A 144,179-nucleotide genomic window follows, 5' to 3' on the forward strand; every position below is an offset into this window, starting at 1 on the left:
GTTTAAAAGTTGAATATGTCTTCAATGTATAGTACACTTAAAAACACTAAAATTAAGGACTTGCTTTTCATATACAAAGAATAAATTAAGTTGGGAAAACATACATGACTGCAGTTACTAGTAAAAGATGATTCCTCAAGTTGATGTAAATAATTCCCTCTTCTGGGCCAGGCTTAGGTGGAGCTATTTTTTTCTTTTCTCTTTTCTTCTATAAATGAGGATCCAAAATGCCCCTAAGGAACAGCCAGTGCTCCTTATGCAGCTTCTGCAAGTCTAATTCTTTTGTCTTCCATGTGAGGTGAGATGGGTTGGCATTCTCTTTGGGGGTCAGGGAGCATAGCCATATGTTGGCAGAGGCTGGAGACATACTTATAGGCCTCCCTATTCTATATGGTACTGTTAATTAAATAAATTGTAAGGGAAGATCAAAGTATGAATATAAATTAAAAATTTATTAGTCAATTTTAATGAGTTAAAAAATGGTAGAGAAATACCCAATCCTATTTGTAAATGAATTTTCAGGGAGGGAGATCATAGGCAAGAAATTTCTCCCTTTGAGAAGAGAAATGTTTTGTTCTGATTGGAAAATCATATTAAGGTTTTACATAATCCCAGAGTTATGCTCCAGTGGTCAATGCAGTATTTAATTCATTTTTTTTTTCTTAAGGAGGAATAACAAAGCAAAGATCAGTGTGTTCAAAGAGTAAAAATTCTATGTTTTAAGAAGGCAACTTAGTTATGTTTTTGGACAGATTTATTGAAATTAAATCATACAATATACAGTTCATCCACTTAAATTGCATAATTCATGTTTAATGTATGCAGAGGCATGTGAAACCATCATTGTAGTCAATTTTAGAACATTTTCATCATCTCAAAAAACAAACAAAACCCTATACCCTTTAGCTATTATCTTTCCCCATCTCCTCCAACTCCTTCTTCCATAAGCAACCTTGAATGTGCTTTCTGTCCCTTTAGATTCCCTATAGATTTTCTTATTTCAGATATTTCTTATTAATGGAATAATATTCTATGTGGGTTCTTGGGGAGCTGGATTCCTGCACTTAGCATAATGTTTTCAAAGTCCATCCATGTTATAGCATATATAAGTACTTCATTCCTTTTAAGACTGAATATATTCCACTGAACAGATACACCACATTTTTTTATCCATGCCTCAGCTGATACAGTTGAGTTGTTTCCATTTTTTGGTTATTATGAATAATGCTGCTATAAATATTTATATAGATGTTTTTAACTATGTATATATTTTCATTTCTTTTGTGTATGTACTTAAAGAGTGTAACTTCTGGGCTGTATGGTAATTTAGATTTAATTATTACAGAAATTGTCAGTCTTTTCCATAGAGGATGCACCATTTTATATTCCCACAGGTAGTGTATGAGGGCTCCAGTTTCTCCACATCCTTATCATCACTTGTCATTATTTTTGAAAAAGAATTTAGAATGTTCTAAAATGAACAAGAGAAAGTAATATAATTGCTCTAAAGCCTTGAAGTTTTGCTACTGCAAAGAGTTATGTACATGAATTAACACAATTTTGATTGGAATATCAGATTTAAGGATAGATTAAAGTGATTGTTTTTGAGTCCAAGATAAATTAGGAATTAAGAAGATCTAAAAACAAAGGAGAAAGATAGTAAATTATACGTATCTGTATATATTTTGAATGAAATTATAGGTATAATACTATGCTTGTTAGTTCAATGAATATTTTTATAGATAAATTCAAATGTCTTATTTTTTTGCTAATCTCAAGTATTCTGAACCATACTTTTCAAGAACATATCATCCTCCAGATCACTTACCTGGAAAGAGCTAATCAAAACTGCCCCAGTTCCTTTAAGTCTATGTTGCTGCTTAGCGCTGCTCTGATTTCTTGTTAGTCTCTGGTGTTGATGAGATTTCCTGGCTTCCTTATGGCCATTTCAACATCCAAGTGTCTGTCTTCTTGGCCACTCAAGTCCTGTCCTTTCTCAGTGCTTCAGGGTGGAGTTTTCTGTTCCTCTCACTACCTTTGCTTTTGGGCTGATGGGGCTTATCGCTGAATCTATGTCACGAAAAGAGAGTGGTGTCAGGAAAAAAGATGTGTTTGTTCTACAAATATCTCACTGCAAAGAATATGAGACTCCACAGTGTAGAGTGTGTCTACTTTGACCAGAAGTGGCAAATCTGATTTTCTGACTTCAGAAACCAAGGGCTGAGGGAGGTGGAAAGGTAGTATATGAGAAGTGGAATGGCAGGACCTAAGAAGATGAGGGAAAGACCAAGGCTGAGACCTACTTAGGTACTTCAGGACTGCTGCATGTGGATTGAAAAGCCTCCAAGAAGAACAGTAAAATGTGTTTTACTGCACATTTTACTTCTGGGTACCTCTCATGTTCACTACCCTTGGCTCTTTCCCTTGAAGAGCAGGACCTTCCTGAGAGCTCTGCTGCGGTCTGGTGAAACCTGCCCATTTTTTTTTTTAGACCTTGTTATTCACAGCTGTATCTGACCTTAAGTACTAGCCCAGCTCAGAGTTGTGCCTCATTTTTCAGGACTCTTATTTCCTAGATCTTTCTGGCCACCAAGACATAAGGCATAGCTAGACAAATGTTGCCCTTCCCTCCACTTTCCCAACTTATCCTTAGATTTATTTTCAGAGTCTACAGTACTTATTATCTATAACTCCTGTGGTAGTAATGCTTAAGCTTCTGATTCTGGTATGTTTGATTTTGGTAAATAGACAACTTGTTGTTTGAAATTAATAATCAATCATGTGACTGATCAATGTGGACATTTTTTTTATTCCTTTGCCTGATGTATATTTTAATTAATTACACGACTTAAAGTTTTGCAGCTTGTAGACCAGTTGAGAAATCAGTTCCCAAAAGAGGAGAAGAGCTTCAAACATGACAAAGCAAAGACTATATAGCAGGACCAGAGCAAAGCCTGCTTCATTGACAGCTTTTTTAGGATATAACCTTGCTAAGGTCTGAAGGAACTCTTCTCTAACTTTATAGTAGTCATTCCAAAAACTCAATAAGAAAAGCATGATTGTATATAGTCATTGTTCATTCATTTCGTGACTATGTAATATTCAATATGTTTGTAATTGAATATAACAAAATTTCTTAATCTATTTTTCTTTTTTAAAAATTATTTTGTTTTATTTATTTCTTTTTTTGTGTGGTGCTAAGGGTCAAATCCACTGTTTCACACATGCTGGGCAAGCTCTCTGGCACTGAGCTACAGCCCCAGCCCCTTAATCTATTTTTCTATTGATTAACTTTTGAGCTCACTTTAATTTTTAACTCCATAGACAATATTACAATGGAGATTATAGTATTTATATTCTTTTAATCAGCAAAGTTTTTGGGGGTGATATAACCTCCTGATGGGATTATGAAAGTATATTTATTTTTCTTTGGCTTGAAAATGATACATATTCAGATAAAAATCTTTAGGTTCCCAGAGCTACTTTAACTCACCACTTTGAATCTATAACTAATTTCCTTCCATATTTTGTTGCTGGTGACTTGTTTGCTCTACATTATTGCTTTGTGAAGAAGCTCAATTTTTACTGATAGATTTTTTAGTATGCATTTTAATGTTAATATTTACATCCTTATGTAACATCAGCACTTACATTTTTTAATATTGCTACTTTGTCATTTTCTGCATTCTCTTGTTTTGGAATACTTATTAAAAGTAGGTTTATTTTTTATAACTTCTAATCTCATTATTCCTCTATGATGTTTTCTTGGTAAATCCATTACTACTGTATTTCATTTTTATGATTCTTTCTTTGATTTCTATTTACAAGTATATCCTAATACAGTCTGTATTAGGATATACCTAATAACTCAACAGCTAATAACGCTGTTGAGTATTTCTTTCACTGCATAGAAATTTTTCAGTCTAATATAATCTCATTTGTCTAATTTTTTGCCGCAGCCCGGCTGGCTGGGCAAAATAACCGGGGGGTGACGAATGACTTGTGTACGTTGATACAGCAGGAGTGGAAGCCGTTTATTGTAGGACAGGAGTGGTATTTATACATTTTACACAGCTCATTTAATTAGCATAAAATAGATACAGCAGTCAACCAATAAGGAATCTCCACACTTAATGGCTCACTTTTGTTACTTCACAAACCACTCCCTCTGGCATTTTGTCAGGAGCCATCCAGACTTGTTTACAGACTCTAACATTTCTCTGGCAAAATAACAGGTGCCAATCTGACTTGTTTACAGACCTTAACAACTTTTGTTTTATTTCCTATGCTTTGGGGATCTTAACCAAAAACTACTTAAACATTCCAGTGTCCTGAATAATTTTATTATTTTTTTCTAGTAATTTCAATTTCAAGTATTGCATTTAAGTCTCTAATCTATTTTGAGTTGATTTTTGTAACTGATGAGAGTTAAGGGTCTCATTTCATCTCTCTCTGTGTGGGTATGCAATTTTCCCAGCACCATTTATTTAAAAGACTGTCCTTTCTTCATTATATAGTCTTAGCACTTTTGTCAAAGACCTGTTGGATGTAGATGTGTGGGTTAATTCTAGTATCTCTATTCTGTCTCATTAGTCTATGTGTCTATTTTTTATGCAAGTACCATGCTGTTTCGATTATTATAGTTTTTGTAGTATGTTTTGAAGTCAGATAGTGCAATTTTTCCTGCTTTGTTGCTTTTTCTCAAAATGGCTTTACTATTCAGTTATTTTTTTGTGGTTGCATATAAAATTTAGAATTTTCTTTTTTTAATTCTGCAAAGAATGTTTTTGGTATTTTGATAGGAATTGCATTGTGTCTGTAAATTGTTTTGGATAATATGAACATTTTTAACAATATTAATTCTTCTAATTCATAAACATGAGATGCCATTCCATTTTTTTTTCATGTCTTCTTCAATTTCTTATCAATATTTTATAATTTTTATTATAAAGATCTTTCTTTTTGGCTAAATTTGTTCATAGGTATATTATTTTTTGTAGCTATTGCAAATGGGAGGACTTACTTGATTTCTATTTTAAACACTTCATTATTATCATATAACAATGCTGCTGACTTTTTTGTTGTTTCTTTTATTACTGGTGCAGTATGATTATGTGTAATAATGGGATTCATTATGACATATTTATGTCATAAACATGACATAATTTGATCAATTTTATTCTTCAATATCTTCCCTTTGTCTTTGCTCCCCTGATCCACTTGATCTGCTTTGCTGATCTTCCTTCTATAATTGTTTTTTCTTTTCTTTTTTTTGGTACTGGGGATTGAACTCAGGGCACTCGACCACAGAGCCACATCCCCAGCCCTATTTTGTATTTTATCTAGAGACAGAGTTTCACTGAGTTGCTTAGTGCCTTGCTTTTGTTGAGGCTGGCTTTGAATTTCCAATCTTGTCTGAGCCTCCTGAACCACTGGGATTACAGGTATGTACCACCGTGCAGGGCTCTATAATTGTTATTTTAATTAGTATGTTATAATTATATGTGGGATTCTGTATGGTATATTCACACATGGACATAATCACTACTGATTTTTTTTTTTTTTTTTTAGAGAGAGAGAGAGAGAGAGAAAGAGAGAGAATTTTAATATTTATTTTTCAGTTTTCGGCAGACACAATATCTTTGTTTGTATGTGGTGCTGAGGATCTAACCAGGCCGCATGCATGCCAGGCGAGCATACGAGCGTGCTACCGCTTGAGCCACACCCCCAGCCCTCACTACTGATTCTTATATGTTGATTTTATATTCTTCAATTTTGCTGAATTCATTTATTAGTTCTAATAGCAATTTTTGTAGGGTCTATGGTGTTTTCTGTATATAAGATAGCATCTTTTGGAAAATGTGACAATTTGGATGCATTTTATTTCTTTCTTTTGCCTAATTCTGCTGTCTAGAATTTCCAGCACTGTGTTGAAAGAATTGCTGAAAATGGACATCCATGTCTTATTTTAGATCTGAGAGAGAAAACTTCCAGCTTTTTCCTAATCAATGTAATGTTACCTATTAAATTTTATTAATGTTCTTCATTATGTTGAAGTATATTCCTTATATTTTAAATTTGTTCAGTTTTTGTCATGAAGGAATGTTGAATTTTATCAAAAACCTTCCTGCATCATTTGAGATGACAACATGGTTTTTGTCCTAGTCACTCTTTTGATTTATTGATTTGCATATCTTGAACCATCCTTGCATTCCTGGGATGAATTCCACTTGATCATGGATAATAATTTTTTAAATGTACTAGTATTTTGTTGAGAATTTTTGCATCTGTGTTCATCAAGGAGAGTATCCTATTGTTTTCTTTTGTTGTTGTTGTTATGTTCTAATCTGGTTTTTGTATTAGGGAAAAATACCAAAATGCATATAATGTTTGCCTATGCACTGTCATATAGAATTTGTGTGGAAGAATTCTTTCCTATTCTATTTTTTGGAATAGCTTAAGAAGAATAATTAGTATTAGTTCTTCTTTAAATGCTTGATAGAACTCATCAGTGAAATGATCTGGTTGTAGATTTTTCTTTGAGAGGAGATATTATTACTAATTTAATCTTGTTATTTACTACTAGTTTGTTCAGGTAGTTTTTTTTTTAATATATTTTTTTAGTTGTGGTTGACACAATACCCTTATTTACTGATTTATTTTTTATATGATGCTGAGGATTGAACCCAGGGCCTCGCACATGCTAGGCGAGCGCTCTACTGCTGAGCCACAACCCCAGCCCCAAGGTGGGTTTTATTGGTGAGGTGTTTATTTCCAGGAACTTGTCTATTTCTTCTAGATAATCAAATTTGATTACATACAATTAATTATTCATAATAATCTCTAATGATCTTTTATATTTCTGTGATTTTGGTTGCAATTTAATCTCATCATATTTATTTGAACCTTCTTTCTCCTTTTATTAGACTATTTTGGGTATGTCTATTTTGTGTACCTTTTTTAAAAACCAGCTTTTTGTTTCATTTATTTTTGTATGTTTAGTCTTAAACTCCTTTATTTCTTCTCTGGTCTTTATTCTTTCTTTCCTTTTATTAATGTTGGACTTCATTTATTCCTGTTTCTCTAGTTCTTTGAGATACAGGAATAAGTTGTCAATCTTATTACTTAGCTTCTACTCTTCCCTTAGATTTTGACATGTTGTATCTCCTGTTCATTTATTTCAAGAAATTTCCAAATTTCCTTCTTTGATTTCTTCCTTGATTCATTGGTCAAAGTTGTTCAAAAGTAAGATGTTTGGTTTCCAGGGTTCTTCTTGTTACAAATTTCTAGCTTTACAGTGTTGAATTCAGAAAAGATACTTGATATGGATTCCAATTTTAAAAAATTTGTTGAATATTATTTTGTGGGCTATTATGTGCTCTATCCTGGAGAATGTTTCATGTGATAATGAGAAAAATATATATTTGGTAGTTGTTAGGTAGAATGCTGCTTTGTTGAAATCTTTTAGGTTCATTTGGTCTAGAGTGAAATTTAACACTGCTGTTTCTTTCTGGATTTTTGTCTGTAATATATGTTCATTGCTGAAAGTTGCCAACTACTATTGTATTGGAGTTTAACTTTCCCTTTATTTCTATTAATACTTGCTTTATATATTTGATATTGAGTGCATATATATTTAGAACTGTTATTTCATCTTTCTGAATTCACCCTTTTATCATTTTATAGTGACTCGACTCTTTTAACTGTTTTTGACTTAAAGTCTATTTTAACTGATATTAATTTGTCTATTCCTGCTTTCTCTTAGTTTCCATGTGCATGAAATATTTTACTTCCTCCTTTCATTTTCAGTCTATGTGTATCCTTGGATGTGAAGTGAGTTTCTTGTATGCAACATGTCTTGGTTTTTAAAATTAATTAATTTATTTTTTGTCCATTCAGTTACTGCATGTCTTTTTTTTCTTTTTTGGTACCGGGGATTGAACTCAGGGGCACTCGACCACTGAGCCACATCCCCATCCCTTTTTTGTATTTTATTTAGAGACAAGGTCTCACTGAGTTGATTAGAGCCTCACTAAATTGCTAATACTGGCTTTGAACTTGGGACCTCCTGTCTCAGCCTCCTGAGCTGCTGGGATTACAGGTATTTTCCACTGTACTAAGCCACTTGATGTCTTTTTTTAAAACATATTTTTTTTTAGTTGTGGATGGACACAACATCTTTATTTTATTTGTTTATTTTTATGTTGTCCTGAAGATTGTACCTGGTGCTTCATGCGAGGCAAGTGCTCTACCACTGAACCACAACCTCAGCCCCCCACTTAATGTCTTTTAACTGGAGAATTCAATCTTCTTATATTCACAGTAGTTATTGATAGTAAGTTCTTACTATCTGGTTTTATTGTAGTTTCTTCCTCCCTTTATCTGTCTCTTACAGTCTTCCTTGATTATTAAATGAATTAACTTAGTGGTATGTTTAGATTCCTTACTTATTATTTTGGCTTTTCTATGGCAGGGAAATGAGGATAATTTCTCCTAACTATAAAATCTAAAAATTTATGGTTAAGAATCTAATTAGAACCAGTCAGCATGGGCCAAAGTGACCCAAAGTTGTCATAGCAGGGAAGACTTGAAAGTCTGATGTCATTCTGCAGTCATCAGTCAAAAGTCAAGAGGTGGACTTGGGCAGGACTCTCTAGAAACTTCTCTGGGATTCCCCAATAAACCGGATGCAGGAGAGGCACATCGTCCCTCTCCTCTCTGAGAGGACCCACTCTCTCCCCCCGACTTTTTTCCCCTTTCCCTCATAAACAATATCTGTTACTATAAGTGACATTCAAAAATCTTTTTGACTTGATTGCAAGAATTAGGGTTTGAAGTGGGGGAAGGTCCTTTGTGCTGCCTTAGTTTCCTAGATGGCCCAAGTTCTGTAACAGGACCAGGTGCCGTGATGGACATTAGTAAGCCCAGATTCCGTACGCTGAAGCAGGAGGATTTCAAGTACAAGGCCAGCCTCAGCAAATTAGTAAGGCTCCAAGCAACTAAGTAAGACCCTGTCTCAAAATAAAAAACAGACAGCCTGGAAACCAAGGTTGGAAGATGGGTAGAGGAGACAGTCCCTTGGTCATCAAAGCTGGTGCAAAAAATGAGTCACACCAGAGTCTCAGAGTCTCAAGGCCATGCACAGTCTTTGGCAAAGGGCAGGTGTTCCTAGGATCCCTCTAAAGCAGGAGCTGATAAGACTGAAAGTCAGGTCTGTCCTGTAGGCAGGCATACAGGTCTCTTCCTGAGGCTGGAGCTGGCTCAGGGCTTAGATCTGTGACATGTGTATAGGGTCCTCATTTTCTACTGGGTGCTTGTCACTGAGCTCTGAGACAAAACTCTGAACTATGCCCTGATCCCCAGGGGATGGAGTATTGCTCCTCACTGTGCCACACAGGCTGCAGGCAGGGGTGGTGGAGGGAGTATATTTACTGCTTGCGCTAAAGATTTCCGGAGGCTTGCTTTTCAGGTATCTGCTTGGCAGCAGGGGTTATAGGGTTTTGCTAAATACTCAGTTTCACTGTGGCAGATCTGGTACTGGGGTACCTGTATAAAATTTTCTCTCTTTCTCTCAGGCTGGAGGATCAGGTTGCTTGTAGTTGGGGAGGGGAAACACAGGAAAATCCTTCTCTCCTGCCTTTATGGATGCTTCTTTTCCTTTTATTATACTAACAGCAAGCACTACAGTTCTCTTACCTGCTTTCCTTAGCCCTTGTGCTGGCAATTTGGTGCATAACAGATGGATTTTTTGTGGGGGGTGGGGTACCAGGGCTTGAATTTAGGGGCACTCAACCACTGAGCCACATCCGCAGCCCAATTTTGTATGTTATTTAGAGACAAGGTCTCACTGAATTGCTTAGTGCCTCACATTTGCTGAGGCTGGCTTTGATCCTCCAGTCTCAGCCTCCCAAGCCACTGGGATTATAGGTGGATGTTCAGCTGAGTGTTTCTGTGGGGACATCTTACTCAGCCACCAATTTGCTTCACCTTCCTACTTCTTAATAATTTAATAGATTTTTCATATATAAGAATAGCAACATTTTACCAAAAACCTGCTATATTTTACTCAGTTTGTCTTTTTGAAAAATGTTGTATATTGTATTTTTTATTACAAATGTTTTTTAAACTTATAATTTTTTTCTTAGTATTGTACTTAGAAAATATTAATCTATATTAAATATTAAATATTGATCTAACAGTTTTGTGGTTCTTAATATTTTAAAATGTTTATATGCTTAATTTTCCTAAATTATATTTAAATATAAAATAGTAATATGTCATTTTTTAAAACCTTACTATATCATGAAATATATGTTAATCTATATATATGTTAAATAACCCATTATATATTCTTGGACTTAAATGATACTTTCTGGTTTATACTATATGATTCTATATTTTGTTCTACTTAACTTTCCTGATTCCTCTATCAATATTGCTTTATAACAAATTATAGTATGGAAGAACTACAGGTGAATATTCTTCTGGGTTGAGTGCCCATACCCAAAATACCAATAATAAAGAAAACAAATTAGTAAGATTCTGAGAGATCTACAGAGGACATGACCCATTAAAATTATTTCTAGTCATGGCTAAGTGTCATTTTTAAAACAAATTGAGTTTTCACATGAGTTCTACATGTGAGTATTTGATTACTAAGACATGTATCATTTGGGTTACTGTCTGGGAAAAAGGGAATAATCAAATAGGGGAATTTCTATTCAAATGTGACTTTTTTCCAAGTCTTAATTTCTGAAACACAAAACTGAATGCAATAATAATTAATAATTAATAATAATAATAATAATAATGATTTAGCCAATAGGTTGGATGAAAGCTGTTTACATCAAACTAATAAGACAAATTGTAAGAGACATTTTATAATCTTCTATAGCTTGAGTTATAAATTTTAAAGGTGTGGAGTTTTACTCTTTTTGGATAGAATGGAAAAATAAAGATTTATCTGGAAAACATAAAAGAGAAAAGGCTTTGGGCACCGAAGTACTAGAAGAGACATTTTTTTTCCTTATTTACAATAACATTGCTAGAGTATTAAAAGTTTAATTTCAAAGACAGTCTATATTAATTGTAAGAAATTTAAACATAGATGAAAGCATAAAGAGAAAAAAAAACACTCATTAACCCACACTGTATATGACATTTCAAGTCATTGTTCTACGAACAATAATGAGAGAATATGAATCATACTAACAAACTCTTTGGTAATAATCTATTGGGGATATTTTAAGTGTTATTTTATATCTTCCTGTAATATCATTTTAGTGATTGCATAACACTTTCTATGTAATCTATTCTTTCTACTTCTTGTAATTGTAGAGCATTTTGGCTGCTTTCAATATAAAATCACTTATTATGTGAATTGTGGGTTCTAAAGTCAGTTTGCAAGGCAAAAATATCACAATCAAGACTATATTTGAGATTTTCTCGGGCATCTTCCCCCTGTGACACTGAAGTTCTGCCTCTCAGAAAGCCCAACACGGTCAGTTTTTCCTTCAGGGACCAATAAGATTTGTTTGTTTTTGTTTGGTTTTGTTTTAGGTTATAAAAACTGCTGCTGGCATTTTTAAGCAAATTGTTTTTTACTAGAATATTATCAAGGGATTATCTGTTATTGGGAATTGACAGACAACTGGATTTGAAAATGGGCAAAACCCAAGGCCGCATGGGTCAGAGCTCTTGCTGTAGTGGGTTAGGACTTCAAAGAGTCATTCCATCTCTGCATAATTTTCTTGTGATTAGAAGTTTTGATGGTGATACTTTCACCACTTAGTTATACCAGGCACAAAGAATCTGGTTTTCTTGGCTTTCTGGTGTGACAAACCTTGAGAGGTAGGAGTTAGGAATTTTTTCTCCCATGAGAAACTTAATCATGGGGAAATTCCACTAAAAGTTGAAACAGAATACTAGTGAGGGGTGGGAGAGGAGATGAATAACTAGGAAGCCAAGAAACAATAAATATTGTCATTCTTGTAGAGAAAAATCAACCTCCACATAGCAAAATAAGAACTCTATGCTATAAGAAAAACTCTGGGATCAGCTGAAAGAATATGTTCATAATTCTCATCTTATCACATACATCTTCTAGTGCAAGCTCCTAGAATGAAATGATAGGTGGAATAGCCACCTGCATTATTTAAATCACCATTGTAATTATTATCATCATAAAAGATGTAATGGTCTGATTTATATAAATTTTGGAATTCCATTGCATGAGCAACACTTGAAATCCTTTCTGAGTTAAGCAATTTTAGGATTTACATTTTGGGGTGGAGGAGATATCCAATTTTATGAGATTCCCAACCGTGTAGCAATCGTTTATTGACTGAATCGCTGGCATGTTTAGGGAACACCAGGACTCAGTGAAACTGAACGCATGTTTTGTACACATATTTCTTGAGGACATTCTAATACTTTCATCATACGTTCATTGGGGGCCAGGCTCCAGATAAAATTAAGGGATATTTTTTGCCTTTTTCTCCAACATCCAAAACAAGAACTGTTTATTCAGACAAAAGTTAAATCTTAGGTGATAAGAGACCTGAAGCATGTGTTAAATTAAACTCTGGAATCTTAGAGAAAGAGTAGTCTGTAAGAAAAAGTTTGTGTCACTGTGACCCTCTACAGATTCTTTTCCTCTCCCATGCTAACACTGGGGAGCTCATTATGTCCTTTCCATGAATCAGCTTCGAGTGAGGTCATTTAAAATACATTTTATCTTGCTCTTTTGATTTATAAGACCAATTTTCCTAGAATTTCCATATTAAAATTTCTTAACGTAGTATAGAAAATCTAAGGAACACAAAGATTTGTCATTTTCTAGCATTTGGCAGTGTGCCATCATCATCATCTTCATTTGGTTTCTCCAACTTTTCTGATAAGTTCATGTCCATTGGTCCCAATTTCATGAGGGACTTTGCTCTATACTCCAATGTGTTGTTTTTTTTTTTTCCTCTATTAATATACTTTATTCTTCCCCTCCAGATTCCGAAGAATAATTCCCTTTTCTGAGATAAACTACACTGTGTTCTGGAACTTTTTTTTTTTTTACTTCCATCACAATCTTAGGCTGAGACTCATCCCATTCCCACCCTCACCTCCTCTTCTTTACTCACCCTTCTCTTATGCTTTCAAAATGTGATTGTATCTCCCTGCCCTTCACATTTTCTCTCCCTTCATTTCACAGTTAAACTTTTAAATAAAATGGACCAGGCATTTCATGTTTTCACCACAAACTTCCTCCTTAAGTTGTTATAACTTCCGTCTCAACTGTTTTCTTGAGAGTCAGCGATGAGATAGTAAGTAAATTCAGGTACTGAATTTGGCTTAACCTTTTTGGAATTTTGAGCACTTGAGGTCACACTTGCTTTGAAACTGTAGATCTTTATTGCTCAGTAATCCAGCCCCAATTTTGAAGTGTTCTAATATAATAACTTGCAGAGTCCTCACAGCACCTGATGAGGCCATGAGCGCCCTCATTCTACAGATAAGCAAACTGATGGAGAAGTTAAATACTTATCTGGACTCGTGTTCAAATGGCCTTGCTCTCTACTCTCTAACTTAGGCTCTTGGCTGGCTTTCCCCACCCTACCATCGTAAGCACCCTATTCCTCAAGGCAGTTCATCATTTTTCTTTCTATATTTCTTTGTATTCATTAAATTAGTTCTGTCTTATTAATAAGATTATCATCCTTTTGGAGGTTGCTTTTCAGTACTATTTCAAGAAATCTTATTCATTTTGAATTCAAAGATCTGGTTTATCTGACACTCACCTTAAAAAGTCATTTCCCACCAGGAGCTGTGGCACACACCTGTAATCGCAGTGGCTGGGGAGGTTGAGACAGGAGAATCATGAGTTCAAAGCCAGCCTCAGCAAATGTGAGGTGCTAAGCAACTCAGTGAGACCCCGTCTCTAAATAAAATACAAATTAGGGCTAGGGATGTGACTCAGTGATCGAGGGCCCCTGAGTTCAATCCCTAGTACCAAAATTAAAAAAAAAAAAAAGTCATTTCCCTTTCCTTCTGCTATTCATCTTGCATCTTTCTTTTAAGGCCTATCCTTTACTGATATCCACTTTCTTCTCTAGATTCTGGAAACTTACTGTTTAGAACAATCTCCTAGACTTTTCACTGGAAATCATACAAAAAAAAAGAGTATCTGAATGGTTTATCTGAGATTCCATGCCTGCCTCTCCAATGCTCAGGGTGGAGGGGTGGGGAGGCGGTGCAGAAGGACACTAAAGTCTCTCCAGGTTGTGTGGACAGAATAGGGACAATTCCTCCGAAAGAAATTATATTACTGTTAGAAAAGGAAAAAGGACATTGGGAAACCGAAACAACAACAATGAAAAGAGTTTGTAATAAGTGTTGAGTAAAGTTTAGTTGTATGAGTTAGTCAATAACCCTGTGACATTAGTCACCACCTTTAAGTTTAGTTTTGCAAGCCTAGCATGGCCTATTTGCATTTATTCTTTCTGATTATAGTTAGGCCGACATGTGTATGATAATTGGGAGCTAGAAAAATTCAGAGGCAAGTCAAGGGCATTGTAAAGATATGTTTAAAACTCTAAAGTCAACAGACCCTCAGTTTTGGGTGTTTTAGTTCTCAAATGTATGCTAAAAGGTAAGTCAGAACATAAGGTCATATTATCTAAACTGCATTTCTGTATCTAAAATATAAGAAGAGGAGGCTGAAATAAGCAGACCTTGAATTGGGGTCCTCATGGCAAAATTGAGGAGTTCTAACCCAGTTCTTTCTTTCACTGATTCTCTTTACTCTTAGGCAGACATTTGCTTCTCAGAGTCTTCAAAGGTGAAAGAGAGGATCAAAGCAGATGAAATTTAAAGTCATCTTACCTTTCCAAAGAAAACCCCTGATTTATATGTGATATAGTTTTGAAGTAACCCATGAATGATGCTCCTTTGCTGGATATATAGAATCTCTGTGCTCATAATAGTTAAGGAGGAAAGGCCATTGACTAGCCAGAGGAAGCAAGTAAGGCTTATCCCAAATTACTCATTCGCTCAGTGGAAGAACAATACTCGGACTTTTCTTAAATTTCATTCATTGACCTGCTGCTTGAAACTATTCTAAAGCTATTACAAATATACATGTTAAGAACCAACCCATGTAAATTAAAAAGTAAATATTTTTCTAAGATTATTTCATTTATATTTCATTTCCCCTCAGAAATCCAGTAGGATAGCTGCTCTTGAGTTATTAGCTGTTACGCAACATTCTACTAAATAGTCCAAGTCTTATCAGCAGTTGCTTGTTTTGCTGTACTTGCTTTATAGTCATACTGCGTTAGGTGTCAAATGGTATAATACAGGTCATGTATTGTAATGTTAGGGTTGAAGCTCAGATTCCAAAGTTGCATAGACCTAGATTGAAATGTTCACATGAGTCAAGAGGATTCTTAGGAGGAGCAGTAGATTTGTGTGGAAAGAATGTATAATACTTACTATACTATAAGAAGTGGTAGGAAGTAAAATACAAGACCCAAAGAGTATGTCCCCAAACAACAAAGTAGAGAAAGGAGAGGAATGTGTTTCTTTCCTGATAGAAAGAATAGGTGGAAAGAGGGGAAAGCAGTCAAAAGCTGATCAAGTGCAAGAAATGCTTTGTGTAAGTGAATTTCTTGATGGAAAAATAAGTATTGTCTGCTGAGTCATGTAACAGAGATGTATGATATTGTCTGTGACTTACTTTAAACTCTTTCAGCATAAACTGTGTGATTTTGTGTGTATACCAGTTAATTTCAACTTCTATTCTAGGGGCAGACTACTAACCTAACACAGGGTGGTCAGCTAGCTTGCACATTCAGCTTCCCATGTCTTCAGGAATGTCTGGGTCCTTTTATTCTATTCTAGTTGTTATACTTATCACACTGTTGCATATATATATATATATATATATATATATATGTATCTGCTTTAAGTTTGAGGCCTGGACCATCACTTTGTAAGCTTAACAATTGTCATGGAGCCTGGCACACAGTATGCTTATCATAAAAGTTCCTGAATAAATGATTCAACAAATGTAGGATGCTTTTTGAGATTTATATTTTTATAAGTCATTCTATTTTAGGTACACAATTGGAGGGGGCAGTGAGACAAGTTTGCTTGCATTTTGTCTTATACTATTTTTTATCCATTTTTCCCTAAAGAATGAAAGTTGCTCAAACAGACATATAAAGTAGAATTAAAAACTACAGAGGTGAATAAATGTGAGTAAAAGTAAATTCAGGATAGGAAATTAACATATTCTAGGCAAACAGCTGATACAAAAAGTTCATAACACAAAGATGCTACGTATTTGATAGGAAGGGAGATATAAAAGTGGTTCTGAGAAACAAACAAAAAAAAGTGGTTCTTAACAAAACACAGGGAAAAAAGTCCTGCAGCGAAACCTGCAGTTTTGATGTACTAAACACAATCTATGCACTGAGAAGGAAGCCAATTTTTCTTTGATCCTTAATTAGGCTTTTAGACAATGTCATACCTGAAAGATGTTTCTACCATGTGTCTTTCTTAATAAGTGATATGGTGGGCAAATTCTCCACTAAACCTATAACAAGTATAATCCTCTAGTTGCTTTTCATATTTCTCAAAATACCATGCCAATTTATAATAAAAAATATATAAAGATAAATTTATATATTTTTTGTTTTTCACTTATGAAAAAATAAATCTTCAAAAGCAAAAGCAATATGTTATAATTATTTTTCTGTGATATTATGGCTTGATGCAAGAGAAAATCTAGAATACTTGAAAGGATGTCTAAACATATTACTTTAGGCACTCACTCAAGAATATCATGTCTCAAAACCAAGCAAAGATTTTATTTCTGGATTAATCTTGGCCTGCAGATAGTAAGCACTGTTCATTAAGAGTTGATATAGATTATATTATCCATGGAAAACAATAAGAAGCTGATATGCTTTTGTACAAAATAAGGCACATACTTATTCAATTTGTTCAAATATATATAAGTACATGGTCATCCCATTATCACATGGAGCTTGGCCAAGGTTTAAACTAGATTCTGGGCTTACTCCGGTACAGTGGAGAAGAGCTGCCAGTGGTCACCAAGTGTTACTTAGAAGAATTTTAGCTTTAGGCTTTCAGAAGAGGCAAACAGCTGGTCCTATCACTGAATTGATGCAAAAAGAGAGAGAGAGAGAGAGAGAGAGAGAGAGAGAGAGAGAGAGAGAGAGAGAGATGAAATGGTCTTAAAATCAGCTATAGAGTTTATACAATAAATCCATATCATTAGCTTGTTGGACACCATTTTTTTTTCTCTAAAGCAGATGGTAGGGAGTTAATATAGACACATTGCCAATAAGTAGATTCAATTCAGTAAGTTACTAATTAAAGATAAAGATGACACAGGTATAAAATATTTGATCCAGCACAGACATTTCTCTCCCTACACGCTAGACCCTTTTGACAATTATAAGAAATACAAATTGGAAAAAAGAAAAGCATTATAATGATTCTAGGAAAAATTTGGAATTCTGTCCCATCTCCCAAAACAACATAATTGGGCATGAATTACTGATCTTATGAAATATATGTGGGCTGGCAGCAGATTGCTAGAGGAAAATTCCTTATTAATTTCTAATTCAGAACTTCCCTAAAAGCCCAGGTGACTGAGATATAAAGAAGCGATTTTAAAAGCTAAGTATGACTTTTCATTTATAAAACATATTCACAAAAATTCAACTTTGTCAACTAGTCACCTTGATTATTTATCTTGTCAACTAAAGAAGTTGTTCTATATTTCTAGAACATTTGTAACTACATGGGATATATAATTAATGGGATGTGAAACCTGTATTTATTTGTCTATCTAAAGCTAAGCATTGCACAAACCAGAACAAAGAGCCTGGTTTAAGGCTCAGTCTCATGGTTGAAACTCTCTAATAGTATGCAGCAGAAAAACTGTTGACTATTTTCTGTTCCAATAAACTGTATAGTGATAAATCAGAGAGCAGAAGATATCAATAGACAAGAAATGTTAACAATTTTGAAAGAGAGTGTTTGGAGATAAGTTGATGGACTAAGCATAGCAAAGAGTTCTTCAGTACACAGTATGTTCTGGAAGTTGTCTTGGGGAGGGAGGAGCTTGTCATACTAGTAGAAGTCACAGAGGGTTCATATTGGGAGTTCACAAGCATGATAATTGGTGGTGGGAAGTACAGCAGAAGCTAAGATAATTAATTCCAAGTTTCTTTATGAAAACAGGAAAACCACATCAGAGAAATGTTGATATTCTTCATTTAATAAATGATTTTAATTGTGGTAAGACACACATTCTAAATTTTCCCATTTAAATCATTTTTTAACTGCATAATTCAATTGTATTAGGTATATTCACACAGTTGTGCAATCATTACCACTATTCATATCTAGAATGTTTTTCATCTTGTACATCTGAAACTTTGTGCTTATTAAACAATATTTCCCCTTTCTCCTCTCCCCTCAGTCCCTAGCACTAATCTAATTTCTGTATCTATGAATTGAAGTGCTCTAGTTACCTTGTGTAAGTAGAACCAGGTAGTGTGTATATTTTTGTATGATTTACTTCATTTAGCACATGGTCCTGAAGATTCATCCATGTAGTGACAGGTGTAAGAATTTCTTTCCTTTAAAGGGCTGGATAATATTCCATTTGTGTGGGTATGCCACATTTTATTTATGCGTTTATCCATCAATGGATACTTGGGTTGCTTTCTCCTTTTACGCTATTGGGAATGATGTGACTATGAATATGGTATGAAAATGTCTGTTTAACAAGAACCTTACTTTCAATATTTTGGACATACACCCAGAAATATAATTTCTAAATAATATTGTTATTCTAAGTTTTATTTATTTTTTTAGGAACTTTCATACTGTTTTCCACAACTGCTGTACCAGATTACATTTTTAACAACAGAGTACAAGTCTTCTACTTTCTCTATATTCTTGACAACATTAAAATAGTAATCATCCTAATGCAGGTGTTATCTCATGGCAGTCTTGATTTGCATTTCCCTAAAAATTAATGAGGTTGAACATATTTTCGTGTACTTATTGATCATTTGCATATCTTCTTCCGAGAAATGTCTATTCAGGTCATTGTCCTATTTTTAAGTTAGGGATGAAGGGCTTTTATGTTGTTGTTGCCAAGCTATAGAGCTATAGGAGAATTTCATGAATTCTGAACATTGACTCCACAACCAGACAAATGATTTGCAAATTTTTTTCCTTTTCTTTGTTGTTGTTTTTTTACTTGTATTCTTTGGTGCAAAGAAATTTTGTTTTGATGAAATCCGATTTATCTATTTTTACTTTTGTTGCTTCTGCTTTTGACATCATGCTGAAGAAATCATTTATAAATTGTAGTCTTAATTTTCAAAATGAGTAAACAAAAAACAGATGATACCAATTTTATATAAATTCTTCCAGACAACAGCAAAGAGGAACTACTTTCAAAATGATTCTATTTAGTTTGAATAACCCAGATATCAAAATAAGATTTAAAAAGAATGAAAAAGGAAAATTACAAAACTGTAATTTATACTTATTTTTATACTTATTGTATAAGTATATAGCAAAAATGTGAATAAAATGCAAATGTGTATAAACTACAGACAATTTGAGTTTATCTCAAAATACAATATTAAAAATTCCAAAAATATAATTAACCCCCTAATAGAGTAAAAGAAAAAAGAGAAAACATCTAATACTATATAATTCCCATTTATTATTTAAATATCTTTGCAAATTAAAAGATTATCAGGTTAAAGAACCTGATAAACAGTAATGCAATGACATACTATATAGTACTCAAAAAAAGTGAATCATAGGGGCATTTGAAAGGGTAGATACATCTTGGCATTATCATATTAAATAATATCCTTTTTATAAAGTTAAAACAACTAATGTGAAATAACGTATTTGTAAGAATACAGAAGCTCCCCAACTTAACAATGGTGCAATATAATGATTTTCAACTTTACCATGGTGCAAAACTGATACAGTCAGTAGAACTTACACTACAAATTTTGAATCTTGATCATTTCCCACACTATCTCTACATAAGATATTCTCCCAGCATGCTGGAAAGATGCAGCAAGTGGCTGCCCCTAGTCAGCCATGCAAACATAAAGGTAAATGACCATGACTGTCTACAGTGTACTGTGTTATTAAACTATGATGGTTGATAGTTTGGGTGTAGTAAATGTATTTTTGAATTATATTTTCAACTTAACCCAGAGTTCATTGGGATATAACTCATCATAAGCTGAAAAAAATCTGAATGTAAATGCAGTAAAACTATATTTAAAAAGAAAGTCAATGAATGATTGACATGGGATTCATGTCAAAGAGAAGGGCACCTTGAAAGGGAGAAAGGATGGGGCCTAGAATGGGGATGTTGGATGGTTATATGAGGGAACTGACTTTTCTTTGGGATGGTGCTTCCATAGCAGCTTATCACAGGATTAAAAGCAGGGAATCTATCAAATAAATAAACTGAACCAAGCTTGGCATGATTACCACATATCATCATGAACCATTAATTATAATTAATCTAGTTTCGTGCATCTGAGGTCAAGGAAAAAAAAACAATATTTCTCTGTGATGTGGAGAAGAAAACAGAGAGTACTTGGAAGAAAATGTGCTGGAAAAAAATTGTTTTGGTGTGTGTGTGTGTGTGTGTGTGTGTGTGTTTTAAGAATTGCAAGACTTGAGAATGATTTTATGCATATAGGGAAGAGGCAGTAGAGAACAAGACTGAGACATAGGATAGAAAAAATAATCAGAAGGGTTGTAACCAGAGCACTGAGGGAGATGAGCCTTCTAGGGGGCTCCTCTCCATCCTATCAAAAGACAGATAAAGAGAGGTGTGTGTGGATGTAGAAAGCTGTGCAGGCTTGGTGGCCAGAATTTGTAGGAATTCCCATTTTATGACTTCTGTTTTCTTCTGAGTGAGAGGAGAAGGTGGTAGGTAGGAAATACAGGAAGAGTTGTGGAAATTCTTACGATAGTGGTCAGCCACTAGGCTCTGCACTAGATAAATTTAGTTTTGACTCCTGGTCCTCAGAGGTTAGTGTGGGTTTTATGTTTATACATTTCTGCTGTGGCTGCATTTCTGCTCCTTTTTCTCTTCTTTCCTTTTCTCTTTCTTCTCAAATTCCAGTTTTTTTGGAAAATTATATGGAAGGACTATATTTAACCTGGCTCTAGTCACATTCCCATTCTGATGTCAGTCAAGTCTGCCTGGGTGAAGAGGAATCCAGTAACAATGAAGCTTGGCACAGGTGCCCACCCTGGACTTTTCACTCTGGGTAGTATCTGAAAAAAAAGTGGCATCTCCTATACAAAGATGAACTTATTAAAAAGATAGGATACTACTTCGGGCAAACAAAATAAAGAAACTCACCATATTAATATAATTTGGAGGCAGTATTAGGAATTGAACCCAGGGATGCTCTACCTCTGAACTTCATCCCCCGTCCTTTTTAATTTTTATTTTGGGAAAGGGTCTTGCTAAGTCACCAAGAAAGGACTCTAACTTTCAGTCCTACTGACTCAGCCTCCCGAATAGCTGAGATTACAGGTGTGTGCCACAAAGCCCAATTTACTGCTGTTATCGATGCTGTGAAAATTGAGAGGTAAAACTAGAGAAAAAATTTCTGGTCATTATAGAGATTCCTAGATGAAGCAAACTGGCATGACTTTTAGTTGCAATAATTCATAATGTAATGCTGGATGATCACCACCACAAATACTCTACAATTTTGATGCAGATGAACTTGTTTTCTTCAGAGATACCTTGTCACTTCCACAGCCCAGTTCTGCCAGGGTAGTGGGGTGGCTTACTGAAAGACCAAAGAAAGTACCTGGAGACAGCATACATGACGAATGATATTGGGGAAAAATTATAAGAGATCAGTGACTGCTCCAAGGAGAGTTCAGTGGTGACAGGCTGAACAGATAACTCCATTCCTCAGGGTCCTTTGCCACGCAGTTCCTCTTCTCCCTCACTGTGTTTTGTCTAGTGGTGACTTGAGAAACACGTATCCTTTCCACAGTGCCTTCAGCTTTGCTTCAGCCACTACTGAGAGAGGAGTTTTGTGTGTTAGGCCCCAGAAGCAGTAATGGCAGCATTAGCCTGCTTAGTTTGCTTGTTTGACCAACATGCCAAAGAGTACCTGTCTTAGATGACGCTAACTTGCCCTAGTTCCCAGGGTGCAAAAGATAAAGCCATTGTTCTTCAAAATAATATGTAATCTGAATTTTTTGACTCGTACTTTCGTTGTTCCCTTACCTTGACTAGGTTTTTTGGGCATTCAGGGAGATGATGTCTTACTCTCTCCTTTACTTTAAGGATGATACAGACATGACAGAAGAAAAAAAAAATGGGCCAGGAAAGATGATCATATTGGCCAGATAGAAGATGGAGAGATGAGTGAATGTTATGATCAAAAGTGGATACAAAGAAGATGAAGAGAGGAAGGAGAACTGGTAGAAAATAGGATTTAAAAGGGTTATTGCTAAAATATATGGCACCGAAGTGGTCTAAAGTCTTGGTTCAGAGAATCGGAAGGTTCATTTTCAAGTTTCAAGAGTGGATAGTATTGGCCTATGGAAGTAGTTTACTACTATAATGGAATTGGGAAGTTAGAAAACAGATGATAGAATTTGGCTGGGTTGCTGGGAAGTCTTGGGGTGAGAGAAGGACAGCAAACCAGATGCTCCAGGATTTAATGAATGAGGAGATACATAGTTGTTTATACTTGCTAAATTTAGTACAGTGATGATCAAGAACTATTTCATCATTAAGAATGGGAATGTGGGTCTTGCCATATATTCATCCTAACTTCACATAATAACATTTTGGATATGGAGTTTATTAAAAAAAAGTTAAGAATGGATTAATGAATCATAGACTCATAAATATATTTAATAAAATACTTATTATATATCTAGTATTACATACTGTGACAATTAAAGAAGTTACATTCCCTGACCTTTAAGAACTTCAACTTATGGAAATTAGTTCAGTGGAACTTATGGAAGTTTAGTTCAGTGTACAACTTGAAAAGGAGAGTAAATGTGCACAACAAGTGTTTAGAGTAGAGATAGGTCAATTTCATTACGCTCTTATATGACCCTTGAAATATGGATGAGGCTACTATTTATATGGTATTTATATGGGAGTTTCTCTATTTATATGGCTTAGGTCTAAATTTATATGTAGTTTTTTTCTATCTAAGATTGCAATAAATTGTTCTAAAACAGGATACACTTTTATTTGTTATTCTCTATTGAGGTACTCTTAAACTGTGTAAAATACTTTAAGTTTTCTGACTCAGGGGAAATTCCTAATATCATGATCTTCGTCCTTTCCTTTCTCCAGAGTATGTGTCCTTAACCTTGGGAATTTCAAAAAGGCATTACTCATTTTGAAAATAACTCAGTTAAAAAATGAATTTAATAGAATGATTTTTCCTTTGGATTCTTCCAAAAGTTTTCAGAATTTCATGAACCTATGTCTAACTGATGGGAGAATATTGTCTCCAAAATCTGAATTGAAGGCTATACTCTATATTTAGCACAAAGAAAATCAAGTGGTCTCTCACAGAGCCTAATAAAAATAAACAATATAATTTATCAGAATTATGCTCTTAGGCTATTTGGGAGTGTCCATGTTGTACTGCAACCAAAAATGCCTTTTCACACATGTCATTAAATTATTATTCAGGTTTCATTGCTAGGAGACATGGCCTCTTGCCATGGCACACTGAACAGTGCATAGCCAGTAGTCTGCCAATTTGAAAATTTTTCTCAGTTTTTTTTTCTCATAAAAAAGAAAGGTATTTTAGTTATTTCCATGAGTCCACAGCAGTAAAAAAGTACTTGTTAACACAATAACCTCATACTCCCCAAGTCTCTTAGACCAATTAAGAAACCTTGAAAACTAATATGTTGCTTAAAATTTCCAACTAAAAAGTCAAATAATAATGATAGTCTTACAATTCCTGTAGTATTTTTATTTCTGTAGTGTGGCTCAAAAATATTGCTCTTAAGTTGAGGGTTTATAGAAGACTATAGAGAATTATAAAAATAATTACCATCATAAGTGGAATGATAATTTAAAAACTAAATTACTCTAGAGCAAATAATGCTAGCTTTGCCAATAGTTATAACTTTGGGTATAAATTTGTTCTATTATGGCTCTTCATAAAATCCCTGTTATTTAGAATTACTTCCAACCTCCCTTTCCTATTTTTCAGTTTTCATTGATTGGGAAATGCTGTGACCTGCTTGGCCATTAATTCATGAACCAGAGGGGCGATGAGGGAATAAAGAAAAGACAGACAGACACACATAGAGGAAAAAGCTGAGGCCAGGTGGGCACTGTCCCCTGAAGTAGGAACAGTGACATCAGAGCTAGCTCAGCAAGTTTATTATACAGGTTTTGTCAGTAGAAGGTTATTTGTTAGAAAGTTTTAACAAAGCAGATAATCTGAAGGGTACAGCAAAAGTTGTGAGACATTGAAGTCAACTTGTTATACCCAGAACTCTCTACCTCCAGTAGTTGGCATCTGAGTCCAAGGTTCTGACTGACAGAGCCGCATGCCTTTGCATGTAGCCACCCCTGGGCTACATGGCGTCTGGGGCATCGTGACATGCACTTTTGCGTAGCCTGCTCCCAATGCAAATGCAGCCATAGGGAAATCAGAGACCAGGGTTCAAGTCACCGCTCTCCATAGGGAAATATTTAAAAGCATGTTGATTAATAGTGCCTATGAATTCTGACACTTCTGTAGAAAATAAACTATTAATAAAGTACTGCTTTCATCTGCAGCATGATTGGCAGAGGAAACCTGAGGGGTGGGGAGGAAAACTGTCACCCTTAGGCTGCAGGAGGGTCGGGTGAGCAAATTCGTGCATGCCAGGTCCTCTCTCCTGAATGAACAAAAGAGAACAAGGGTTAGACTCCAAGAAAATTTAAGGCTCTGAGGATTTCTTTTCTCTCCTCTACAACCAGAAATATACAAATGGCAGTCTTTTATCCTGCTGGTTCTTCTGTGGATGCAACTGGTTTGAAGTTTCAGGTGAGTGGGGAAAAGTACCCTGCAGATCATTATGAATTTGGTTGCTTCTAGACAGCAGGCATTTTCATCAGGATTATGGAGAGCTGAAGATAAGGGCTATTTGCTCCTGCTAGGAGTGGAGTAAGGGGTGAAGGTTGAGAAGGTTGGCATAGCAATCAGGTTCTTGATTCTTTGATTCAGAGTTCTGCATTCAGTTGGCTTTAGTCAGATGGTGCTGTCCTTTATTCTGGAACCTAGCCCCAGAGCTTTGATGCACGGGTAGATGATCAAAATGGTAAGCACATTTTCAGTAACTCACTCTGTTAGCCAAGCACTCAGTTCCCATGCTGGCCAATATGCAGTAATGAACTGTGGTCACTTATAGGGGCTATACTTATCAATATATCTTCCAGATAGGCTGATTTTTTGATACCCCCTCAAACAGATAATGTTAAGCCATTCCTCCAGTATTTACTTAGAGAAAAGGCTAAGAGATGGCTATAGAAAGGGGGGAGAAATAAGTTTAAAGATGGTAGCTCTCAGTTTCTCCCAGAATTCACAGTCTCCTGTAATTCATTCTAAACTTGCAAACCTCACTCAACAAAATGAAATTAATTGAAGTGAACAAAAATCACCCTTTTTGGAGAGAAAATGGGAAATTAGCTTTATTTCTTAGTCCAACTTCTTACTGAAGATTGCGATAAGGAATTTTCTCTCTGCTTTCACAGAGAGATATCATAGTTTACCAGAGAATGATTTAAATTCAGTCCCACTAAAATTGTAGTTCAAGGAAATTTTTCTTTAGTTCTGGAAATATTTTTGTTGTTGGTTTCAGTTTTTATGATGATGAATTGATAGATAGTTGCTTTATGGTAGGCTCAGAACCAAACTATCTGGGTTGGAATATTTGCTGTGCCAGCTTTGTGAACTTGGACAAATTACTTAACTTCTCTGTTCCTCAGTTTTCTGATTCATAATATAGGAATTTTAATGAAGATATTCTAGAGTTATCATAAATATTAAACAAGTTAATATACTTATAGCACTCTGAATTTTTCCTATTATGTAGTAAATACTCAATAGTTATTAACCATCATTCTTTTCTATTGGTATGTTAGAGAGAGAGTAAAATGAATGAGCTAGTAAAATGATCCTTTAAGCTAGATCTTAGTCTTACAATATTAAAGATCCCTACCTCATATAATCCTCCCATTAGGCTGCTAGAAGTTCTGTCTCTAGCTATGTTCCTTAAAGACCTTATGGAGACAGTACTTTATAACTGCTATTCTTAAATTTCTTCTCTTTTTTGTCTAAACCTACTTTCCTGCTTACTCTTCCTCTGGAAACATATGAGTTCTATTCTGTGGTACCAAATTATATTTCAAACATATTTTTTCTTGTTACTAAGCTTTATGTATTTCTCCTGTGGTGCTATTAGCTCTCAAAAAGGACTGTATCTTTCTCTAGAGCTTGGCACAGATCTCAGCATGTAGAAGAGGAATAGTAATAAGGGGTGAATAAAATTGGCTGAACTCTTGAGATTTTACAATTGTCAAGCTTCCTAACCCATTCTCTTCTTGACTTTAGGTCATTTTCAACTCAAGCTAATACCTGTTGTTTTAATCTGTTCAGGCTGCTATAATAAAAATGTCATGAACTGGGTAGCTTATAATAAAAAAAAATCAAAAACAGGTGTATTTCTCACAGTTCTGTAGACTAAGAAGTCCAAGATCAAGGCTCTGTCATATTCAGTGTCTGTTGAGAACCTGCTTTCTCATAATAGCACCTTGCTCTGTCCTCATATGGTGGAAGGGACTAGCTAGCTCTCTCTAGTCTCTTATAAGGGTACTGATTCCAGTTATGGGGACTCTACCCTCCTGACCTACTCACCTCCCCAAAGCCCCACATCTTAATATCATAATGTTAGGAGTAAGGATTTGAATGTGAAATTTGGTGGGGCCTAAACATTTGATCATAGCTTTTGCCCCGCCCCCCCCCCCAAAATCATGTATCATTTTCATATGAAAATACACTCATTCCATCGAATGGCCCCTAGAGCCATGGTCATCTTAACATTCTAAAGTCTAGAATCTCATGAAATATTGTTTAAGTCATTTATGGGTGAGATTCAAAGTGCAATTCATCTTGAGGCAAATTTCTCTCCCATTGTGAACCTGGGAAATCAAACATGCATGGGCTTCTAAAATGCAATGGCTGGACAGGCGTAGGAGAGACATTCCCATTCCAAAAGGGAGAGAGAGGAAAAAAGAAAGGGGTAGTAGTTCCCAAGTAAGTTCAAAGCCAAACAAAGCAAAGAACATTAGATCTTAAAGCCGGAGAATAATATGCTTTGACTGAATATCTCTACTTCTGGACACATGGGGTGGAAGTTGGGACCCTAAGGCTCCCAGAGACCTCACCCTATGACATTCTGGGTGTATCCCACAACCCAGCTCTCCTTGGATGAAGTCCATCTGCCTGTAGTTCACCCAAATGGAGTTGCATGCCTCAACAATTCTACTTCTGGGTTTAGCAGGCTGGTTCTACCCCCATGGCTCCGCTAGTCATTGCCTTCGTGGCTACTCTTTGCAATGCCCCTCCCATGTGACTGCTTCGTATCCCTCCAAAACTCATGAATTGCCAAAGTGATGGTATTCAGAGGGGAGACCTTTGGGAGATAATCAAATCAGAATAGAGTCCTCATGACTGGGATCAGTGCCCTTAGAGAGTACAGAAGGCTAGTTTGTCCCTTCCACTATGTGAAGACAAGCAAGAAGACACCATCTGTGACAAAGCAGGCACTCACCAGACATCGAATCTACCTTGATCTTGGACTTTGCATATGTGCTGATTATAAGCCACCCAGTTTATGACATTTTTGCTATAGCAGCTTAAAAAGACTAGACATCTATCCTGTGATGAACAACTTCAACAGAATTCAGCAACACTTCATTTCCTCCCTCCCTAGTATTTGTTCATACCCATGTTGGCTTCTAAGAGCCATTTACTTTTCTGTTATTGCTCAAAACCCCAGGGCTCTTGAAGGAAAAAAAAATTCCCATAGTCTCTGTATGAGCAACATGTCATGTTCATGAATTTTAACTCTCTTGCCTTGGGAAATCCTGGATCTGTTCCTGCTCACCTCCCTTGTTTCATTTAATGGATATTCCAAATTACCTTAGAAGTCTCATTCATTTGTGCATGTCATTCTTAGGAAATAACCTTTTCTTTTTCTTCATTGAGAAAATAGATGCCATAGGAATTGAGTAAATATCTTTCTTGCTTTCCAGTTCCAACCTTATTATTTCTTTGCCTCTCTCCTCACGCCTTTTCTTTCCCACAAATTCTTAAGGCTATCTTCTTCTGGGTCTTTTAAGGTCTGAATCCATCAAATGTATGTTCTTTCAACCTCTCCCTTTCCAACTTGCCTTTATTTTTCAGACCACAACTAGATTCTGAGCATCATCAAAAATTTCCTCTTGATCCACTACATTAATTACTTGAACAGCAAATGCACATTTTTAAAAACTTTTTAAACTCTTACCTCTGAACCATGTTTCTTGGCTTCTATTAACATCTCTTATAAATAATTATCACTGATTTTTTTTTAGATTTCAAATTTAAATTACCAAATTCAAAGACTTTGTTTCATAGCATGTTTGATCTGCCCGTGAGCATATCAAAACTACCCTGATAGCCATTTATTGGTATTCTTTTCTCCTTAATACTCCATAACATGCACTCTTCCAGAGCACTCCTGTTTGTCTGGTTTATCCTTTATATGCTTGATTAATTCACCCTTCTCCTCCCATTCTTGTTACATATTGGCATTCCCCATAATTCTTCCTTGGGCTTCTGGATTTGTTTCCTGTAGTGATATCATCCAGTTTCATAGTTCTAGCTACTGCCTAGTTATCAATTCCCAAGGGGATGTCTCCATTTGTACTTTTCTCCTGAGACTTATATTTCCAGTTTCATGCTGGCTCTCTCCACATGAACATTTCTGAAGCATCTCAGATTCAGCATGGTCCAAACCAAACTCTATCTCTTTCTGAATCTGTTCTTTATTCATTCTTTACAGGGTAAATGGTACTTTTACTCAATTGCTCAAGATAGATTGAAGATGTTCTATGCCTATGTTAAACTTACCCATGATATGTAATTAGTCACTGGTCTTTCTGAATTCAACATGTTCTAAACATTCTATTTTTTTTCTTCGCTTTTGTGGCCTCCCTTGTTTCAGGCTTTCATCATCTATTATTCAACATTTCAAATCGGCCTCTCATCTCCTTTCTTTTCCGTAGTTGCTGCCACCTCCAATTTATCCTCCACAATGTGTCTGGTATCCAAGTTCATTTGCTTAATAAATAAATAAAAATTCATAATTTCCTAGAACACTTAGGCTAATAACCTCCTGTGGTTTCCCACTGCATTCCATTAGCTTTAGCCTACTTTACCATACCCCTATCCCAGGATTCCCATTTCAACTTCAGACCATGCAATAACACTTGTTCTTGGACGATCCTGCCATGTTCTTTCATGTTCTGTGCTAGTTCCCCTTCCTAAAGTGACTTCTCCCACTTGACTATTTTATCTATCCATCAGAATGTCAAAAATCCTGAAAGTAGAATAGATGCAATAAATTTTTAGAATCATGCATAAAACTTTTAAAGTCACTGCAAATAGGCATGACTACTATTCCCTGTATTTTCTAATTTTTATGAGTAATTATCTTTTGCAGTACTAAAATTGAACAAATTTTATTTGCCTGCTGGGCTCTTTCAACATGCTATTCTCATCCCTAAACATTGGAATAGTTGGGATTTGAATGTTGGCTGACTATGTAGAGAAATAAGTTGCAAGTTCAAGAATTCCCCTCACTCATCACTGTTGTGAGTTTATTCTTACCCCTTCAATGAGGAAAGAAAAAGACCCTGAAGGAACTGACTCATATGACAGCTGATCCTCGTCAGAGATTAGAAGAATGAAGAATTGGAATGGGAAGATCCCAACTTGGGGAATCTTCCTGTGCGGACAGTTTAAGGAAATGTAGTGCGGGGAGAGAGAGAGAGAGAGAGAGAGAGAGAGAGAGAGAGAGAGAGAGAGAGAGAGAGAGAGGGAGAGAGAGAGAGATCCTTGTCTCTAAATATACAACATATGGTCACTCGGTTCTGGAGTCAGAAAAGTAAGGGCCATGATGAGAAAGTACAATGGAAGAAGCTCAAGGAAGGAACCTGCAAACCTGCATCCAACTCTCTTAACTACTCATTCTGCCTGGGATGGGCCTGAGTCTTGCCAGCTGGTAATGCCATCTTCTGGAATGAACTCTGAGGAAATGGCATTCTTCTTTGACACTAGGAAATTTACTCTCTTTAATATTTTCTGGAGTTTGCCTAAGCACTTTTATTTTATTTTATTTTTTCCTTTTTTTTATTGGTTGTTCAAAACATTACAAAGCTCTTGACATATGATATTTCATACATTAGATTCAAGTGGGTTATGAACTCCCACTTTTACCCCAAATACAGATTGCAGAATCACATCGGTTACACATCCACATTTTTACATAATGCCCTATTAGTAACTGTTGTATTCTGCTACCTTTCCTATCCTCTGCTATCCCCCCTCCCCTCCCCTCCTCTCCCTCTACCCCATCTACTGTAATTCATTTCTCTCCTTGTTTTTTTTTTCCCCTTCCCCTCACAACCTCTTATATGTAATTTTGTATAACAATGAGGGTCTCCTTCCATTTCCATGCAATTGCCTAAGCACTTTTAAATGCGTTGTTCCTTGTCTTCCATCAGCAAGGTCTTTAGAGAGGTAAAAATAAAAAATTAAGAGAATCTAGTTATATAAGAATACCTCTAGTCACCCTTGCTTAATTTTCTACAATTTATTTTTCTGTTCTCAGATTTTGTTGCTCTTTTCCTGTTATATTTTCTTGTTTCTCTTGAAGTATTTTAAGGATATGTTACCATTTAAAGTTTTCTCAAAAATTAGGACTCTATCTTCTTGTAAATTGAATATATATTTCTTGTCCAAATCACTAATTGAATAAGAGTTGGTATATTTTAAAAGGGTTAAAGATTATAGGAAAGGACTGAGGATGTGGCTCAAGCGGTAGCGCGCTCACCTGGCATACGTGCAGCCCGGGTTCAATCCTCAGTACCACATACAAAGAAAGATGTTGTGTCTGCCAAAAACTGAAAAATAAATATTAAAATTCTCTCTCTCTCTCTCTCTCTTAAAAAAAAAAGATTATAGGAAAGCTCTCTAGTAAAACCAAAGGAGCATAACCTTGAAACTACTTAGCCTACATGTGCTCAGTGATTTTGTGTTGGGAGAAAAATTTGCTTCCTTCTTCATATCTACCATATGATCTATCACAGAGAAAGTTCCATGTGTACTTGAGAAGAATATGTTCAACTTGTCAGTGCAGTGGACAGTTCTATATATGTCTTTTAGATCCATTTGGTCTGTAGTAGTGTTCAAATCCACTGTTTTCATTATTAATTTCCTGTCTGGATGTTCTATTTATTATGAGTATTGATGTTTCCTATATTACTATTTATTTTCCCCGTTATGTCACTGTTTGCATTACATATTGAGGTGCTCTAACATTTATTAAATATATACTTATAACTGTTATATCTTCCTGGTGAATTGATTCTCTCTCATCATTCAAATTTTCTCCTCTGTATCTAGAGACAATTTTTTACTTAAAAGTTATTTTTTCTGACACAGGTATGACCACTACTGGTTCTTTTGGTTACCCTTTGAATGCAATATTTTTTCCTTTTCACTCTCAGCCTGCATGTAGCCTTAAATCTAAAGCGAATTAGTTGTACAGCAGAAGAAGAAATCAGGAAAACCATAACCTTCTCAATAATCTCAAAAAATACTTTGGATTTAATATAATCAGGAAGGTAATAAAGCCAGGCGTAGATTATAGGTGCACACCTGTAATCCCAGCATCTCGGGAGGCTGAGGCAGGAGGACCACAAGTTCAAAGCTAGCCTTAGCAACTTAGCAAGGCCCTAAGCAACTCAGCAAGACCCTATATCTAAATAAAATATTTATTTATTGTAATTTGTTATATAGGGCAGCAGAATGCATTTCAATTTATAATACACATACAGAGCACAATTTTTCATCTCAGGTTGCACACAGAGTCACACCATTCATGTCTTCATACATGTACTTAAGGTAATGATATCCATCTCATTCCCCTGTCTTTCCTACCCACCTGCCCCCTCTTTTCCTTTCCCTCCCCTTTGCCCTATCTAAAGTTTCCTCCCATGTTTCCCCACTCCCCACCCTGTCCCCATTATGGATCAGCATCTTCACATGTGGCTCAGTGGTTAAGTGCCCCTGGAGTCAATCCCTGGGACCAACAAACAAACAAAAACTCTACAATAAAAATTATAGAACACTGTAGAAAAAAATCAAAGTAGACCTTACAAGATGGAAAGAACGCCCATGTTCTTGGATAGGCAGAATTAATATTGTCAAAATGGCCATACTACCAAAAGCAATATACAGATTCAATGCAATCCCCACTGAAATACCAATGACATTTTTCACAGAATTAGAAAAAACAATTCTTGAATTCATTTGGAACAATAAGTTACGCTGAATACCTAAAGCAATATTGAACAAGAAAAACAATACAGGAAGTGTCAGAATACCTAATCTGAAAGCATATTACAGAGCTATAATAACAAAAGCAGCATGGTATTGACATCAAAACAGATATGAAGATCAATGGTACAGAATAGAAGACACAGAGACAAACCCATATAAAAACAGTTATCTCATACTAGCCAAAGGTACCAAAAACATTCACTGGAGAAAAGATAGCCTCTTCAACAAATGGTGCTGGGAAAAATGGAAATCCATATATAGAAAAATAAAATTAAAACCCTATCTCTCACTCTGCATAAAACTCAACTCAAAATGGATCAAGGACTTAGGCACTAGAACAGAGACCCTGTGCCTAATAGAAGAAAAAGTAGGTCCAAATCTCCACCATGTCAGCATAGGAACTAATTACTTTAACAAGACCTACAAAACCCAAGAAGTAAAATCAAGAATTAATAAATGGGATGAATTCAAACTGAAAATCTTCTTCTCAGCAAAGGAAACAATAAAGTGAAGAGAAAACCTGCAGAATTGGAGAAAATCTTTATCACATGCACATCAGAGAAGGCATTAATCTCCAGGATGTATAAAGATCTCACAAAACTTAACACCAAAAAATCAAATGACCCAATCAATAAATTGGCTGAGGATCTGAATAGAAAGTTCACAGAAGAAGGAATGCAATCAATCAACAAATATATGAAAAAAAAATGTTCAACATATCTAGCAATTAGAGAAATGCAAATCATAACTACACTTAGATTTCATCTCATTCCAGTCCGAATGGCAATTATCAAGAATATAAGCAACAGGGCTGGGGCACTTGCCTAGCATGCATGAGGCACTGGTTTCGATCCTCAGCACCACATAAAAATAAACAAATAAAGGCATTCCGTCCATCTACAACTAAAAAAAATAGTTTGAGGTTAAAATTAAACTTAAAAAAAAAAAGAGAATATAAGCAACAATAACTGTTGGCAAGGATGTGGGGAAAAAGATACACTTATGCATTGCAGGTGAGACTGTAAATTAATGCAACCACCAGGGAAAGCAGTTTCCTCAGAAAACTTAAAATGGAATCACCATTTGACCCAGCTATCTCACTCCTTGGTCTTTACTCAAAGGACTTTATTTGGCATTTTATCTGGCACTTTATTTACCACTTTGTTTACACATTTATTACACATACTACAGTGATGCAGCCACATCAATGTTTATAGCAGCTTAATTCACAATAGCTAAACTCTGTAACCAACTTATGTGCCCTTCAACAGATGAATGGTAAAGAAAATGTGGTATATATTCACAATGGAATATTACTCAGCCTTAAAAAAGAATAAAATTACAGCATCTGCAGGCAAATGGATGGAGCTAGAGAATATCATGCTAAGTGAAACAAGCCAATCCCAAAGATCTAAAGGCCAAAAGTTTTCTCTGTTATGTGTATGCTAATTCACAATAAGGAGGGGAGCTAGGGAAGAATAGAAATATTTTGGATTAGCAGAGGGGAGTGAAGAGAGGGGAGAGGGCATGAGGCTGGATCAGACATTATTACCTTTTGTGCATATATAATTATACAACAGATGTAATTCTGCATCACATACAACCAGAAAAATAAGTTATACTCTATTTATGTATGTCAAAATGCACTCTACTGTCATGTAAAAAAAATAGGTTGTTCCTAGATTCTGAAAATACATTGAGATTCCACATTATAAAAAATCTGTCAATCAATGTCCTCTTACTGAATATTTTTTTGAAATAAAGTGATGGTAAATACAGAACTTGTCCTAGATCAATTTATCACAGTGTATTTATTACAACATGTGAGAACTTGTATTTTTAGGTTAACTTCTCAGATCTTAGATCAGTCCCATAGAATGAGAAATAAATTCTGTTATTTAAAAGTTTCTGCACAATGACAATGCTTGATGCTCTGGCACTTTATTCTTGGAATGGACAAAAATGGAGAATATTTTGAGTAGTAATATTTTTCCCAGTCACACCATGGACAAAATATCTATGAAATGCTTATTAAATTCAGTTCCACCGTTTTGAATTCTTCTCTTACATTATGACACCTGAGTGTTACAGGATAATGGATTCAAAAGTGTTTTGGAAAACAAATGTCTCACAGACTCCCAGTTTAAACACCCAGGAACAGTTTTGTGGTCTATAATTCTATTTATTAAAGAACTTAAAAATTATTTAAAGAAATTTTAATGATAAATGTGAGCAATGAACTCAATATCAATTGTTCTGACATTGACAGGCAGAGTAATACATTTTTTTTAAAATCATATCAAAGGCAATGATTTAGTAAGAAGAGAAAACTTCAAGTAGAAGTAACAAGCCGTTGCTTTAATGTTTAATATTAGTCACTGCTAATCTTTTTTTTCTTTTTTTTTTGAAAGAGAGAATATCTTTTTTTTTTTTTTTTTTTGTAGATGGACGCAACACAATGCCTTTATTTTTATGTGGTGCCGCCCATGCTAGATGAGTGCTCTACGGCTGAGCCACAATCCCAGCCTCACTGCTAATCTTAAAATTAGTCACTGCAAGTTGTGAGACAAGTCTCACAGCTTGTTGAAAAAATTTAAGATTTTTCCACATGTGACAATAATCCTAGAACTTTACATATTATTGGTAAATCATAAAGCATAAACTTTTTTTGATGAATTTAACTCCCAATACTCTTCCATCTTTCATCTCCTCTTTAAACTCCTCCCTCTACTGTAGTAGTTACCTTTCTAATTTCATGACATCTCTTTTTATTCCTCATCTTTTCCTCCTAGCTTCCACATATGAGACATAACATGATATTTTTCTGAGTCTGACTTATTTTCATTCAAAATTATGGTCTCCAGTTACATCTACTTTTCTGCAAGTAACATTATTCCACTATTTTTGGTTGAATAAAACTCCATTGTTTATACATACCACTTTTTAAAAATCCATTTATCTGTTGATGGATACCTAGACATGTTCCATAACTTGACTATTGTGAATTATCTGCAATAAATATGGATATGCATGTATCATTGAAGTATGCTGACTTTAATTCTTCTGGATAGATATGTAAAAATAGTATAGTTGGTGGCATCATTCCTAGTCTTTTGAGGAAACTCCACACTGATTTCCATAGTAGCTGCCCTAACTTACATTCCTACCAACAGTGTATAAGAGTTCCCTTTTCCCAACAGCCTTAACAGCATTTATTGTTATTTGTATTCCACATGTTTTCCATAGCCACTGGAGTGAGATGGAATCTTAGTGTAGTTTTGATTTGCAATTCCTGATGGCTGACGACGTTGAACATTTTTCATATAGTTTCTGGGCATTTGTATTTCCTTTTTTTTTTTTTTTTTTTGAGAAGAATTTAATTTGCCCATTTGTTAATTGGGTTGTTTGCTTTATTTATGCTGGGCTTTTTAGTATATATATATATAAATGTATATACACATATAGACTAATATTCAGAGTATATATACTCTCTTTCAGAAGAGTAGCTGGCAAAGATTTTCTTCCATTGTGTTGGTTGTCTCTTCTCTCTGTTGATAGTTTTCTGCACAGAAGGTTTTTGATGTGATATTGTCCCATTTGTTATTTCCCTTATTTCCTGAGTTATAGGGGTCCTATTCAATCAGTCTTTTCCTATACATGTATTTTGAAGTATTTCCCCTCCTCGTTTTTTTCTTCTAGTGACTGCAAAGTTCCTAATCTTATACTTAGGTTTTTCTTTTAAGTCGACTTTTGCATGTAGTAAGAGATAAAGATCTGGTTCATTCTTCTAAATATGGATATCCAGGTTTCCCAGCACTACTGTTAAAGAGTCTACTTTTCCCTAATGTATTAATTATGTGGGTTTGTTTCTGTGTCTTTCCTGGTCTACATGCCTGTTTTTATACCAGTAACATGCTATTTTTACTAATGGCTCTGTAGTACAATTTGAAACCAGGTATTGTGTTGCCTGCAGATTTACTCTTTTTGCTCAGAAATGCTTTGGCTACACTGAATTTTCTGTTCTTCCATGTAAATTTCAAGACTGAGTTCTTCAGTTCTATGAAGAATGTCATTGGTATTTTGATAGGGATTGCTTGAATCTGTAGGTCACTTTTGGTAATCTGGCCATTTTCACAGTATTCATTTAACAATATTTATTCTGTCTGTCCATGAGCATAGGGTGAAATAATTTATAAGAGGAAATTTTATAGCTATAGCCTAAATTTTAAGAAACAGAGATCTTTCAAATAAACAACCAATGACGTCCATGAGCATCTTCTAGTGTCTCCTTCATTTTCTTTCCTCAGTATTCTATAATTTTTATTGTAAAGGCCTTTAACATGTTTAGTAGAGTCCTAGATTTTCTTTTTTGATCCATTGTGAATGGGTTTATTCTTCTGATTTTTTTCTCAGCAGATTCATTTTTGGTGTATCGGAAAGCTATTGATTTTTGTATGTTAGTTTTGTATTCTTCTACTTTTCTAAATTTATTCATCACCTCTTAAAAACTTCTAGTGGAGTCTTTAGAATCTTATAAGTATAGGATCATATCATCTGTGAATAATTTGATTTCTTCCTTTTCTATCTGTATCTCTTTAATTTCTTTTTCTTGCCTAATGTCCTGCCTAAAATTTCCAGACCTATATTGAAAAGAAGTTATGAGCTTTGACATCCTTGTCCGGTTCCTGATTTTAAAGGAAATGCTCTCAGTTTTTCTCCATTTAGTTTGATGTTGGCTTTGGATCTGTCACAGATAACCTTTATTAAGTTGAGGTAATTTCCTTCTATTCCTAGTTTTTTCAGGGATTTTATCATGAAGGGATATTGATTTTTGTCCAGGGGTTTTTCTGCATCTATTGATCTATTGAGAAAATCATGTGATTTTTGTCCTGGTTATATTTATGTGGTGTGTTAGTTACACATATCAACTTGTAAATGTTGAACCATGCTTGTATTCCTGGAATGAAATAAACTTGAACGTGGTGTATTATCTTTTGAGTTTGTTTTGAATTTGTTTTGTTAATATTTTATTGAGAATTTCTGCATCTATACTCATTAATGATGTTAGTCTGTGGTTTTCTTGAAGTATCTTTATACAGTTTTGGTATCAGGGTGACACAGGCTTTGTAGAGTGAGTTTAGAAATGTTCACTTCCTTTTTATTTTATGGAATAATTTGAGGAATATTGGTATTAGTTCTTCTTTAAAAATCTGGTAAAATTTAGCTCTGAATCTGTCTGGACGTGTGTTTTTTTTGTTGGGAAGCTTTTTATTACTGCCTCAGTCTTATCATTAGTGGTTTGTTAATATTTTCTATATCTTTTTGGTTCAGTTTTGGTAGGTTGTATATGTGCAGAAATTTATTCATTTCTTTTAAATTTTCCCATACATTGGAATGTAAATTTTCAAAATTGTTCCTAATAATCTTCTGGATTTCAATTGTGTCTGTTGTAATTTCCCCATTTTAATCTCTTATGTTAAAAATTTGGACTTCTCTTTTAATTTTTCTAGGAGTTTATGAAATATGTTTATTTTTTAAAAGTTAATTTTTGTTTAATTTATCCTTTGTACTGTTCTTTTAGTTTCTAATTTGTTAATTTCAGTTCTAATTTTAATTTTTCTTTCTTCCTACTCGTTTTAGGATTGGTTTGTTGTTTTTACATGACCTTGAACTGCATCATTAGGGTTGCTTATTTGAAAGATCTCTGTTTCTTAAAATTTAGGCTCTAGCTGTAAAATTTCTTCTTATAAATTATTTCACTGTGTCACAAAGATTGTGGTATGATTTATTTCCATTTTTGTTCAATTTTAAATGTGCCCCCTAATTTCTTCAATGACCCACTCATCATTCAAAAGGGTATTGTTCAATTTCCATGTATTTAATTTCTGTAGCTTTTCTTGTTGATTTCTAATCTTATTCCATATGGTGTGAAAAATGCAAGATATTATTAAAATTAATTTTTTAATTTGATAACATTTGCTTTATGACCTAATACATAATCAAATTCATAGAAAAGTTCCATGAGTGGCTGAAAAGAAAGTTAATCAGTTGCCAGTGGATAATATTTTGTGATTGTCTGTTAAGTCCAATTGATCTATAGTAAAATTTAAATCTGATGTGTCTTTGTGATTTTCTGTCTGTGAGAGTTGTGTATTGAAAATCCCCCCACTATTACTGTATTGTGGTCTATCGTTTTTTTTTTTGTTTTTTTTTTTTTGCACTGAGTTAACAGTCACTGACATTCATAGCACAAATATCCACAAAGAGTATGTTTTCTTGTTGGATTTTCCCCTTTACAAACACACAATGATCTTCTTGATCTCTTTTAAAAAATTCTTTCAAGGGAACAGGGTTGGTAGCTCAGGGGTAAAGAGCTTGCCTAGCACATGTGAGGCACTGGGTTGGATTCTTAGCACCACATAAAAATAAATAAAATAAAGGTACTGTGCGCATATACAATTAAAAGTATTTTTAAAATTTCTTTTTTAAATGTTTTTATTAGTATATAGCTATATGTAAAAGTGGGGTTGATTTTTTATATAATCACACATGCATGAATGTAATTTTTTTCAACCAGTACCTCTTCCCTCCCTCCTTTCCCCCCATCTACCTCCTCTACTCCATTGGCTTCCCTATCTATTTATTGTTTTTATAAATTGGTACTTTAAAAGGTATACATTAAGGTGAAATGGACTATGGAACATTCACATATGCACACAGCATAATTTGGTCAATTACATTGTGTCCCTTTTTTATCCCTTTTCCCTTCCTCTAAACTCCACTTCTCCATCACACTGACCTCCCTTCCATATCTATGGAGTCCCCCTTCCTCCCTTATTTTGCTCTGGCTTCTACATATGAGAGGAAACATTTCACCCTTGACTTTCTGTCTTATTAGCATGATATTCTCCATTTTCACTCATTTACCAGCAACTTCCATATTTTTTTTTCTTTTCAGGTCTCCATTGTGTATATATACACATTTCTTTCATCCGTTCATCTGTTGATAAGCATCTGGGCTGTTTTTGTTACTATTGTTTTGTAGTATAATTTCAGATCTGATACTGTGATGCCTCCACTTTTCTTTCTCAGGTTTGCTTTGGCTATTTGGGTTCTCTTATTCTCCTAAATGAATTTTAGGATTGTTTTCTCTAGTTCCATGAAGACTGTCATTGTGTATTTTGATGGGGATTTTACTGAACCAGTATAACACTTTTGGTAGGATGGCCATTTTTATACTAATTCTTCCTATCTGAGAACATCGGAGGTCTTTCTATCTTCTAAGATCTTCTTTAATTTTTTTCTTCAGTGTTCTATACTTTTCATTGTAGAGATATTTCACCTCCTTGGTTAGTTTTAATCCCAAGTATTTTCTTTTTATTTTTGAGATTATTGTGAATGTGATAGTTTTCCTAATTTCTCCCTCAGCAGTTTCATTATTGGAGTGTAGGAAAGTTATTGATTTTTATATATTGATTTTGTATGTTGCTACTTTGCTGCATTTGTTTATTAGCCACAGATGTCTTTTTTTTTTTCTCCAGAGTCTTATAGACACAGGATCATGTCATCTACCGAGATAATTTGACTTCTTTTCCTATTTGGAAACTTTTACTTTCCTTCTCTTGTGATTACTCTGACTAAAGTTTCAAAAACTATGTTGAATAAGAGTGGTGAGAATGGACATCCTTTTTTGGTTCCAGAATTCAGAGGAAATGCTTTCAGTTTTTCTATATTCAGTACATTTTGTTTTCTCTGGGTTATCATGTATATCTTGTAAAATGTTGAGGTAAGTTCCTTCTGTCTCTAGTTTCTCCAGCATTTTTAACATGAATGGATGCTGGATTTTGTCAAAGACTTTTTTTTCATTCCTTGAGATGATCATGTGATTCTTGTTCTTAATTATATTTATGTGCTGAATTACATTTATTGATTTGTTTATGTTGAACCAAAGTTGCATCCCTGGGATAAAATCCATTTGGTCATAGTTTCTATCTTCTTAATGTATTTTTGAATGAAGTTTACTAATATATTATCAATGATATTTTCTTCTATGTTCTTTAGGGATATTGATTTGTAGTGTTCTTTTCATGATGTGTCTCTGACCGGTTTTGGTGTAAAAGTGATACTGACTTTATAGGATGAATTTGGGAGGGTTCCTTCTCTTTCTATTTCATGAACTAATTTGAGGAAAATTCTCATTAGTTCATCTTTAAAAATTTTATAGAACTCATTTGAAAATCTAACCAATCCTTGACTTTCATTTGTTGTAAGACTTTTAGTTGCTATTTCAATCTCATTGCTTTATATGGGTCCATTTAAGGTGTTCTATACCCTCATGGTTCAATTTGGATAGGTCATATGTTTCTAGGAATTTGTCAGTATCTTCTAGGTTTCCCTGATTATTGAAGAATAAGTTTTCAAAATAGTTCCTAATTATCCTCTGGATTTGGGAACTGTTTTGATACTTGCTTTTTCATCTCTAATTTTTTTTATTGGATCTTTTCTCTTTCTTTTAGTTAGTTTGGCTAAAGATTCATCAATCTTGTTTTTCATTTGAAGAAACAATAATTTTTGCATTGTTCCTTTATATTGTTTGTTGTTGTTGTTCTCAATTTCATTAATTTCATCTTGGATTTTAATTATTTCCTCTGTTTTTCTGATTTTGGAATTAATTTTTCTACCATTTATAGGGCCTTAAGTTATAACATCAGGTTACTTTTTTTAAAAAAAATTTTATTTGTTCTTTTCAGTTATACATAATAGTAGAGTCTATTTTGATATATTTATACAAACATTATTTGGCCTCTTTTTAAATTTTTAAAATTTGTTCTAATTAGCTACATGACAGCAGAATGCATTTCAACTCATTGTACACCAATGGAGCATGACTTCTCATTTATCTGGCTGTACACAATGCAGAGTCACACCATTCAAGAAATCATACATATACATAGGATATGTCTCATTCCACCACCCTTTCTAACCCTGAACCCCTTCCCCTCCTCTCACTTCCCTCTGCTCAGTCCAAAGTTTCTCCATTCTGCCACAGCCCCTCCCCCTATTATAGATCAACATGCACTCATCAGAGAAAACATTTGGCCTTTGGTTTCTTGGAATTGGCTTATTTTGCTTACCATGATATTCTTCAACTCCATCCATTTAAATGCAAATGCCATAATTTAATTCTTAGTTAAGGCTGAGTAATATTCTACTGTGAATATATACTACATTTTCTTTATCCATTCATCTGTTGAAGGGCACATAGGTTGGTTCCATGGTTTAGCTAATATGAATTGAGCTGCTATAAACATTGGTGTGGCTGCATCACTGTAGTATGCTGATTTTAAGTCCTTTGGATATAGACTAAGGAGTGGGATAACTGGGTCAACTGGTGGTTCCATTCCAAGTTTTCTGAGGAATGTCCATACTGTTTCCATAGTGATTGCATCAATTTGCAGCCCCACCAGCAATGTATGAATATACCTTTTCCCTACATCCTCACCAACACTTATTGCTTGTATTCTTGATATCTGCCATTCTGGCTGGAGATGAGATCCTGGAGTAGTTTTGATTTACATTTCTGTAATTGCTAGAGATGTTGAACACTTTTTTCATGTATTTGTTCATGGATTGTATTTCTTCTTCTGTGAAGTGTCCATTCAGTTCCTTGGCCCATTTATTGATTGAGTTATTTGTTTTGGGGGCATTAAGTTTTTTGAGGCCTTCATATATCATGGTGATCAATGGTCTGAGGTGCATGTGGTGAAGATTTTCTCCCATTCTGTAGGTTCTCTCTTCACATTATTGACTGTTTCCTTTGCTGTGAAAAAGCATTTTCATTTGAAATCATCTCATTTATTGATTCTTGATTTTATTTCTTGTCCTTTAGGAGTCCTGTTAAAGAAGTCAGGTCCTAAGCCAACATGATAAAGATTTGGGCCTACTCTTTCTTCTATTAGGCATAGGATCTCTGTTCTAGTGCCTAAGCCCTTGATCCACTTTGAGTTGATTTCTGTGCAGGGTGAGAGATAGGTGTTTATTTTCATCTGCTGCATATGGATTTTCATTTTTCTTAGCACCATTTGTCAAAGAAGCTCTTTTCTCTAATATATGTTTTTGGTGCCTTTGTCTAATATGAGATAACCGTATTTATGTGGGTTTGTCTCTGTGTCTTCTATTCTGTGCCATTGGTCTACATGTCTATTTTATTGCTAGGACCATGCTGTTTTTGTTACTATAGCTCTGTTGTATAGTTTAAGGTCTGGAAATGTGATACCTCCTGCTTTACTCTTGTTTGGCTATTCTGGTTCTCTCATTTTTCCAAATGAATTTTATAATTGCTTTTTCTCTTTCTATGAAGAATGTTCTTGGGATTTTAATTGGAATTGCATTTAATCTGTATAATGCATTTGGTAGTATGGCCATTTTAAAAACATTAATTCTTCTTATCCAAGAGCATGGGAGGTCTTTCCATCCTCTAAGGTCTTCTTTAATTTCTTTCTTTAGTGTTCTGTTGTTTTTATTGTAGAGGTCTTTCACCTCTTTTGTTGGATTGATTCCCAATATTTTTGTTTTGTTTTGTTTTTCGGGCTATTGAGAATGGGGTAGGTAACTTTATTAATTTCTCTTTCAGAGGATCCATCCCTCATTGTTAAGGTCTGTAAACAAGTCAGATTGGCACCTGTTATTTTGCCAGAGAAATGTTAGAGTCTGTAAACAAGTCTGCATGGTGCCTGGCAAAATGCCAGAGGGAGTGGTTTGTGAAGTAACAAAAGCGAGCCATTAAATGTGGAGATTCCTTATTGGTTGACTGCTGTATCTATTTTATGCTAATTAGATAAGCTGTGTAAAATGTATAAATACTGCTCCTGTCTTACAATAAACGGCTCTCACTCCTGCTGTATCAAGGTACACAAGTCATTCATCACCCCCCGGTTATTTTGCTGCAGCCGGACAGTGGCACCTCATGTATAGAAATGAACTTGATTTTGGGGTGTTGATTTTATATCCTGCTACTTTGCTGAATTCATTTATTAGCTCTAGAGCTTTTCTGGTGGATTTTTTTGGATCTTCAATATATAGAATTATCTCATGGGCAAATAGTGCTAGTTTGAGTTCTTCCTTACGTGTTTGTATCCCTTTAATTTCTTTCATCTGTCTAATTGCTCTGGCTAGAATTTCCAGGACTATGTTTTTTTTTTTTCCTTTTTTTTTAATTGGTTGTCCAAAACATTACAAAGCTCTTGACATATCATATTTCATACATTAGATTCAAGTGGGTTATGAATTCCCATTTTTACCCCAAATACAGATTGCAGAATCACATCGGTTACACATCCACATTTTTACATAATGCCATATTAGGAACTGTTGTATTCTGCTACCTTTCCTATTCTCTACTATCCCCCCTTCCCTCCCCTCCCAGGACTATGTTGAATAGAAGTGGTGAAAGAGGGCATTATATCTTGTTGCAGTTCTTGAAGAGAATGCTTCTAATTTAGCTCCATTTAAAATGATGTTGGCTGTGGGCCTAGCATAGAAAGCTTTTTTTTTTTTTTTTTTTTAAATAAATGACAGCTGAATACATTACAATTCTTATTACATGTATACAGCACAATTTTTCATATCTCTGGTTGTATATAAAGTATATTGACACCAATTCGTGTCTTCATACATGTACTTTGGATAATGATGTCTATCATATTCCACCATCCTTGCTAAGCCTCTGCTCCCTCCCTTTCCCTCCCACCCCTCTGCCCTATTTAGAATTCATCTATTCCTCCCATGCTCCCCCTCCATACCCCACTATGAGTCAGCCTCCTTATATCAGAGAAAACATTTGGCATTTGTTTTTTTGGGATTGGCTAACTTCACTTAGCATTATCTTCTCCAATGCCATCCATTTACCTGCAAATGCCATGATTTTATTCTCTTTTATTGTGTATACATGCCACATTTTTTTTTTTATCCATTCATCCACTGAAGGGCATCTAGTTTGGCTCCACAGTTTAGCTATAGTGAATTGTGCTGCTAGAAACATTGATGTGGCTGTGTCCCTGTAGTATGCTGTTTTTAAGTCCTTTAGGTATATACAGAGGAGAGGGATAGCCGGGTCAAATGGTGGTTCCATTCCCAGATTTCCAAGGAATCTCCATTCTGCTTTCCATATTGGCTGCACCAATTTGCAGTCCCACCAGCAATGTATGAGTGTACTTTTTCCCCCACATCATGGCCGCCACTTATTATTGTTTGTCTTCATAATAGCTGCCATTTAATTTGCATTTCTCTAATTACTAGAGATGATGAACATTTTTTTTCATACATTTGTTGATTGATTGTATATCCTCTTCTGAGAAGTGTCTGTTCATGTTCTTGGCCCATTTGTTGATTGGGTTATTTGTTTTTTCGGTGCTTAGCTTTTTGAGTTCTTTGTATACCCTAGAGATTAGTGCTGTATCTGATGTGTGAGGGGTAAAAATTTGCTCCGAAGATGTAGGCTCTCTGTTCACCTCACAGATTGTTTCTTTTGCTGATAAAGAAACTTTTTAGTTAGAGTCCATCCCATTTACTGGTTCTTGGTTTTAATTCTTGTACCAAAGGATTCTTATTAAGGAAGTTGAGGCCTAATCCCACATGATGAAGATTAGAGCCTACTGTTTCTTCTATTAGACACAGAGTTTTTGGTTTAATTCCTAGGTCCTTGATGCACTTTGAGTTGAGTTTTGTGCATGTTTAATTTTATTTTGTTGCATATGGATTTCCAGTTTTCTCAGCACCAATTGTTGAAGAATCTATCTTTTTTCCAATGCATGTTTTTGGTAACTTTGTCTAATATAAGATAATTGTAATTTTGTGAGTTAGTCTCTGTGTCCTCTCTTCTATACTATTGGTCTACCAGTCTGTTTTGGTGCCAATACCATGCTGTTTTTGTTACTATTGCTCTGTAGTATAGTTTAAGGTCTGGTATAGCAATGCTACCTGCTTCATTCTTCCTGCTTAAGGATTGCTTTAGCTATTCTTGGTCTCTTATTTTGCCAGATGAATTTCATGATTGCTTTTTCTATTTCTATGAGAAATGTCATTGGGATTTTTATAGGAAGTGCATTAAGTCTGTATAGTGCTTTTAGTGGTATGGTCATTTTGATAATGTTAATTTTGCCTATCCAAGAGAAAGGTAGATCTTTCCATCTTCTAAGATCTTCTTTGATTGCTTTCTTTAGCGTTCTGTAGTTTTCATTGTATAGATCTTTAACTTCTTTCATTAAGTTGATTCCCAAGTATCTTATTTTTTTAAAGTTATTATAAATGGGTTATTTATTTTCCTCATTTCCTTCTCAGAGGATTTGTCATTGATATACAGAAATACCTTTGATTTATGGGTGTTGATTTTATATCCTGGTACTTTGCTGAATTCATTTACTAGTTCTAGAAGTTTTCTGGTGGAGCTTTGTGGGTCTTCTAGGTATAGAATCATATCATCAGCAAACAGTGCCAATTTAAGTTCTTCTTTTCCTATACATATCCCTTTAATTTCTTTCATCTAATTGCTCTGGCCAGTATTTCAAGAACTATGTTGGACACTATAGAAATGCAGATGATAATTAGAAATTATTTTGAAAACTTATACTTCAATAAAATAGAAAACATTGAAGGTATAGACAAATTTCTTAAGTCGTATGATTTGCCCACATTGAATCAGGAAGATATACACAATTTAAACGGACCAATATCAAGTGATGAAATAGAAGATGCCATCAGAAGCCTACCAACCAAGAAAAGCCCAGGACAGGATGGATACACAGCCAAGTTCTACAAGACCTTTAAAGAAGAACTAATACCCAAACTTTATAATTTACTTCAGGAAAAAGAAAAAGAGGCAGCATTTCCAAACTCATTCTATAAGTCCAATATCGCTCTGATCCCCAAACCAAGAAAATGCACATAAAAGAAAGAAATTCAGACGAATATCCCTGATGAACATAGGTGCAGAAATTCTCAATAAAGTTCTCTCAAATCAAATACCAAACTATATCAAAAAGTTTGTGCACCATGATCAAGTGGGATTCATCCCAGGGATGCAACTTGGTTCAACATATGGATATCAATAAATATAATTCATCACATCAATAAACTCAAAGATAAGAATCATATGATTATCTTAATAGATGCAGAAAAGCATTTGACAAAATTCAGCACCCTTTCATGTTCAGAAAAACTAGAAAAACTAGGGATAACAGGAATATATCTCAACATCATAAAGGCTATCTATGCTAAGCCTCAGGCCAACATAATTCTAAATGGAGAAAAATTAAAGGCATTCCCTCGAAAAACTGGAACAAGACAGGGATGCCCTCTTTCACCACTACTATTCAGCATAGAAACCTTTCATAGTTTGAGATATGTTCCTACTATCTCTAGTTTTTATAGTGTTGAGCAGGAAGAATTGCTGTATTTTGTCAAATGCCTTTTCTGCATCTATTCAGATGATCCTATGATTCTTATCTTTCAGTCTATTGATGTGATGAATTTATGTTTATTGATTTCCATGTGTTGAACTAACCTTGCATCCCTGGGATGAATCTCACTTGATCATGGTGCACTACTTTTTAATATGTTTTTGTATTTAATTTTCCATAATTTTAGTAAGAATTTTTGCATCTATGTTCATCAGGGTATTGGTCTGAAGTTTTCTTTCCTCAATATGTCTTTGTCTGACTTAGATATCAGGGTGATACCAGCCTCATAGAAAAAGTTTGGAAGGGTTCCCTCCTTTTCTATTTCTTGGAATAATTTGAGGCATATTGGTATTAATTCTTCTTTGAAGGTCTTGTAGAACTTGGCTGAGAATCTGTCTGGTCTTGGGCTTTTCTTGGTTGGTAGGCTTTTTACGGTTTCTTCTATTTCATTGCTCAAAACTGATATGTTTAAATTCTGTATGTCTTCCTGATTCAGTTTGGGCAGATTATATGTCTCTAGAAATTTGTCGCTGTCATCAAGATTTTTTATTTTTGGAGTGTAAGTTTTCAAAATGGTTTCTAATCATCTTCTGTATTTCAATAGTATCTGTCTGATGATTTTTTTCCATCATGAATTTTAGTAATTTGAGTTTTGTCTCTCCTTCTTTTCATTAGGATGGCTAAGGGTCTGTCAATTTTATTTATTTTTCCAAAGAACCAGCTTTTTGTTTTGTCAATTTTTTCAATTGTTCTTTTGTTTCAATTTCACTTGATTTCTGCCCTGATTTAAATTATTTCCTGTCTTTTACTAATTTTAGTGTTGATTAGTTCTTCTTTTTTAGGGCTTTGAGATGGAATATGAGGTCGTTTTTTGTTAACTTTTTATTCTTTTAATGAATGAGCTCAATGCAATGAACTTTTCTCTTAGCATAGTCTTCATAGTGTCCCAGAGATTTTGGTATGCTGCATTGGAGTTCTCATTTACCTCTAAGAATTTTTTTTTGTCTCCTCACTGATGACTTCTACTATCCATGTATCATTCAACAGTGTATTATTTAGTATCCAGGTGTTGGAGTAGCTTCTATTTTTTACTTTATCTTTGATTTCTAATTTCACTCCATTATGGTCTGAGAGAATGCAGGGTAGTAACCTTATTTTTTTGTATTTGCTAAGTGTTGCTTTGTGGCATGAGATGTGGTCTATTTTAGAGAAGGAGCCATGTGCTGCTGAGAAAAAAGTGTGTTTGGTCATTGATGAATGGAATATATATATATATATATATATATATATATATATATATATATATATATATATGTATCTGTTAAGTCTAAATTATTGAATGTATTGTTGAATTCTATAGTTTCTTCATTTAGTTTTTGTTTGGAAGATCTTTTCAGTGGTGAGAGAGGTGTGTTAAAGTCACCCAGTATTATTGTGTTGTGGCTTATTTGATTCTTGAAATTTAGAAGTATTTGTTTGATGTACGTAGATGCTCCATTTGGGTGGCATAAATATTTACAATTGTTATGTCTTGTATGATTCCCTTAAGCAGTATGAAATATCCTTCTTTATCCTTTCAGACTAACTTTAGTTTGAAGTCCACTTTATCTGAGATGAGGATGGAAACCCCTGCTTGTTGATGTAGTCCATGTGAGTGGTATGTTTTTTCCCATCCTTTCACCTTTAGTCTGTGGACATCATTTCTGTTGAGTCTCTTGAAGGCAGCATATTATTGTGTCTTTTTTTCCAATCCAATCTGCCAGGCTGTGTCTTTTAATTGATGAGTTTAGGCCATTAACATTCAGGGTTATTATTGAAATATGGTTTGTATTCCCAGTCTTTTGTTTGTTTTTTGTTGTTTTTACTTGATGTGGTTTCTTCTTTGATTGGCTTCCTTTGCTGATTTTCATTTTTTTTTGTCATCTCCTCATGGAATATTTTGCTGAGAATGTTCAGCAGTGCAGGTTTTTTAGTCATAAATTCTCTTAACTTTTGTTTATCATGAAAGATTTTTACTTCATCATCAACTCTGAAGCTTGATTTTGATGGATATAAGATTCTTGGTTGACATTCATTTTCTTTCAGAGCTTGGAATATATTGTTCCAGCACTTCCTAGATTTGAGGGTCTGGGTTGAGAAATCAGCTGGGATCTGAATTGGTTTCCCCTTATATGTAATTCAATGCTTTTGTCTTGCAATCTTTAAAATTCTATCCTTATTCTGTATGCTAGGCATTTTCATTATAATGTGCCTTGGTGTGTGTCTATTGTAATTTTGTACATCCTGGAGGTCTCTTGTATTTTATTTCCAACTTTATTCTTTAAGTTTGGAAAATTTTCTGATATTATTTCATTGAAAAGTTTGTGCATTCTTTTGTTTTGTATCTATTTACCTTCACCAATTCTGATAAATCTTAAATTTGATCTTTTCATGTTACTCCATAATTCTTAGAAGTTCTGTTCATGGTTTCTTTCTGACCTCACTGTGTGGTCAACTTTATTTTCAAGTTTATGTATTTTGTCTTCATTGACTGAAGTTCTGTCTTCCAAGTGATCTAGTCTATTGGTGATGCTTTCTATTGAAGTTTTAATTTGGTTTATTGTTTCCTTCTTTTCAAGGATTTTGATTTGTTTTTTCTTCAGATCTTTTTTTAAAAATTTTTAGTTGTAGTTGGACAGAATACCTTTATTTTATTTATGTGGTGCTGAAGATCGAACCCAGGGCCTTGCACATGCTAGGAAAGTGCTCTACCGCTGGGCCACAACCCCAGCCCCAGAATTTTTATCTCTTTATTGAAGTGATCTTTTGCTACCTGCATTTGTTCTCTTGTATTATCCTTTATTTGCAGATCAGTTTAACTATGTATATTCTTAACTCCTCTGAAATTTCTTCTACTGAATTGTCAATAGATTCTATTATTATAGCATCTTGATTTGTTTGGGGCACTTTCTTTCCTCTTTTTTTCATGTTGTTTATGTGTCTTTCCATCTAGGAGTGTGGATCCACAGTATTACAGTTTCTATCCTATAGACTTATAGTGCCCCTGCGTGTTTCCAATATCTCATCCTTAGTGTGTGTCGATATTAACAGCACCCAATGCAAACAATATGCAGCCTTAAACCAAATACCTCCTATTAAAGCATTTACAGTTTTGTTGCAATAAACAGAAATGATGTGTTCAATTATCACCTACAATATAAATAGTAGATTTTCAATTTCTAATACTAGACAAAGAGACAATGGGGTGGTGTAGGATGTCATGTTTGTGAGGTAGAGGGGAGGAGATAGAAGTATTAGATTGTGGGAAGAGGAATCAATATAAGTTGGTTGCTAGCAAGAGAAAAGCGAGAGAATCTATGAAAATAGATAGTAAAAGATAAAAAAAAAAGAGAAAAAAATTACAAAAGAAAAAATTGTAAAACTAAAAGAATATACAACAAAGCTATAATATATATTATCCAGACATCCCAATCCTCAATAGCCTGATGTATGAAAAGTACTTGGTTTCAAAAATGGTGGGGATGTGAGAGTGGAAAAAGAAAAGAAAAAACATAATCTCAAAGGAAAATTGAACAATTGTTTCTGTTCGAGTTCAATAGTTTCTCTGTTTCCCTTCTTATCCTATAGATGGGGTTGTCTGGAGTTTGCTGGTATCTCCACTCTCAGGAAGGTGAGGGTTACTAGGATGGGAGAGTTAGTCTTGGAGGCAGAACTCCTGGAGGTGGGATATAGCAATTGGCAGTCCCAGTTGGAAAACTGCACCCCAGGAATCTCCTTTTGGGTCACTTGTGTGATGTAGGAGCCTTATCTTAGCCCTTTATTTTGCCTGTGGACCCCACAATTCCTTTTCTCTAATTTATTCTCTAAACTATATCTCTCCTGCCCCAACCCTTTTGGCTTCCCAATCAGGTACCTCTCTCTCTAGAGGTCCTGAGGACTGAGCACCAGGACTTGTGCACCTGTCATGGAGAACTATTCTGTATCAGATGGATCAAGACCAGGCTTTGAGAGCTGCAGGCCAGCCACATAGCTGCAAATGCTGGACCATGTTGGTGGCTAGGGAGGAGTTAGGAGACTGGGAATTGAAGAGCTGGAGGGCCCTGTTGATTGCCAAACCAGCCGGGATCAGTGGATACTGGATTGGGGAGGGATTTGGAGACTGGGCTGGTGTCAGGTCCCAGCAAGTGCCAGCCCAAGTTCACCCTGGAAACCTGATGGATGCTGAACTAGTTGGCCTGGAAAGCTGAGAGCAAGATGCCCTCACACCTTCTTCCAATTTCCTGACTCTGTGTAAGGCTTTCTCCAGCCTCTACAGCAAGATGGTGGCTATTAGTACACCAAGTATGAGTAACCAAGCCTGCAGGCCCCTTGATGTTGGACTTTCAGGCCCTAGCCAGTGTTCTAAGATGGAGGCGACCGCTTTCAGAAATGGGGCAGTGAGGGCAGACCATGCAGTGATGGTTGGTGGCCACGTTAGGAGATACAGCACTGAGGCAGGCAGCACTGAAGTGGGCAGCTTCCTCCAGGCCCTGTGTGGTTTACCAACGTAAAGGCTACCATGTTGAAGTGGCTATGGTGGCAGCTGCAGTGTCCCAAGATGGAGACAGCTGCATTGGGACATCTGGGATCTTCTATTTTTTGATGTAGGCACTCAATGCTTGAAACTTTCCTGTTAGAGCTGCCTTCATACTGATCCAGAGATTTTGATATATCTTGTTATTTCCTAAGAACTTTAAAAAATTTCTCCCTTGATTTCTTGGGGGACTTATTCCTCATTCAAAAGTGTATTATTTAATCCCCAGACATTAAAACAATTTTTGTATTTTTATCTGGCTATTAATTATAATTTCATTTCATTTTAATCTGACAGATACAAAGAATTATCTCTATATTTTTGTATTTCCTAAGACTTGCTTTGCATCCAAAATATTGTCTATTTTGGAGAAAGTTCTGTGTGCAGCTGAGAAGAAAGTGAACTCAGTTGTCAATGGATATGTTTAGTTCTGTAGAATCTTTACTCAGTTTATGTTTGGATGACCTATTTATTAGTGAGAGAGGTGTGCTGAAATCACCAAATATTATTATATGAAAATCTAACAGTCACTAATATGCCATTATGTAAAAATGTGAGTATGTAACCAATGTGATTCTGCAATTTGTATTTGGGGAAAAAAATGGGAATTCATAAATCGAGTCAAATGTATGAAAGATGATATATCATGAGCTCTGTAATGTTTTGAACAATCAATAAAAAAAAAAGAAAAAAAAGAAAATCTACTTGATTCTATATATTGAGTAGGTTTTGGTTTTTGTATGCATATGCACTGGCATTAAGCACATAAATATTTGCAGGCTTATTTATATCTTATTGTTAGATGATTTCTTTAACTAATGTGAAGTGGCCTTGTCTCTTCTGATTAATTTTGACTTAAAGTCTACTTAGCTGGATATGAGAGTAGCTACTCCTACTTGCTTTTGGTCTCCATTTGTTACACACACACACACACACACACACACACACACACACCTTTTGTAGTTTTAGATGGACAAGATGCCTTTATTTTTTCATTTTTATGTGGTGCTAAGGATCGAACCCAATGCCTCACACATCCTAGGCAAGTGCTCTTCCACTGAGTTATAGCCCCATCCCTGTATGGTATATATTTATTCATTCTTTCACCTTAAGTCTATGGATGTCTTTGCCTATAAATTGAGACTCTGGTGATCAACTTATGGTTGGGTCTTATTTTTGATCTATTCTGTCAACCTGTGATTTTAGACCATTTACATTCTATGTTATTATAGAAAGATGGTTTTTATTTTCTATAATTTTGATATATATCTGTTACTTCATTTAGACTTGATTCTATTTTAATTGATTTTTTTTTTTTTGGTACTGGAGATTCATTGATCTCAGGGGCACTCAACCACTGAGCCACATCATCAGCTCAATTTTGTATTTTATTTAGAGACAGGGTCTCATTGAGTTGCTTAGTGCCTCATTATTGCTGAGGCTGGCTTTAAACTTGCAATCATCCTGCCTCAGCCTCCCAAGCTGCTGGAATTACTGGAGTGCACCACCTAATAATGGATTTGCCTGTGTATTGTCTTTGATATTTATTTATCATTTCTCCTATGTGAATTATCTCATTAGGGATGTTTTGTAGTGCTTACTTAGTGATTATGAATTCTTTTACTTTTTGCTGATCATAAAAAATTTTTATGTTATCTTCAATTTTGAAGGATAGTTTTGCTGAATATAGCAATCTTAGGTCAAACTTGTTATCTTTCAGGGGTTGTTATATGTTAATTCCAAGTCCTCCTGGTTTTTAGAGTCTGGGCTGAGAAATCAGTGCAGCCCAGATGTTGACTTACCCCTAGATGTGACTTACTGTTTTCCTCTTGATGACTTTAGAATCCTATTCTTGTTCAATGTATTAGATATTTTAATTATAGTGTGTCTTGGACATATTTTTTCTATTTGGAGTTCTAAATGGTTTCTGTATTTGGATATCCATCTCTGTCCTAAGGTTTGGAACATTTTCTCATATTATTTCATTGAAAAGTTGTGCATTCCTTTAGTTTGTATTTCATTTCTTTTATGTATGTTAATGATTTTTAGTTTGGTTTCTTGATGTTGGCCCAAATTTTTTTGAATATTGTGTTTATGATTTTTAACATCTTCTTATTATTAACTTTATTTTCAATGTTATATAATTTATCTTTGAGGCCTAAGAATCTGTCTTCATAGTTGTCTAATCTATTGGGGATACTTTCAACTGAATTTTTAATTTGACTGATGGAGGCTTTAATTTCCATGACTTCTGTTTTGTTCTTTTTCAGAATTTCTATCTCTTCATTGAAATTTTGTTTTACTTTCTGTATTTTATCTCTTAGTTCATTCCTTCAATCTTTTTTCATTGAACATATTAATTATCAACTTTTAAAATTCTTTTTCTGGTATTTCCTCTTCTGTAGTGTCCGTAGGATCAATTGTGTTGTGAGCTATTTGGGGCAGCTTGTTCCTTTTATTTATTTATTTATTTTTTTTTTTGCATGTTTAATATCTGTAGCCATCTTCTGGAATTATTTTCTCTTCTTAAATTTATATAAGGGATATTTTAGTGATTTGTTTTCTCTTTCCTATGTATCCTGGGTTGGGCAAATGTCTTGGTGTTAGAATTTTTACTCAATTTGAACTTGCTACTATGTCTAGACTGTAACACCACATTGAGAGGAGATACTAGTCCTGATCATTAACAGCCACTTCAGAACAATGCCTCATACTAATAGGTCTTTAAAAAAAAATACTAACAATGTTCTCGAGTAGCTCACTAATCTGTTTTTCTTGGTCAGGTTTTTGAAGCAGGTGTTTTCTTTCTGACATTTCAGTTATTGTGCCATTTGTTTATTCTCAGCTCTGATACAAAGTGGTCAAACATTTTAGGGGAGTCTGTATGCAGAGTTTCATTGCAAGGTTTAATTCCCTTTTTTGCTGGACATCTCTGATGACCCACTTTTTGCGGATATCTCAGACTATAGGCAGGGGTGAGGAAAATGAAATGTGCAGTTTATCTTCCAGCCCTTTGTAAGCTTGGAAGAGATGACTCACGGATCACCAGATTTTGTCTGAATTTAATAGGTCTCAGTTCCCCATCCTCCACCCCCAAAGTTTTCCAGGCTTCTAATCCCCAAGATCAGATTCCCTATCTCAAAATGTGAGAGGAGAGAAACTGAAGAAAGGTCAGCAGTCACACACACACACACACACACAAAAAAAAAAAAAAAAAAAAAAAGAAGAAGAAGGAAGTGAAGAAGGAGAAGAGAGAGCAAGATTTTTTGATACTAGAGTCAGAGATGAGAAAAGTCAGAGTAATAAAACAAGCAAACAAGTACAGCAGAACAATGCCCACTCCCCAATGTAAAACAATAAAATAAAAAAAATACCCCCCCCCCCCACCAAGTTACTACCTCTTTGAAAAACATAAAGAAATATTAAAAGGTTAATGTTAATAAGAAGGAAAAAATGATAAAATGGGGAGGGGGCCCAGAAACACACACACACACACACAAACACACACACACATATGAATCAATCTGCAAATATAGCCAGAAAAACAACTAAAATATCTTAACAATAAAGTAGAAAAATTCTTTAAAAATGCTTAAAATTTCCCACTGAGGTAGCTGGAGTTGAGCATTTGCATTTTATACCAGACTGTTGTTCTGTCTCTTACTTCTTAGGCTATGCACCTCTTAGAGGGAGGCAGGGCTGGGTGATATTTTCCTTTTCTCTGTCTGCTGGAGTATATTGAAAGTGTAACTTGTTTAAGTGTCTCTCGGCTTCTCTGTTCACCAGTATATGGGGATGAAAATGCAAGTATCTTCTGTTGGAATTTAGGTTGCTGCTCTTCCTCATTTAAAATGGTGCAGAAATCTGTTTGGGAAGTCCCAGGTGCAGGGGATGTATTCTAAATGGAACTTTGAACCTTTGTTTGGGGTACTCCAGTATGCTTAAATTCTTGTACCCCTAGGGCTGAGTTGAAGTTGATCTCAGCTGGCTGTCTTGGTTTCTAGTGTCTCCCAGAGTTCTACTCAGAATGAGGTGACCAAACATTCTGGGTGTATGGTGCACAGCAGATTTCCTGTTACCTATCAGCTACCCACATATACATTTCCAAGTCTCCAGCCCAAATGTAATCATGCACACCTGATCAATCTCCCTGGATTCCTCTCAGCTGGTTGCTCACACTAGAGCTCAAAAGGAAATTGGATTGTACTCTCCTACACCCATGTAATCATAGCTGCCCAGACAATTTCCTCAATTCTTTCTTGTCACTGCTGGTACACCATAGGACTCAAAGGAAGAACAGATTGCACTCTCCTCTGCAACTCTGCTTTGAGTTCCCCTGGTTTCACTATTCTCTGTTTTGGGATTGCAATTTGCTAGGTTGCTTTAGGACATGCAGTAAAGCACTAGCTCAGGCAGAATAGAAGCATTTGCTGAAGACTCTGAGGTTTCCATATGAACAAAATGCAGCGTAAACTCCTTGAGATGGATCTCCACCTCTGTTCCTCACTTAAAGGTTGAGAAACATGGAGGACATTTTGTGTGCCAATTTTGTCTAATGTTTCTTTTTCCCTTTGTGTTGCTCCTGGATTTGCAGCGATACACCACTTACTCTGCTTGGATGTATTTTCATATATACTGCACTCACTCCAGTATCTCCAGGCTTTTCCAAATCTCTGACAGGTGAATAATTATACATGTGTACTTTTTTCTTCAGACATCCATCCCATTATAGAGCTGTATATCTGTTATTCAAGTTCCAAGTAGCAGGGCAAATGGAAAGTGCCTCCTTCCTCTGCTCTGCCATCTTGCCAACCCCTTTCTTTGTCCCTTCTAATTTTTGCTTAAAGTCTGTCTGCTTTGTCTGATATGAGCATGACTACTATTGTTTGTTTTCAGATTCTATTTGCATGAAATATCATTTTCTATCCTTTCATTTTCAGTCTGTGAATGTTTTTGTCTGTGAGATATGTTTCTTGGAGATGACATACAATTGGTTCTTTTAAAAAAATTCTAATCTGCTAGTCCATATTTTTTAATTGGAGAATTAAGACCATTTACACCCAATGTTATTATGGAGAGATATGTTACTTTCTGTCATTCTGTTTCACTTCTAACTTTTGAATAGTTTGTTGTTCTTATTGCTTATTCATTTTTATAATGTGATGTATTCATTCTGTGTTCTCTTGGTTATTTGTAGCTCCCTCTTCTGTGTGTAGAATTCCTTTAAATTTCTTCTGCATTTCTGGCTTAATGGTCATAAAATTTCTTTAGTTTATGCTAATTTTGGAAGGATATTTCTTCTTTGATTCTGAAAGATAGCTTTGCAGAACACAGTAATTTTCCTTCAGGGCTCAACGTACATCATACTATGTCCTCCTGACTTATAGATTTTCTGCTGCAAAATCTATTATTCTGATTTGTTTGCCTTTATAAATGAGTTGGTACTTCTCTTGTAGCTTTTTAAATTCTCTCTTTGTTCTCAATTTTCAGAATTTTAATTGTAATATGTTGTGGAGTGGTTCCTTTCTGGTCCTACCTGACTAAAGTTTTAAATACTTCCTGTAAATGCATGTCCATCTTATATCCAGGATTTTGAAAGTTTTCTGTTTTTATTTCACTGAATGATTTTTCTACAGCATCAGTCTATATATTTTCTCCTTCCTCAGAACCTATATATCTTAAGTTTGGCATCTTAATATAGTCCCAGAGCTCTTGTATATTCAGTTCAGTTTCTAATATTATTCTTCATTGGTGTTTGAGTGTCCTAATTCCTGCACCTTGTCTTTGAGCCCTGATTTTCTTTCTTTTGTGTAATCTTTTCTATTGGTGAGACAGAAAAGATTGATTTTTTTTTATTTTTTTTCAAGACTTCTGTTTGGTTCTTTTTCAGAATCCCTATCTCTTTATTATTGAAATGCTCTTTCATACCCTGAATTTTCTCCCTAGTTAATCTCTCAATTTTTCTTTTAGATCAGTAATCACTTTAACCAAATTGACTTTTTGAATTATTTGTTTGGTATTTTCTCTACTTCAATGTTTACGGGATCAGTTACGATGCTATGAACTTTTGGAAGCATATTATTACCTCGTTTTCTCATGTTTCCTATATTTCCATGTTGATATTTGTGCATCTGCTGGGATGGATATATCTTTCACTGCTATTTGAGGGTTTTTAATGATCTTCTTTTCTTTTACCATGTGTCCAAGGCTGGCGGTATTTTGTGATGTCAAAACACTGTCCAATGTGATCACAGTGCTATGATTGATCCCTAGCACCACTTTGGGAAGAGATAATAATCACCAGGAACTTCAACAACTTCTGAGAAAACTAATAAATAATCAAAACTTATTGGAATTTTTCTTTACAACTCCACAATTCTGAACATGGAAATGGGGAGTAATACTCTAGAATAGGATAAAAGTATGTACTGAAGAAAGTAAAATTGTGTTAAACTATAGAAAGCATGAAAAGAGAAAAGAAAGAAGGGTGGAAGAGACAGAAGTGAATAATGCAAAATGAGAAAGAGAGACAAGAGATAAATAAAATGAGCAAGAAGAAAAAGAATAAACTCCATTAACACATTAAAGCATTAAAATAAATACAAAAAATTAGATTAAAGTACACAATGACAAGTAAAAGGAGTGGCCTATCAAATCAGCACAGAAGACAATACCAATAAAATAATTACAGAGTCTTAAATTATTCAAGATATAGGGATTGTTTTATTGGGCCTTCCAGATTTGGATTCTGTCTGGTGTACGTGGTTGTAGTAAACACCACCCATGCCTCCTTGGCTTGTCCTTTAAGTTTCTCTAGGAATGGAGGTAGTAAACATATCAACTATCTTCCTGCTGGGTTGTGGAGCCATATATTTAGTTTATCCCTGCATCTAGTTGAGTTTTCTGCTTCAAAAACTCTGTAGAACTTAATAGCATCTCTCCATACAGACCTCATGCTACCCACCTCTGGCATAAATCTAGGCAGCTCCCACTGTTCCTTAGTATGTCCAGGCACCCAGCTCTCTGGAAGGACAAGGAAAACTGCAGGTCTCTCCCTTTTCAGCTTTTTGTGCCCGTCTGTAGATATGGTTGCATGCATAGAGCTATCAAGACAGGTGTAAAATTTCCTGTACAGATTTCAGGGTTCATGGGATTCCATGGTCTACAGCAAAAGTGTGGTGGCCCAGCAGCAGAGTGTCGGGTAGTGTGGGGTAGCAGTGGAAGAGGTGAACTCCTGGCAGCTAAGGCAGATGGCGTACCATGGTGGCTGAGAAACATGTAGTAGAGACCTGTACCTGAGGCATATGTGGCAATGGACAGTGGCTGGGGCTTGTGTTGTTGGCAGCCTGCATCTGGGACATGGTGGCAGCTCTTGGAGCACATGAGGTGATGGCTGGCAGGTAAGGCACCACATCCCATATGTCACTCTCCTTGGCAGTGTTGTGCTCTCTGTCCTGCTTCGCCCACTCCTGTTGTCAGCAGTGGGGGAGGAGGTGAGTTGGCAGGCTTTATCTGAGAACAGTCCCCCTCACAAATTGTTCAAACAGCCCATTTCAAAGGCATTCCATGTGATGGTATTTGCTAGTATCTCCAGGTAGGATTAAGCTGTAGAAATTTAAAACCTATCAGAGTTGGAGACTTAGGTGTGGTCCCTACAAAATGGCTGCCTGCCATAGTTTTCTGCCAGCATTTTGAAGAACCTGGGCATTTCTCATTCACCAGGTGGCTTTGCAGCTGCCCATGTTTCACTCTGTCTGACTTTCTCTTCTACTACTCTTTCCAAACTAAGCTGCTAGCTTTGCTTCTCCCTTTTCCTCCCTTTGTTATCCTTCCCTCAAATACTGCAGGTGTCAGCTCAGGATTAATGAATCCTTTCTTGAGTTCTGTTCTAGTAATTAGAATTTCTAAGTACCCATCACTCAGGGGAACTGGACCACTGAGCCACATCCCCAGCCCTATTTTGTATTTTATTTAGAGATAGGGTCTTCATTGAGTTGTTTAGTACCTTGCTGTTGCTGAGGCTGGCTTTGAACTTGCAATCCTGTTGCCTCAGCCTCCAGAGCCACTGGGATTACAGGCGTGAGCCACTATTATATTCCTTCTGTCCACCTATCCCTCTGATGAGCTATACTCTGTTCTGCTTTTAACTGCTTTGATTTCAAACTTTCAAGAAGATGTTCTATCTACCTCCACTTCACCAATTTGTCAACCTCCTGCAAAAAGACTTTTAGTCACAATCCTCTTTGTTGCTATTTTCTAAATAACAATTTGCAGATGTGCTTAGTCTTCCTATTTAGTTATAAATTGTAAACACTAGCTTTAGTTCCTCTTTCCAGAAATTTTCAATTGTTTCACATTGCCTACTCAAGTATTGCTCACATTGCTCTAGCATTAAAGATTTTTCATAACATGCTACTGACTTCCTTTGTAGCCTTATTGCTCATCCCATACTTATGCATCCTGTTTTTTAGCAATATCCTGTGTTTTGGACTACTTGTTATTTCCTGACAGCTACATTTTCCTCATTTTGAGCCTTTGCTTATGCAGTTCCCTTTCACTAGAAGCCGTCCACTTGAAATCCTGAAATCCTCCCTCCTGAAACCGTATGCATGCTCACATCTTGCTTAAACAAACCTGTCTCTGAGAAGTATTTCCTGACCCTGTTCATGCTGGTGAAAAACCCTTATGACACACTGTATGTACTTTTCTTAAGGAACAAAAATACTGTCTTTTTCTGTAGTCATATCTCTAATTTCTCTCTGAAGATGGAATGTGACTTACTCTCACTTGTATTGATTGCAATACCCAGTGCATGCTAAATTCAGACTGTGAGCAGACCAGGATGAGGTAAACAAGAAAGAAGACTGATTTAAGGTCCTCTGTGGAAGACCTGAACATAACTGTTAAAAATTGAATTTCCTCCCTTCAAATTTATATGTCAAAGCTCTAACCACTCATATGACTGTATTTTGAGTAAAGAGGTAATTGAGGCTATTGGAGGTCATAAGGGTGGGGCTCCAATCCAATAGGATTATTGTCCTCATAAGAAGGACAACAGAGAGTTCTTTTTCTGTGTCTCTCTCCCTCTCTCTCTGTCTTCCTACATGTGAAGACAGAGTGAGAAGATGATCATCCATAAGCCATGAAGAGAGCCCTCTCCAGGAACTGAATAAACTGACACCATAATATTAGACTTCCAGCCTCTAGAACTATGTTTCGCAATGACTTTCTGTTGTTTAAGTCACTCAGTTTGCAGTATTTCGTTATGGTGATGAGATGACCAAGATAGGTTTTGCAGTAACAAATGCTTAAAAATGTACATGTGGCTCTGGAACTGGGAAGAATTTTCAGGTGCATCCTAGAAAATTCCAAGAGGGGACTGTAGGTAGAAATATGAATGATCACAGTCATTCTGTTGATAGTTCAGGAAAAAAAAAAAAAAAGACCTAGAGACAAAGCTTCATCTTGTTAGAAAATATAACAGAATGTGGGTAGAAATGTGGATGTTTAAGGTCATCCTGGCAATATTTTAGATAGAAATGAAAAATGGATTATTAGAAACTGATGGGAAAGTAATCTTTGTGTAAATTGACAAGAACTTGGATGAACTGTACTGAAGCATTTTGTGAAAGGTCAATGATGAATTGGATATTTAGCCGAGATGATTTCTAAACAAAATATTGAAATGTGGTGTGGGTCTTCCCTACTACATTTGGTAAACTTTCAGAGGGGAAAAATTAGTTGGAAAAGGGACTGTTTAGCAGAAAGAAACCATTCTATCTACCCACGCACAAAAGTTGTTTGGAAGAGAACACTAAAGGTTCTCCTTTTACATAATCATTTTATACAGGAAGCATGAGTATAGCTCATGGACTTAATCAGCGATCTCAGAAGCAGCCACTAACAGAGATGGGATTATACCCGCAGGGACTCTCTCGTTTTAAAGGTGAATGTTTTTGTCAATTTTGCATCACTGTGACCAAAAGACCTGAAAAAAACAACTTAGGGGAGGAAATGTTTATTTTGGCTCATGGTTTCAGACATTCAGTCCATGGCTGGCTGATTCCATAGCTTTGGGCCTGAAGTGAGGAGGAACATCATGATAGAGGGTGTGGTGGAGGAAAACTGCTCATTTCCTGGTGACTTGGGAGCAAAGAGAGAGACAGTGAGATAGTAAGGTACTAGGGACAAAATATAAACCCCAAAGGCATGCTCTCAGTATCTACTTCCTCTTGCCACAATTTACCTGCCTACAATGATCATTCAGTTAATCCATTCAAGTGGATTAACCACTGCTTACATTACAGCTTTCATAATCTAATCATTTTACCGCTGAACATTTCCTGCATTTTCTCACACATGAGCTTTTGGGGGACACCTCATATCCAAACGTAACAGTGACAGAGGCCCTGGAATGGAATGAAGGAAGGTTACTTGACCTCATGGATTCTGTATAACTGGATCCAATTGCCATTCAGTTCTCAACGTGCCCTATTCTTAAAGGAAAGGAAAGTATGGCATTGAAGTTGATTCAGAAATCAGAAGACTGACTCCCACCCCAGGCACAGAGAGAAAGATGTTTTTTCCCTTAGTTTATGAGGATGGTGACCAAATAGAGAGCCACATGAGAAATGTCCCCACAGGACCAACTAAAAAAACCATAGGGGTGAGATTGCCATTTCTGAGGGGCCTGCAAGAGGGGACACAAAGTCAAAGGAAATTATTCTTGAGCCTTAAGATTTGATGGAATTTGGCTTGTTAGGTTTTGGACTTGATTGGAACACATTACCCCTTCTTTCTTTCCTATTTCTACCTCTTGTGGTGGGAAGGTCTACATATGACTGTCTCACTATTGTATTTTGTAAACACAGAACATAGTTTTTATTGGTATATCACTGAAGAATTTTGCCTTAGGGGCTGGGGCTGTAGCTCAATGGTAGAGTGCTTGGCTTGCACATATTAGGTACTGGGTTCTATTCTTAGCACTACATAAAAATAAATAAATAAAGATATTGTATCTATTTACAACTAAAAAAAAATTTTAAAAAGAATTTTGCCTTAAGATGAATTGTAACTCAATTCTCACCCATATCTGACTTAGGTGCTATTTAGATAAGATTTATAACTTTAGGTTTTAGTGTTAATGATGAAATTAATTGAGAATTTTAGGGCTATGGGAGCAGAATAAATATATTTTGTATACTAGAAGGACTTGAATTTGGAGGAGGTAGGTGGAATATTGTGCACTGAATGCTTTTATCCTCTCCTAAAGTTTATGTTGAAGTCCTAACCTCAATGTGTACATTTGGAGTAAAAAAGTAATTAAGGTTAATTGAACTCCTAAGGATGGGGATCAGATCTAATACAATTACTGTCCTTATAAATGAAGACACTGGAACATTCTCCCTATCTATTTTTCTATCTCTCTTTCATGTGGTTTAGGTGCAAATTTGGAGTTTACTTGCTTTAGTTTCTTGGTGCTAGCTTACAAAGCAAAAACACAGGTGTAATAATAATTTTATATATATATATACTATCAACCAGGTTATTTCTTTACATTTGTAGTTTGACAAAGCTTTTCAAACAAATATAAACTGCTCTAAAATGGGAAAAACAAAACCTATATGTGTTGCTATGTTTTAGATATGAGTTGTCTCCCAAAAGCTCATGTGTAAGACAATGCAGGAAATGTTCAGAGGTGAAATACTTATATTATGAGAGCTATAATCCAAACAGTGGATTAATCCATGTAAATGGATTAAAGAGGAGGTGAAATGATTAAGTCGTGAGAAATTTAACCTAATCAGTGCATAAATCCCCTGATAGGGATCAGCTGATAGAAAATGTAGGCCAGTAGGGTGTGACAGGAGGAGGTGGGTCACTGGAGTTTGTCTTTTGGGTATATATTTCGTCCGTGGTGAGAGGAGAAGACTCACTCTCTGCTTCCTGGTGTGATATCCTCAGATGCTTTCGTCTGCTTTTCCTGTCACCATGATGTTCTTCCTTATATCTGGCCAAGAACAATGAGTTGACTTCTATGGGCTGAATTCTCTGAAACCATAAGCACCAAATAAACTTTTCCTCCTCTAAAATTGTTCTTGTCAGGTTTTTTGGTCACACACAAAAAAATGGCTAAAACACATGTCCTATTCACACCTCTAATAAATACTGATTTCAGGTTCCTCTCTGTTTAGGAAACATTTGTGAGAACCCGTGTGAAGGACTGGGCCAGCTGGACTTTTGCTGGCACTGCCCTTGTTCTCCCTGCAGAAAGCTCAGGTTTCTTTCTAGCCTGGATCCTCTTTTCTGATCAGCTCCAGCATTGTGAGAATGCAGCAAGGAGGTGACCATCTACAAACCAGAAAAAGCCCTCCCCCAGGAGCCATATTGAGGCACCTTGATCTTGGGTCTTCTAGACTCAAGAACTGAGAGAAAATTAATTTCTGTTGTAAGCTATCCAGTTTGTAGGATTTTGTTAAGACAGCCAAAGCTAAGACAATACCCATCTCAAACTCTTTTCAAAATCACTTATAAAACCTCTTTAAAAGGAGATATGCTTTTTATTTTTCAAAGTAGAATGTAAAATGAGCTATTGAAAGGAATATACCCCCAAATCACTAGAGCTTTTGCTCAATATTTTGTATTATTTGGAACATTTGACTTCTATTGTAAACTTGACAGTACAATCATAGACTTCTTTTTACCGATATCTGGGACTTAGTAAATATTTTAGCATGTGACACAAAGGAAAAGCAAATTCATTCTTACGGATTTTTTTTTTTTTCCTAGTGCTAGGGATACAAAACCATTTTTCCAACCATACAAATAGTTTCATTGTTACAGAAATCTGAAAACACATATGTGATGCTAATTTAGAGTAGTGGTTTAAGGGTCTTAATCTAAAAATATATACCTAATGATAAATTCACAGCTGAGTTCTATTTCTTCATTTAATAAGAAATCAAAGTTCAGAATGATAAAGTAAACTACCAGTTGTATTTTGAAAACTTTGAGAGGCTCTGTGTTCTCTGTCTTTGTGTCCTTACTTCCATAACATAATTCTCGTTGCTGCACAAAAACTACTTAGGGAATATATTTCACCATCAAATATTCAAATGTTTGCTTCATTGCAGCTTTGCATTCACTATAGTAAACAAGGAACAAGACATAAACAATGTTCTTTTCTTTCTTTCTCTATTTTTTTTTTTTTTTTTAATCAAGACAGGGTCTCACTACGTTGGCAGGCTGGTTTTCACTGGTTTCCAGCTCCTGGGCTCAAATGATACTTTCATCTCAACTTCCTGAGTAGCTGGAACTACAGGTGTGTGCCACCATCTCCAGCAGATTCTCCTCCTTTTGCTGCACACTGAAATTACTACAAATAACATGTGCTAAAAACTATAGCAGCAAGTATCAGTGTGTTAGAGTGGCACATTTCAGAAAGACAAATGTGGATAATTTTGTAGTGGCGAATAAATGACAGAACAAGAAGCTGCAACTAAGTGCCCATGAAAGAAATGACTGAAGTAGAAGTGAGAACCAGGCTTTTCATCCAGGAAAACAACAACAACAAATCCATAGAACAGCAAATACTGAAGACAGCTGTGCTACGAGGTATGGGAGAAGATATAGGAAATGATGTGATTGATTAAACTCTCTGTGTGTTACTTTCTCCACTTCAAACCTTGGGCAAAGTGCTCCCAGGCTTAAGTCCTCCAAATCTCTAGTGAAATTGAATAATCACCCTGAAGGTCATTCTGGAGGTCAAAGCCCCCAGAATGGAATTGAGTTCTAGAGCAGAATCCCACATTTTGACCTTTGATTCTTCCTTGCTATATTCCTATGATTACTCTTTCAGGTCAAAAGGCTTGCTCAACTTCACAGAGCTTGTGGTAACTGCCTACTTAAAGAAAAAGTCAATGATATCAGTGATATGCTTAATAAATAAAGAAGCTAACTTGTGCTTTCACTAGCTAAATCATTTATCTTTTCCAAATTATTTTAAACAAACAACCAGGATGACTAGGCATTTGGGGGAAGGGAGGAAGCTGTTTGAAGAAGCAATATCAGGAAAGATGAATGGCATATGCAATTTAGAGAAAATAGGTGATTAAAATATAAGAGCACTTTGAAAATGGTGCTAATACTTTTTGGTTAGAGAGTCTTGGTTTCTGTTTTCCAGGGTTATAATATCATACCTTTCTCACTGTTAGTAGAGTTCTGGGTTTAACAACATATGATATGTTTTTAAATTTGCAAAAAAATCTTACTTATCACCTTGAAAATATTTAGGGAGATACGTTTTCTATAAATCGAAAACAGTGAAACAGATGCAGTGAAAGTAAACTTTCAATGTCCAAAAAAGAACCCCTGAAAATTTAAAAATAATATTATTTAAATAAATATCAAATAGATGGACTGGCAGAAAAAATGAGAAGATTTCAAGAATATAAAGAAAAATGCAAGGCAGAAAATATAAAAATATTGAATTCTAGATCAATCCAGAATGCAAAATATCAAAACAAAATCTTTGGAATGAAAATCTAAATTATAAAATAGTATTATCAATAAGGTAAAAATCCCCAGTGCTAAAAAAGATGAGTCTACAGAATTTAAATCAAGCCAAGACTACAGAGTGCAGCAATAGGAAGAAAAGAAAAATGACAGCAATAATTTAAAACATCTCTGAACATGTTTTATAATTTTAGAACATAAGAATAAAGAAATAATCCTAAAAATCTCCCTTAGGAATCAACGAAAATAAGTCCTTATGAAGCGAGAGAATCAGGGTGCTACTAGACATCTCTTCAGCCTGTGGAACAATACTGGAGATACTTCAAGATGTGGATTTCTTTAAAGTTGTGATGAAAGATTATTTTGAAATTAAAAATCTATAATCAGTGCAATTGCCAATCAAATGTAAGAGCAGAAAAATATTTTCAGACACATACATATTTGAATTTTATTTTAATGCTTCTTATCTAAAAGAATAAACTCCTTGTGGAAAATAAAGAAGGAATCAGAAAATAAATAAATATGGAATGCTAAAATCAGCAGGCTCTCACTGATAAAAAATAAAACAAGTCAGATGCGGTGGCACACACCTGTAATCCCAGTGACTCAGGAGGCTGAAGTAGGAGGATTTCGAGTTCAAAGCCAGCCTCAGCAACAGTGAGGTGCTAAGCAACTCAGTGAGATCCTGTCTCTAAATAAAATACAAAATAAAGCTGGGGATGTGGCTCAGTGTTGAGTGCCCCTGAGTTCAATCGCTGGTACCCCCCAAAATAAAAATAAAAATAAAAATAAAAAAACAAACAAAAAATCCCTCAGTTAGAGAGTTCCTTCAGTTAAGTTGTTGCACATAAAATCTTCCACAAATAATATGTGTAACACCTCGGGGTATCTTACTGATACAGAGAAGGCATTTTCTTTCTTTCTTTTCTTTTTTTTTTTTCTTTTTTTGTCAACAAGTAAAATGACAACCAAATACATCTCAGAGAAAAAATCCAAGTCCAAATATAAGAAAACTAAAATAGAGCATTATTAATGGGGTGTAATGAAAGGTAATCCTTTTGAGCTTGTGTGAAACATTGCCCTGCAAGTGAATGGGTTTTATTACATAGGATCAGTGCATCCTTCTCTTATAGCCAGTTTACTGGCTTGTGTTGCAGTGAATAATCATTACTATCATAATATTCTTAATGCTATTTAATTACTTTAGAATTAATTATTCTAAGCAATTCCCAAATTAACCAATTTGTCAAAAATGGAAAAAAGTCATAGTTATAGCACCAAATGAAAATATAAAACTTGAAAATAAAAATATATATACATGTGACAGATCGGGAGGATGGGTGTTGGGAGGGAAGAAAATATTCATGAAATGAGTTATAGAAGGACTATTTCTCATTCAATAGAATATAGAGTTAGGAGTTACTTTCCAAAGTTCAAATAGTACAAAACTGAAATTTTCATTTATGATGACATCATGAAGATGATCAATAGAGAAAATAATAAAATGTGTAAGTAAAAAATGTCAGGAAGAAGAAAGAAGATACTTTAAATGATTGCTTATGTTTTATAGCAAAGACAACAAATAACAACAAAATCCAACAAATACTATTATAAGAATATCATTTAGATTTATGAAGATAATCAAGAACCAAGATGATAAAACATGAAAGTAGATAGCCACTTGAAAAGAAGGGATCAGGCAGAGCAAACAGCTATTAACTTTGAGTTTTTAATTTCAATATTACTTAAAATTTTAATTTCTTCTATGATGCTTCAAATTTTAATTCCATGTATAGACATTATTTTATAATGAATAATTAAATAATGATTGCTTAATGATTAGTTACTGTTAGTTATGGTTAATGCTTTCATTCATTTATTCAATCAGTATATTCTGACTTCTTCTTCTGGGTCCAAACATTGTTATCAGGTTTGAGAATAGAGTTTATTGCCTTATGGATTTCATATTCTACTCAAGGAAGCTGAGAATAAATAAGAAAACTAAACAAATGAATAAAATATTTTCAGATAGATAGGTTTTTAAAGAGAATGAAGCAGGGTAATGGAGATTTGATGTGTTTAGGTTAAGGGTATGTGTGATGCAGGAGGTCAGTAATGTAGATCTATGGAAGAGGGATTTGATCTAGCTGCTTGCTAGGTAGGAGAAAGAGGACTTAGGGTCCTTGGTGTGCTCAAGGGAAAAAAATGGACAAATATAGTAAGGGACAGGACAGTATAGGGTCCAGATGAAGAGAAATATCATAAACTATGGCAGAGTTCCGATTTATTATAGTCGTGGTGGAGAATTATTGAAAGGAGAGTCCAATGGGATTTTCTGAAATACAATGGTGGCAAGATCATTTTCCCTAAAGGAATTCTTTTTTTGTGAGATTCGATATCCATCTTGACTTTGGAGAATCACTTAACATCAAAGAATCTTCCAGCTCTGATGTGTCATTGGATATCTCCTAGTTAGTGTTTTATTATATTGAGAAAATTATGGATGTTTGTAATACCCATTTAGTGAAACATATCCTATTTTACTATTTGTCACAAAGAGAATGGAGGCAGTGCCAGATCTAAATTTCGCAGAATGGTAAAGTTCAAATTGAATTAATAGAAGATGGAAATGAACAGTACAGCACTGACTCCCTAACTGCCCTTTACCCTAGTGGAGGTTGTGCTCCTGTATTGTACTCAATGTCCCTTGTTTTGAGAATTTGTGGTGAAAATAAAATAATAATCCTTTTTTATTTGTCCTTCCCCTCCCCTCCCCCGCCCATGTCTTTGTTTTTGTTCTGTTACTGCATATTAGTGGCTTTCACTAGCTTGCAGAATAAGATTTGGAAGTCATAATCCAAATAATGGGGAAAATTTTTTTTTTTTAATTATCCTTCTTCATTTTGGAAATCATGGTTAGTGTGGACAGCAATTCCTTTTAAAGTTTCTTAGGACAGAGTGGCTTCCTAGAAATGTTTAGTTTGTCTCTTCAGACTGATGACTAAGATCATAAAGTGAAGTATATATGTTGAAGTACAAGTTCCAAGAATAAACCTGTGGCAAACATTATTAACACGCATTTCCCACCGCCTGGTCCCACTGAGGTACAAAAAGAATTCAACATTTTCTCTTATGCCAGAGTTTTATGTGGTGATGAAAGTGCCTGTTATGTCTTCATCTACCTTTTTGATTCCCCTTTCTTTCTTTTCTTTTTGGTCTTCTGTCACTAATTTTCCCTGTCTTCCACTGTCTTTCCATTTTTGGAGGGATAGACAAGGCAAGGCACAGAAGATAGCAGGAAACAGTTTTATTTGGCTGCAGCCAGGTTCAGAGGGCACAGCTTTTGCTGTAGTCAGTCAATCCTCTGAACCCCGAGTTCAAGTAGTTTCAGAGTTTTATACCCAGCATGTAAGGGGATTGGCTCAGAAACTCACAGTCTGCAGAAGTTCACATAAAAGCAGCTTTTTCTTTCACTATTTTGGGCAAGTTAACCCTTCAAGGACAATACCTGAGAAGGGGAGAGCCTCTTCTCCCCTTTCTTCCCTCCCCCTGCCAGCTATTACCATGGAGCCCAATTGGTAACTTCTCTTATGATAAAAATGTAGACATCTCTGTGAAGCCCCAGCTCAAGACCAGAGACCTTGTTTACACATTTCTACAAACTACTACACTGCATACATGTTTGTGAAAAACTAATAAGATGGTGTCAAGCACCTGGAGTGCCGATTTCTTCCAGGCTAGCAGCCAAGTACATAAGGCAACAGGAAAATAGGAAGTTTATCTACATTGAACTTTTTTGTAGAGACTCTTAACATGTTGACAGTCCTAAAATCAGCCATGGTGAAGATTTCTGGAGAAACTCAGTTAATATTTTCTGTGGAGAAAGAGGGTACCACTACACCTTTATCTCATTTTTTTCTCTCTCTACTTTTCCTCTTGATTTCTTCTCTTTTATTTGCTCCCCTTTTCGTCCTCTTCTCCATTTCCATCTTTGTCTTGCTCTTCTCTGGAGTGGGGATGGGAGTCTAATTGCAATGGTTTAAGAGTGAAAGTTAGTGGAAAAAATAGAATGGAAATTTTTCTTTCATGAAGAAAAATTAGACTGACATCTAATTTTCCAGTGTACATATATGAATATACTACAGTGAATCTTATTTATTTATATCCACAAGAAACTAATTTTTAAAAAATGTAAATAAATAAAAAGATCAGTAGAGCAGAGAAAAGGGAATAGGGAGAGGGAGGTGGAAGAAGACAAGGTTAAGTATGGAGATTGATAGGAACAAACTAGGTTCTGTGTATTCATAATTATATCAAAATAAATCCTAGTGTTATATATATATGTATTATAAACCAATAAAGAAAACAGTAAAAAATAAAAATGTCTTCTAACCTAGTAAAACTAGGAATAGTCACCAACATTTGGAGAAGAAATCTAATAGAATTAAAATATATAATTGACAATACAAGAATGATATCTAAATGGACTGGGAATTGCATTAATTGCATTAAATTGCATTTACTTTCAATGGAAATAACGTTAGAAAAGAAGTTAGAAAAAAAATAAAAAGGGAAAGAAAAGAATGGCAACAGTAACTAGAAAGGATATGACATTGAGTTAGTGTGTGAGAGTACAGATGTATCTGTTAAGACAAAAGAAATATTTGCATACTGATGCTAATGATCCAGTAAAGAGATTAAAACTAAGCATGATACAGTATACAACTTCAGACAGAAGGCAGGACTGAATAGGCAACAAGAACAGAAGCAGAAGGTCTAGATTTTATTGACAGGACTCATCTTCTTTTGAAACTGGAGATGGTCAGAGAAGGCAGATGCAGATTCGGGTTGGTTTTGTAGATACAGTGGTAGCACACCAAAGTTGCTGTCTGATAGCTTTCTTTTTCTTTAATTGAATCATGAGGTTCTCCAAGCTTCAGTTTCCATTTTCCAAAGTCTGAAGCAGAATTCTCAATGTGGGGTTATATATAATTTGATGAGAATGTATTTAATTACCTTCACTCAATGAAATGATTTCAGTTACACCATGTGCCAAGAATTGTGTCAAGTTTTTCAGGTAAAAAATGAACATTCCTGATGGTAAAATTCTGTAGCAAAAATGTTTGTTTAAACATGGAGTTAGAATTTAGGGGGTTGTATTTCCTTCTGAGCACAGAACTTGAAAAATGTGTCTGCTGAGCAAGAAACTTTGGAGTGTTAGTCAAGTTTTTAGAGTCGAAATCCTACATACCAGTAGTCATATTTCACTGTATAAGTTATTCCCATTTTGTGTTACCTTAATTTGCACAAGTCTCTAACATTTCTTTCCAGGGAGTTTGCAGAAATCACTGGAGATAAGGTATTGCAGCCAGATCATATAGTTTTATGATTATCTGGTACTTCCCCAATCAAAACAGGAAAGCATATTTTTCCTCTTAAAGAAAAAAATTTTAAAAAATAATTTTTGAATGAAAAAACTTTACTTATTAATTCATATATAATTTAATTGTTCTCCTTTTCATTTTCTGCACATTTTTCTGATTGATTAAGAATCTTAATCTAGTTCTTATAAAGGTACCATGTTTCCTTTCACTGAGGGTAACATTCTGAAGCTATTAAAGTTGCTAGAAGGTGCTTTCTGCCTGAAAGAGTCATATTGTGTAGATCAACCTAAAATGGAAAGACATAATCATTTATTATAGTTAACTATGAATTGAGGCCTTACAGTCAATAAACATTATACCTACAAAAAAAAAAAAAACTTGGAAAAAAAAAACTCATGTGATTCTTCCAGTTTGATTGTCAACCCTCTGTAATGAACCTCTTCTTAATATACCTGGCCTTAATATACCTCTTCTTAATATACCTACCTCGTACTAGGGTTACTTTCTCCTCTCCCATCCTATGACCAGGATGGCAAGATGCTCCCATATATACATTATGCTATTTCTCAGTTATTTTTGCCAGGAGAGAGGAATGTTGAAATCAGTGTAAAAAGAGATCCAAATTGAAGTAAACATACCAATGTTAAAGAGCAGTGACTTGAACAAAAAAATGAAACCAAAAAGTGTAATAAACTGTATATACTTGTTTAAATTAAACCATTTATCAACTCATTTGCCAACATGAAGTAATGTGTTAGTGTGTGTGTGGGGGGGGTTGTATTTCGGTGTGTATTTCTGCATAAATTTATGCCTGTGTATATTACTTGTGCATTGTGTATAGATATTGTGTGTGGAGAAAGAGACAAATGGAAAATATTATCATCTTCACAATTGTGAACAGAATTCCTTTGGGTGAAAAAGAAATTGTTTTATTTACAAAAATCCTCTAATGAAGGGTTCAAGGAACTTAAATGTCACCAGACTTATAAGGGCAAAAGTGTTCTGCATTCAGAGGAAGAACAGAACAGGTTTTTTCCCAGAAAAACCTACAGAGAGGATTTGAAGCAGACAGAAGGGAAGAGAATGCTGGGTTAGGTGGCAGGAGAAGCTGGAATCAGTGCAGGAGATGTTGCAAGGATGAACCTCCAGAAGAGGGAGCAGTATTATGGAAAAGGAATGTAGAAAAGATATGGACCATATCTAGATTGTAAGGTTGTTTTCTGCTGAGGACACAATATCATCTTGTTCTCCCCATCTTTTCAGTGAAATTGGCTCATCCAAAAATGATTAAAGTGAGTAATTTTATGTGCATAGGTTTGTGGAAAATAAAAAGGGGAGTTTATTTTCATATTATGTCAACGTTTTGTGGACATCGGAGCAACATGTTAACATATGGGAGTCAAAGGACTCCTAAGAACAGAAGAGCCTTCCTAAGGTTTGTGGTCGCAGCCCTAGAAGTAGAGTATGGAATTATAAGATCAGAAGAGATGTTTTGTTCAAACGACCCTTTTAGAGTTTTATTTAAGCTAACACTGTGGAATTACTAAAAGTGTCAGTAAGTAAAGTGTCAGTAAGTAAAATAAAGCCAGCATACTTCACTCAGTTCAGAGCAGTGTATTTGCCCTCAGTAAAAGAAGAGAAGGTTGCCCACAGCACATGCAAGTGCACACCTGCTGAGACTTCCTAAACATCCACCAACTTGCTGCACACAACCTTGAGACACAAGCCCTGTCAAAGGCTTACTTTCTTTTCCCTTTAGCATACCAAATAATGGCATGACTCTAATAAATTTCCGGCTTCTAATCTTTGAATCTATGACTGTCTCTGAACCTGCTTCCCAGGATGTTTTGAAATACCCAACTCCGTGTATTGTACAGGTGAGAGCACACTGATGCAACTTATTTGGCCTGAAATCAATTTATATATTCATAAATAATCATACTGGTCAAACGGTAGAAATTTATAAAAGAAAATTCTGCATGCGTTGCATTATGGAGCTTTATTTTATTTATTCAGTGTTGTGTATGTGAGCTTTTCCTCCAAGGCCTTACTGAGAACTGGATTAGGGAGAAGTGATACAATGGATGGAAAATTGAAAATGGTATTCAAATGCTCCAGCATTATCTGCATTCAAATATTTAAAATCTACTTTTAAATAACATTTTTGAATTCTAATAGGTCTTTGAATCTGCTGGGTCTTATGTATCATGTATGGATTGGTTAGAAATAAATTTTCACTAAAGATGATCAACTAATCAACACAAAATAGTGTATTTCCATAAACAATTTATGGGTATGCATGTTCTCAGTTCATGTATAAGTGGACATCTTTAAGGCGACTTTTCTTCAAGAACAGTCCCCAGTTTCTATCACATACATGTTTGCACTATAAAAACCCATATCCCTAGAGCAAATAATGAATCAGGGACTTGTGCAGAATCTCAACTAAAATGGGCTAAGCATTCCCTTTTGGAATAACTTGGTACAATAGTCTCTGATAGGACTTGAACTGAGGGAGGACATGCATAGAAAAATGCATAGAAAAGTTAGTCTGTGGAGAGTAAGAAAAATCAAAGAGGGGCACAAAGGTGAAGAGAAGGGAAGATCAAGAAGAGAGATGGAGTGTCAGTTGCTTGTGTTTTCTGCTAGAGGATATAAAAATTAACTTAAATGTCAGTAGTAAAAAAGAAATCTGTTAAAATTTTCTAGTGTTACATCACTGACACATAATAACTATGCATTAATGCCAGGCACTGTGGTGCATGCATGTAATTCCAGCTACACAGGAGGAACAGACAGGAAGTTCAAGGCCAGTCTGAGCAACTTAGCAAGACCCTGTCTCAAAATAAAAAATACAAGGGCTTGGAGATGTTGTTCAATGGTATAGCACCTGCCAAGCATGTGCAAGACCCTGGATTCAATCCCCAGTATCAGGGGAAACAAATTATGCATTACATATTTCTTAAAAGAAGGGTTGGGCTAGCATATCCTGTATGAGTAATGGCATTTTATGGCAAAGGAAGGTGATGTTTAAGTTTCAAGTTACTGACATTTGTTTTTCAGAAACCGGAAGGAATCAATCATCATTCTTTATAATTTATGAGCATTATTTCACAGTATTGATAATGTCCAGTAGGGTCCTGGCTATTATTTTTCTTGGAGAAAAGTCAAGTTAGAATTTCTTCTTAAATGAAAATGATATGCACTCACTGCATAAAGTAGAACCATACATTGAGTCATGAATGATTCATAAATAATAATAACATAAAACTCATTGAGCAATAGAACTCCAATAAGGGAAGCACAAAAATGTTATTCATAAGTAAATGAAAAGTCCTGTCATAGTAGCATTCCTTATTTGCCATGTGTCACCAACACAAATGCATATAGAAATTTTTTAAGGACATATATTAGTGGATTTGATCTGATATAGATAATAACAAATGGAGGAGACTGAAATAATGAAGAAACATTCCTTGCTTAATGATATTCAAAGTCAAACAATAACCACCACACAAAAGAAATTGCACTGTCTGGTAACACAACAAACAAACAAATCACCAAAAACCTTTTTGTGCCTAGACTTGGCCATCAGTCACCTACTTACAATCTTTGCTTGAATCCAGCATGCATGCTATCAAAACCCAGTAGAATTGGTCTCTGATGGCCTTGTGGTTCTCATAAATTGTACTTGAACCTACTTGATACTCTTTAGTGGGCTTCCACGATTTGGCATTGTTCTTATGTTTTTAGGGAAACTGTTTGGTACTTTGCTGTCACATTTGTATAGGTGAGAAGAAATTCCCACTCCACTACCCAAGAAGGGTCAGTCTTAATGAAATTTATCTGATCTCTCCCTCCACTCTCTTCAATAATTGCTCCCTTTCCAAAAGAGCAACACACAATCTAAGAGACCAATTCCCATTGAGAGGGTTTGGCACTTGAAAATCATGGTCCAGCCTGATGACTTTCTCTCTTTATTCCAATGTGCTGACAGAGCAGCATCCTGTCTCTCTTGGGTCTTTGATGCCTGAACGTGCTGAAGATATTTTGTAATTTCACTTCTTCCATTCTATTTCCCCAATGGGCCATTCTATTCCCACTAGAGTGTTCTTTTCTCTTAGCATTTGATGCCTTATCGTAATACTTTAAAAAATAATAAGTGTCCATCTTACTGATTTTAAAGGTACTGTAATTTTTCTACACTTCAATGATTTTTCAACATTCTGCAGCTGTTTGGCTTTGCAGCACAGCAATTCATAAACTATACATGTACAGTACAGTTCAATTTTGTACAAATTACCAGCAAGCCTGAAATGATATATTAACAGAAGGCACATTATGCTTATTACATTACCAGAGAACAAAAATATAGGGAAAACAATTTTCATAGTACACAGCTAAAAGAAAGAAAAAGGGAGGAGTGTTGTGTTGAACATCCAGCCATCCCTCTACCTAAGAGGGAAGGCAGAAAACTCTTAATATGGAGCTACTAAATCTGGTCTAATATTCAAGACCATGACATGTGATTTTTGTTATTGAATTCATAACTAAATGATTTCCTTCTGGAATATTTTTGTAGTCTTGTTAAAGTTTAAGAGTACACCTGCTGGTCACAGAAATCAGATAAGATGCCCTCATTTACAAACTATTCTCTACTGGAAAAAAGATGAAAGATTTTTTCCTTGATGCCTCCTGTTGTAAATGTCAGTATTAATGAGTTCAGCTTACCTGATACTGCATTCATGACACTTTTTACATTCATGTTATCTAATATCTGTTAAAAATGTTATCTAATATCTGTTAAAATTTAATGAAAATATAACTCTTGATGCCTTAATGAGAACAAAGATGTTATTAGACACATATCAGTCAAGATGGAGAAACATGAGATAAGCGAATAAACTTAAGTGGGATAAGTAGCAACTAGGTTACATCCTGTTAGGGTCTGTAAACAAGTCAAGATGGCGCCTGGCATTTTGCCAGAGGGAGTGGTTTGTGAAGTAACACCAGAGAGCCATTAAGTGTGGAGATTCCTTATTGGTTGACTGCTGTATCTAGTTTATGTTAATTAAGATAAGCTGTGTGTAATGTATATATACCCCTCCTGTCCTACAATAAACGGCTCCCACTCCTGCTGTATCAATGTACACAAGTTGCTCGTCACCCCCCAGGTTATTTTGCTGCAGCCGGACTGCGACAACATCCATGGAAATTTGTCTCCCTCTCCTAAACCCAGGATTATCTTAGCTATAATAATCAAGACCTAGTTTTAATTGCTAGTCAAACACCTGAAAGTCTATTATTATTGTAGTAGTGATTCTTGGTAAGGAAATCCTCCTGCATATGGCTCTGTAATAGTTGAATCCATTGGAGGAAGTAAGTGTTTTGTACATATTCAAAGTAAATAAATGGTGATCATGATGACAGTCATTTGTGAAAGTAGGGAAACCTCAGCCAAGAAAAGCTATCAAGCAAGAAGTCAGGAAAGTGGGTAAAGAGGATCTTTATATCTGCCATCCAGATGAGCCAGAACAAGTTACATTAATCACTCACATAATTTGATTACTGTTGACATGAGAAGAAATTGGCTTCTTTACTTTTACCAACAATTTTTTTTTCTGGATGTTTTTATTTTTAATTTTTTATGTTTGTAAATATTTTTCTTTTTTTAAATTTATATATGACAGCGGAATGCATTACAATTCTTATTACACATATAGAGCACAGTTTTTCATATCTCTGGTTGTATATACAGTATATTCACACCAATTCATGTCTTCATATATGTACTTTGATAATAATGATCATCACATTCCACGATCATTAATAACTCCATGCCCCCCTCCCTTCCCTTCCAACCCCTCTGCCCTATCTAGGGTTCATCTATTCCTCTCATGCTCCCGCTTCCTATCCCACTATGAATCATCCTCCTTATATCAAAGAAAACAATCGACATTTGGTTTTCTGGGATTGGCTAACTTCACTTAGCATTATCTTCTCTAACTTCATCCATTTACTTGCAAATGCCATGATTTTATTCTCTTTTATTGCTGAGGAATATTCCATTGTGTATATATGCCACTTTTTTTTTATCCATTCATCTATTGAAGGGCATCTAGGTTGGTTCCACAGTTTAGCTATTGTGAATTGTGGTGCTATAAACATTGATGTGGCTGTGTCCCTGTAGTATGCTGTTTTAAGTATTTGGGTATAGACATAGGAGAGGGATAGCTGGGTCAACAAGGACTTAGGAATACAAACAGAGACCCTGCATCTAATAGAAGAAAAAGTAGGCCCTAATCTCTATTATCTGGGATTAGGCCCCCACATCCTTAATAAGACTCCTACAGCACAAGAATTAAAATCAAGAATCAATAAATGGGAAGGACTCAAACTAAAAAGTTTCTTCTCAGCAAAAGAAACAATCTGTGAGGTGAAGAGAGAGCTTATATCTTGGGAGCAAATCTTTACCACTTACACATCAGATAGAGCACTAATCTCTATGGTATATAAAAAACTCAAAAAGCTAAACACCAAAAAAACCAAATAACCCAATCAATAATTGGGCCAAGGACCTGAAGAGACACTTCTTAGAAGATGATGTGCAATCAATCAACAAATGCATGAAAAAAAAATAGTTCATCATCACTAGTAATTAGAGAAATGCAAATCAAATCCACTCTAAGATTTCATCTCTCTCCAGTCAGAATGGCAGCTATTATGCATACAAACAACAATAAGTGTTGGTGAGGATGTGTGGAAAAAGGTACACTCAAATACTGCTGGTGGGCTGCAAATTGGTGCAGCCAATATGAAAAGCAGTATGGATATTTCTTATCAACAATTTAAATAATCTTCTTCATTCACTTTTGATTGAGATAAATCCAGTAAAGAGAATAATAATGAGAAATATTTCAAGTAGCCAATTTCTTTTCCTGTTTACATAGTAGTCACTAGTGTGAATGGAACAATATGAGTGGGTCTGGCTAATTGGTTTTGTAATACCAGAACATCAAATTCTCAGTGACTTAATCTGTTTTCTATTGTTAAAACAAAATATTGAGGCTTGGAAATCTAAAAAGAAAAGAGCTAAATTTATTTAGCTCACAGTGTTGGAGGCAGAGAGTCAAATATTGTATGGCCTCGTTGGTTCGGTCTCCATTGAGTGCCTCCTGGATACAGTAGAACATGGTGGATAGCATCATGGTGGAAACACATGCTGGTGGGAAAGAGCAGCCCTGGAAGCAAAAGGATTTTAGGGGTCAGGGTCACTCTTTGCATAACAACCTATTCTCTCAAGAATAGTTGGGGTCATATTCACTAGCATCACCTCTTAAAGGTCCATCATCTCAACACCCACATTGGGAACCAAACTTCCAGCACATGGCAGAAACACTCCAACCATATCCAAACTATAGTACTCAGAAAGTCTGGTTTAGAGTAAATGAGATTACAGAGGAGATGGAGGAAGCGCTAGAATAATAATAATGCTGTCAGGACAATAGCAACTGTTAAGGGGCTACAATCAGAATCAAAGTCATAGTAGACTGTTTACTTGAATGGTCAAAAGTTCTGGGAATGAGAAAAGTTCTGGAAATTAGGATGTCAAAAATCTTACAAGTGGTTTTCTTTCTGTAATGAAATACTAAACAGTCATATTTTAATTTTATTTTTTAAAAATACTGTTAAATGTTTATATACTATTTTAAATTTTTTATTTAAAATTTTAAATGCATTTGCATTTCTCTGAATTTAAAGAGATTTGGCCTGATAACATCAATATTCTTTCTCTTCGAATTTGTTACAATTCACACTTTGGAAAGATTCGTGGTGTAGATATTCGTGAAAAACAGTAATATTCAAGAATTTCAGCAATTTCAAGACTCATTATAATTTAAGGAAACTTGGATCTGATGAGGACTAATTTGATCACTGAAGGTTAGGAAGAAAAATACTTGAATCACAGGGGTGTGCTGACATTACTAGTTGGATGCAGAGATTAAAGGGTTCCCTAAAATGAGTTTACCTCTTCCTGTGTTTATTATTGGAAGAATTTTTTTTTTTTTATCCTCTTGAGAAAGGAGAATGGGTAGACTCATAGAGTACAGAGTACTGGCAAGTAGTTCTGGGAAGGTCTGGAGGAGCCTACCACGATGAGAATATGGAGCAGTTTCAAATCAGAGGAAGTGGAGGTTCTGGTAAGAAAATTGGAGAAACAGAGATGGACAGAGGTTGATTTGGTGCTGATCTTTCCTGGCAGACTTCTGTTTTTAGCATTGAGCCTGTGATATCTATACAAAAAATGTTAAACTAGTAAATACAGAAAATTAAAGGGTAATTGCACCAAATATGGCAAGTGTTGTGCTTGATGTGGTTTTTACTCTTGATAATGACTAAATCATCTTCAACTGATGCGTAATGACATCGTTTCCAGGATGAATAGACTTGAATTCCCAGCAGCAGTTTGCCTTCACCTGGCAGTATTAGAAGTTTCTTTTCTGTTTTGTTACTTCAGTGATAAATTGTCCAGCACCAAGTCATAAACTGCTAAATGTGATTTCAACAGTGTCTTCGCCTAATTCAAATAGTCATTTATCATCACTAATGACATTTGGGTCCGAGTGATTCAGAAGGAATGATGAAAACGTTGACTTCCCTTATTTATTTTATGGCTGTAAAAAGACCGACTATTAAATAAGAAACAAATTCAGGTGTTCACCCAAACATAACCTTTCAGGGAAAATTAGAATCTAAGGGCAACTAGAAAAATCTGGCTGCAGACCTTTAGTTGATATCCCCATATCCAGATGTTTCTCCTAATCCTGTTTCTACTGGTGATGGTTGCTGCTTCTCTAGGCTGGTACTATGATTCCAAGAATCTTATTTTCCAAAGCATTTATATAAATGTGGCCAGAAACACAAAGCTGTTTATTCTGGAGGGAAGTAGAACAATTTTTAGCAAGTCTGATACTCCTTTGTTGTTATTGACTACTCATGCCAACATGGACTCTCAATGGAAAATGAGCATAGATGCTAGCTAGCCATTATTAACATTCAGCCAAGCCCTTGCCAATATTTGTGGACAGAGGCCAAGTTGTGAGTGTTACACTTATCTGAGGAAGAGATCAAATTATTCTACTTTAGAAAATGAAGACAAATCTGTAAATTGAAATATGATAAGATTGGTAATAACTATCTTGAAGTCTGACACCAGTGGATGGGTTGACTCAAGAACAGTTTTGTGCAGTTTCTTTGCCTAGTAGTAGCTCTGCCTGTATTCGGTCTGATTCACTGTGGCTTTTCATACAGGACCAAGCAGATTGAATGAGTGAAAACCTTATGCTTGTGAAAAACAAAGATGTCCTGTATTTGGTGATGATGAAGAGTTCTATATGCTAGAATTACAGTTGGTTGCATGTAGCAAAAATTTCTCAATAACCAATATATTTATTTCCTCTTTGGAAGCCTGGATATAGGACATACAGGACTGGTAGAGCAGGATAATTATAAACCCTGGCTTCTTCTACCCATCTGCTCTGGCCTTCCTTTGCATGTTGCATCATGGACCAATATGGTGCCTGGAGCACTGGTAATCATATTTGTATTCTTTTAAGGAGAATTTCCAGAAGTTTGCACAACATTTACATTTTTATTTTATTAGCCAGATGGGTAAACCTAGAGGTAAGGTCATATGGGTAAAACTAGAGGTGAAATATATTCTTCTGTCAAGGGTTCAACCGAGGTCCACATATCAGGTACTAAGGAATTAAAGGAAAATGAATACTTAGGGCCAATTAGAAGCATCTATGATAAATGATATGGCAAAGTCTGTAGGGTTCAAGAGTTTATAATCACTTTATTTTTATTTATTATTGTACAAACTAAAAATTTTCACGCTTCCTTCTGGAGAGTTTAAAGTGGCCACATTGAAAGCAATCATTTAATTTGTATGAATTCTTGTCCCTACCTGCTGTGGCATGTTCCTTGAATTTTTCACAATACTATTAATATTTTCAGGGGTTTTTTGTTTTATTTATTTATTTATTTATTTTATTATTTTTTTTGTTTTTGTGCTTTCAAGTCAATCTAGTCATCCTCAGGATACTGTTGCTACTTTTTCTGGGTTTCTCACTGCTCCCCAAATATTATGCATGTGACAAATATTCTGTTTATTCTTTGACTCCTGCTGCATTCCCTGTTCTGTTCTTCCTTTCACTGGTTATAGCAATGGAATATTGCACAAAAATACACACCAAAATGTTGCACACAAAAAATATTTGAGAATAAATTGCAGGCAACATGGTCCATTTCAATTTCAGTATTTTCAATGATTATCAATGCTTTTTACATAACCACACTGCAGTTACCAACTTCAATATATTTATTATTTTTTCCTATTGATCCAATACTGTCCCGTACAGTCACATCTGGCTTCCCCTCTCTCTGAGACTTTTTCCCTTCTTTCTGGCCTTTCCTCAGTTCCTTGTGTCTTGGTTTTCTGAATGGGTATATTTCTTCCTAAATGTTTAAAATTTTAAGACAGAAAAAAATAATTAAAATTTATTATTTTATAAGACAACCAAAGCCAGTATATTTTAAAGAAGACCTTATAAGAATTGTATTCTGTACATTTATTCTTTGTTCCAATAGTCTAACTTAAATTGGTTTACATTAAGCAAATTTTTTGTTTCACAGATCAGTGGCTCTCAAATGTGTGCCATAAAATCTCCTGGTAAACTTTTTAAAAAGACATAACCAACAAATTATTGAGTCCCTAATATGCCAAACACTGTTGTGTGAAAAATGAAGCCAGTAAATAGCTTTGAGCTGAAACAACACTATCTAGAAAACACTATCCTTAACTCTGGCTGCAGTGTTGAGAATATGCTGTCTTGGGGCAAAGGAGAGACATGGCCCAGGGTTGCTGCCACACAATCCAGGTAAGAGTGGGTTGTGTTGTGGGTGAAGGTAAAAATAACAAGCAGGGTGAAAAGAGGGCAGGTTCTGGATATATTTTGATGACAACCAATGAGATTTGTTGTTTGATGAGATATGGGATATGAAATTATAAAGCAAATGTAGAGTAAATTTAAGATTTGGGGCTGAATAACTTTTCATGATGGAAAGTCCCTGGTAAATATGATGTCCTGATCAATAGTCAAGTTTATTATGTGTCTAAATGCATAAAAATATTTTCTACAAAAATATACTTTAAACACACACATAGAGCTCTGAAAACATGCAAATTTTTCTGTAAGATTCCTAAGACCTAGGGATTTTGGTGGGGGAAGAAGAAAAGTTTAAATCTGGCTGTCATATAAGATAGGAATTTTTGCTAACTGAGTCTTTATATCATGGCTCTATTTGACACTTTTAGTGATGTAGGGCTTAGTATTGGAAGGCACCAATAATATTTTTGAATAATTTGAAATTAAGAAATTATGCCTGTGTTCCAGCAAAGTTTATTTATTTATTATTCTGCTTCTGCACCACCTTAGAATAAGTCAATGTTTTTGTCACATAACATTTGTCACATAATACTTGAAGAGAATTATATTTTATCAAAATGTGTCTTTTCCAACATCTTTAGGGGATCCTTATTTTATATCCATAATAAATATCAGATATAGGTTTAAGTGTGGACTTTATTGAACCGATATAAAATTTGATTTTTGGTGTTTTGCTCTGTGAACACTTTTTAGTTTTTACGTTCGTATTTCTATGTGGATTCATTATATAGTAGCCAAGTAAATATTGGCTCTAAAAACTATTAATAAGGCTTCACTCATTTTCCTATAAAGGTGTTTATGAGTCAAGTTGATGGAGACCTATTTTTGACCCAGCATAAAAGGGTATTTTATTATGCTACACATTTCTTTTCCTATTTTTTCTTATTTTTTTCTTCTTGTATATTTATTTTCATTTTATTTGTTCCTAAAATATTATAGAGCTGTAGAGATAAGTGTTAAAGCTTAATTCCACTTTATGTTTACACCCCTCCCTCCACAATGGGTTTATGTTCCAATAAATCCATCGTAAGCTGATAATATTGTTATTCAAAAATGCTGTTAATACACCTATCTTTTCTAACATCATAACTTGGCCTAGACCACTTTAAAGACGCTCAGAACACTTACTTGGTTCATGGTTACCCAAAATTGTCTAACACAAAGCCCATTTTATAATAAACTATTGAACACCTCATGTAATTAATTAAATATTTATGTCCAAAAGGCTGTGGCATCACAGTGTGCTGCAGAGTATCAGTTAGTTGCCTTTGTCATTGAGTGATTGACTGGGAGCTGTGGCTTACTCCTGCCATCCATAAATCACCCAGAGGATATCTTACCACATATTGCTGGCCTAAAAAAAAAGATCGAAATTCAAAATTGAAAGCATAGTTTCTACTGAGTATGTGTCATTTTTAACACCATGTTAAAGTTGAAAATTTTTAAGCCAAACCATAAATTGAGGTCTATCTGATTGATTTATATCAATATCAATATCTATATCTATATATCTATCTATATCTATCTATCTATCTATCTATATATATATATATATATATATATCTCCTCAATGGGAATTATTATAAAATAGTTTCTGGTGAATTTTGATGATTTGATTAAGTAGAAGGAAAGTCAATGTAAGCTTACAGTTTGGCCGAAGGGTAATGAAATCTTTCTTTGCAAAAACAGAGGCAGGGTGACTTGAAATGGAAAGGTAAACTGTACTTCCTGTGGCTGGTCACACACATCTGAAGCACTGTGTTCAGTCTGGGTATGAAGATGCTTGTGCTGGGCAGACTGCTCAGACAGCAGGCAGCTCACCTGTGCCCTAGACCCGTTCAGCTCCAGAGTGGGATGTCAGGCCATAAGCAAAGGAGTGAATCAGGGAAGTCTGGAAACCTCCTCCTTTTCCACACTTACTTCTCAGGAGAAGCATCCCCAAAATATAGTGAGCCAGGAAAATTGTGGTGGTCCACCTCTGACCGACTCAGCCCAGGCCTGTTCTCTGTGCTTTTCATCCCATTGACTTGGCCTGTTGGAGCCTACTGATAGTATATCACCTTTATGTAGGGTAGACTGTATACACCTTCTAATGACAAAAATTTTCAGATTTGATAAACAGGAATTTTCAGATATGATGAAGAGGAATCACCTTTTGGTAGGGACTCTGTTGAAGATGCTGGGACAGGAAAGGGCCCAGATGGGGCCGTGTCTTGACAGGTCCTTTGGGGAGACGAGGGAATGAGAGGACATGTGCTGAGGTTCACCTCATTTCACAGGGCACTCTCAACCACTCTTTGCCATTCTTCGTAGTAGTTCTGGGGCTTCACAACAGCCCCTGCTCCCAGTCCTGATATGGCACTGGAGTAGCAACCTCCAATGCTGTGCCTGAGTTAACAGTGTGACTTACAGAATTTCCCCCAAGGTGGTGCTAGTTACTACTTCTTTCTCAATGGATAGAAGAGTAGTATTGGCAGTGGTAGAAGAACACAGATTTAAAGTAATGAGTTTTTAAATTGATGAGATTTAAGTGCCAGCTTTTTGCATGTCTTTATAGGTCAGAAAACTCTGACTTATTTGGGAAATCCTATCTGGAAAAAATCAGATGACAAAGGTTGTCATATGAGTGCAAATTAACTTTGATTTCACTCATGATATCTATACTAGACATCTCAGTGTTACTCACTTGATCCTCCTGATTTATCAAAATAGACATTTCAAAATCTCTTTCAGTTTGAATCTGCTTTACTATTGAACCCCAGCCTGTTAGTAACTTAATTGATCACATCGTCATTCAATGTCATTTGGTGCTTTGTTTTTGACATTATTGACTTGTGGTTACAATCTTTGTTTAAAAAGCATAGTCATATAAAAGGAACTTAAAGAAGGGACAGGTGGGAGAATTTCAGATATGCCCTTTCCATGTTATTCTCTACTTTTACTTAGGAGGAAACTTCTTTTTACAGAGGGAAGAAGGAAGAAGATTAGCTAAAAATAGTGTTCAACATCTGCCTGAGGTGAACACTATTTTTGATGATCAAAGGCCTGTATTGATGATCTTTATGTACATAGTTTCTGCAAGACAACTACCTGTAGAAAACAGGAGCTGCCTATCTAAGATAACATCTGAAATCTTTTAGTTTCATGATAACCCATTCTGTTTTTCTTCCACAATTAGTGGTAAAATAAAGTCACATTCCCCTTCTCAAAGCCCCTCCCCAAAACTGTGTGTCATCTATTCTCCTCTATTCCTCCAGTGCAGCCTGCCCAGAGGAAGGCTGTATCTGTCTGTACCCAGAAAACCTGGCCTCTGTGAACCAATTATATATCTTGGACTCCTTCACCATCTGGTGCAGGTTTGAAAATCGGGAGATGAAGAAAACAGCCTAATTACACTGTATTTTCTTGCATTCTCCTTGCCTAGTTGCTGTCCTGGTATTCTGTCTCTTCTGGGTCCAACTCTCCTTAGACTCTGGAAATAGCATTCTCCCCTTGCTCTTAGGCCTAAGAGTGGAAGCAGCTTCCTGCTATTGAATGTTCCTTGGTGCCTATGTGTCAATTAATCTCTTGGAGTGAGCCATCCATTTCCTGTTAGGAATCTGATGCATGGATCTAAGAAAGCTTTAGATAAATCTTTATTTCCTTTCACCTGTTTATTAAGTATCTTCTATTTGCACTGTTTTATGCACAGGGGTGATAGACAGGAGGAACATTTGTCCAAGAGAGCAACTATTAGGATAACTATTGGGATAACTATAGCATAGTCCTTTCGTGTTCCATTGGAGTTGGACTTCTGACCTTGAAGGACTATTCGTCTGAAGTCCTGAGTCACTTATTGTGGTCCGACAGCTGTAACTGCTACTCCGTGAGCTATTACAGCTGTGTCTCCCTTGCCAAAAAATGTGTCCTGCCACTTGAGTTGCAATGGATGTGACCATATTATTGTATTTGTGAGTGTATATGGTGAGATAAAGTGGTAAACAGTGAAAATGAAACCAACACCTCAAAGTCTTTTCCTTTAAACCATTTCTTTCTATTTTGAGGAGAAGTCTCTGTAGACAGAAGATATGTATGTTTATTTAGAAAAGATTTGAGTAGCGTGATGAGAAGAAAGTTAGATATACCTAAATTAGGTATATCTAAAATGGATTGTTAGCATTATGGAAAAAGGGGTGAAGGGAAAAGGGGGATGGCCGCAGTCTGCTCCAAGGGCAGGGAATAAAAGCAATTAAAGAACTGACTAAAAGTTGGATACATATCTTCACTGAATGCAGCTATCTCTGACATTTACTAATTCTATAGCACTCCAGAAAATCATTTAAACTTATAAACTTGCAATTTTCATTCTTCATTCAATGAGGAAAGACCTACATATATTGCAGAACTTTGGAGACATAAACATTTGCCTTGCAATATCTGCCTCCTGAAAATGATAGCTGCTATCAGTGTGCACCATATTCTCTCATGGAGCACCACAATGTCCCACCTCTAATTTTCCATCAATGCACATTTATTTTCTGGGGGATGACACAGTCTCCTCTCTCTTGTTTGTTCTTAAGTGTTCTGAGGTTGAGGCTATACTAAAGTATTTCTGGAAGCCCTTGGCCTATTTACAGATTAGTAATGTCTAACTCTTAGCCCTCCGCCTTCTGTACCACACATGTGTTTGCTAGGCTATTAATATTTATGTTTTGGAAAAATAAGCCTGCCTTTTGGTGATGAGGCAAGAAGCCAAATGCTGGGTACAGGCCTTTAGTAAGGAAAACGAAAGGTCAGATGTCGAGGATGTTGATCTGAACTGGATCTTGTTCACAAATGGCCTCTGTAAACATGTGTTGGCTAGTGGTCACTGACCTCTTCAGGATCTGTGCTTGTGAGACTATTCCCCAGACATTAGTTCAGTAGACTGTATTCCTAGTTAGAAAAATCATGCAATGACTATATTTATTTATCATGGATCCTAAGTCTTTTAATAAAATTTAAATATCTCTGCTCAAATTAACATAGACATTGTGGCATTTTCCAGTTTTTGAGACAGAAAAAATGTTTATGCAAATGTAATAACCTTTTAGGAGCCTTTCCCCCCACCCTCCAAGACTCATTTGAGATCCTGGGTTGTCTTTAGTAAGGTCTGGCATTATTGAACAAGGGAGCCGACTGTGACTAAAAATTGCTTATGCATAATGAATTGAGTGATATACTATCTTCCTTTTGATCAAAAATAAGTTCTCTTCCTCCAAGTCTGCACCAATTTTCCTAGTGACCTCAAAAGATTATTCTCTTTAGTTATCAAAAGCATTTTTCATGTTGGCAAAGTGTGTGTGGGGGGGGAGTTCACTTATACATTGCTTGTGGAACTGCAAATTGGTGCAACTACTATGGAAAGCAGTAGGGAGATTCCTCAGAAAATTTAGAATGGAACCACTATTTGACCCAGTTATCCCACACCTTGGAATATACGCAAAATGACTTAAAATCAACATATTACAGTGATGCAGCTACATCAATATTTATAGCAGCTCAATTTATAACAGCTAAGCTATGGAACTAACTTAGGTATCCTTCAACAGATAAATGGATAAAGAAAATGTGATACACACACACAATGGAATATTACTCAATCGTGAAGAATGAAATATGGCATTTTCCAGTAAATAGATAGAGCTAGAGACTATCGTGATAAGTAAAATAAGCCAATCACACACACACACACACACACACACACACACACACACACAAAGGCCGGATGTTCTCTCTGATAGGTGGATACTAACACACAATAAGCATGGTGGGGTGGATAGAAGAATAGACAGAGAGGAATGAAGGGAAGGGGGGGGATGGGAATTGGAAAGAGAGTAGAATGAATCGGACATAAGTTTCCTTTGTTTTTATATGAATACATTACCAGCATAACTCCACTTAATGTACCACCACAAGAATGGGATCCTAATTAGAATAAGTTATACTCCATTTATGTATAATGTGTTAAAATATGCTCTACTGTCCGTATACCTAAAAAGAACAAATTAAATAAAATTAAAAATTTTTCAAAGCAATTACTATGTGTTTAGTGTTGAATCAGGTGGGAATAATGATACAAATATACAAATGATTTAGTTCATTCCTTGAAAGAACTTACAATTATAATTTAAGGCATTTCCTTGGTAATGATTTGTGAGTAAGCCCAACGTGAACCAGCTTACATAAAAAGAGGGCAGTTGACTGGCTATTTACTGTGATTTCAAAATAGACTTTGGTTCTTGGCATATTCTGGCAGACTCCAGAGGAATTTATGAATGAAGGACTTCTGGCTATGAAAGAAAATTTGGAATTTGACTTTAATGATTATAATAATTTAGGACTTACTAAATTCAACTGGTTCTGTTTTAATATTATGTTGTTTTCAAAAGGTTTGTTTTGAAACTAAAATGAGTAGCAAGTATGTAAAGATTGAGATGTTATGAATGGAAAGAGAATTTTGTAATGGGATGGAGGACAATAGAGTTTGTCTTGTTTCTGATGTCCTTTCATGTACTGGCATAGAAACAGGGCAGTGTCCTTGTTTACTTCTGAAAGTACTGGAATGGAGGGTGGGCATCAATAAAGGATGAGATTACACACACACACACACACACAGAGAGAGAGAGAGAGAGAGAGAGAGAGAGAGAGAGAGAGAGAGAGAGAAATATTATTCATCCTTGAAAAAGAAGGAAATTCCATCACATGTTACAACATGGTTAAATCTTGTTGAAGTGAAATAAACTACTCAGAAAAAAAAAAAAAGACAGGCAGCAGTTGTCCTGGGGCTTTTGAGTTTCTTTCCCCAGTCTCTGTTTTTCTCACTGCATTAAGATAACTCTTGAACAACTTCTTCCTTGGAGGAATGGCCATTAGCCACATACTGATTTGTTGCCAAAAAAGATAAGAAGTCTTTTTAAGTTCTAATTCTTTGTGTATTTTGTACACAATATTCATGGCAGCTCCATTTGTAATAACCAAAAATAAGAAGGAATCCAAACTTCACTTAATAGTTGAACAGAGAAGCAAATTTTGGCAGATCCATACATGAAATACTGTGCAGCAAGGAAACACATCCACAAATAATTTTATTGAGAGAAAGAAACCAGAAGAAAATAGCACATACTGAGTGTGATTTTTTTATTTTTTAGTTGTCCATGGACCTCTATTTTATTTATTTATATGTGGTGCTGAGAATCCAACCCAGTGCCTGACACATGCTAGGCAAGTGCTCTGCCACTGAGCCACACCCCAGCCCCTAAGTGATTTTATATGTATAAAATTTTATAAAATAAATAATGATCTATAGTGAGGGAAAGTAATTGCCTGGGGACAGGAAGGCGGCAGGGGAAAGGAGGGAGGAGGAATTATAAGGGGGAATTTGGGGGAGGATGGATATGTTTATTACCTTGATCATGGTGATGGTTTCACAGTATCAGCATATGTCAAAACCAAGTTATTAACCAAGTTACTCGGTGCCTATAAACCCAGCCACTCAGGAGACTGAGGCAGGAGGATTGCAAATTCAAAGTCAGCCTCAGCAACTTAGCAAGACCCTACCTCAAAATATAAAAACAAAGGGGTAGGGATGTGGCTCAGTGGTTAATATCCATGGGTTTGATCCCTGATACTAAAAACAAACAAACAAAACCACAAAATATTAACCAAGTTGTACATTTTTTAAAACATGCAATTTATTATGAATCAAGTATACCTCAGAAAGCTGTTTTCTAGCTAGGCACTGTGGAGCGCTTGTAATCCCAGCAGCTCAGGAGGCTGAGGCAGGAGGATCAAAGAGTTCAAAGAGAGCCTGAGCAACTTAAAGAGGCCCTAAGCAACTCAGTGAGTGGTTAAGTGCCCCTAGGTTCAATCCCAAAAAACAAAAATGAAGCTGTTTTCTAAAAGATTAAACACGAATAAAATCTATATAAGTATATATAAATAGCTGACACTTCATGAAAATTGATTAACAATGATTTTAAACATTTTGATAACATTTTACACTGTTAAAATCAAAATTTAAATTCTTTATATTGACACATAAAGATACATGTATTTTTCATGTATACCATGATGTTTTGAAGTTTGTATACATTGTATACACTAAATCTAGCTAATTAACACGTGTTATATCTCACAGTCATCATTTTGGTAGGTGAAAACATTTAAAATATATTCTCTCAGCATTTTTCAAGTGTATGTCTTCATTAGCTATATTCACCATGGTGTATGATGCATCTCTTGAATTTCTTCTTCCTAACTGTACTTTTGTACTCTCTGACGAACATTTCCTCAGAACCCCTGCCTCCACAGCACCCTTGGCCTCTGGTCACCACCATTCTACTCTCTGTGTCTATGAGGTCAAATTTTTTAGACTCCACACGAGATAATGCAGGTTTTCTGTACCTGGCTTATTTCACTTAAAATAATGTCCTCCGTGTTCATGCATGTTGTTGCAAATGGCAGAATTTCCTTAAAGAAAAAATAGAAAGCTGGCATAGTATTCCATTGTGTACTCACACACATATATGCATATATATTTGATATTTTCTTCATTCATCCATTGATGGACACTTTGGTTGATTCCATATCTTGGCTATTGTGAATAATGCTGTAATGTAGATGGGATGCAGGTATTTCTCAGACATACTGATTTTATTTCTTTTGTATATGTACACAATAGTGGGATTTCTAAGTTATATGATAGTCATAGTTTTAATATCTTGAGATATTTCTAAACTGTTTCCTGTAACTGCTAATGTACTAATTTACCTTCCCCTCTAAGAGTGTGCACATACGCCTTTTTCACTGCGTCCTAACACTTTTGTGTGTGTGTTATTATTATTAGTCCATTTGTTAACATCAGTTCTTGCTGGAGTGATTTGTGATATCTCATTGTGGTTTTGATTTGCGTTTCTCTGATTAGTGATATTGAGCATTTTTTTCACATACCCCTTGCTCATTTGTATGTCTTCTCTGTGAAAACATTTATTCAAATCTTTTGCCCATTTTAAAAATTTGGTTATTTGTTCTCTTGCTATTGACTTGTTTTGAGTTTTCTATATATTTTAGATATTAACACATTGTCAGGAATATTGTTTTCAGATATTTTCTCCCATTCTGCAGATTTTTATCTTCACTCTACTGATTGTTTCCTTTGATGCACAGACATTGCTTAATTCAATGCAATTCTGTTTGTTTTTTGTTTTTGTTGCCTGTGCTTTTGGGGTCATATTTTTAAAACCTGTTGCCTAGAATATTATGAATGTTTTACCCTGTGTTTTGTTCTAATGGTATCATGATCTTACATTTAAATCTTTAATTTTTTTTAAATTTGATTTTTGAATATAGTGTGAGGTAAGGGTCTAATTTCATTCTTCTGCATGTACATATTCAGTTTTCCCAGTATTATTTATTGAACAGACTGTCTTTTACCCATTGCATATTTTTAGCACCTTTGTCAAGAATTAGTTGGCTGTAAATGTGTGAACTTATTTCCGGGCTCTCTATTGTGTTCCACTGCTCTAGGTGGACCAGCATGTGGTACCATGCTGGTTTGGCTACTGCTATGCTTTGGACATGGTTTAAATGTTTCCCTCATGGGTTCATGTGTTGGAAGTTTGGTTGTCAGTGTGGCAGTTTTCAGAGGTGGAAGAGGGGGAGCCTGAGGTCATTGTGGGAGCTTCCTTCTGAAGGGATTATGAGCTGAAGAGGAAGAGTCACTCTTTCCCAACACAAGATAAGTGACATTATTATCTGGGGGATGATTAATACAATATGTGTTTACTATCATCTTCTAATTTCCATAAAGTATGCTCTTTTGAGGTGTTTGGAGAATAATCTAGGTAGAAAATGAAGCTATGGAGAAATTTTGCAGAACGGTATAAATTAACCTTTAATTTACTAACCTTCAACAACATAAAAGGTCAAATTGTCTAAATAGAAAAGTTTTATTCTCTAATAATTTCCTTTAATAGTTTATGTTGATGGGGAAGAGATGTTCAAACCTGTTTGAATTTTAGGCTAAAATTTCTCTTTTGTGGGGGCAGGGAGACACCAAGGATTGAATTCAGGGGCACTTAACCACTGAGCTGTATCCTCAGCCCTTTTTTATATTTTATTTAGAGACAGGTCTCACTGAGTTGCTGAGGGCTTCACTACTTTACTGAGACAGGCTTTGAACCCATAATCAGAACTCCTGCCTTAGCCTCCAGAGTTGCTGGGATTGCGCTACAGTACCTGGCAAAGTTCTATACTTGATCATTGTGATTCACATAGCATCCCAGCTTGCCTGCACACCTACAGACATTTTTTTAATTAAAAAAAAATGTTTTTAAAAATTAAATTAAATTAAAATTCACTAACATGAATTCATTTCTAATAAGCTATACTTAAGGAAATTCACTCAAAGTGGTCTGAATCCTGTTCTTTTTATAAACTAAAAGCCTCTATAATTTCACGTAATAATGTGAGACATACTTCATGTCCCAGAACCCACCCACCCACCCACCCACACACACACACAAACACACACAAGAAAGAAAGAAAAAAAAACATTTAATGAGCCCACTTTGAACACAAATACCTTTTTTGTACCCAAATAGTGTGTTGCTTCATTCCATTGCTTCTTCTGTGCAGAGACACTGAAGAGCTACAAGGAGGACACTGAATTGACATTATAGTCGCTGAAGTGTCATTTGGTTGTGTCTTTTCCACACTAGATGATATTTCACAAGCTCTCCACTTATCTCAGTCTTGATTTTCCTCAATTCTAAGCTAATGTTCTCTATATGTTTTTTTAAAAAAATTATTCTAGCTAAATCATGCTAAGAGTTTTAGATGATAAAATTTCTTCTCTTTGCATATTCTTGGTTTCTTTTTTTTCTTCCTTTTTTTTTTTTTAACTAAGTATCTTGGCATTTGATTTTACCACTTTTCAAAAGATCTAAGATAAAGAAAAGAATGATTATTCCTAATTCTATCAGATAACATGATGCAGGACAAAGCACTGCTGCAGGTGGAGGCTGTGATCTGCTAGTTCTTGTAAGAACCTGCAATGGCAAAAGGCACTAGCTGTGGCTCACACAGCAGGGGATGATAACATCTGAGTGCCTAAATTAGCTTTCTCCAGGATGACTCTGAATGAACTTTACCCATAGGAGAATTGAAAGTGTGTGAAAAACATAACAAAAAGCTTAATCAAAGAGTATCTTCCCTCCTAATACACTTATTTTACAATATTTGTGGTCCAAAATGTTGGCTTAGGTACAGGGATGCACTGGACGAGATTTTGCTTTTACGCTTACTGTGTAGGTAAGAAGACAAGGGATAAGTTTGCAGAGCTAAATAAGAGAAAAATAGGAATACAAACTGGGCATGGTAGTGTACATTTGTAATCTCAGAGATTTAGGGGGCTGAAGCAGGAGGATCTCGAGTTTAAGATCAGCCTCAGCAACATTGTGAGTTTCTAAGCAATTTAGTGAGAACCTGTCTCAAAATAAAAAGAGCAGGGGATGGATCTCAGTGGTAAAGTGCCCCTGGATTCAATCCCCAATAAAATTGATTAATGAGCTAATTAGTTAATTAATATTGGATAAATATTGGACCAGGGATGTAGCTTGGTGGTAGGATGCTTGCCTGGCAAGCATGAGGACCTAGATTCAATCCCAAATACTGAAAAACAAAATCTCCTAGTAAATTAGTGGTAAATGATGTTGGCTGAATTATATTATGTGCATTTAGGAATAGGTAGCAACAAATCCCACCGTTATGTACAACGATAAAACAACAATAAAATTATATGGAAAAAAGAATACAAGAGATGTACCAAGACTGCAGATGGCTGAATTGGACTTGAGTGGTGAAGATATTTAGTGAGTAAGAGAAGAAATCACCATAAATTGGTCAAATAATCATTTTCAGCAGATATTGTTGATGATGAAGAAAATAGTTGGTCTTTATCATTTCCAAGCTAGGTATAACATTGATGATGATAATTTATTATGGGGTAGAAAAAACAAATGTTGCTGTCTATTGCATGCCTGTTAGAAGCTAAATACTTTTCATATATGCACTCCAGTTGTATGCATCATTTCATCTCCAACGGGCAGGTCCAGTGGGCAGTAGCTAACAGGTCAAGGGTGAAACAATTCTTGGCAACCTAAATTCTGAGTACAATCACAATCATCGTTGTGAGTTAACATAATCGTTATCATTATCCTCAAGATAGGAAATTGTGGTAAAGACATAGACAAGTTAGGAAGATATTTTAAAAGATAAACATATCAAGTATCAACTGTATGACAAAAATGTGAGCAATCACTATAGACTGCCAGAGTGTTACAAAAGAAGAGGAACACATCTGGGCCTTGCAGTCTTTAGATAAGCAGACCAAATTAGGAAAGTCATTCCAGGCAAGGGAAACCTGCTAAAGAACTCTGTGGAAGCAGGGATGGCTGCGTACCTATGGGGAAGTGCAGGCGCTGGCCAATTTGTTTAAAGTAAAGGGTCTTTATAAGGGCCTACAATGCCCTATGCTATCTGGCCTTCATCACCTTTCTGACTTCATTCCCTTCCCGTCTTCATCTTACTCATTCCCACACCAGCCACGCTTATCTTTTTTGCTAATCATTGAACCTGCAAGATATTCATCAGCCTCTGCAGGGCCTTGGCGCTTGCTGTTTCCTTCAGTACAAGTGCTTTTCTTCCATATATTCAGATGAATTACTCCAATAAGCCTTTCAAAGCCTTGCTCAGATGTTATCTATACTTAATAAATCCTTCTCTAATCACTCCTACAAGGATCATAGACTTCCTTAACATGCTGTGTTCCTCTTCATTTATTAGCCTCTAATACACTATATCATTGGCTTTGGTGTGTGTTTGATTAGTATCTTTCTTACAACTAGAAGAAAGCTCCATGGCATTAAGATGTTTATAAATTTTGTGTACTGCCGAATTCCAATATTTATAAAACTGCCTGGAACATAGTAAGTAAAGTACTAATTAGTATGTGTTGTTCATGTAGATTAGTAGAATTTGAAACTATAAAAGTACATTAATCTTGGGTTTAATCCCCAGTACCAAATATATACACATATATACATACATACATACACATTAAGGGGAGATATTTAACCCAGGAGGACCCAGGAAAACAATGAAAGTATTTGACATGCATTAAAGTATCTTTTAAGTGACATGCATTAAAGTGTCTTTAAAGAAAATTAATCTGGTAGTGGTATGGAGTTCAGATTTTCCAGGGGAAAATATTATATCAGTGGCTTAAAAGTGAAGTGGTCTAGGTTTACATAGGAAGGTGACATTAGAATTGCAGTATATTTAAAGAGCATTTATAAAGGAAAATTCTGCCAGTCAGCTTTTTCATCACTACGACCAAAATATCTGAAGAGAAGAATTTAGAGGAAGATAAGCTTATTCGGGGCTCACTGGTTCAAAGGTTCAGTCCACGGTCAGCTGGCTCCATTGTTCTGGGCCTGAGGTGAGGCAAGAACGTCATGGCAGAAAGGTGAGGTAGAGGAAAACTGCTCAGTTTGTGACCACTGGGAAGCAGAGAGAAAGGAGGCCAGGAACAAGATATAATCCCTAGTGACCTACTTTTAGCCACATCCTATCTGCATAGAGTTACTACCCAATTATCCAATCAAATCAATACAACAAATGGACTAATCCACTGATTAATTCACAGTTCTCATCATCTAATCATCTTGTGAGTGACAGGCATTAATATTCAGAATGTGGAGATGGGGCAGGGACAAGAAAGCTTCTGATTGTACTCCCCCTTATTCTTCATTATCTTCCTTCTCTGCCTTGTGCTGTGCCATAGAAGGTCTCTTACTTGAACTGTCTTATTGAGGCTCCCTTGCCACATTACTTCCAAATGGGTTCAACCAGCAGGAGGAATAATAAATAGATTGGAAGGTGGTAGGAGATAAAGGAGCATTTCTTCCCCTTTCCTTCCTACTTTGAATGTATGCTCTGGTAATGATTATGTTTGTCTGCCACTGTAGCTTCTGTGGGGTGGGCCCTTCTGCACAATTCAAGGTCTCATGGAAATTTCTTTCCCAGGCCCTTCATCCTTAGGGTTTTTAAAACTGCACTGCACAATTGCAAGTCTCTGGATCGATCACTATCTTTTGCTTCTTCAACTTATACCTCTTAAACTAGTCCTTTCATTCATCATTTGAATCATTTGGGGTAAACTGTTTTCTCCTAGGAATATGATTGACATAGGAGGAAAGAAGCTAAGGTTGACTACAGACTTTCAAACATTAAAAACTGAAAAATATTAATGTCTCCCTTAAGAGAAATAGGAAAATTCAGAAAGAACGAGGTTAATTTTGAGAAATAAAGACAATTTTACTTTGAAACAGGTACTATTCTAAGTACTTCTAAGTGAAGTATTACTATTAAGATATGAAGACTGGATAGATCAGAATTAGATTTGAAATTCATTCTAAAATCCATTTATTGAGCTCATAAAGTGAGTCAAATAACATTTGGTTTCATTGAATTCTGAGTATGAAAGGAATCTCCCCCCCCCTCCAGTTCTAGGTTTTGAACCCTAGAGTCCACTACCTCTGAGCTACAAAATCAAGTTTTGTTTTGTTTTATTTTCTATTTTGAGAAAGACTCTCACTAAGTTGCCCAGTCTGGCCTTGAATTTGGATCGTCCTGCCTCAGCCTCCTGAATAGCTGAGTGTTATAGGCTTGCACCACTATACCAGTAAAAGTTGAGATCTTGAAATTAAAAATGACTGTTGTGAGAAGGAGTACAGACTGAGAAATACAGAGGATTCAGGAGTGAAATCACATCTGCTCATCTAGAAATGGAAAAGATAAAGCAGAGATAGGCAGAGAGCCAGGTAAGGAGCAGAAGGAATTTGGCAGGTTAAACATGAAGAGTGTCAAGAAAGATGAACTAGAAATTCAAATATTTTTAGTTACTGTGAGGGGTACATTCATTAGAAGAATGCAGATAATAATCAGAATATGAATTAATTAAAAATAGGAATTGTAAGTGTCCGAGTTAAAAATTATCACTTGTTCTATCTGGGAAGACCTTGTTACAAAGCATAGACTTACAGGAAAGAAATTTGAACATATCTACTGGAATCAGACAAAGATAATCTGACACATTTATCTCACAATAGCAATGGTATTGTGAGGGGCAGGTATATTACAATTTACAATTAAATTTCTCTCTTCTCCAGGTGAGGCTTAAAAGGTGATTTAAATCATGAGACTGGAAGTGATTACCTGAGGAGAGAATATAAGGTAAAAAGAGAAGAGGGTCCAGGACTGAGTTAACTGCGACTGTCTTCCAAATTCCATGATAGACTAAGTCCCGCAATTCAACAAATATGTATTAAATGATTATGGGCTCTGAGAATAAGATTAGGAGATCCCCGCTGTCATGATGATTTTGTCATTGTTGGAGTTATTCATACTAATTATCTGAGAGAGAGAGAGAGAAAGAGAGAGAAAAAGAGAGAGAGAAACTGACCTGAGACAGGAATGAGTTTGGGGTGTTGATGAACAGAAAAAAAGTCAGAAGCTTAATCAGTGTGAATATGTGTGGTAGTAATATATGAGGATTCACGGTTAATTTCTGAATTCTTGGCTTGAAAAACGGGTGAATGTAATTGTGATTACTAACGTGGGTAACCACAGAGAGAAGAAATATGTTTGAGGGCTCTGTTGGTGGGGGTCTCTAGATACCTCTCAGTTTCCACAATTTGCTAGAATGACTCACAAAATTCATAAAAGACAATATACTCATTGTGATGGTTTATTATTGTGAAAAGATATAGATTAAAGCCAGCAAAGATAAAGGAAAACAGGGTAGGCCTGGAGAAAAAAGGCACAAGCTTTTACTTGTCCCTTTGCTGCATAGTCACATGGGCAGTGTTTCATTCTCCCAGCAATGACACATGATAATGTGTACACAGTGTTGCTAACCAGAGCAATTCTTCTGAGCCCTTTGTCCAGTTTTCACTGGATGCTCATTCACAAAGGCATGGAGAATCCCAATGGTTGACCTTAGCTATTCTAGGTCCAGTCTGCACAACTACCGGAATTCACACTGATACAGACCTCCAGGCACATAGGGATACTGATATCAGGAAGAATATTCCAAAAACTCAGACCTTGCCTCCTAAGTGTCAACAAGGGGAAGTCCTAAAGATCTCTGGAGTGTGTAGGGTTTGAATAGTTCAGGCTGGCTAAGTTAACTCTTCACTAAACAAGGGGGAAATCAAGAGTTCCAGTTTGGTAATTTTAAGTTCAGGATTCCTTTTTTAATAACCAAATTAAAATGTTGGGGGAATAAAGACATGATCATGGGAGTTTTCAGTGTATACAAGATATTTAAAATCACAAAGTTGCAAATGATTATCCAAGGAGAGGATCTAGGTTAAGAATAGAAGAGGGCCCAGGATTGAGATAAAAGACTCTAATATTTAGAACCTATGGGAGGAGAAAATGAGAGTAAAAGAGATAGAAGGGAAAGTGGGAGATAACAGTCACAGAAGCCAAGAGAAGAAAGTATCTCAAGACAGGGGAATTCAACTGCATTGAATGTTCAAGTGATGAAAGATGAAAGATGGAAGATCATGTGTGTTTGTAGTTGCGACTGATCTACCAAAGAGGCGGATATTGCTGATGCGAAGGACAAAGACATACCTGTAGATGTTGATTACTTGGAAAGCCAATAAAGTATAGAATCCAGTTTATATTACACCAGTTTATATTGTGTGGGGGGAAAAGCAGCAAATGGAGTTCACAGCCCAGACTTTTGAACATTGGAAAGAAGTAGAAAGAACTGCTATAAAATTGCTTGCAATTGTCCAATGAGGTAAAACCCTATTTTAGATTTATACATCTTTTTCCTTTTTCAACATAATTCTCTCAATTTAAAGAGGGTAGTAAAAGAAGAGAAGAATGATAGGAAAAATTAGAGAAATTCAGGGACTGCAGATCTCAGTGATGGGCAAGACCTGTTGGATTGGATATTAATAGACAAATCAAGTGGGCAGGACAGAAAGTGTAGTTTTAAAGGGGCTGCATTTATTATTTCAATGGTAAAGCAGTCGACTTTGATAATAAGGCCCAGGATGTGGCCATGGAAGTAGGTGACTGAAATAGAGCTACAAAGAAGACCCTGAGGATAGAGAAGTCATGAAACCTAAAGAGCAGGGATTGGATATGGATCAGCTATGTGGCCCCCAGGGTCAAGGCAGAATTTAGAAGTGAGAAAAAGACCAAAGCGTCAATGAATAAAGGGAAGCAAGAATAGTTTTTGATAAGTGACAGCAAAGAGAAAGAATAAAAAAATGGACTTTAAGAGGAAAGGAGAGGAATAATTGCCTGAAAGAAGTAGTGTAGCACAAAGGTAATCCTGGGGTCATCGCTGGGGTCTTGATGTCCCTGAAACATGGGGAAATGATTAAATGCAGGGAAGCCTTTCCCCCGGCATAACGTAATTTCAGTGAATTATTAGAATAGAGAAAAATGGAGTGACTAATGTGGAAACAGATGAGTTTATTAATTGTGGAATAAGAGTTCCCAAACAATTGAGTAGCGAGAGCACTAGTGGGTGTTTGCATCAGGGGAATCACATAGGGGGAAAGCAGGGAGATGCAGCAGTTGGAGAGACAAGGCCCCTCTGTCTGGTGTTTCACTCAGGGTCACCATTGAGCTTATTGTATAGAGGAGAACTTAACTAAGATACTCATGTGATCATTTGCTCAAAAATTTTAATGCCTTCTCACTCAAGTCAAGAAGGAGGAAGAAGGAAGAATAATTTTTGGATAAATTTGAAGGAATAATATAGAAAGGCAGGTGAGTATTAGGAATATATAGAACAGAGGAGAAAAGGAAGAAATATTAGATAAACATATATTTACAAATACATATAATTATAAATATATACTTATGAGTTCAAATTTAATTATGAATTTATATTTATTGGGTATTATATGTATATGTAACATTTTCAAAAAAGCAGTTGTATGTAATTTCTTTTTCTTATATCAATAATCAAGCTAAACCAGTGTTTCCTACCATTCTGCCTGTTCTTGCTTTAAACACAGGGAGTGGAAAAGAGAGAGTAATAGGGAAAACCATAGGCTTTTGAATCAAACAGACTAACCTCAGTTGGAACAATGTCTCTTCCATAATGTTAACCTTGATTTTAGGCAAGTCAGGTTACCTCCCTAAACTATATGCTTGTCCTTTTACAAATGAAGTTAGCAGCAGGTACCTCTAGATCTCTTTGAATATTCACAAGGAAATCTGAGACAGTGAAGAGAACAACATTTGCACATGGTAAATGTTCAACAAATTCAGGCTCCACCCTTCTTTTTGGTTCTCTGAGCTTCTGATTCTGTTATGTCATTATTTCTAGTTTTCTCCATAGTTTCTGCTGCTTCCTGTCAAAATTTCATATTCCCTTAGACTATTCTTATTCTCCTCTTCTCTTCGGTGGTTCATTTCCTTATTTAATTACAACTATTAAACCTATGGTGTGTGCGTTAGCAATTCAGTTTTCAGATGGGTATTTAAAACTTCTGTTCTGATTTTAGGATATTCTACTTGAATGTTAATCTTCTACTTAAATTTAAATGTATCCAAAAATTTAGTTCCTTAGGTTTGTCACCTTATGCAACAGTGCATTCATTCATCCCAGTTTACACCTGGGGGAACTGGCCTTCGTTCCCAGTCTAACTTCAGGCAGTGGGCTAATTTCAGTACACTGAATTTATTTTTCAAATGAGTCATCTCTCTCCCACCTCCAAATCTTAAGTATTGAACAGATTCATTCTCTTTATACAGTGTCAGACTTCAAACAAATCACTTTGGACCTGTGGGACTCAATTATCAAAGGAGAGCTTAGAAGCTATTCAAGTTCATGATGTGAATCCTTTAAAACCAAGATACATATCACCTTTATTTAGAGGATACATGGCTGGCCAGTATCAGATTCAGGAAGAGAACCAGTACCTTTTGGCTCTGTGAGCAGTACTTTCTCTTGTGCCCCTATTAATTTCAGGGGAGCGATGCCACATGCAACCATCCCTTCTATTATTACTTATATATAGAACCAGATCAACTAACCTATTCATTTTACTCCTCTTGCTACCATGCCAATTATCTAGGAATAGATTAGAAACATATTTAGGCTACTGATCTTTAGGCTATTAATGGGCCCCAGGGATCTAAGAGGGAAGGTAGTAGAGAAAAACAGATGGCAATAAAAAGACATAAACAAAGAGATTCCAATATCTTCTTTGGAAAAGCAGGAGGGATTGTCCAAAGTCAAATCTAGAGCTCCAAGGAACTCAACACTAATGAATAAAGATGTTGAAACACAATCTTTTTATTAGTGTCAGCAAATTGACCTTTGCTGTCATATCTCTTGTTTACCTTATACACATATTACATAGGTCATAAATAAGTGCAGGTCTGTATTCGTCACATGGGGAGATTCCGTGTAGTTTTATTGCTACTGGGGTGTGAATGTGAAACCAGGTTTGGATTGTTATCACAAAACCATATGTTGGTGCTTACCATTTTTAACATGACAAATGAACAAGAGCCCTTGGGAAATCCCAGGAAATACAGGATGGGAGAAGGAAGTAGCAGATGACTCTTAACTCCTTGAAAACTGATATTATAGTCAAACTCTTCAAGAATGGTGGGTGGTGAAGGCAAACAGGAATGTTGAGATACAAAGAAACAGAAACTGTCACTTACAGGTTTCTGTTTTGAATCCAGCTTTTATTTGTTTCTTTCTCTTCTGGGAAGTAGGAAATTTGCAGAGGGTTAGCCCTAAGGTCTCTCTTGTGAATGTTTTCAGTTTCACAAAGAATTTGTTGAAATCACAGGTGCTTCATTTGGACTGGACACTGTTCCTCTGTAACATGAGCCATATGTCTACTGATAACTGGTCCTGTTTTGTTCCCACTGGTCAGAAGTGAGATGCTATTCTTCATGCCTCTGTATTTAAACAGGGTATCCAAGTGCCCTTCTCCTGTTTAAGGACTGGGCAGTTTCCAAGACTGCTGAACCATGGGTTGTTGTCCTTAGATGGATGACATGAAATAGTGCCTACAACTCTTGAATCCATGTGATCAATTCTTTCCCTTCTATTCTGCGAAGCGCCATTCAAGACAAATGATGTAGCTTCTCCTTCCAACCTCAAAGATTGCTGATTTTTCTTTTCCATTTTGTTTTTACTGGGTCCCAGAGCTACTCTCTGCTATGTGTCCCATTATTCCCAATTCATCTAATGTATAAGACAGGAAATCTAGTTCTATAATCACTCATCTCAGAATCTCCTTCTCAGATTTAACTTTGCATCTGCTTTGATGTAAGCTGGAGGATCGAAACCAGGTGACTTTGGGTGTGAAGGGGGACCAAAATGCGCCTTTCCCTACACAGGACCAAATAGTATGAGACAAGAAGGCATTTATTTGGTTGGTTTTGTCTACTGGTGGGGTTTCCTTTGCCTATAACTGACACTCAGAAATTCTGAATTAGCCTCAGTAATTGATTGGAGGCTATGATATCTGGTTAAATAAAAGGAAGAGAACAATCCAATGATAAGAAAGTCAAAATTTCACCTCGACCTTGAGAACAGGCAGCACCATGATCTATAATGCCTTTATGGCTCTTCTAATCTGTCCATCAACTCTTCTCCTGTGTCCTAGCTTTCTCTGCATGGTAGAAAACAAGGCAATGCAATAACACCTAAATGTAGATTTGTAATTAGAAGAAATGGTGTCCTTTCCCTTGAAGAAAAAGAGGAAGAAAGAAAAGGTACAATCTGAGTAGGATATTTCTTCACCAAAAATCTATTTTAGATCTTATAAGAACAAATTTCAAACCTCTTCTTGGGACTTTGTATAGTCAAAGGAACAGACTTTAAGACATATATGTTTGACAATTAGTTTATTTTTCAGTTCCAAAGACAGAATGAAGTGAAATTGAAAAAAGAAAGGAGATTAAAGGAATAAACAAAGGTAACGAATGGAAGGAAGGATGGAGGAATTGGATAGGGAAAGTCAGTGGAATGAATCTGACCTAACTTTTCCTATGTACATATATGAATATATCACAGTGAATCTCATGCACCATCACGTACATTCACAAGACAATAATTAAAAAAAAAAAACTATAAGTAAATAGCAGAAAGATCAATAAGGTAAAAGAAAGGGAACAAGGGATGGGAAGAAAGGGGGGGAAGGGGAAATACTTGGGACTGAATTAGAACACATACTCCCCAAGCTTTTTATAATTATGTCATAGCATATTCTACTGTCATGTATAACTAAAAAATAAATAAAAAAGTAAATAAACTCTCCAAAAGAAAATTATACTAAATAATACAATAGCTAATATTAATTGTTTGCTATGTTAGGATCATTATTCTGAATTATATATACATATGTATACAATACGTATGTTTATAAAGTTGCAATCTATATAAAAAAGAAAATGTAAGTTGAGAATGAAGAAAAAGAGGTAGCACTAATCTGCATAATGATAGTATTAAATATTATTGTGAGATTGCTTATCCTACATAGTCTGTGGCTGGTAAGAAAAGCATCTTCCTATGGATCGAGACACACTGTTTTATAAGAATTGACATTTATACTTTGGAGATACATTTGTGTGTGTGTGTGTGTGTGTGTGTGTGTGTGTGTGTATGTGTGTGTATTTCTACCACTACCTCCTAGAAATTGGAAGAATGATGCCTGTAACAACCACGTGTGCAGAGAATCTTAGAACAGCTGAGTTGTTTTTTTTTAAGAGAGAGAAGAGAGAATTTTTTTAATATTTATTTTTCAGTTTTCGATGGACACAACATCTTTATTTTATTTTTATGTGGTGCTGAGGATCGAACTCAGCGCCCTGCGCATGCCAGGAGAGCATGCTACTGCTTGAGCCACATCCCCAGCCCAGAACAGCTGAGTTTTTATATCAAACTGAGTATCTCAGATCTGTGCAAATGCATTGCAGAGAAACATCAGAAAAATCCTACTACAAAACATTTCCCTATTGGTGGAGGCACAGTTTCCCAAACGGCATGTAGAGAATCACAAAAAGGAATAGAACTAAAGAGAGGAGTGTGAGGTTAGGAAAAAAGGACATTCGTGAGAGGCCACCATGTAAACTTCTTTGTTGCTTTTCTTTTAGATGACATTTATAACAGATGACACTCACACATACATCATCAGAGAGAAGCTACTTACTTCAAGAATATCTGTATAGGGCCTGAACAAGACAGTGTGACACCAACATGGAAACTGGGCAGATACCCACATACTCCTTGGTCCCACAGAGGTTCATAGACCAGCAGATCCCTGTTTGGTCAGTTACCCAGAGTGGGCAGTAAGAACAGCCATTTACCACTTCTTTTTCCAGTTGTCTACATCCCTCTCCTGTGTGAGTCAGAAGAAGCTTAGTAGCCACAATGTCCAATAAAAAAGACACATTCATGCACAGTTAACTTAAGAATAGATATATTTGATCCCCCCAAAGTCATTCATAACATAATCAGGTTATTCATATTTTTGAAAGATTAGATTCATACATTTCATGGTCTAGGTATCTCCTCAGAAAGCAATTAAAACACTGTGATCAATGTTATATTACTTCAGTTTAATTTCCTCCTTTTTTGTATTGTGGTTTCCTTTACCTTACACAGTACTAGAGACGAATACAATTCAAATAATAATACACATGGCAGTGAAGTATGAACAATAAATACAGCAAGTATTTCTTGGGACAGACCAGCCCTCTGGTTGACCCAACAGAGAACAGTATGCTACTAAGGTGACTATGTTGAAATAGACAGTGATGGTCACCTTGAGTGCTGTCATGTAATAGCTATGTGGACAATACATGGAGAGACATGAGAAAATTCTTCTCTTTATACACTGGGCTTAAGACAGATATTAAGTTGGAAGTAATTTGATACTCGGAGTACAGGTTATTATAAAATTTTAAGTCACAGTTACAAAATCCCAAGGTGGGGGAATGCTAGTCCACCCTGGAAAAGATGCTAGGACCTAGATCATCATGAAATAACCAGTTAATGCAAGAGGTAAGATTAACTTACCTGCTTCCTCTGTAAATATGGATGGGAAGATCAGCAGTAGTTCCCTAAATGGGAGAAGGGTTGGATAGTCAGTTCTACAGAATTGTTCTGTAAGCCTGTTCTCACTCTATTAATCTCTATCAATCATTAATATTAATCATATGTGATGATCTGACTATGGTGGCAAAGTCGACTTGGCAATACATTTCTCCCATTTATCCTAAGTATGGATTATAGAGACAACAGGTAAAGGGTGGTTTATTTATCAAATAGTGCAAGCAGTGTTTCTTGTATTTTGTGTTTAAGTGTGGTCAGGCTTGGAATACTCTTTTCCTCAATATGAAAAATTAACAAAAAGACCTCTGGAAATACCAGAAAACTCAGAAAAAAGTGCAGAAATAGAAATATGGCATTTTTAATTCCAAAAAAATTAAAGTTTTTACAAGTTATATAACCTGAAAATAAATGGAAAATAGAGAAATTTAAACCAGGAATCACCAACTAGAATTTTTCTCACTGAAAATTAATAAACTTAGCTTAAGATTTTTTTATTCTGAAATTAACTCATAGTTGTCATTTCTGTTTTTCTTCTGCAAAATGAGGTTAACCAGTTCTTTGAGGCTAACTTTGGCCTGGGAGGGTGATGCTACATAAAGGGGCGACTGGACCTTGGGGCAGTTGAGCTGGACTGTCAGTCTAGTCTCTTGCCATTCATGGCAAATGACCTATAGACAGGAATATATTTCTTTTCTAAGTTTTGTTTCTTTATTTTGATTGAACAAAGGAAACAATTTGTCCCACAAGGGGCCTTCTCTGAGGCTAATGGCCCAAGTCCCTCTTTGAAAGAACATTTATGCTTGGGCCCTTTATTCTTTTTTAAAACATTAGTGTATATGAATTATACAGAATAATAGGCTTTATTGTGGCCAAGTTGTTATGCGCATATAACATACTTTGATTACATCCACTCCCATTATCCTCCTTTGACTTTCCACCCCCTTTCTCTTCTCTAATAGTCTCCCTTCTACTTCCATGTCATTTTTTCCCCTCTCTTTATTCTTACCATTCACTTTTCTCTAAATCTTCAGTCAACTGTCTATCTCATGATACCATTATCTGTTGCCTGAAGAGTTATCTACAACTGGTCCCCTCCTAGAAGAATTCCTGACCTCTTCCATTCTATTCTGTCCACGGTATAAAGACAGAACTTTTAAAAATACAAAAACAAACAAACAAACAAAAAAGTCAGTTCTTTTTAAAATCTTTGGGAGCCAATTCTTTCTCTTTTAGTGAAATGCTACATCTTCCATATTATCCACAAGGCCGCGTATGTCTGGTCTCTACCTGTTCCTACTTCCACTTTCCCACCTTGCGTTGTGTGGTCAAGTCAAATGGCCACAAGAAAACTTTGGCTTTTGTGATGTTCTCTGTCTGGAATGCCTCCCTTCCCCATATCTCCCTTTGCTTAATTTCCCCTTACTTATTGCTACATTGAATATACTTGTGCCTCAAAATTTGTAAGCTGAAATTCTAACCCTGAATATAATGTTTACTAGTAAGTGTGGCCTTTGGTGGATGTTTATTCTATAAGGGTAGAATCCTCACAGATGATACTAGTGTCCTTGTAAAAGGAATTCTAGAGGGATCCTTTACCCTTTCTACCCTGGAAGACACAATGAGAGGATAGTTGTCTATGAATCAGAAAGTGAACTCTTACCAGATACCAAATTTGCTGGCATCTCAGGCTTCCCAGCCCCCAGGACTGTGAGAAATAAATGTTTGTTGTTTATAAATCTACCAGTTCTGTGATATCCTTTTATAGCAGATTTAACAGACCAAAGACACCTATTATTCACATCTCAGCTCAAGAGTCACTTCTTCATGGCAAACTTAAAAAATGACTCTATTCAAGATCAAGTATCTACATAATGGGGGTCTCCATTCCCATCATTTATCATTCCTAATTAGTTTGCAATGCCTTTATTATTGTAGTATTTGAATAATGTGTCTGTCTCCTTCGCAGAACTGTAAATTCTATAAAAGCAGGTCTGCCACTTAGCTTTGCATACTACCAATTTTTTCCTGGCTAACATCAATTAGATGCAGAGTTAGCAATGTGTATTCTTCTCCAAGGTCTGGACTGCTCATATGAACTTACTAGGCACTTTTCATAAGAAAATAACTGAATAATTCTCCATTCAAGATCAAGTATCTACATGATGAAATCTCTATTCCCAGCCTTTATAATTCCTAATGTTTGTAATTGTACCTTTATTAATGTAGTGTTTGAATAATGTGTCTCCTTCATAGAACTATAGGTTCTATTAAAGCAGGTGTTCTGCATGGCTTTTAATACCATCATTTAATTACTTGCTTCAGGTGTGGTTTGTAGGATGTTAATATTAATTGAATTTTATAAAAAATCTTCTTTCTCATTTTCAATTAATGCTTAAGTATTAATAATTTTTACTTATTGCTTAAACCTCAGCCTCTATCATTCTCCTAGTCTCTAATTTTTATTTTTCAGTTATGTATTGTACACTCTCTTGAACCATTTTCATTCATGACTTTAAGATTTAATTACCTTTTTTCTCCCAGATTTGTAAGATCAGTTAATATTACTACTATCTGGTTTAAAATAGAAACTTGAAATCACTTTTGACTTATTTTTTCCTCCTCATCTTTCATATATAATTTGTTAGCTTCTTATAACTAGCAAGGGAGTTGCTATCTCCCATACTTTTTTTTTTCTTTTCTTCACTTTTGTTTAGCTTAGGGCCTCAGCCTCTCTTTCCAGGACTGATAACATAACAAAGCATGACATTGTCTCTAATTCTCACAATTTGTCCCAATATTCACATCCTATACTTCTCAATTTATCTTTTGCAAAACAAGATATTGTGATATTGTGCCCATGTTTTGATGACTACTTATTTCCATGCAGATAAAATATAAGCCAGAAATTCTTGTAACTCTCACCCATTCTTCATTTCAAACCCATCAATAAGTTCTTTTGTCTTATCGGGTGCTTTCACTTATTCAATAACTCCTTAACATGTCCATGTCTTGGCAGCTCAAGTTGTGACATTTAGTCAAATCTACAATCATCTCTGGAAATATAATATAGCTCCATATTAAATCTTCTTTCTTGTACTCTGGGCTAACACAGCCCCCCTACCTCTTACCTGCAATAGTTCTCCATTCTACAGGGAGAACAAATCTTTTTTAAATGTAAATATTTCATGTCATAAAGAAATAGTATGGGGCAGAAAGTGAGTGGAACACTCAAAATATCAATAAAAGATACAATATTGAGAGGGATTAAGAAGAATATCCAAATAGCTATAGAGTGCAGATATTTTTTTTCTTATTTCAGTGGGTTTCCATCTTTGGTGCATAAGAAAGTCACCAGAGGAACTTGACAGTGCATATTTTCCATTCCACTCAGATTTGACAGTGTATATTCTTCTCCAAGGTCTGGAATGCTCACATTAACCTACCAGGCATTTATCACAAAAAAAAGCCCCAAGTTTTGCTCTTGGCATCAGCTTCTAAGTGGCAAGTACAATGTTACATGATCCTTTAAAAGAATTTGTTCATCACCTCCAGAAGCTGCCAGGAAAGAGCAAGCCCTTGAGGTAGCACACACCTAGCTGACCCCTCAAACCCCCTCTATGCACATTGTTCTTTTCTTTATAACTCACATATGGTTTGGGTAGTTCTCATAGGTTCTTTTGACTCTCCAAACTTAGATATTTAGGAAACGAGCAAAGATCCAAATGGTGTAGATATTCTTCCACAGGACCCAGGGCACTGCACCTAGTCATGACATAGAATAAGATCCACAGACTTAACTAGCGTGTGGCAGTCCGCATACACCTTAACTAACTGAGGAGAATACAAGAGTTAATTGTGCCCCGCACCTTCAGAACAGAATGAGAAAGCCAATTCCAGAGGCACATCCGTCACTAAGAGAAGTTTCATCATCATGAAAGTTTCTAAGCAGATGAGTCAGTCAGTTTAATGTGAATAAAAAAAAATTTCCTGTGCTCGCACTTCATGTGCCAAATGTTCTTGACTCTGATCCATACATTACTCAAATATCATAAGAATGTGCTTCTGATAGACAATTTACCAGGTGTCTAACCTTTTAAAAATATTATAATTTAAAGATGTTTTTTTCTTGCATTAGCTTAAAAATATTAGTAGGTGATTAATTTTCTCCAGGAAAGGTATTTTCGGGCATTGTATAGACACCTAAGTTTAGAGTCCCTGTTGACTTAAGTGGAGTCACATACACTGATAATCTTCATGTTAGTACCTTTAAGTATCAGTAAGAGACGTAGGCAGTCAGGTGAGTAGAAAAGCAAGGGGAAAATCAGATATGAGATTTCCTTTATAGTTGATTTGGAAACAGTTGCTCTTGGGCAACAGGTTGAAGTTATAAAAATTAAACATTTTTCTAATATGTACATTAACCTGAAGATCTAGGTTTAAATAAGAAGTCTATGCATAGCTTCCTTCAGCAAACTGTCAACTCTATTCAACAGAGTACGATGACCAATAGGGGTCGAGGTTTAATAGGGATGGGATTAGGAAAAAAAAGAGGGCCTGTATTTTTGCAATTATATGTATAAAGAACCACAGACTTCAGTAGATGCTACCTCTTTATGTTCTAATTTTCCAGTTCATGCACAAAGGGGAAAAATTTAATGTACAGGACAAAGAAGACATGAAGACAACTTCTAACCACAGGGTCATATTAATTAACTAATTGACTAATTTCTAAAAAATAGTACCAAGTAACAAATATATTATATTGTTGTGCTAGATCCTATAGTTGTGGCTTATAAGGTGAATGTAATATATAGTCTCTGATTTTAAAAAGTTGAAGCTCAATTCAGGACCACTTTGCAGAGTCCTATAATAAAGTTGTAAGTAATTAAGCTACTTAATAGCTTAATTACTTGATATCAGTGATTCCACCTGTATTGATAGGTACATTTTATTTATATATATATATATATATATATGTATATATATACATAGATATATATGTATTTCACTTATATATAATTAATATATAACCATCATAATTATATAATTATATTATTAATTATTACAATTATTTATTAATTAATATATGTAATTATGATTATGTAATTATTGTAATTATATTTAATATATATTTATTATATTTAATATAACTTAAAATAGACCATGCTAATATATTTTTGTTGGGTTTAAACAGGATTAAAAACAGGGATCATGTAGGAGAAAGATATAAACCTTTTTAGACATATTTTCAAGAGCAAAGTATGAAACCTAGTCAGCTTTAACTAGGTAAAGATTGGTACATTAAGCTTGTAATTGAGAAAGCATTCTGATTTAGAGGAAAATATCTGTTAAAATTTAGCACTGTATGAGTATTTTCCAGAAAAATCTATCTATTTTTATTATGTTACCAAATTAGTTAGTTATGACTTAAGCATTTTTTGCATCCAGATCAGTGTTTGCTGAAGACTAGAGAAGGTTCACAAAAGGGTACAAGAAAATTTGGGGGAATGATGAGTATTTTCACTACATTGATCATATTTTCATGACATATATATATATATGCTAAAATGTATTAAAATGTACACTTTTGATGCATTACAGTTAATGTTACAAAATATGGTTTATTATATATCAATTATGTTTCAATAAAGCAGTTTAAAAAATTTAAAAAGGGCATTAATGTTTTTGAACATTACAATACTTTAAAACAACAGGCTAACAATAACTTCCAGGAGAAACTAAGGTTATTCATTGCATTTTCTAAAGCTGAATGAAAGTGTCTAAAAGTTACATCACTGCCAAGGTTTGTTCATCGGCACCATGGAAAGCTACCAGTTTTGTCATATTTTCTTTTTGATTGATTTATACCCACAGGGAAAGATGATGTTTGATTTTCATCCTGGATTTTAGGAATGTTGATGGAAATAAATTATGCAAGGAAAGAACGTGATGAGTGTGTTGAGGAAAAGAAGCAAGATGGGGAAGTCCCAGGATGAGTTTCCTGCCTTCGCCTTATATGTCTCCAAGCTCTGAAAAAGATTGTAAGTGGTGACATAAAAAATATTGTTTGATAGTTTTAAATGCATCACATAATCTGTGGTTTAATTCAGCCTCAGTGCCATTTTTCTCATATCAAGCATTTCTATTAGAAGCAGTGATGATTATATTTGGTCCTTGAACATCTCAAAAGTCGTAAAACCAGACTCTATTTATCCATGCCAGGAAGTCATGGGATGAATCACTTTGCTTCTGTGCTGGCAGACAGAAGGAAATTCTCTCTGAAGTCCCTGAGTTACTCTCCAGCTGAACATTCTAAAGATTTATGTTCAGTGCATTGGGGAACATTAAAAAAAAAAAAAAACCAAAAAACTAACATGTATGCTAGATTTTGACATATATGTGTAATTGAGCATTTATTTAAATACTCATACAAATCTGAGATTTGGAATACCATGTCCAAACAATATATTTGTGATACAGAAATTTTCCTTATAGGAAAATTTAACATTGAAATACTTCATTTACATAGTATAGTTGTTTGATTGAAATTTAAAGCATTATTTTTCCTGAACAATTAATGTGGATTTGATGACCCCATTGAATTTGTGGGGAATGACTAGTATGTAGATATTAGATACCAGATCACTTTTGGAGATTTTTAAAATTTACCTATTGCCTCCCACTTCTTACTGAGATTCATGCATGTACCCCTGAGCAAAATATGAAATATCACCATTTCTATATCCTTCTGGTTATAGATTTTCATGAGTCTATTACTAATTAGTCAGAAAAATTTTAAGACAGCCCACTAATGATTTAAAAAGCATGATTAGATGTTTCACAAAACTTTGTACTTTATTCTGTGCTTCAAAAATTCTACATCATTTTAGAAAAAGATCTATAGAATTCAGATATTTTCAATAAAATATGAGGATAATAAAAAGTTATGAAGTGGACTTAATATGAGACATAAAAATATTGAAATCCAGAAAGATCTACATACACTGGAACACATGAGAGAAATAAATAAAGTCTAATTTAGAAGAAATAGCTTCAAGCTTTAATGTGGATTTATTTGTATTGCAATAAACAAATGTGCATTGCCTCGGAATGGAATGGAGGGATTATAAGTGGCTAGAAGACCTAATTAGATGCAGTCATATAATTCAGACAGGGTCAAAAGTATAATCCTCTATTTAAACAAGCCATTTTAAGTGAAATGTATAAAATAATAATTGCTGAAATCTTATATAGAGTAATTCATTCTAAGAGATTGTTTTAATATGTCTCCTACATTTAATCTCAGATAAAAAGTATGGAATAGCCAAAGGATTTTTTAAAAAATGACCATAGTGGCTCAATGGTAAATTTTAAACCTTAGAATTTTGCAATAGGAAGCATCTCTTAGTGATCACTATAAATGTTTTGGAACTCTTGTTTGACATATTTTTGTGATAGAGCTGACTTTTATGACTGGATAGCCTATCATAGGATCATGCAGTTCTCACTTCTCTGATTAACCAAACATAAGGAAGAAAATGAACAGGCCCATGGGATTCTTCCCACCAGTTCTGCCTTTTTGTTTCTTGGCTTTTGTTATGACTGTCTAAATTTACGTTTACATTCTAACCTAACAATTATTCACTCACACCACAAACATTTAACAGGTGCCAGTTAACAAGCTAGGCACATTCTAGGTTTTAGGACTGAAACCCAAATTGAAAGGCAGTGTCCTTTACGAAGCTCAAACTTTGTGAAAAAGATGGATATAAACAAATATAGCACAACATGACCTGCTATGAAAGAGTCCTGGAAGCATAGAAAAAGAGAGAAAAAATGAATTCACTTTGAAAAGTGGTGAAAGGTTTCAGAGGAAGTGAAATCAATGGGATCTGGAAGAATGGGTTAGTGTTTACAGAGAGAAGAACTAGGAAAAGGCACAGAGAGAAGCCATTGAGACTACTTGGGAGTGGGGAAGAGTTTTGTATCATCAAAGAATGAATTGTGAGGTGCATAGTCGCGGCTAGGTGGCTCAGGTGGGATGGTATGTATACAGTGTAAAAGAATTTGGAGATCTTTTGATGGCAAACTGGCACAATCTAGGGAAAAACATGATTATATTAACATATTAATCTAAGGTGGAAAATGCTCAGATTTGAATTTTTGAAATGAAATCTGCAGAGCAGGTGAGGAAGGGTTTATAGTTAGGAGACATTTGCCTGAGGGAAACCGGATAGAAAATTATTTTAGCAGTTTAGGTGAACCATGACAAGGAGCTGAATCAAGGCAATGGGAATAGAGATACAAAAGAGGATTAAGGATTTTGGTTTTATGAGTCAACTTCCTAGAAATTGATCAAGCATATAATAATTGGTTAAGCTGAGAATCAAAATTGCTTTCTCTGGTGGTTTCCTCAATGTGTTAACCAACTGAGGTCTTCTTCAGAGCACTTGGCACTCTCCCCTATACTACAAATGAAACAATGCCAGTACAAACTTCTAAATTGACTCTCAGTTTATTTAGAAGTTAATTCAACCGTTTTCCTGTACTATTGTGTTACTGAGGATTGAACACAGGGCCTTGCACCTGCCAGCCAAGTGCTGTACCACTGAGCTACATGCTCAACCTCCTTTTTTTTTTTTTTTTTTTAATTTTGAGACAGGGTCCTGTTAAATTGACAAGGCTGGACTCAAATGTTCAATCCGCCTGCTTCAGCCACCTGAATAGTTGGGATTATAGATGTACACCACTGTGCTCAGCTAGAAGATATTTTTGTTTCTTCATTTTTCTGTTTACTTTACTTTTACAAAGTATGTTTATTTTTCCACAACTCTGTGAAAGCCAAGCTACTGTTAAATCTGTGTTCAACAGAAAGACTGGCACTATTGAAGGTTATTTGAAAATGACTGACTTCACACACAAGAGAACTTTCAGTATGATGGAACTGATCTGTAAAGTACTTTATATACATTATAAATATAAAATATATATAGAAGTGTATCCATAAAAATTGATTTGCATCATATGCGAATGTTTTAAAAAACCAACCAATGACCTGAGGTTGCAGCTCAGTGGTAGAGTGCTTGCTTAGAACATGCAAGGTCCTGGGTTTGATCTCTACTACCACAAAAAAAAAAAAAAAAAAAAAAAAAAAATCCAAACAAAACAAAGGAATGAACAAACAAAAAAATCAGTTAGTTGTTGGAAGAATCCAGGATTTGGGAGAATCCAGACTGTGACAAATTAATTTAATTGTGCTATAAATGTATGATACAGTTCACTGCAAGGGTAGGGGCAGGGAGGAAGAAAGGAGCCAAAATCTAAAGCTTTGGAAAACAATGTTTTGATTAGATAACATACAACTAAAGACAGTAAGAATTATTTACAAACAGTACTCTAGTTGGTAAACTCATTTCTTACCATGGTATTTATTAACATTTTAAAATCTACTTGTATATAAGAAATGAACAATGAAATATTTACATACAGTTATATAATTACAAGCATATAAGTATATATTCATATAAACATTGATGTATGGATTAGTATACACATACATATTTCCTAAGACTGTTTATTAAAAGGGTCTAGAATGAGTAACACTCCACTAGCAACAAACACATGAAATGTGCAGAACTTTGTTTTTATGTGACATTCTCCAATAAAAGAAACAGGATTCCTTAGAGAAAAGTCTGACTCTAATCTGGGACAAAGACAATATAAGATAATCTTGGAGCATTTTATACTTCCAGAAAGTCAGTCAGTACTAAAATATAAGAAAAAAGGGGAAAAAATGAGGAAGTTTAGAGGCACATCAAAAGTATACAGGAGTCAGGATGAGAGAGCTGGAGTGGCCGAAATGAGATGATCTGAGCAATAAAAAAAATGAAAATGGTGTGGAATTATAATCCAGAGAATAAAATAAACACATGTGAGATCATATTTGAATATTTATTTATCATAGAAATAGGTCACTGAGTAAATAAACAATAATAAATAAATATGGAAGAAGGACAAACATTTCTTACAGAAGAATTTCAATTAATAAATTAAATGATCTGAGGGAAGTAGAAAATAAACACCAAAACACCATAACAATAATTGCCACAGGCAAAATCCACATATGAAGCTAATATTAGAAGACACAACTTTTAGGAGAAACACGCTATTTACATAGCCTTGAAGAATATCCTGAAGTGGTTTTAATAATTGCTATAAATTCTTTGATACTACTTTCTCCAGAAGGTGAGGTTATTTCTTTTTATTGAGGGTGTGTTGGACTTTGTGACTTTCTTCTAATGAAAAGAACATGGCTTTCCATATTCTTTCCCTTTAGGGAGAGACAGCAGCTATAGAGTGAAGAGAACTGGGCACTGTTCACCTCGATCAAGTGATCAAAATAAACATTGTCATTACTCAGTCACATCAATATAAGTTACCCCTTAAAATGGTGTAATGAGAGAAGGCACTGCAGTTCTGTGGTGTTCCTCCCCCAGATCCATAACCTCAGTCTAATAATGTTAGTTTCCAAGGAGCTGGAAAATTGTTCAAAGTCAAGGCAAAGATAACACAAAGCTATTGACAATAAACTAAGAGGCTTTTATCTAGAAATCCTGCCATAAGGGATTAAAATATAATCCAATAATAAGGTTTCAATATTTTAAAAAGTCAACAAAATCCGGGCACAGTGGCACACACCTGTAATCCCAGCTGCTTGGGAGCCTGAGGCAGGAGGATTTCTAGTTAAAAGCCAGCCTCAGCAACAGTGAGGCATTAATCAATTCAGACCCTGTCTCCAAATTAAATACAAAATAGGACTGGGGATGTGGCTTAGTGGTCAAGTGCCCATGAGTTCTTTCCCCAGTACTTAAAAAAAAAAAAAAAAAAAAAAAAAAAAGTCAGAAAAAGCTGTTTCTAAACAGTTTTCAACCATTTTCTGATATAATTATTTCAAAATAAAGCAAACATGCTTCTAATTCTATTAATTATAAACTCTGTATTTAACTTTTTATAATTCAAACACTTATTAGTTTTGCTCATAAGGCTAAGAAAACCTTACCAGAAAAATAAAAAGTATTCTTCTTTGATCTTTTTGCATATTTGCTAAGTATCTTGATTAATGTTCCACAGGGAATAAGGAATTCTAAACGTATCTGAAATTATTTTAACTACATGGATGGATAAAATCAACATGATTATAGTCATTATTAAATTCTAAAGTTTGTATTTAACTTCCAAATGTACAAAAAAAACCCACTTTGCCACTTTTGTGCATTTAATATGCTATTTTAAAATACCCAGGGACATTATACATATTATTAAAAGAGTTCAGAGTTTATGAACAGGCCAAAATAAATTCTGGTGTTACTATTAAATTACTGAGAGTGACTATTCTCAAACTTTGAAATAAGTAATAATGTGAACCTTTGAAGTTAAATAACATTGTCTATGAACTATGTTTAGAATTAAAAAAAAAAAAACAAAACAAAACATTTGTCTTAAGTTTTTAGAGACTATTGAAAATGTCACCTATTTATTATTCTGTTGTAGTGACAGACAAGGCAAGGCACAGGAGATAACAGAAAACAGTTTATTTGGCTGCACCAGGTTTAGAGGGCACAGCTTTTGCTGTAATTAATCAATCCTGTGAACCCCGAGTTCAGGTAGTTTCCGAATTTTGTACCCAGCATGTAAGGAGAGGGGCTCAGAAGTTCACAGTCTGAAGAAGTTCACATAAAAGCAGCTTTTTCTTTCACTGTTCTGGGCAAGTTAACCCTTCAAGGACAACACCTGAGAAGGGGAAAGCTTCTTTTCCCCTTTCTTTCCTCCCCTTGCCAGCTGTTACCATGGAGCCCAATTGGTAACGTCTCTTATCTTAAAAATGTAGACATCTCTGTGAAGCCCCAGTTCAAGGCTAGAGACCTTGTTTCACATTTCTACAAACTACTATACTGGATACATAATTGTGAAAAACAATAAGGGGATGTCCAGTACCTTGAGTGCTGTTTTCTTCCCAGCCAGTGGCCAACACGGCAACACGAAAATAGTAAGTTTGTCTACATTGAACTCTTTTGTAGAGACTCTTTTGCTGACAGTCCTAAAATCAGCCATGGTGAAGATTTCTGGAGAAACCCAGTTAAGACTTTCTGTGGAGAAAGGGAGTGCCACTATAATTCTGATTTTAAATTTGTACTTCTGTTTTCTTTTTCCTATCAAAGCCTCCCTTAATTCTATGGGTTTCAGACCTCATGGTATCTGGAATCCACATATTCAAAGCAGATATCATCATCATTAGTAGTAATAGTAGTTAATATTTATGATTAAGTGCTAGGCATTGTTCCATGTGTATTACTTTACCATTAATCTATTCCTTGCAATAACATATACGATAGATACTAATATTATCTATATTTTTACAAAGGAAAAAACAAACAAACAGGGAAGCCAAGGTATAAGATCACACAGTAAGTGGCAGAGCTGGGCTTTGGATACAAACTATCTGGCTCTAGAGTCCATCACCTTAAGCTCTACTGCTACACACAGAACATCCTTTAAGGCAGTAAAAAACTTAGAAAGATCATATAAAACAAACATGTTCATAAAATAGAGCCAAGAATAAATATTTCACAAAATAGACACCATAAAGTACAATGTGCTTGCTAAGGGAGTTTGGAGTTAAATTTAGCTGTAAGATTAAATTAAAAGCAAAGCAATGTGATCAGATTTATGACTCAGTGTCTTTGAGAAAGCTATGATTTTTTTTTTTTTTTAGACAGATTACTTGAAGTAAATCTGAATAGTCAGGGTCTCAAATCCTACTCCACATATCATATGCACATTCAAGCCATATGTTCACTATAAAAACCTAAAATACACTTCACTTAACTACTACTTATAATATATGCCCTACAGCAATCTAGTTATAAAGTAGAGTATATGCCAAAATGATCACATGACATAAACGAGATTGTTATCCATGATTTAGTAAATGAAAAGCTTAGCAAGGTATTTAATCAAACAAAACACAACATTCATCTTCCACCATATTCTTAAATTGTATTGAAAGATGTAATATTCTTTTGATGCCAAAGGAGAACTCTGATATTTGCATCAACTTTAGATGACCTTTAGCTAATAGTCATTTTAACCACAAACGATGTCTCAATTCATTAATCGGAGTTTCCAGGTCTGTGTAATATTCAAACTGTAAAGTTGACTTAATAGCAAATCATCTTTTTTTTTTTTTTTTTTGCCTGTTTTGGGTTAGCTTCAGGCTTTTTGGCTTTTCCTGTAATTCAGTGTATTGTAAAACACTTTGTGTGCTGTGGTCTGGAGAGCACATAAAGTTTTCTTTCACGGGCTTTTCCATAATTCATCGTTGAGCATCTTCAACCACAAATAAAACTTGGGGCAGATAAAACTCTTTCAGTAGTCACTTTCAACTCCTTTCATAGTGCCAAGTAGTGTGGTTTTCTTCCATAGGAGGGTCTATTGGGTCCCTCCTCTGTGCCTAACTCTACACCTAGTCTTAATACCATACTGAAAGGCATTTTGCTGTTGTATAGCAAATTGAGCCATAATTTAGTGGCTTAAAATAGCAACTGTTTTTTTTTTTTTTTAAAGAGAGAGGGAGAGAGAGAGAGAGAAAATTTTTAATATTTATTTTTTAGTTTTCGGCGGACACAACATCTTTGTATGTGGTGTTGAGGATCGAACCTGGGCCGCATGCATGCCAGGTGAGCGCGCTACCGCTTGAGCCACATCCCCAGCCCTAGCAACTGTTTTATTTTACCTCAAGATTTTGTACATGGAAAAATCCAGGCAAGACTCAACTGGAAATATCTTCTGCTCCTTGTAGCACTGGTAGAATTCACTTAGTAGTATTCAACTAAGGATGGACTGGTCTGGAGTGACCAAAACTTAAATGTGTGGTGCTTAGTTGGGTATTGTCTCAGCAGTAGCTCTTGTCCAGGGTGGATACCTACGTTTCTCTAGTTTGGTGGTCTTAGGGTAATTAGACTTCTTACCATGCAGTTCATAACTCCCAGAAACATTTTCTGAATGAAAGGAAGTGGGCTATAAGTTAGCACTGAGTAATCCCAACTATAATTTATTGTCAAAGCCATCATAGAGCTTGTCCAGATTCAAAGAAAAAGAAACATGGCTGTTAGTTCTCCATGAAGGGACTATGGAAAATTTCATGAACATCTACAGTCACCAAATAACTTCAGCCACAAAGAATCCTGCAAATACAAACCAAATTCCATATGATTCTTTCTGTATCGCTGCCAGAGATGTTAAAAGGTTTTTTTGCTGAGAATCATGCATCTGCATGCTACATGCCCCATCTATAGAGTTCTCTGTAAGATTCCATAAAAGCCCCCATCACAAAGCATAAGGTAAGTAGGTAAAATCCCATAATTACCTCCTTGGAGATGGGGGTGGGAACTCACAGTAGGAAACAACTGTCTCTGATAAAATCTCTTCAATCTTCCCTCCCCTTCCTCAGTGTCTTGTAATATTCTTGATCTTCTTGAGGGTTCCAGGAGTGATGTAATGATTCTGACACATTTCCTTTCTAAATTTTGCATGGGGAGACTTGTCTTATGCTGACTTTGGTGTATGATCTACAATGTATTGGCATCTTGATTGAAACTGAGGCAGGAAGAGTTCCATTCTAACATCCTGTCATACTATTTAAAGGCTAGGGAGAGACAAATCTATCGAAACTGAATATTTATAAAAATAAAAAGGGCTGGGGAAAGTCAAATAAATAGAATACTTTGCATACATACCAAAAGTTGGTGACAATAGCTATTGTTGCCTCCGGAGAGAACTTGGTGCATGAGGCTCATAAATGAAAGGGAGTCGTACTTTCCCTATATTCTCTTTTATATTTTTAGATATACTATGATTTATATTTATTATCTGTCCTAAAATAAAATAGCTTTAAAATTTAAAAAAAAAAACTCTGTGATATGCTAAAATTGCCACAGTTGTTTGTTAAACATTTGTTAAGTCTGGGGTCTTAGAAAACTAAAGTGCTTTTGCTAATCAAAGTATCCTGGTAGGGGATCTGAGTCAAGTTGAGAAAGGATTTCTTCTCTAAAATTTGGTGCACACATAGGGACTTCCTTCCAAAGTGCAAATATGAAATGGGGGTAAGAGAGTAACTTTGTAGCAGAGATACCTGGCAAATACTACTATGGTCAGGTGATGAAGGTCAATATCAAGAGTGAGTAAGTGATATTGATAGCATGTGTCTCATTGACATGAAGCCATTAAAATGGCACATTTCCTCTGTGGTTTTCCTCCCCAAACACATAATTCCAGCCTAATCCTGAGAAAACCAATAAAATAATTTCAATAGAGGGGAAATCTATGAAATACCTGACCAGTACTCCTCAAAATTGTCCAGGTCATCGAAACAAGTACATCTGAGATACTGTCGTAGCCTAAGGAGGCAACTAAATATAGCAAAATATGCTGGATGGGATCCTAGGACAGAAAGAGGATCTTAGGTAAAATGAGGGAAGAGTATACAGTATGGATTTTAGTTTAAACTATGTCAGCTATTAGCGTTAGTTTGTTAATTACAACCATTCTAAAGGTGAATGCCAGTAAGGGAAACTGGGTGAGGATATATGAGATCTCTGTACTATCTTCAGATTTTTCTATAAAAATATTGTAAAATAGTCTAATTAAAAATGTGTGTGTTTTATTTAAAATACAAACATTAAATGTTAAAGGACATCTAAATCATTAGCCTGCCTCTCACTTACCTATACAACAAGACTGGTAAGTCTTTCTTTTAAATGTTTTTTGATAATTCCTTCTCTCCCTTCCCTTCTCCTTCTACCCTCACATAGAACCTAAATACTTTCTGAACTGCTCTAACTTCCTTGTGATTAGTTTCTGTGGCTACAATTTCATTTTTTTCCTGATCCTATTCCCTATTATTACATAATACAGTGTGTGTTTGTGTGTGTGTGTGTGTGTGTGTGTGTGTGTGTGTGCATGCAAATTTTCTTATTTAAAAAGTCCCTGCAGACCTCACTATTGTTCTCTGTGTAAGATGCTTTCCTGGGCATGTCACACCTTTCAGGATCTGGCCCAAAAGTTCTTCCCAGCACATTTCTGTCATTCATTACATTAACCAATCAATGTACTAGCTCAGTGATTTTCAGTCTTTAAAATATTTTCATTGAATGGGGTCATGTTTTCCCCATATCAAATAGAAACTCTAAGTCATAGATCAAAGACAAGGCTGTAGGAGACTGTGGGATTAAGATAACCTCCTCTTATCCCCGGTTCCAAGAGCTCTTGAATGTCATAGATAACTGGTGGCTGGTGACTTGACTGCTGACTGTTTACCCCTGCTGTCCACTTAACTGCTTTTGAGCATACCTTCTGCTTGACTGCCAGTACATCCTTATTCCTTCCAGTGACACAACCTAAAATTCCCTTCCCTTGCTTCTGTCACCACTTGGTCCTGTTAAAATCATTCTCCTTGTTCAAATACCACCTCTTTCATGAAGAGCTTCTCATAGTGCCCATCAAGAATTGATCTCCCGCTGATGCCATGGGGGATCTTAGTCTTTGATTTGGACTTCTGTCATGACATTTAATACTTGCCACTCTGTGTTGGAATTATTTGATTTAATCTTTTCCTCCTCATTAGTTCATTAGTCTGTAAGCCTTGGAGGACAAAACTTGTGATTTTCATGTCTGTGCATTTCCCACAGCAGTGAAGTATTGCTTGCCCTTAGCAGGTTTGTGGACAGTAATACCTGAATAGATAAGTGGATTTACAAACGAATGCCTTGTGTTTACTCTGGCTTGAACTAATAATTCTGTTCTTGACCCTTATCTCTCCCCTGTCTTATGGTATGTTTGCTCCTTTCACACTCTTCTTTTTGCACTGATGGATGCCTGACAATTATTACATTTTTACATTTTCCAACTCCCCACAATTTTGGGATACCTCTGAAAAAAAGCATCTCCATCATTCAACTGCATTTTCCCTCTCGTTGTTATAAAGCTGACTCCAGTACCTGGGATAATTTAGGTATTCAATAGATGTTTGTTGAATTATTAAATACATAGGAATGATTTGAAAAATAACAATCTATAAGCTAAACATGATATGCACTGCACATGGCCAGGTTTCTATAGAGAAAAGCTACCAGAGCTACACTGCTATCCAGTAAGATATGGTAATTCTCAGAATGAGCCATGGCATTCATACCCGGGGCTGCTTGCTTGCCACTACAGCTTAGCACCATTTCTGTGGAAGCCTCTTATTTACACATGTCATTTGGCTTGGTTTCCCCCTTCTATGCTGTTTCTAGAAATTAGTTATATAAGTATTTGTTTTCAATGAAAATGTTGAAGAGGAGCACAGAGTGTGACTTTTCCCAGATCCTGCAATCTTTTGCAGATCACCTTAAACATAGCCCACAGTGATCAAGAGATCAGAGCAGTGCAGACTGTAGCAGGTGGCTCAGTGAGAGAGTGTGCTTACTTGGTAGATTTTCTTTTAAGGGTGACTGATCAAAAATAAAGAAAATTTAGTGGATATTTTTGGCATAAGTAACTAATCTTCAAATTGCATGAAGGTTATAACCTGAATCTCCAAAGACACTCACAGGTTTTTTTTTTTTTTTTTTCCTGACACAACTTGAAATATAAATGCTCTATCACCCGCATTAAAAAAGCATAAAATGCTATATTTTTGGTTTATAAATGTCTTTTCTGTAAAAGATTCAAATATGAAAGTATACTAAACAAAACAAGCACATCAGCCCTCTCCTGCAATGTTCGCTGGTTATCCTTTCACTGTTTCACACACATCTATGCTTTCTGACATTATTTATTCAAATATATATTACACATATATTAAACTATATGTGTGCATTAATTAGAGTTTAATTTCACCTGTAAATATAAAAATTAAATGGCTTAACCAAATGAATAGTTACCTCTATCAAACAATTGTTCCAAGATAGGCAGGATGATCCATAATGTCTGAGGGACCAGGCTCTTTTTATCTCTCCACTTCTTTCCTTGGTTGTTGCTTTAGACAATACACTTTGTACCTCAGGACCCCCAAATACATTAGCAAATATGTACCTATCACTTAAGTCATCTATTAATAGTTTGCCATATTTGTTTCATGTTTCTTTTAGAAACTAAAACATTAACTATACACAATTTTCTTCTCTGTACCTCATGAGTTTATTACAATCCTGATACTCTCACATTTCACGAGCTTGCAGGTTCTTGAAATATGATGAATCTTTATCTCTACAAACAATATAAATAACTTTTTTAATCAAAAGCTTTTTAAAAATAGTATTTATTCCCTCCCGGAAAATTGACTTTTAAAGATCAAAATTACTTGATTACTTTGAGAGAAGTTATTAATGGTGACCCATCTAGAATTCTTTTTATATATTTTAACTGCTGCATGTTTTTGTGAAAAAAAAATTATTTATGTGTATGTAGATAAGAACAATTAGTGTTTGGCAAACATTTTGACTATTATAAACAGTGTTTCTATGAATATCTTAGTAAATATTTTCTTTGTGGGAGTTTTTTTAGTGTGTGAATACATAGAAGCAAAATTGCTGGATCTTAGTGTATGCATGACAGCTTTAATAAGTATAATCAAATAATTCTCCAAAACTTAGTGTTTCTCTTACTAGGATATGAGACTATAATATGAGATTATGTTTTTTTCACATCCTTTCTACACTTTTTTCCCCCATGCTAGGAATCAAATCCAGGGCCTCACACATGCCAGGTAATGGCTCCACCCCTAAACTACATTCCCAGACCATATATTTATAATCAGATGTATTGTTTTAATTCTCGTTGATTTGGAAAGGTTAATTCAATGTTTTGTAATTTTTCTGTGTTTGAGTACTTTTTAAAAATCTTCACTGGCCATTTGGCTTTTCTTTGTTATAAATTGTGTTTATATACTTTGATCATTTCCTTTATTTTCTTTTTATTATTTTATTGTATTTTAAAACATTTAAAAATTCTAATTCTTTGACAGATACTTAAAAATATCTTGGTATTGTCAGGGACTTGCTTTTTAATTTTGTTTATGTATTTTTTCTCAAATATAAATTTTAAGTTGTATTGTTGACCAATCTATTGATGTTTCTATGATTTGACATTGTTCTGTTTTATTTTTAAATCCCTACTTTCCAGCCCTAAAAATGACCTCATTTATTTCCCTATATTCATTTTGAAAATTCTATTCTTTTAACTTAATGGAGTCTATTTTTGTGAATGGTGTAAAGAGAATTTCTTTTCTGTTATAATATTTTTGTATTGTATTTTTATTTAACTGCAATACTGTCTAAATTATTCACCAAGTTCCTGTATATATTCAGACATTTCTATCAGTTATCTCTTCTGGCCTATTTGTCTACTCTGCATCAACATTCACTATTTAATTAATACAACTTTATAATAGACCTTGATATTCAACAGAACATATTGATTTCTAATAATATGCTTTCTCAGAATTGTCTTGACTACTCATGATGCTTAAATCTATCCATATCAAATTTAGGATCACCTTACATTCCAATAAAATTAGATTTGATTAAAATTATTTGACTAAAATTTGGAGAAAATTTGCATCTTGGCAATACTGAGTCAAACTTTTTTTTTTCCATTTATTTAGGTCTTCTTTTAGATGTCTTAATAAATTTTCAGAATTTTCTCCATAATGGAGTTGCCTCATTCCTTTTTGATTTATCTAATTTATATGATAATATGACATAAAATACCACACTAATGATTAATGTATAGAAATCTATTTGTGTATTGTATAGAAATCTATTTGTGACCTATACCATAAGAACACCACTGAATACCTCCTTTAACTGACTTAGATTATTTTTTTAGTTAATTTTATCTGGTTTTAATCATCTTACTATATCTCTATGAAGGTTTCTATGGCTCTTGTTTCAGGAGAATATTTAAAAATATATTTCAGTTTTCAGAGAGAATGTTAATATTATAGCAAGTATTTGTATTTTTCATCTGATTATGACTTCTGCCCTTCTTCTTCCTTTTATTTGGTATGCACCTTTTACCCTTTTCCCTATAGGCTGCTTTCTTGTTAGAACTTATGTTAGAATGGCATCCATTCTTAATAAACCAGTTATCTGTTGAAGAATAGTGTGGAATAGGAGTTAGAGTACTGAAGTGAGCCACTGTGCTTGTATTTCGTGCAAATACTTTTGTGGACAATGTGATCTTGTGTGTGTGTATCTCCCTTCTCAAAGTTCAGGAATTCTTTGACTGGGAGTGAATCCTTATATATTATGAAATCTTTATAAGAAAGTTTTGTATTTATTTTCAAAATCATCAGCCAAAGAACCGTTGGCACATTTTTATCTTCTACCTTTCCACATTGAAAACTTACTCTTTCTGTGGCAAGGAAAATTGAATTTGTTGAAATTATGACTGACTGTGGCAGTGGAAAGAGGGGCTTTGCTTTTGTAACTTTTGATGATCATGACTCTGTGGATAATGTTGTCATTCAGAAATACCATACTGTGAATGACCACAACGTGAATTGAGGAAAGCCCTGTCAAAGAAAGATATGGGTAGTGTTTCATCTAGCCAAAAAGGTAAAGTGGTTCTGGAAACTTTGGTAGTGGTCTTAGAGGTGGTTTTGGAGGAAATGACAATTTTGGTCATGGAGGAAACTTCAGTGGTCATGGTGGCTTTGGTGACAGCTATGGTGTTGGTGGATATGATAGCAGCAGGGATGACTACAATGGAATGGTAATGACAGAAGCAATTTTGAAGGTAGTGAAAGCTACAATGATTTTGGCAATTACAGCAATTAGTCATCACATTTTGGACCCATGAAGGGTGGAAACTTTGAAGGCGGAAACTCTGGACCTTATGATGGTGGAGGCCAGTACTTTGCCAAACCACAAAACCAAGGTGGCTATGACAGTTCCAGCAGAAGCAGTAGCTATGGCAGTGGCAGAAGGTTTTAATACTGCTAGGGAAGAATCTTCTACTACAGGCTTATCAGCTCAATTTTTTTAAATAACAGAAACTTCTATCCAAGTTCATTGCCAAAAGGAACATCCTCATGAGGACAACCTTTATCTGAGTCATTGTACTTCATTCTCACTGGCATGTGGTTGGTTTTTAGTTGTTTGCAGTTTTGTGATCATTCGATTTTGTGAGTGGGTTGTCTAATAAATTGTGTTTTATTTTAAAAAAGAAATTATGAGATTGTTATGGAGTTAACATTGTATATGTGTGTGTGTGCACATGTGTGTGCGTGTGTATTAAAATGTGTTTCATTGTTCACAAGCAATGAAGTCATTTTCCCCTGTTTGCAAATATGTAATGCTTTTGCCCCTACACAACACATATAACTTACCTTTGCAAATCTATGAATATTAAAATTAAAATATCTCAAATATTAATGTTGGAGATAATGTGTTAATCTAGTGAAGAGAAAAAAAACAATCTTATTGTTTGTTTGTAAGTCATTCTCAGGCATTTCTGTTTTGTTTATAATTTCTCTGATCAGAAATATTTGCTATTTATATTAACCTCAAAATTTATTAAAAGAGTTAGTATCCTATAAAGTTACCAACATTCATATGGATTGGGTCAAGTAAATAATTTATTTTGATGACCTCTATAGAACTTAAATTTTAATTCCTTTGTAAATATTACATTGGAAATTATTAGCCCATAGTCATTTTGCCCCTAGTGTGATAGGGATTGGATGGGCCTGTGTCTCTACCACAGTTTGCTTGCTAGTGTGGGGAAACTTTAATTGTTCTTTGATTATCCTCATGCTTTTTATGAAGGCTTCCTTTTTGATAGGTAGAAGAGGCACACTGACATACTATTTATTAACCCCTGTAGCTAATGTATTTTTTATGATCTTTTGTACTATTTTCCCAAATTGTAGGGAAAATATCCTTTCAATAACAAGCCTAGAATGAATATATGTTTTTATTTCATTATCTCTTATACATCTCTTATGTCTGCAGCTGCTCACATAATAGCTGTTCTCTGACCCTTGCCATATCATTGTCATTCTATGTCTTGAAACATTTTTGTTTTGTCCTGTTTTCCATCTCTTCTAATGGAAGTATTTTTTTTTTTTAATCTTAAGCACTTATCTTCCTTTTCAGAATCTCTACTATACCCTGCTCTCTTCTCTTACTGATTTACATAGAAACTTCGATGCAGCCCTAAGTGAAATTGTTTCAGGAAAAGATCCAGGTGGTAGTGTTCCAGACATGCCTTCTCATCCCCTTGTGTAAGAGTGACTTAATTGTTCTTTTTGTGTCCAAATTCATCATCTCAGCCAGTAAATAACCCCTTCGTTACCGATTGGTTCACTAGCATGAATAGTCAGAACACGTCTGGAGGCAATAGCATCACATAGTTTAATAGAAACAATATTAGGTTTCTTGGTGGAAACTTCACTTCCATGGTACTAAGACCTCTAAATCAGCAAATCTAAAGTTGTCCTATGACAAAAAACTACTCCCATCTCCAGTACTTAACTTCAAGATTCTTAGATCCTAATCATGGAATGGTGAAGGCGTTCCTGTACCCGCTGTCTGACAGGGTCACAGTGTGGGGGATGCTGCAGCAAGGCCACACCATCTGGAAACTGGAACCATTAGGAACGTTAAGTGTTTTGTTTATGATACTCATGATATGGATAACAGGGCATACGTCAATCAATAATAAAAGTATGTATTGCCTGAGATTGTAGGAAAATTCCCAGAAGAAGATTAAGGATACAATGGAGACATGCCACGAGGTGCGTTTCAGTGTCTCTCAGGACACAAACAATGGTGTTATTCCTCAAGCCTAAGCAATGAGAAATATTTATGCCATGGTTAACAATTTACACTAGCCTCCCCAACCCCATCCTAAAGCCACAACCTGTTCAACAGCCTAGCTACAGAAAAACAATTGCTGTGCCAACAGTACAAGGACCACCATATGTAGCTTATGGTATCCCCCTCGGGGACAAGAGGCTAATAAAAATACATTCCCCAACCAATAGACCCTCCTTTGCTTTACACAGAAACTTATGATAAAAATGGAAAATACATAGTTAATATAAATGACAAGTGGGTTGAGGTGTAAAGCCTGCCTTTTAGTTAAAGATTACAAAGACATAAAAATTGGTGTGCTTTGACCAAGGATCAAGGAAGTTCTTTAAGAAAGCAGTTGAATAGGTCATATGGAAAAAAGAAAATTACCTTGGAAATTAAAAATAGAATAATGTAAAATTAACGTAGATATATTTTAGAGGCACTTCAGAGTAGTAGGCTTTTAAATAATAGACTTTCACTACTTTAAGTGTGTTTTACTAGGATTTTAGTTTAGAAGTAAGAAAGCTTACCAATAATTATGTATGCTTTAAAGTTAAAGGTTAATGAAATAATTATAGGTATGCTTTAAAGTTAGAAGTGAATAATAGGTCAGGAGTCATGTAGTCTAGTTGTGTCGCCTAGCACCTAGTGATTGAGGTGAAAACGTAAAAGCTCAATCATGATTGCTAAGGTTACAGCAAAATATTTTGAACAATGTACTCAATATCTTAGGTAATCAATGTATGTCAGAAAAGATTGTAATTCTTGAAAATTATGTAAATCAAAAAAGTTTTGGGCTTTGAAGCTATCCATTAACTACCTGAAAAAACACCTGTAAAAAAGTATTAAAATAAAGATCACTCCAGAGGCAGCATGAGATGTCTTGTCGAGGTTCTTCTTCTTTCACCAACGCCACTCCTCCTTCAGGACCAACGTGGACCCTCACCCCCCCCCACCAGGGCTGGACCTCGACAATGGAAAAAAATAGGACAAAAATGGCCACTATTTCAGAAAATAGACTGTGTTTTTGTGATGTTACACCTGCCCCTCAAAGAAATTCCTGCAAGCTGATATCATAACTGAATATTAAAATGGCTTTGCACTCTTATCTCAGGTTACCTGCTTTAGACTGATAAGGAACATGAAAAGACAAGTCAATTTTATGAGCATGAGCCAGTTGCCCTGCTCAGGTTATTGAGGCTCAAGTTTCACAGTTACAAGAAATTCAATGTGGCATAACATGACAATAAAAGACATTTGCAAGATCATCAAAATAGCAGTTTCGGCAAATAATTTTTAGATTAAATGTCTATTCCAACGAGAGCAAATCACTCTCCTTTTTATGATGGAAACGATTCAATGCAATTCCTTTGCCACTAGTGACTGACTGATCCCCCTTGTGAATGGTACTGTATCAGTGGTTCACTATTGATCTTTGCTGTTGGTAGATTAGGCATTCAGCAGCAGCCAGTGCCAAATCAACCTTAATTAGTAGAAAATGATTTGATAGCTCTACACATAATTTCTAACCATACCCAAATGAGCAATTTATTCATAAGCCCATTTGTCAAGGCCCAGGGAGCTAAGGGAAAAAGTTTATTGATAGCTACAGAATGAATCACCTTATACACCTTATTATTATGGTATAGCTTTTCTCAGATGTCTGTTTGATGAGCATCCACAAGTACAAATATTTTTATGTTTTATGCTCATTTTGGAAAGTTTCTTTCACATAGCATTTCTTCAGCTCTCCTTTTCATTATTCATTCAATCATGATCCCTACAAGTCTCTGCTCTCCCAGCCAAACCATTAGGCACTGTTCATGAATACCACAAAAGCACAACTGTAGTCACCCCTCCTTTTATATCAAATAAATAAGACTGAACACTGGGAGGATTTCCCTCAACACTCTCTTTCAGGGCCATTCATGAAAGAGGTCATATGCCATAATAGCCCAATTTTAGGGGATTCCAACATAACATAGGGCCATCAATAAATCTTTCCTGAAATTTTTCTTTCTCAGATCATAGATAATTACCTATTTACTTATAGGTAAGAAATGGGAAGAGGAGACAAGTAGCAAGAGTAATGCATGGATATTCATAGTCTTGAGATCATAGTTTTGTTTCTCCAAGTTCTGTAGTGCATTTAGAAGGAAGAAAGCAAGCAACCCCACTATGTTCCTTATTCCTATTAAAATACTCTATGGTAACAATAATTCAGTTATCCAAAGTTGCAATTTATAAGTAAATATAGGTAATAATTAAAGTCACTCTCTATCATAGCATACAGTGAAGAACTAGTATTCCATTTGGTAATAGGATCATTAATAGCTTTAAATTCAATTGGGAACAGCAGTTTCCTTAACTTCTTTCCCTATGTGGCTACAAGTTAGGGTTGGTCAAAGGAGAATTTGTACAAAATTTGGAAGGCAGATGGTAAGCAGCTGCACTGTTTATTCAAGTTCATCAGATCTGACAATCAAAGTGCTGGACTTCCCAAATTACTTTGTCACTTATTTCTAATGGCTAACAGAATAGCATTTGAAAATTAAGGGAAATTTAGAACAATGAAAGTAAAGACTATTTGTATTAGATAATAAGCTTATGAAAGTAATTGATCTAAGAATTACTACAGAAAAGAAATATGTATCAATGAAAATTTTGTTAAATTTCAAATGAAAAAACCATCCTCATAAAATAATCATGATAAGCCTTATTAAATATTGCCACCCATTTTGTATTAGCTTGGCTGCAGATCATTTGTCTGAATGTTCATCAATCTGAAACATACTCCAATTTCTATATTATTAACATTTTTATAACATCAGATTATATATCCTAATGGGGTACTTTTAAAACAGCAGCTTTTGTTTTGTTTATTGTGCTTCTGTTTAAACTTTTAATTATAGATATATTCACATAATTTATAAATTCCTTAATGTCATTAAGATACCTGCCATTTTTTTCTTTATATGACACATGATACTATGTGCCAAACAGATATTTATGTCAGATTAACTGAATAAATTTATGATATGTTTTAATTGTCTTTAAACATAGGATTGGTGGGGAGTTTTCCCACTTTGTAGCATCCTGTTTTGGATTCTAATTATGTTGTTTGCATGGTAATAATCTATGTTCATTGAGAGAACCACATTAAGGGCCTAGAAGAACAAAAGATTTATGTCTTATAAGAAATTTAGCCTACAAGTGATGTATGACATCACCATATTGGTAAGATATCAGGACAAAATTTCTCCAAGACATTTTCTTCTGTAAGAACCTTTAAATAAATTCTAATGCTATTACGTGTTTGACAGTCTGACATGATTGAAACTTCTTTACAATGCAGTTTCTATCCTATGTGAACTTTGTGGAGAGCCATTATTCGTTAGTTTAGTCACTATTAAAGAACATGTTCTGATATGAAAATAAGTTAGTAGCCAAACGCTGTCCCCACATGCCAAGAAAGTCTCTAATTTTTCTGGTTCTACACAATTAAAACATGCCATAAATTGCTTAGTGAATTGTTACAGCTGGTTCTGTGGAAGTAAGGTCCCAGCACAAGCACCTCTTTCGAGGTCAGAAATAAGATGATTAGAATGGAAATGTTAGAACCTTGAATGTATGTATAAATTGTAATGTCTTAAAATTATTTCATTTTAAGAATGTGGAAGAAGCTCAAAATGAGGAAATGTGGAATTAAAAGCATGATTCTTTGGTGGTGTTATAAGCTACTCTATTTTTGCATAAAATGAAACTTTTTGCATGATGCATATTATATTAAATACTCAGTGAAAAGAATGTCACAATTTAAATCAAAATCTTGAAATTAGTTTGAAGATCATTCAATAAATTATTGAATAATTGTTCAATAAATCTTATCCATGTGTATTATATGCTTGTAGCCCTAAATTTGGTTCTGAGAGAAATAAGAAATATGCATCCTATATCTCCAGCATATCCTTGTTTCAACAGGCAAATGTCATCTAAAATTTACCAGATTCTAAAAGGAATTTGTTATCTACACAAATAAATTTGCTGTGTCTGCAAACTGTCCCACTGTCAACAAAAACAATGTTCAAATCTCAGTGATTCCTTTCTTCTTCCTGTTCTTGATAGTTTGTATTTAGTCAATCATGTTTGGATATTTCCACTTCCAAATTTTCTATCTTTCCCTTTCTATCCCATGCAAAGGTTTTCAAATGTCACACTTTGGATTTCATTCTTATTTTTTGACTATTTGTCTTCCATTGCCCTCTTGTCCCATCTATCGAATGAATCTCAAGTGTTTTATTTCATTTTCCTATCCTACTGTTTGTACCTCTGGCAGGTCTGTAATATTCTATCCAGAATCTTGGTGTCTGCTCATACCTCTATATCACGCCAAACTCTCCCTGAGCTCCTCATTATTTCTTATACTCAGGAGCTTTGGCTATTCTACTAATTCTGTTTTCAAATTCAATCTCCACTTCTACACAAATATCTAAGTCCATCTTCTGTAGCACAGTTCTAGCCTCATTTTTCATCTTTTCTGATCTCCTGAGTCTCCATTGTTTTTTTTTTTCTTTCTGAGAACCTACATCACTTGGATTATTTATGTCTAGACAGTCATTTAAACAGAGTACTAATATTTATAAATAAATAGTACCCAAATCCTAAACACAAGTAACTTACAATCTGTGTCCTAAGTAAAACACCATTCCTATCATTTACAGATAAATATTTGATTTAGATTTAAAGTACTTTTCACTTTTAGAAAGACAACCTCAATGAATGTGAGTATTCAGAGTGGGATTGCTGTGATTCAGTCTCTATTTGTTCATATGAAATTCAAATATTGATTTCTTGAAATCTAAAATAATCCAACAAACTTATCTTAAAGTTGACTTTTATTTTCTACAATGTGTTCTTTTAAGTTTCTTTTCTTATTCCTCCAAATCTAGAATAGCATCCAAATAGCTGAAGAGGGTGAAGCATTTTAGAGGAATCAAAGAAAAACTAGGATTTTTCAACCAAAATCGTAATCAATAAAATGAATGATTAGTGGTTGTCTACGTAGAGCCCATATTCATGAGCACTAGTGTTATGTTTGATAGTTTTCTCAATGTTTAAATATTAAATTCAATGTTAAAATCTGCAAGATTCTATCCGTATACTTAACATTTAGAAGTGCCTCTCAGTGGGTTGACCATTTACAAGCATAATCATAGTAATAACAGCTAATATTTATTGTGCACTCATCATGCTCCATGCATTGTTTAAGTGCTTACTGTTCTGATATCAACTCATGTAATCATTGCAATTGCCCTATGGTTTACTATTACCCCATTTTAAAGGTGAGGATATTGAAGCCAAGAGTTGTTAAGGTTTTGCCTGTGACACACAGCTATTAATGGTAAACTTGGCATTCAAACTCAGACAGTTTAGCAAATGATTCAGTAACTTCCATAACTCCAATAGAACTCAAAATAAACAAACTTTTAAAATTTAGTAACAATTGTCATGAGTTTTTAAATTTTATTCTGTTATTATTTATCGTAATCTTTATCTCTTAGTATTAGTTTTGGCTTTGTCTTATTAGGATAAAGATGAAGGTACACATCTGTCTTTCTACATGGTAATTTGGATTGCCCAGTTGCTAAAATATGTTATGTATTTGTTGAAGGATGAAACTTTATTTAATATTTAAAATTAGGTTGATTAAAGTAGAAGGGAACAAGTAACTATTTTTAAGGCTTTTATGTTATAGAAAAACACGAGAATTTCTGAGACTGCATTTCACAGTCTATAACTGAAAATTATCAATTAAAGTTATTTCATTTCCATATCACTCTTACAAATCAATTACAAGTCTCTAACTGATCCTTGAAATAATCTAAGTAACTGAGAACCAATCAACAGTTTCAGTAAATTCCAGTGAGATTCATTTCACTGGTATTAAAAAAAAAAATTCCAGATTATTTCTATAAGCAGGTAAAGGAATGCATGTTAAATTCTTTCATCAAGTAAGTATACAGTTTTGGCTTTGTTCTATCTTCCTGTAAGGAATTGAATGGAATGTAAGCTATTTACTATGACTCACTTGGTAGGTTCATTTTCTGGTTTAGACATAACTTTTGCCAAAATTAAGTTGGAAACCGGCAATTGGTCTTTTAGTATTCTTTTCTACAAAGTGTTATTTTAAGTTCCTTTTCTCATTTCTCCCAAACTGAGCTGCAGCCAAATAGTCAAATAGGGTGAGGCACTTTAGAGGAATCGTGATCAATGTACTAAGTGGTCAGTAGCTGACTCCACAGCACTCACTGTCCCTCTCAGAATCCATGAGCACTTGTATAACAATCGTTGAGGCACTGACATTTTGATATGACCTCCAAATAAAAGTAGACAAAATGACCACTGATAAATATAGAGCTATTTAGTCATACTACTGGTTTTTTCTTTTTCTTTTTCTTTTTTGTAAGGATAAAAGCAAAAACTAAAAATTAGGAACTAGCCTTATTGTTTTCCACGTGCTTATTCCTATATCTCGCAACTTCAAATCCACCTATCTTTCTCTAGTTTGCTATAACAGAGCTGAGATTCTACAAACCATATTTCTCCTTCATTGACTTTTTCTCTATTAGGCTCTGCAAAAAAGGGTCATTACGGGAGCCCAGAAGGCACTCTCTGGCAGTGTTATAAAAGCACCACTTCTTTACCTAGAGAGCAGTAGTTTCTTCCAGTAACAGCTCTTGATTCCAGTTTGCAGGGCTGTTTTTTTTTTTCAACATTAAAGAATAGGGGACTGGGGTTGTGGCTCAGAGGAAGAGCGCTCGCCTAGCATGCATGAAGCACTGGGTTCAATCCTTAGCACCACATAAAAGTAAAATAAAGGTATTGTGTGCACCTACAACTAAAAAATAAATATTAAAAAAAGAATAGGTTTTATTGTGTCCCTTCAGACTTCAACCCCCTTTCCTCTGAGCTTCTAAACCACAAGAACAAGATGAGAAGTGTTCCTCTTCAGAGACCTGAATCTCAGATTCAGAGGCCCTTCCTAGCTCCCGAGGAACCTCTACTAACTGAGCAGTGTTCCTTCCTTGTGACTATACTCCTTAGTGCCAGTGGACTCACCCTGTGAACTTCTAAGTTGTAGTAACTCCAATTGCATCCCTTTCATCCTTCCAGACTTAATTGTTGTGACTGATTACTATAGTTATTACATTTGTGATAACTCAGTGTTCCCTTTACTTTTTTTTTTTCTACTTATATAATATCTGGTTCATAAGTTGTTGTTCTAAATATTTTTTTTTTTTTTTAAGTAAGAGAAGCTGTTTTCATCTCCTGATGGGATCTTGAGAAATAAACCTCACCAGCAAAACCAAATTTGAAGCCAGTACTCTCAATTTATTGGTAAAGCAGATATAGATATCTGTCTGTATATGTGTTTGTGTTTATACACACATATACATAATACTTATATATGCAGAAATAGAAATAGTAATATTATATGTATATATAACGTATATATACATATATATAGAATATGTGTATGTATACATATACACAGAGAAGAAACTATACTAACAAGCTTAGTCCTTAATTTCTCAATAAATTAGAAAAACAATGACAATAAGTCATTTGGAAAAAAAATGTACAGCACAAAATATAAAACACAAAATGTACAGATTAACACTGGAGAAAGTAGAGATCTATTGGGAAACAAGAGAACTTTTAAAATAATTATACTTTGTATTCAACAAAAGATGTGGAAAATATCTTAACCATTTTATTAAAATCTATCATGAAAAGAAGAAATAATAAAATAAAGCATTCTTTTTTGGGTATTGGGGTACTGGGAATTGAACTCAGGGGCACTTGACCACTGAGCCACATCACCAGCCCTATTTTGTGTTTTATTTAGAAACAGGGTCTCACTCAGTAGCTTAGTGCCTTGCTTTTGCTGAGGCTAATATAAAACTGTAGTAAGTATAATTTTTAAAAGTTATTAGAATTTAGAATTTATCTACTTAAATTTTAGAAATTCATAAAATTTCAGAACACCAAGGTTAAAAAAAATAATGCCATCTTAAAACTTTCCAGATCCTAAAAGAAATAATTTGAAAAGCAAGGAGAATTGCATCTTATATCAGCATTCCTACAAAAGAAGCATCTTCAGGGAAGGAAGGCAAAATAAATATAGAATTTTCTATTTATCTCAAAAAGTCAATAGACTTTAAAGTAAAATAAAGCCTTTTCAGATGTGTAAGAAAACTCACAAAGTTTTCTACAAAACAGTCTTATTTTTAAAGTCTCTTAAGGATTACATGGAAAATAGAGTTTAAAAGAAAATGAAATGAAATCCAAGAAAAACGCAGAATGAAACTAGAAGTAAAAGCAAAAGTCTAGACAGTCAGCCATATAGAGTCTGAGGGATCCATCCCAGAGTTACAAGGAAGTCAAAAAGATACAAGAAGAACATTTAAGAAAATGAACCCCATCACCTGCATCTACTGAATAAGAAGCTGAATGAAACTAGCAATTTGATGAACAATTTTCTCAGCAATGGAAATACAAAGTATAGTGAAAGCCATACATGAGAGTTGTCTTCCCAACATGGAACAAATTGAAGTGTGACCTGGTTTTGAGGATTTGATGACAGGATAGAATCACTTAACCTCAAAAATTGCAGCCTTCTTCATGCTATTGTTAAATCTGACCACATAGCTGCTTCTGAAATGATTTGGTTTGTCCATTTTAGAATCACCCCTGACAAACATAGAGGATATACATATAGATACAGAATATGAACTTTTTAAAAAATCTAAAATGTATAAATTGCATCCCTGGTGACAGAAGTGGAATGCATGGTAAAGAGGAAAGATGGGATGTTACATAATTATTATTCCTTCATACATTGTATATTTAGGAGTTACTTTAAAGTTGAAGAAATAGCCCAGAGATAATAATTATTATTCAGGATACCAATAAGGAATTTGCTATTACTATATAATTGGAGCAGAGACCAATTATATAGTAATATATAAGAAATTTGATTTCTTTTTCTTTTAAACTCTTCTTTTCCAGAAAGAGCTGGTCACCAAAGTTCATGCCTCTGCATCCTTCGAGTTATTTGGCAATCAGCTCTCAGTCTAGAACTCCTTTTCCTCACTCCCATATTCTACCCCTAAGTGTGGCTTCCACAAGCACTTGCCAATCAAAAGTGGTGTGTGTTGCTTCCAGGCCAAGGGATTTGAGATGTGAATGTGGCCTTTCATATTTCCTTCCCCTTCTACTGGCTAGATGCAGAGACCAGCAAGTTGTACAAGATGATAGGGCTGTAAGACTGAAGGGGCCTCCATAAATGGAAGGAAACAGCCTCACATTTGAAAGAGCTCTAAAAACAAAATATTAACTTCTAATTTGCTAGGCCAGTGAATAAAACATAAAATCACCAGAAGGGTGGGGGGAGAAAAAACAAACTAGACACAGAAGAGATGAGTTTAGTAGTATCAGGCTGACAGCAACTTCATCCCTCACTGTGTTTTGCCAAGAAAGATCTTCTTTCTCTCATATTTTGTCCAGTGGCAGCCAGCTAGATAAGTGACGTGTCTTCCAGAGTGTCTTCAGTTCCATGCCCATTCCCACTGAGGGAGGGTTTTATGTTACACTTCAAAAGCAGTGACAACATCAGCCTCGGTTGCTTTGTCTGCTTGTTTGAACAGCATCTCAAGGAACAACAGTCACGTATCCCAGTGTCCATGGCAAGAAAATAGCATTCTACAGATTATACTAATTTGCCCTTGCTCTCATGTTCAGAGGAGAAAATCAGTGTCCTTCAAGATAATAGATGTCTGAACTTTCTGGCCCAGATTTGCTCTCATTTTCCCTTAACTTTGAGCTTCAGTCAGCTTTTGCATCTCTATGAACAAAATGCCTAACGAAAACAGCTTAGAGGTGGCTAAGTTTATTCAGGACCATAATTTTAGAGGTTTCACTTTATAGATGGCTGACTCCATTGTCTGGCCCCCAGATCATGGGAGAAGGGCCCAGCAGAAGAAAGCTGTTAATTGTGGGATCAGAAAGCAGAGAACAGGAGAGAGAGAGGAAAAGGGCCTACAGGAAGATACAGTCTTCCAGGGCAGCCCCCAGTGACCCACCTCCTCCAGCCATATCCACATGCCTTCAATTACCACCCAGTCTGTCCTATCAAACTAGGATGGACTGATTCGGTCATAGCTCTCACAATCCAAGCATTTCACCTCTGAATATTCTTGCATGAACACAGGAGTTTGGGGGGAACACCTTATATCTAAACTATACCTCTTGGCTAGGTTTTTGGTTACTGAAAGGAGAATTAAGGGACATGGGTTTTCCTGTCCTACTTTGCTTTAGTGATATACATGCCCCATATAATGAGTTACACTTTTCAGTCCTATTATATGTTTCTAAAATCATATATATTGTATATAGTCATAAAAATTCATTTATGTTCCTATACCACAATATACTTTCATAATCTTACTCTATTCCTCAAAATAATTTTTGTATAAGTAGAAAGAGGTATTTTCATTCCAACTTTACAAGAGAGAATTGAATCTTGAAGAAGAGGCTTTGTTTTTGTCTAAAGTCATGTTTTAATTTATAATAGTAGAAACCAGATAATACTGTTGACACCTACCCGATTTTTTTTTAATGAAGCTTATGCTTTATTATTATTGTTAGGATTAGTAGCACGATTTTCACCTAAAAATAAAATTCTTCATGGCTTCATGATGAGCCATGGCCTCAAACTGAAGACCTGACAATGAATGATGAGCCTTTCCAGGAAGAATTTATAAAAGGAGAAGAACGGAATGCCTAAGAGATGATCCTCAGTAAGGACAACATTAAGGAGAGGCAGAGCAATCTGCAAATTGAGAAGGAATGGCTGACAACTTAGGAAGCAAGCCAGGAGAGTGAGTGCAATGTCACAGAAGCCAAAGGACAGGAACATTTCATTGAAAGTGTTAAACCATCTAAAGGGATTCATTTATGGTAAAAGTAAATTATTCAATCTAAAAAGGAAGGGTTCATTGGTATTTGGAGCAGGAGTAATTTCAGTGGCATGGCAGAAGCTGAGGTAAACTAATGAAGAGTGATTTGCAGGGAAAGTGGTCTGAAGGATCATTGTTGATAAGAATTTTGTAAAAAAAGTAGAATGAAGGGGAAGTAGCTAGAAGGGAAGATTTGCGCTTATGTTTCATTTTTTTTTCCTTGTCAGCATTTTATTTTATTTTATTTTATTTTTACATTTGGGTTTACTCTTTTTTTTTTTTATTGGTTGTTCAAAACATTACAAAGCTCATGACATATTATCTTTCATACATTTGATTCAAGTGGGTTATGAACTCCCATTTTTACCCCAAATACAAGTTGCAGAATCACATCAGTTTATGTTTCATTTTAAGATGGTAAAAACTTACATTTCAATGTTGATAAGAACAAATGAACAAAAAAGGAAAAAGTTGAAGATACAGCAAAGAAAGATAACAATCAGTTGGTGGAGGACTTGGAATGAGGGGCATGCATAATAGAGGCGGTAGGAGCACAATTTATAGAGAAGTGTGAAGTCTTTTCCCAAAACAGGAACAAAAGAAGAAAGGACAGTGCGAAGGAAAGTCAGTCTTAAGTGTGTGGGTAAGAGACCTCACGTTAGATAACTTTTATTAATTTTGAGAAGAAACAGGGAGGTAAAAAGGGATTGAAGATTTGAACCAAATGGAAAACACAGAAAATAGAAATGATAACTCCTTGGGAGACCTACAGATACCATTAAGAATCCAGAATTTCCAGAAAGCACGAACTCTGTAAATGGAGACCATGAATTTATAGTCATTAGGTTATATAGTTTTGAGATTTTTTCTCCAGAAGCAATAAGCAAATAAGTAGTTGGTATAGGATCAAAATTATTTTTATGTTTTTCTTAGTGCATTATAACTATACATAATAGTGGGGTTTATTGTGGCACATTGTGTACATAGCATAATTCACTCAATTCATTCCTTGGTATTTCCCTTTTCCTCCTTGCTTCCTTTCTTCCTGTTCATCTTCTGTTGCTTTTCTGGTCTTCCTTCTATTTATTTACAAGTGAAGAATTAAGAAAAGTAATATTCCTACAAGACAGCCCTCAAGAAAAACTGGAAAGAAGGTGAAGCTCAAGGAGATACAGGGGAAATTAGCCAAGCATTAACCTCTCGCAGTAAATCCTTTCTCAAAAACAATGGGCCCTTGGGCTGGGGATGTGGCTCAAGCGGTAACACGCTCACCTGGCATGCAAGGGGCACTGGGTTCGATCCTCAGCACCATATAAAAATAAAATAAAGATGTTGTGCCACCGAAAACTAAAAAATAAATATTAAAAAAAAATTCTCTCTCTCTCTCTCTCTCTCTCTCTCTCAAAACAAACAAACAAACAAAAACAATGGGCCCTAAAGTAAGGGGGCAGATACTGAATGCCAGGCTGTGGACTTTGACTTTCCCCCAGTGCAAATTAGTCCTAAATGGAGGCACAGTGAATAGAAAATCTGGGGGGAAAAAAATGAATCCCAGAGAAAGAAGAGCAATATGTAAGATTTGAGTACTCATCCTGTTGGGACCTTTTACCTCCCTTGGGACCGCGGCCATTATTGGGTGTTGGCTGAGGTGGCCTCCTGAGATCTTCCAGAGCATTTCCCGTATACCTGACCTGGCTGGATTGGTGCTCGCAGGCTTTTGATTTTAGTCCCACCTAATGGTTTAATCTGAAATCTGCCTGGGCCCCTTAGTGATAGTGAGGTAACTGCCCCTTATTGGTTCTCGCTACTGTCTCTTCTTACTCCCTCCTATCACTATATAACCTTCTCCCCGACACAATAAAGTTGAGATTGTTGCACCTTTACGGTTGACTCATCTCCCCACTCGTGTGACTCTGGGCCAGGTTGGGTGGCAGGCCGGGTCTCCACACTTACCCTCTCTCTCAGCCCCGGAGACAGTAGCTGGTCTATTGCGCTTCACTACCTCTGGCCGAGGGCGGTTCCGACAGCTGGTGCCTCCTAGACGACAGGCTGATCCTGCCTGTCTCCCGTGTACCCTTGTCGCAGGGAGCGACGCATCCCTCAGGATCTGGGCTCCTATCTCTCCCAGTAACAATGAGTTGCAACCTTTTTGCAACTGCCTTCTTGAGTTAAAGTTTTAACTTACACAACTAACCCCCTGACTATCCTAACAGCAGATCCACAGTTTCCAATGATTAAACCGCCCTCACTGTACCCTGAGAGGTAGCAGAATACAACAGTTACTAATAGGGCATTATGTAAAAATGTGGATGTGTAACCGATGTGATTCTGCAATCTGTATTTGGGGTAAAAATGGGAGTTCATAACCCACTTGAATCTAATGTATGAAATATGATATGTCAAGAGCTTTGTAATGTTGTGAACAACCAATTTAAAAAAATAAAAATAAAAATAAAATAAATAAAAAAATAAAACTAAAACACCCTCTGTAACTAATGGCCATTTTTGCAACCAGAAAACCAGTCCCTATGGTGCCTGAGTCCACGAAGAAACGAATAAATGGCTTTGCTGAATCTGTTGAGGTCTCTATCCATCATTTTGCTTTTACAACAAGTATTTTTTTATTCATTCAGGCATTATATTTACACATTAAAAATGGGATTGATTGTAGTATATAGCATAATTTGGTTCATTTTATTCCCTAGTTTTTCCCCTTCCCCTCCCCTTTGGTGTCCTACTTCTCTGCTACTGAATTTTCTTCTACTTTTGTAAGATCATGCCCCCCCCCTTTTTTTTTTATTACTTTATACCTTTCTAGCTTCCCCTTCACATATGAGGGAAAATATTCAAATATGGCCTTGAGTCTCAATCTGGATTATTTCACTTAACAATATCTTAAATGTACACACACACACACACACCACTTATTGATATATGCAATTGCTCATGAAATCAAGGTAAATGGAAGGTTTTCAAAAATATCTCTATGCTTCCTAATACTGAAAGCTGAAACAGCTACCTAAGAAGCAAGTTTGCTCGTGTTAATATGCTTCAAGATATCAAATTTTTATTTGTATAATTATTATGAACAATTAAACTCGAAATGAAAACCTGTAATTACCAGATTCATTCTACAATCACATGATACCTACAAAAAGAAAATTAGTCTTTCTTCATGAGTGTCAGATTTTGCCAAGTGCACTATTAAAATTCTGACAAAGCTCTGTGCTTTGTAAACAGAAAAATTGCTAAGGCTGGAAACTAATTTCAGTCCTTAGTGCTTTAGATTTTTTACAGATTTATTTTGTATGCTAGATATTTATTTTTAATGTAAATTATACAAAAAGCTGTTTTTAAAGTTGGACACAGTATTTAGTAGCATTTTAGCATTTTAAATACTTAAGTTTGCTTACTCCTCCCTTGAACCTCATTCTTCTCTTGGCTTCCAAGATACCAACTCATAGATTTTCCTCTATCTGGCTGTTGTTTCTCCTTCCTTAGTTGGATTCTACTTATCTTCATATTCTCTAAAGTCTGTTCCCCCTCCCCCCCCACACACACACACATTTACACTCTAGGTGAATCATCTAATCTCACCTCCATAAATGCCATCTGTTTGTTATTTATTCCCCAATTGATGCCTTTTTCCTAGACTTTTTTTTGAGCACCAAGCATGTATCCAGGTGTCTACCTGATATCTCCATGTGTAAGAGACATCTCCATGTCTAAGAGACAGTTAAACTTCATTTGTCTAACAATGAGCTCCTGATTTCTCCCTCCCACATAACTACCCCAGAATCTACTCTTATTGTGTATTTCCCCTTCTCGGTTATTGGATAGTTCATGCTTCCATGTTCCTCAGGCCAAACATTCTTGGGATATCCAGGACACTGAACTTTACCCACCACCCTTATCTCATCAGTCAGCAAATTCGGTTAATTATGTCTATCAAAATAGATTTCTGATTTAGCCATTTATCACCACATTCCCCTGCCCAAGCACAAGCTAGGTTCTTTTCAATTTTTGCTGTTATTAATAATCAAGTTTCACAGTCAAATGCTGTTATGAACAAATCTACAGCTCCACATTCTTGGCTAAAACCATCTATGTATGTTGGTATTTCTCTGGATTAGATAACTGGTGGAGTAAATATGCTTAGTTTTATTTAAATAAATGTGGCATGATTGTTCTTCATAATGTTTTTCAAATACCTTTTCAAATACCAATTTCCCATTTAGGATATCAGGGGTATGTGAGAAAAAGACAATGATGAAATGTCTTCCTTTGTCTTCTAGGATGGTTAAAGGCAGCAAAGGGAGTAGTAGAATGTCAGGCTGGAGATATTGGTAGGAGCAGAAGAGG

Source organism: Callospermophilus lateralis, chromosome 5 (genome assembly GCF_048772815.1).
Source record: "Callospermophilus lateralis isolate mCalLat2 chromosome 5, mCalLat2.hap1, whole genome shotgun sequence".
NCBI classification, from domain to species: Eukaryota; Metazoa; Chordata; class Mammalia; order Rodentia; family Sciuridae; genus Callospermophilus; species Callospermophilus lateralis.